This window comes from Metopolophium dirhodum, chromosome 7 (assembly GCF_019925205.1).
Source record: "Metopolophium dirhodum isolate CAU chromosome 7, ASM1992520v1, whole genome shotgun sequence".
Lineage (NCBI taxonomy): Eukaryota > Metazoa > Arthropoda > Insecta > Hemiptera > Aphididae > Metopolophium > Metopolophium dirhodum.
In genome coordinates this window covers 36,844,640-36,988,818 of record NC_083566.1, presented here as the reverse complement: position 1 = coordinate 36,988,818, position 144,179 = coordinate 36,844,640, and the positions used below count along the sequence as shown (strand labels likewise).

Here is a 144,179-nt window from a genome sequence, read left to right as displayed (position 1 = left end):
CATTGCTCCGGTCAGAATCTAATATAATAGTCTCATTGATCAATGAATGAATTTATTTTGCCTTTTCATATTATACAATATTATAATGTATGTGTAATTGATGTCCATAGAAAACCTATTATGTCTACGAAAACATAGAATGCTAGATCATTATTAAAGACAGGTTCTATCATGGTATTAGTACAAATTATTACGATGCTGATATCGTATTTCACAAATTTCAATTTGAACCTACTCCGCGAGTACGTAGATTTATATTGTATAGAACTTAATTTATGGGGGGTTAAATACATTGAATAAGGCCTCGATATTCCCTGCGGACTGCCTATCTTAAATGTTTGTTCATAATATTTATGTATACACAAAATGATCTCATATTTTGAAAACAATACAACCATCTTTAGAAAACTAAATATAAAGCAGACAAAAACTTATATCTTAAAATTATTCATATCTTATAACTGAATAATAGAAGTTTACTGGAGTAATTATAATATAAAAATAAATAACCATAATATCATGAAAATAGTAGTTTAAAAGTAAACACAGACGACATTGTAAATAATAGTTGAATTAATTTATTAGATGCCTTTGTATACGCTATTTTTTTTATTGATCGTAATTATTACAACTTTCCTTACTACGCATTATAGTTATATAATAAACTTATTTTTTTTTTTTTTGATTTTGTCAAACAGATTGATGTTATATTACAAAAAATATGATGTTGTCTTTCTGGTCCGATGAACACATCTAGGTGATGTCCTATGTTAAGTTGCAAATGGCGAGGAGTGCTATTATATTTATTTAGTAGTTACTTTAATGATCATAGCTAATATAATATTATAATATTTCTATAACCATAATATTTAATACATTATTATATCATGTTATTTTGATTATAAATTAAAATAATGTATAATCCCGACGTAAACAATATAATACAAATTATGTTTATTTAATGTGCAACTAATGAGTAAAGTATATAATATTTCAGTCAAACATGCTTTGATTTCGCACAAAATTATGCGATGTTCGTTTATTATATATATTATATATATATATATATACAATATATCATGTACATATACGATATACTAGAGTATGGTGTGTTATTCTGTTACATGTAGCATGAATAATAAATTATAATTTATTTTAGGATTATATTTACAACATTGTTTTTTTATGTGTTACTATTCCGAGAGCCATCATAATATTAAGTATATAATATTTTAATAGTGTTACAAACTCAAATAACGTGTTATTTTAAATAAATTATTTACTTAGCACTAAAGTAAGCCTATAGTTTCTGATAAGAATGGAGATAATTTTTTTTGAAGCTGGTTTCCAAATGCTGAGCCTGATATTATGAGTCGTATTGTTGTTGAATAATTTGTTGTACGTTCTCTGCAGTCCGCTATGCAGCAGTGTTGTAAAGTATTTGAGTAAAAGTATTCAAATACTTTTTTCCATACTGAATACTTTTTTAAATACTTTTTATTTTGAAGTATTTGAATGGCATTTTAAATACTTTTTTTATTCTTTTAATTCTTAATATTTGTTTCTTTTTATAATCCTTGTTAAATAAAAAAAAACGTGCTGCCGTGGTTGTCCTTCAACGTTATAACAATATTATATTATATATTTATCATTTATGAACAATTCTATATCGGTTTATGTCGATATAGCTTAATTAAATGTTTTTTTTCCAGTCGTCGACGACTCGAAACGGTACGTCGGTACCAGAATAAGCTTATTATTAAGTCAATAAAAAATATATATATATTATGCAATAAGCTGTTGCTTGACAGCTTTACACTTTATAATTTAACTGTACGAAAATGTTATTACTAATTATTAGTAGGTACTACCTATTTACCAAGAAAATGGTTATAAATATTATCATTATCGTTGACGGTATGGGATGTCCAAATATATAGCTTTAAACTCATATATACCTCTGTAGAGAAAAGTTCATTGTTGTGGTGCAACTATCACTAAAAAAAAACTATCATGTCTGATCAGCATTTTGATTATTGAACGAATCATATTTTTAAAATGCAATAAACAAATATTTGATTATAACAAATTATATCGGAACAAAATAGAATTTTTTTTTTTGTGTTTGAAGATTATTTCAAATACTTCTAAAAAGTATTTGAGTATTGTTAAAATGCTTAACCAGGTATTTACAGTATTTGGGTGGTATTTTAAATACTTTATTTTAAAAGTATTTAAGTAATTACTCAAATACTTTTTAAAAGCATTTTTTACAACACTGCCGTTATGTGACTATTATTATATTATTGTTGTTACCGAAGAACAAAATCAACGTTCTCATAATAAACCACAATAAACATAATATTATTGTCAGTTATCGTCTGTATGGATTTGTGTTCATTATTTATTCAACACTTACTTATATTTTACATAAAAAATGTTGTTAGTAGAGTATAAGGTACAACACAACGCTGTATTTTAATTCACAGAATTATCATATTTTTCACAGATAAAAACAAAAAATTAACTCGATTTATTCGCATGTTATAGATGTGACGAGAGACGACACAGAACATTTTAAATTTAAAATATATTTTACAATAGCAAGTTATGTATAGCGACAGTAAAACATTATATGCCTACATTATATTTTATTAAATCCGTGAATTTGTTTATTCTTATTCTTTTTATGAAATACAAGACGTATACGACCAATTCGAATCGGGGAAGAACAACCCTCGTTTATAGCCTTGTCATCCCGAAATAAGTCCATATTTGTTATTTATGTATTATGTACCTACATTATTCGACCATATAATATAAACATGGTTCAGTTTCGATTCGAAAATTACTATATATTCGGTCACGTGTGTAGAGAAGAAGTAGTTTATCAAACGCTTGCACTTGCCCTTTCTGAATCACCGTTCTTTATTCAATTGGCCGTGCCGTCAATAGGGTTGACTATATAATTCTGAAAGTTCTAAAAAGAAATGCAAATGACAGAGAACTTTCCCAACACGCGAAATTAAGCTATTCATACAGCCATGTAATTTTAAGCCAATTCGAAATGACAAACACAATAATCCACCCTTGCCGGTTATAAATTATATAATATTATATTATATTTATACTTCATCCACCGTACGTCACTTGAAAATTTTTATTTTTAAATCACTAAATTGTTTAGCATAGAATTCAGTTATATTATAACGTACTTACCATTTTTGTATAGTATTATCGTTGTTTGAATGAAAAATTATAATATTATTTATTTTAGCAATATTAATTTAATTAATTATATATACCATACTAGTAGATGTACACACTCGTAATATTCGTAATATTTGTAATAATTTCTTCATTTCACTCAAATTTCTTTTTAAAATTATTATAATCTAAGGGCATAAAAATCTTGAATGCGGAAATAATTGTAGACGAAAGTAATTTAAATTAATTATTAAATTTCCGAATAGTTACACAATATTAATAAGGTATTTATTAGTTATTTCTTACTACTATTACAAAATTGTGTTTTACGAAACAGACGACGAGACGTAAATACCTACATATTTTTATTTCCGTACTTTAGCTGTTATGATTTTACATAATGTTATTATTAATGAAAATCTCGGCCATTCTAGCTTCAAAGAAAGAAACTAGTTATGTTATAATAATAATAATAATAATAATAATAATAATAATAATAATTTATGGTTCACCGTACTAGGTACATTGAAGTAAAAATTACAATAAAAGAATTATGTATATGATGCATAAAATTGTAATTAATAATAAACTATAAACTGTAGCCATGTAAGAATAGATTCAACTATTTTTGTTTTATAAAAATGTGTCATCAAAATTAATATTATTTTTTAAACATTACGGGCGAAGTCGAATACGTTACGACTGGTATTGAAGTAATAAAAGTATCAAAATTGATTGTACAAAAGTCAAAAACCACAAAAATAACATATTACTACCTATTACAATTATTTAACCACGGGTAATAATTGTATTTATTTATTTATTATTTTTATCGTTTGTATTTAAATAATTTTTTTTTTATCTAACTGCTTCAAATTAATTTTCACGAATCTTCTAAATCTGAACGACGAGTATTTTTCAATTTAAACATTTCATTTTCTCTCTCTTAAATAACAATGCCCTTCAATGTTTTATTATTTTTAAGCACTACATTATTGTATATACCTATATATTTTTCGCGAGAGAGGCAGTGTTACAGTTACTATTGAATAATGTTAAAAATTATGTAATTACAATGCGATAATATTCCATGTAAATAAAAATGTATTAAAATATACTAATTTCTTTATAATATAATGGTATACAATAATATGGGTTTAATATGAATACAAATTAGATTGATCTGTTCTAAATTTTTTTTACTCTAATCGGCAAGACGACTCATCGGAAGTGTGGGGGTTACGGTTGGTACGGATGGAACACGTGTTTTTTACGAGGCGCATGGATTCGTGGCCAAGAAACCCGGGTGGCTTACTATTATTAAATTTATCGATTTTAAATACTCATACCCAACTTTCTTCAAAATTGTTATTTCACAAAACTAACTCTAATGTTAAAAATTTAAAACACAATGGATTCTGTTGAATGTAAGCTTTATTATGGTATGCAACGTTAGTGTAACTTAAAATAAGATAGTGACATACGTGCTCGTACGACGTCCTCTGAGGGTTTCTCCTTAGGGTAAGGAGGTGTAGTAATATTATATCATATTAGTATGTATACCGTATCTCTGGTATATGTTATTATGATATGGGTACCCTAATAATTATTTTATTATTTGGTTTCCATACGGATGCGATTCGAGTACAAACATTTTCGTAAATAATATAATATAATATATTATTGTAACGCATTTCCTACATGTTGATAGCATATACCTATTATAAAATCAAACATAATGTCTTTTTTCTACAATAAATGCACAACCTGTATCTATATAATATAATAATTAATAATGTAGGTACTTATTAGTTGTTTGCGTACAATAATAAAATAAATTCGCAGGGCTATATAGGGGTTACGCATATCATACCTACGTTTTACCTTTGCAATTATAAATTTGTATAATATTATATAAAGTGACCACTTATGCTAACAAATAACAATGAATGGTTAATATAATATATTCGTTCCATCGTTTCACGTAGAAATAATTGACTCGTGGTAATACAACGAGTTTGTTCTGACGCGGATACGAATTTATTTCGTGCTTAAAAATATATATAATATTGTTTTTTATTTTGTTTTTCACACACACACACACACACACGAACGCACGTAAGTTTATTAAAAAGAGAATAAATATACAAACAAGTTTTTTACATTGTTTACGTAGTGAGGAATTGCAGTGCACTGATAAATAATAGAAGCGAGACAGACCCGGTCGTAATCGACTGAAAGCTTGTGCTCAGTTGAACTGCGGGCATTATAATATAGTATTATGTTCATGTAGACTGCATCTCTCATAGAAGTTTTAGAACAATATCGTTTTGTTTAATATTCGAAATTTAAAACATACTATATATTACAAAAATGCACGACGCTCGTTATGCATAAAATACAATGTAATATAATATTATGAGTAAACCACACAAACTATATGTACGAATTCCCGAATTTCCGACGTTTTTTTCATAAATTTAATTTAGTAGTCGTTTATTTTTGAATAATATATGAGACTGTTATCAATATTATTATAAAAAAATAATATATTAATGTATACCTTTTGTATAATATCATTTTAATAGTCAACATTAAATGATTGAAAATTGAAAGACAAATATTAATGTAAATATCTAAAAACATTTTTATTTTTAATATACTATACATTTCATTGAATGTTCAATTGTTTAGAAATGTCAAATAACCCAAAGAAATTCACAAAAATCCATGTCAAATAATTTACAACGTACGTCACATAAAATATACTAAGACACATCCGATTATTTAAACAACATAATACTATTATGCAAAATGTTCGATGTTAATGGAAATATAGGTAAATGATGTCCCAATATTATAATATCATCATTTTTCAACAGTGTGTCAACCTTGTATTTCGAAATTATTAAATTATGTACTCCACAGCTAAAATTATAGTAAATATAGTTTTAATTTTTTCCAATTGAAACTCGGAAATCGATAACACTATACGACGTGCTATTATCACAGTGCACTAAATGTCATTATCAATAAACTAATAATAGAAAATGTACAATGTTTTTTCATTAGGAAACAATACAAATTAAAATCTAATATTACCTAATACTGACAAAAAAAAAAAAACGCTTTTAGTGAAGACGACATATTATTATTATACACGCACGCAAATTTCAGGCCTTATAACATAGTTGTAGGCACCATAATAATAATAATAATACACTTTGCGTCCTATCCCTGCAGGACATTTTCTGCGGGGTAGCCGGTACGTACACAACAGTGGTATCATTTTTATCATTTTTTTCCCCGCCATTATTATTTATTTATTTTTGCGGTTATCTATTGTGTGTCTCGGCGGACGCGCCGTGTAGTGCAATTCCGGCCCGCGGCTATATAATAATATTACGCACTAGATAAGCGGGCCGACCACGCCCGTTTTTGCCGTGGAAATAATAATATATTGTTTTTAAATTACGCTCTCACTGTCATCTCCTTATCAACGGCCGATAATCGTGAAAAATATTGCCGGATCGCCTCGACGTCCGCAAAAGCGCAACGGCGCCTGCACCGCGACCGTACATATAGTGTTTTCCGTATATACACGGGTTTCCGCGAGAAAAATGACTCTAATCAAATTCACTCCACCGCCCCCCCCCCCCCCCCGGACACGCCCAAATCGCCGAAATCGCCCCTGCGGCTTACCCGAGTGAAATATATACATAACATGATGCACACACGCTCGTTTTACATTGTTCGGGGCGCTTATCCGTACACGCATCCGCCAATCTCCCGCGACGTCTGCTGGGCCGATAAAGTGCCCACGAGAAGTCGTGTACGCAGTTAGTATCGCGGTAGTATAGGTTATTAGGTAACCCGGAGTGACGTTCTCCGACCCGACGTCGCGGTATCGTGGTAGCTGGTATAGTATACCACATGGTAATATACGGTCGGGTGTAAATTATAGTAATAATATTATGTAGCATATTGTGGTTTATTCGCCGCCCGACCTGCGCCGTGAGCACGACGGCGAAAAGTTATATGCGCACACGATAATATCGCGTCTATACAATAATACGATATTATGATGTCTACCCATAAACAGGTAGCAGGTACATTATATTATTGTTATCTGTGTAAATAATATGGTGGCCGTTCAATTTAACTTTTGATTAAACGAGGAATTCGATGCGCACCGGGCCTCCCGAAAACATGACAATATTTATACACAATGGAAAAACGTCTGTTGACAATGAGAGCCCAGAAAACGTATTTTCTCGATCTGATAAATTCCCGTTTCAAAGAGAAATAATATCGTACTATATAATATTATTATCGAATTTACCAAACCAACAAATAATTCCGTTAAAGAAATACTACGCCAACCGATTTTTCTCTTCTCGGTGTAGGTGGGTACGAAAAAAAATACATTTTAACCAACAATATTTATTTGATAAATAATATTTTCGATTGAAGCATAAATATCTTATCGCATTTACTTGTTTCAGAGATATATACTTATTATTATACATTTATACATAATTCTACATCATTACAACACGAAGTGGCATATTGTTTATATAACACGGTCTAGAGCGTAAATTGTACTTCACTGTACTACAACGACATCATTATTACATCTTCCACAAAAAAAATAATAATAGCTGATGAACATTGTCGTCTGTATCTTTAAATTTTATAATTTACTTAGCGACGTAATAGAGTATTTCATAATTGTACGCTAATGCGTTATCTTCAAATGCAATAAGTAGTAATGTGTTATATGGTACAATGTAATAATAATATGTCTGCGCATAATAATCATGTAGGGAGAGTAAAATTACGCAGACGTATAATATATTATGCGTTGTGAAACATAATATAATCCATTTCTTAAAGTATTCAACGCGATACACGAATTGTCATTTTATTTAATAACGGTACCATTCTTATAAATTATTCACTATGTATATGTATCATGCATAATACAAAAGTTGGGTTTGAAGGGAATTCTCTGAACTCATTATTTAAAATTAATTTGGTGTGATTGTGAGGATACTAGCTGTAATATGTGCGTCTAACAGAATAATATTATACGTAGGTATGAGCATATTTATTTATTACAACCTTATTCGAGAAAAATCAAATATATACAGCGAAACAAAAAGGATGGAACATTATTACGTCTAGAACGAAGCTTTATTAATAAATAAGTACATTACAATTAAACTGCTCAGCTAAGGAAGAATGAAGTAAGTTCCTTTCATGCCATTATGAGTAAAATTTATTTTTATGTTTTGTAATTATAGGTAGTTATGTTTTCACAAGTATAATATTTTTCAAAGTGAAACACATAGTTTATTTTGTAATATACCTGATGAATACAATGGAACTGTTCAATTTTATTTTCAACTTTTATCTCACCAAGATAATGTGATTTTTATAATATTTATTCCAAGTACAGTAATAATTATTTACAATTTTTTACTTAGTAAAAATACCGTAATAGTGACGTTTGGATCCTATACAAATTAATTTTGTATACTAATTTTCAAATCTAGCAAAATTAAAATTAAAACTTCGTACTATTTACACGACCAAATATAATGGAGAACTGAACCAAATATGTGTGTGGTATACGACAGCAAAATCACAAACGTTATCAGTAATTTAAAACTAAATTATAAGATACACGATGACCGTTTTTACTTGAGAAAAACGTGGCAACACTATTATACTATACGTAAGAGAGTATCATCTCGTTTTTTCTTAGCAAAGCAGAATAGCAATCAAATAAAATTGAACATTTCCTATAACCACTTTAAAACGGTCAAATGAAAATGTGAATGGTCCGTACCTCTTGTGGCACCGATAGACATAATATTATATTACACTATTATTTGGCACGTATAAGTTAATATCATATGCAGAAATTCATTACAATTCCTTTAATGTGAAAAATAAAAAACACCTTCAACGGAACAATTTTTTTGAATTAAGAGCACATTGTAATAATATTACGTTATATAATTTTTTTTTTTTTGTACACATATCATACGCGTACACCGTAATTTTGTACCAAAGTATTTAATAAACGCTTAAGGATAGCATGACGAATTGCTAATGTGTGTATTTATAATTACTGCGTGTACCGAACATCTAAAACCAATTTAGTATAAACCGTTTTCATTTTGTTTTTTATGTCATGATTTATAGAATATTGAAGATTATAAAATATTTATTCATAACTAAGTGTCTGTTACAATAACACTTAATCGGATTATAAAATCTAGAAGAAAAATTTAAGTTCCAATATTTCTTTTTTTAATACTCCTAAACGATAGAAATTTGCATGAAAAAAATGTGTTTTTTTTTTATTTATTTCAATGGTTTATATTTTCATACAGTTTAAGTAACTCAATAACTAAACTAACCAAATAACAAACCATAGCTATTCAAAGTGGACAACAACAAAATAATAATAATAATAACCAATATACATTATTTTAATATAAAGTTGAAAAATAAGCAATATTTTTTTTTATCTTGTATTATGGAACTTCAATAGATTCAGTTTGCTTGAAATAAAAAAAGGAAATATCAAATTTGTTATTTTAAAAATTTTTTTCTAGAAAACCCGTATAAAAATGTAATTTTTGGGAGTTGTTCATTGTGGCTTGTGTACAAATTCTACACAAATGCATAAAAGTTAATATAACCATCCGATACCTAATTCACAGACCCGGATTAACACTATCGTAGGCCCTAGGCACAGTTCTTTATTACCCATCATGTGCTAATATACGGTTCTGTAGTGTTCAGTATTTAAATGATTAAGAAACCTAATTTTTGGGAGAGGTAGTGTTTTTCGCAGTGTTTTAAGTCTTTAAAATCAAAAATATTTACAACCTGAAAATCAATTATTAACTTTATAATCATAACTTTATCTAATGACAATTTTAACACATCTAAAAATACATTTTACATTACTCAAAATATATTATTTAAAATTAAACTGCAGGAACCATACAAAACAACTTATTTTATACCATTTTTCATTTTGTTCTTTGTATTTAAATATAAAACAAGATAATTTATTGTAACAATTTAAAAATAACAGTATTATGTAGAATATGTCTTAATATAAATTTATTGTTACAAATGTTTTTTACGATATTTTTTGTTTGCAAATGATTCTATAACTTTTTCGGTATCGATGTCTTGGAGTAATTCGTGTTCAATTGCAAGTACCGATAATGATGATAATTTATCTTGTCCAATAGTTGACCGCTGCCAGTTCTTAACCCTCTTTAAAATTGAAAATGATCTTTCACCTTCGCACGAAGTCCCAAAAATTGATAAATATATCCTAAAAGCAATGTTTACATTTGGAAAACTTGTTACCATTTTGGTATTTATTTGTTTAATTAGCATTTCATTAACAGACATCCCAGTTTCTCGAAAGCTCTTAAAAATCAAAAACTCATTAACAAATGAAGATTCTAAATCGGTTTTATAGGCTTCAACTAAATTATTTGCCTTTATTTTTATTTCTTCATCTTTTAAACTCTCGTTAGTTAAAAAATTAAATCTTTCGTCTAATTTTAAATAAGCTTTTTTTCGTTTTTCCATTTCAACAATCAATTTATCAATTATTACATAAAATGTTTGAGTTTTGAATTTATCTCTAGCACTCATTTGATCAACAGCATCAATTGCATTGCCATCATTTATCGAGACTTTATGTTTACGTTTTCTAGATTCCATTTCAGAATAATCAGACAAACCAGAAACTCTTTTTTTTGCTTTTTCTTCAAATAAATCAAATTCTTCGGCGCTTCTCATTTTTTTAAAACATAATATAAGACTGTTATAGAGGTTAACGACAGTACATATCTCAATACCGGGTGTTTGTAACGATTTGTTTACAATATTAATTTGTTGTAAAATGTCATTCCAAATATTAGACATTAGAACAGTTTCAAGACGATTGAGTTTTTTAACAAGTGACTTAGCTTCATTAACAGCATTAGGAGGTTGTCTTTCTGATAATGAAATATCAATCAAAGCCTGACGGATTTCTTCATAATTAAGTGATAATGCCTTCGTTGCATCACTACGCGCGGACCATCTTGTTTCAGACAGACTTTTAACTACAAAAACAGACTCCTTCATATTTTTTAACATTATAGACCATCTTTGAGGTGATGCTGCCAAAAACGTATAAATTGACTGAACCACACTAAAAAATTTAATGGCTTCAGTACAACATTCAACAGTAACAGATCCTACCAAGTTTAAACTATGTGCAGCACAGGGAACCCACTCGGCCAATTTATTTACTTCACGAAAAAGAGCTTGAACTCCTGAGTATATTCCACTCATATTACTCGCATTGTCGTAAGACTGAGAACGGCAATTTGATATGTCAATATTGTTATCGTTAAGCAATTTAGTCAATACATTAAAAAGATATTTACCATCATGCTGTTCAATAGGAACAAAGCCAAGAAATCTCTCTACGACTTTTCCTTGACCAATGGTGGTGTAACGAATAATGATCGTTAACTGATCGATGTGCGCTATGTCGGGCGTCGAATCAATACTAATACCGAAATATATTGATTCTTTTATTTCAGAAACAATTTTTAAATTTAGAGTAGTAGCAAGAATGTCTATAAATTCGTTGCAAATCGTAGATGACATATATGATATATTTCCTTTGCCAGGATTTCCGAACTTTTTTATATGCTCTTCAAGAAAAGGATCAAAATTAGAAAGAAGTTCAAGGCAACCTAAATAGTTACCATTTTTTGGACAGCCAAATACTTCCGAATCTCCTCTAAAAGCTAATCCTCTAGACGATAAGAACTTAATTACTGCTATAACTCGTCTTAAAACTTGAATCCAATACATTTTTTCTTTATTATACTGATTTATTAATTCCACATCTATTTTTTTACATTTTTGAAGGTCTACCATTTTTTTTATCGAGTTAAAATGGTCATTAGATTGTTCGTGAGTTTCCATTCTAACATTAATATTTTTCCAATCATCAAAACCACTTTCGAATTGATGCACAAGTGTTAATTTATCACTACTTTGCAAATGACGAAAAATTTTACACACATAGCAATACACTGATCCAGTGGATGGCGAATATATCAGCCAGTCTCGATTTACACACTCACCATTTCCTAATGCTCGTGAAAAATATTCCTTTCTGAAATATCTCATTTTTTTACCAAATTGTCTAGCAGATACAGTTAAATCTGCATCCACATTTTGAATAGGAATATTTTCAGAAAAATAAGAAATCAGATCAGCGTTAATTTCCCAATGTGCAGGATCGTTACTAAATTTTAAATTACTAAGGTCGGTCAGATTGGATTTAACTTTATCTGGTATAGATTCAGTTATAACACTTGTAGTTTCGTTTAAGGGAGTTGTCAAATTTGGTTCAGTTTTCTTAGGAGATGAACCTAATAAATTACCTTCAATTTTAGATTCATCTGTCATAATATTTATTAGTTGATTTTTATTTGAAATCTCAATTTGGTTTGTACTTGTACCTGCATTAGAACGATTTTGTGTTATTATGAATTTGCTCATGGACCCCATTTGTTGACTGATGTATAAATCTCGTTTTTCTTTCTTTTTTCTTTTAGTAGAACCACTTTCGTGCATCCTTTTGTACCCATCACCAGACATTTCAATATTACTTCTACTAGTTCTACTCTAATAATGTATACATAAACATTTATAAGAGTATATCAGTATATGATATAATTTTAAATACGATGTTATTTTAATATATTATCTAACGTAAGATATAGATTAAAATTTTAAAGTACCTGTTCAGAGATTGTTCCGTTTAAAGTTCACTATACTGGATTTACAATTGACAATAAACGATATTAATGAATAATGATATTATAATTTATAGTACGGAACTGCGGACTGCTACGAACAAATAACAATATTGACAAGGATTACTTAAGAATAATTAAATGTTGTCTTATCGTTTCGATACGGCGAATGGCGATACCGACCGAACAAGTCCCGCATATAATGTCCACGCGTGTGTGTGTGTGTGTGGGTGAGTCCGCGGTCGATAAATATTATTTATATTACGTAAATGATATTATTTTTGTATTATTTCCAAAAATATTCTAAACAGAAATCGTCGTTTCATTCATCATACACAGTCGTTTTCCCGTATACCGTATGCATTTTATCGGTTTATGGTTTATCCAATCTGATTTCATTAAGTGATTATTACGAATTACGATAACGAACATTAAATATAAATATACGAGAAATATTATAAAAAATATTTTATTTGTTGTGCTAACATCTACAAATAGTTAATTAACTTTAAAAAAAAATATTACAGAAAAATCGTAACCAAAAATTTCATTTTCGTAGGCCCTAAAATGTTCGTAGGCCCTAGGCACAGTGCCTATAGTGCCTATTGGGTAATACGGCCCTGCTAATTCATATATGATATTTAAAATTAATATCGAAAGATTACTGGGCCTCACTGAGGAAAACTCGTGTGGAGGCCAAATGATATATCTTATACAGCATTACATATAGCTTGGTTATCAAATATTTTTGATTGGAAAATTCTATATTCATTAAACATTTTCACAAAATATTAGAGTGTTAACAGAGGACAATAAGACTTAGGAGGTAATATATTAACCTAACCTGTATACAGTGATATCTTCTTAAGGCTTAATTTATATTAATAATATGCAATTTTGGGCCAACTTTTAAATTTAATTAGCTATTTATTATTATGGTTAATTTCTAAAGATTTTATAGAATTTTATCTATTAATTTAATTCAAAAAAAAAAATATATTTATATATTTGTTGTATAGCTGTGTATAGGTAAACTGTTTTAAAAATGTTTTATAATTATTATAAATTCTGAATATAGAATGATAATAGATTATTGATAACATATTGGTTGCATGATAACGTGATAACATGATTTCCTACTAAAATTACATTGTATTATAGCATACAGGTACTATACTTGTATTTATACAAATAGTCAACAATTTTAATTGTACTATAAAAAGCTTAAAAAGTCTAAAAAAAAAAAAAATTCAGAATGATTCATTATTGAACATGTACTACCGAATAAATAAATGATTTAATTTTATATTTTATATAATTTCATACATTTGGACTTCAGTTTTATTTATATTTTATTAAAATATTCAATAACCCTTATAATATATTATATTATACTTAAATAAATTTATTTATGCTATTACAAAATCAATAGTTTCGTTTAGTTGTTCAAAATGTCAAGATATTTTATAGTGTATGTTTTCTATCTGGAAAATTGCTAAAATAAATATTAAGAAACTTGACAATAAATAACCACATTTTTGTATTCCTAGTTTCGTAGATGGAAAAAAAATAATAACTTTAAAATAATATATATCATAGTACAAGAAAGAATCAACTACTAATAGTTATTTTTTTCTGGTCGATTTGATAAATTACATGTGATCGCTAAAAACTGTATTTCCCTCTGCAGAATGTCTTTGTGACGTATGTATCATGTTTGTGTGTGAGAGACAAAATCGAATTTTTTTTTATTTCCGTCATCCATAGATATAAATTCGTATAAATCAATGTCGGATGTAGTTGTAAAGAAATTTCTACACGGTGGTAATACTAAGAGAAAAAGATTTCGTAAATAAACACTTGGGGATAGGAGAGATTGCGGTATAAATAAATGGAGTTTGAAAAGTTGATTTTTATATAAAAGTCGGTGTGAATTCCCTTGCACATTGCTATCTAATAACTTTTTTTTCCAATCTTCAAAGCGGAGTCGTTTGTTTTATTTGGACCAAATTAACCTTTGTATATGTATAGTACACGCGAGTCATATACACAAGTGCTTATTTAAACTCCAATTTTCCGCCTAACAATGCACGTAATTTCAATATAATTAAAAAAAAAAAACATATAATGCAAAAGAAAAACAACTTGGTCATTAAAACTGGAAGTAGGATTTTCGACTATTCATGCCACAGATTGAATGACGTCGGAATTTGTTTCGAATCAACTTTATTAATAATTCGAATTGGACTGCACTTCAGTATAATATTATGTATAGCACCTATCATTGCATTTTATCTATGGATTATAATATTATGCAACTTCTCCCTAATTTTATCGTACGTAAGTTCGTATGTGATCGCCAATCGGGTCCAATTAATAATGCAATTAACATAACTGACAATAACTTGAATTTCAGTAGACCGTAGACCGAATAACTGAAATCCTCTTATTTGACATTGCAGTGCTAATTATATTAATACAAATACGGAATAGATTCGCGTGTCAGCAATATTTTGGTTCGTCATTTACTATATTATTATGATGCATTAGTATAATTACTATTATTTATAATGCATAATAATTTCATTCGCGGTCAAATAGTGATAAGTCGAATAGGTTCATAATCAGTAACTTAATAAGCACAGTACAATATACCATTGTACGTAATCATATTGATTACCGAAAAAAAAAATAAATACCTTAAACCCATTTGAAAGAATAATTTAATATTTACAATTTAGAATCAATTGTATTTTTTTCATTTGAAAATAAAATAAAAATGCCGTTTAAAAAATTGTATTATTCTTCTGTGTCAGATTAAATATTTGTGTGCGCCTTTTAAGAAATATCTCAACAAGCAATGCATATACATAGTATACATCTCAGACAGAATTTCGTTCGATCGAAAAAAAAAAGAAAGATTGAAATTAATTTTAATGGAGACACAAATCACATTGCAACGTCATCGTTATAATAATGACAGGTGATGAAAAACTCTGAAAGTAAAGCACAAGGATGAAGTTTAAGCTTTAAAGTTTCGTTGGATCATAAATGATGGCTGAATACAAATGTTTACGGAAGAAAAGGAACCCGAGAAATGTCTTCCGTGAGGTATGAAAAAACAACAAAATAAACAAAATTCGTAATGGAGAGATAAAAGATTTTAACTATAGTTCCCTTCTCCGTCATCTATACAGATAGCATAGTATTAACTAACGGACATGTATTTTCTGTTTGGCACAAACTTTTTATTTTTTAGATAGCGTGGAAAAAGTAAAACACGTCAAAATGTTTGTCGGTTCGTTATAAAATTGTGACCGTGTGTTTAGAAAAACATAACATTACATTTTGTATAAAATTCCAAATGAATACAAAAACAGTGAAAAACCGGATATGATTTAATCAGCATAATAGTATCACGATGAAAGATAAAAAATCGCGTTTTCGACGAATTGGGAAATAGTGTAAACACACTATTACACAGTAAAAATAATTTAAATTTATAATTTTGTATTATAAAGGTATAACTCAGTTACAAAAATGGAATAACATTCAGAATAGTGGTTGAAAATAACTCGTTTGTATTTTAACTGAAATATTTAAATCCTATTCCCACAAAGAGCAATCAAAAACACACCCACAACACAAACATTATATAGTTATCAGCTGTGGTGCATAAATACAATTTTTTTTTTATATTATAACGTTACTTTAAATGTTCGCAATTTAAACTCTATTTGTGAAAATGTTATTTTTTATTTATCTCCTACCTTAGGCAAATCAATTTATTTTGTTTTTTTATTATATAAAATAGAACTATGTAAATATAATTTATATATTGTGTTAATTATCTGCAAAAACGATTTTAATATATTGCTTAATTGAAATGTACGTAAGTAGCACGATGTATATAATATTATCTACATCGTGGTAATTAGTATATTATGTCTAAACAAAAAAATCAAAACTTTGTGTCATTGCAGGTTTGGAACTAATCTAAAATTATTGAACCATGTGTGTTTTTTAACACTTTTCTTAAGTTTGGTTTCACGTCTGTCTGTGATCAAATCTTGCGCGCTCGATTTGAGGCACTTTTTGAAGATGAAAAATTCTGAAAATTGGTATAGACCTTGGTCTTGGATGACAATACAATAATCCGTTGTCATTTTGGGACATGGACCAAAAAAAAAAAAAAGGATTGTCCCCACGACGTCGCCGTAATATCTCTCGCAGATATTGAACTTTCTCTCTTCCCCAAAAAAAACCGCAACCTCTTACGAAGCTTAACATATTTCTTAAACGTTTAATAAAAATATTTACTTTCAACTAAAAAGTAGAAAATAAAAAATAAAAAAAAAAATTTTAAAAACACACTTTTCCATAAAAACATTTAAAAAAAAATTTTAAAAATTGCACTAAAAAGACAAAAATAATTCTCTGTACTTAAAAATAATGAAAAATTTATTGATGAAAAATTTAAAAGTGTGTGGTGCATCATACAAAACATTAAAAGCCGAGCTAAGTCTCACATACACTTCTTTGTTCAATCCTGTTTATAAGATAGTGACTGGCAGTATATGTCAAGTATAAGAGCAAAATAATGAAAAATTTACTGATGAAAAATTTAAAAGCCAAGGAAAGTCTCACATACACTTCTTTGTTCAATCATGTTTATTAGATAGTGACTGGGAATATATGTCAAGTGTATGAGCACCACACACTTTTAAATTTTTCATCAATAAATTTTTCATTATTTTTAAGTACAGAGAATTATTTTTGTCTTTTTAGTGCAATTTTTAAAATTTTTTTTTAAATGTTTTTATGGAAAAGTGTGTTTTTAAAATTTTTTTTTTTATTTTTTATTAATACATAAGGTAGGTATATTTTATAATTATTGATTCGTTGAAAGCTTATTCATTTATAGATTAAGTACCTTCCAAGTAATGAAAACACATGTTTGCACAATATAAAATAGCAATATGCTTAATATCTATATTCTATATTAATTTATTATTTCATGTATACACATCGTGTTTATACCTAAATTATTTGTATGGGGATCAAACATATTAAAATCAAAACTAAGAATACATTGATTGTTACAATATAATAATTTGTTAACTTTATGATCAAATTTGAATACAATGATAACTTGAGATATTCAACTAGTTTTTCATTTAATTTATATATAATTGAACCAACAAAATTAATTACATTAAAATCGCGATTATAAACTTATAATCTAATGATTCAATTGTGTTTTGTAATTATATTTAAATATGTGTACATATTTTATGTAGTAGGCACATACAATAATGTCGACAAACATTACACTGAAAAAAATAAGTATAGGGAAATTCATTTTTATAATTATAAATAAAAATCATTTCCAATTTTTATTTATTGTACATAAAATGCAAATTCTATAATTGGTTTTAGATATTTTTATGAAAATACTATTCAAGCATTTAAACAAAATGATACAATATTTACCTTACAATACATATATATTATAATTATTGTACAAATCTACAAATATAATTTTACTAAAAAACTACTCATTCTAATAATTCCTACAGTACGTCGTAAAGCCTATCCCGATTTTCGTTATAAAAAAAATATTAAGACTCTCCATAATATTTACGAGGGAATGACTGTGCTACATTTTTTATTTCCATCATTTGAATTGTAATAAATGTTTTATGCAATACACAAATGGCAAGCTATAATATTATATTTTAATCAAAAACAATCCAACATCAGAAAAATCTCTCAACCAACACTGCACTGGAAATATTTTTAAGTTTTTCCAACATAGAATAGACCTTGATAAAAAAAAAAGTGATAATTTAAACTATTAACACTGTGTTAATAATATACTATACGTTAATAATCTATGCAATTTAACCATGTTCTTTAAATAATACAATAAAAGTTCTATATAAATATAATGTTTATAGATGATGCTAAAAAACTCCAAGTAGATCTAAATAATTTGTATAAGTAGTGTACTGATAATGATATGAAATTGGATATTGATAAATGTACCTCTATTTAATTTTTTTTAAAGAAAAATATATTACTATTGCCTTAATAATATAAATCTGCCTCGTAAAAATATAATTAATGACTTATGTGTTATTTTTGACTCTAACCCTTCTTTTAAAAACCATGTTGATGGCATAAAAAATAAATTGTTTATACAATTAGGTTTAATAAAGCGAATGTGTACAGATTTTAATAACGAATCAGCCTTAAAAGTTTTGTATTATTCTCTAGTACGATCCAAACTTAAATATACCTCTTTAGTTTGGCATTTGCATAGTTTTTCCCAATATAAATGTTTGAGTTCTGTTTAAAATAATTTTTTAAGATGTTTAAGCAATAAATTCGGATTTTAAAGACTTCCTCGTTCAGGGTATGATCATACAAGCAATTATTTAATAATATCTTTTCATTTAATAAAATATTTCAATTACTTAATTTAAATATATTATTTAATTTACTCAATAATCAAATTGATTGCCCTGAACTAATTGAGCATTTAAATTTTAACATTAATTAATTTAATCCTAGGAATAAATCCTTATTTTATCCTTTTCTTGGTTCTAGTACATGTACTGTATGCTCTCTCCTGCGAATAAACATGTATTGGTTGTTAATTTTATCTGTAATATTGATTAATTTAATACATCACTCAATGAGTATCATATATATTGTAAATTGTAAATAATAATAATATAATATATAAGTGTCCACTGTCCCTCTATTTTTGCTTTTTTTTCTTTTTATTTATTTTTTTTCTTATTATATTATACAGTTTATAGTTTATATATAATGATTTTAAATATTATAATTTATTATACTATTATAATATTGTTTATATTTCACATTATAAATTGTATTTGGAATAATTTCCGTAATTAAAGGTTATTACTTAGTATTATAATATATCATATTATATTATATTCCTATATTATATCACCTAAAAATAATTTAAAGAATGTGTTTCGGTCAGTGCCTTGTAAATAGGCATTATGGAGAATTATAATACTATTTTTCCAAATGAAACTCGAAATAAGCATATTTTGAATTAATATATTTAAGTAAAAGTATGGTCCGTTTTAATGAAAAATAAAACAAGATATTATTTTATGGTCACAGAATTATAGATTGTTAACATATTCATGGGAGTACATAAAATAGTCCCTTGTATGTTATGATACCGCATATGCCTAATAATAATCATTCAAGAATTTCTACTACCCCAACGACATAAATTACGGGCCAATGCAAAAGAAGTTTTCTATAAAAAATATCTTTGTCTATTAATCAGTAATCACTTTCCCCCAATAATTTTATTATTATTATTATTACTACCTACGAAGTTTTTTAAATTGCTCTCGAAACAAAAAATATAGATATATATTTTATAGAGATATATATTCAATCTATTTATAGTATTATTATCTATTTTATATATGTTGTCAAAACATAATATTATATTAATGAACTATCCAATTCATTTAAATCATAAATAAATATTAATAAAATTTAAGTTATGGACCTTTATAAATTAATATTTGATAAAAAATTTAAATCAATAAAAACAAATCATGATACATTAATTCTTTAATAGCATAGTATTATCATCGAATTTATATTATAAATAATAATATTAATTGTTTAATATTTTGTAAATATAAATAATTATAAAAAACTGTTTTTAAACTTTAAGTTCGATATTACTAGCTGTACTATAACAATAAAAATGGTGACAATATTTTATGTCAATGTAACTTATAAGCAGAAATTTAATTAAAAACTCGCAATATATTCTCAGTGTATAAATATGTGAACAAAGTTTTGCGCGGGGATGGCTTGTTTTTTTTGTCTCCTAGACAATTTATTACGTTAATAGCATTGTATACAAATTAGTTGTATCCATAAACCCGGCGACAGGTGGGAGGTGGGGGGGAGGGGGCAAAATATTAGAAATATCCGTGTAAAGACACAGTGAGATTTTCATACATAATTGGCTTTTTGTTTAGCGATGCGTGCGCGCGTTTGACAAGGGTCAGTGTTATTTTTTTCACGGCGCGTATTAGGTATAATAATATAATGCTATCGTATATCCAGTCATTAAACATGTGAATATGATGTACATGAAAAATGAGTAAATCGATGTGAGAAAAAAATATTACTTCCCAACTACGTAATATTTCTGACAAAAAAAATTAAATTAAAATAAATATTCGTTTTGTTTACTAAATCAATAACGCAATAATAACTGATGAAATACTCATTGTACAATATTCGCCGTGAGATATTTTATAATCCGAAGTCTGCACGAAGAGAATTATGGCAATAAAGCGTTGAAAAAAGGAAAATAACAACAACACCGTTGATATAATAATTATATTTATGACAATAAATGTTGTACTTATAATTCATTTTTAGAAAGATTGTGTCGTTAGTAATATTAAATGCATTATCAGCGATCGAATTTCAGTCAAAACGATACAAAAATTTCAACAGAATATATTTTATTCCTTATTGTATTTTTTTAAATTATATTATGAAAAATAAAAAAAGATAAGATACCGAATATTACAAAAATCGAGTGACAATATGAATCGCTCAGTATATAATATACGTATATATATATTTATTTTGAATTTATATTTATATGCGTAAATAATGTATATATCATATATATATATATCGCTTATATTATGCTTATATTTATTTATTTATAAATATATATATATATATATAATATAATATGTAATAGCGCATATATAACTATTGACATTTCATATTCCATTATGTATCGGTTTACTTCCGAGCAGATAAATAGAGGTCTACTGTAATAAATTTGTGCATGTCAACTACATTATTGGATTAGAATAAGTGAAGAAAAAAGAATAAGAGTCGTTTTAAAGTATAACAAGATTAAGGAGCATTTGTAACTTTGCATAGTAGTTTTGACCTGACGTGGTGACGTGTATATGTTTATGTCCAGTCGAAGGTCTTGGTATGAATCCATCCAATATATTGTACCACATTTCAAAATTGGTAAGTCATGAGTGTTTTCATTAGACATATGAGTGATGCTTTAATTATAAATACATATTACCTACAATGAAATACAGCACAATATCAGACAATCACAATACTATTGTATATAAATATGCATTTGCATAAAATATTTAAATGGTCTTCGTTAATAATAAATTGATTTTGAATTAATACTAAATAAATACTTGTTGGTTTTAATTTTAATCTATAATATGATATAAAAATGTATTATTTTTGTAACTGACATTTTTTATGATGGCATTGCCCATATTATGGGAATTGATGTTGTCCAAATGATTAACAAATATATTTAAGAACACTAATGAAAAATTGTATTAACTAAAACCGTGCATTTCAAGACATTAAAGTAAGAGTTAAGAACAATTAGCATCAAGTATAATTTAAAAATTAAATTATATAATACATCATTACATATTTACATTACTTTGAATGTTTAATGTGGTTTGTTGATTTTTTTTTTCCAAAATTAAGTGTTTGAATTAGGACAACCAAACAAATATTATCAATTCACATACTTTTTATTCCCTTCGAATTCAGTTTAAGAAAATATGAGATTTGTTCGGTTTTTGTAGCATAACTTACTGTACACTGCAAAAGTCTCAGAAAGTCGCAGATGTTTTTCATAAAACTTTCTCTCAGGGCTCGTACTAATATCATATAATATTATAATATAATACAAAGATATTTGTTTATTCGTTTAAATTAAACTATAAAATGGGTTTTGGTATGACTCTAGATTTCCATACCTAGTAAAAAAGCTATCAGGTTTCACAAAAATAGTTTATATTTTTCATTTTTCCGCTCATAATATTTAATTCTTTGAGTACAACAAACGAAGAATCAAAATATACACTTGCAAATATTGTAATGATTGGGGATCATTTTAATATTTTCATAAAAAATTTAAAAATGGACATTGTGAGGTAAAACAAATGCCCAGTACCTACAACTCTTTTAACTTATTTGTAAATATTTTGGAAGAGTCCTACCTGCAATTCTCGGTACATATTATTTGAATTCCCATTTATTTGTATATCCTGTTGTTTCTTAAAATGATTTCTTATAATTGATAAGTACCATGTCAGAATCATACAAATTTTTCTCCTATGCGGCTATGCTATATAATTGATTATCTTTGTATTTATTATATAATATTACATTGTTATACAGTTGTATTCTCGTGCAATTTTTGTACTTATAATACTTCATACAATCTTAAAATTTTTTTTAAATCCACACAAAAAACAATTTTTTTGAGTTTTCCATGTCTTAATATTATTATTATTCGTTTATTATTTTCATCTTTCATCTTTCATGATAATAATAATAATATATCCTCACTAACTGAAACAATAAATTATTTCTATCTTAACGAGAGTCATGCCTTTATTTGTATTCACTAATATCTATATTGTTTATATCGTCAACATGTTTCATCAATCTTATCGGTTTCATTTTCACCTTTAAGATTTTTTTTACATTTATCTTTCTTTATCTTTCCCGAAATTCCTTTGTTGCATAGAACGGATGACCCAGCAACCACGTATACAATATTTTATTCTTTCCACCTAATTGGTATCCCTTTATCGCGCATTTCCTTTCTCGTTTTCTCATACGCACTCATATTTTACAGTCCACGCCAAGCAATACACCCAACCTTCAAAACTACCATTCTTCGGCACTGCTGACCCTAAATACTTAAACTTACCTTCCTATATACTTATCATTCTTTCCCCCACATTCATTCCAAATCTAATCCGTGTAGTACTTGGTTCCTTTACTCCTAAATCACATCCTTTTTACACGCATATAGTACATTGCCCTAATATAACTATTTAATTTTTATCTTACTCCTACATTTATAGCACACTCTTATATGTATTTATTTTATATATTTATATATTTATAGCTTCTCGTGAACTCTATCCTGCTAAAATGATTAAACCCATCTACAGTCTTAGTTTATGACTGATGTAATAATACTATATAGGTTTTGGTGCGTTTTTCCACGTAAAGATAAATTGAACCTATGTCCTTGATACATCACATTTGGTTTATCGTTGATATTTAAATTTTAAATCAGGTAAGTACAATAAATATGTTTAATGTTAATTGTAAGTTAATGAAAAAAATTAACCAAGCAAGAGTTTAATTTTTAATTTGATTTTAATGGCTAGGGGGTTTTTAGTTTAAAGTTTGAAGAATTAATATTTAAGAGACGGACGTAAACAATAATTATTTTTTTTTTATCTAATGTAACAAACATTTCAGGAAAATTGAATAATAAATTATGAGGGAAAATTTTTAAGTTTTTATTTATTTACATAAAAAATATTATATAGTTTTCCACGGGGGTTTATTAATTATTATAACTCCGTTCTTAATTAAAAATATTTTTTATGAATTAAATTCATATCTAAAAGCTACTTCTTTTGAACAAAATATGTAGGTGAAATACGTTTTTCATTACAAAAATATTTTTCAGAAAAAATATATAATTTTTTTTAGTAAGTGTTTAAATGTATATTAAATTGCATGTAACCTAGATTATTATTATTCATATTCAATAAATGCTTTAATATAATCCGACTGCTGATTTGAAGTAGACGTCAGTGTAAATAATATTGTATTATTTTTATCGCTGCATATAAATATGAGTAGCGCATCAGTTACACATTATAATATGTAGATATCATGTTTATGGTTATCTGAACTTTAATATCAATATTAAAATCAATTATTATGATTTGATATTATATATTTATAAGTACCATAAAATGTTATGATTAAATCGTGTACACCATCAGGCTTATGAATTTGATAATTTTTTTTTCATATTGCATCACCGCATGGAGGTTGAACTGTTTGCATATACTTTATCAATGCATTTGAGACCTAACATTTCGAATCTTCACAGAACTTGTTATATATTATATTTATTGCATATTAATTATCATAATATTGTTCATTTGAATAAAAGAATTGAATAACCACATACGAGTTTATATTTTATTACCTACCATAATCGTCATAAATCATAACTAATATAAATTGTACACAATATACAAAATAATAATATTATATCGTAACAATTAATAATGCATTTTAATACAAAAATAACTATTTACAAAACAAATACACATTCGATTTTCATTCTTATTTTAATAATGATTTTATTTATATACATATACATATTTTTTTTTTTTTTTTATTAGGGTTAAGGCTTCAACTACAAGGTCATTAGCCTATGATACTGTAGATTTTTTTACACGTGTGTGTTTGTTTTGGCACCCGTAGGTATCTGCCATGCCCGGGTGGGGGATGGCGGCACTAGTTCTCCGGACACCGTGACTTGCCCGAAGAAAAATGCCGCCCGCGACCGAGGTATCGAACTCGGGTCGGCTACTCCGTCCCCCAGATATACATATTGTGACATACATACTTATAATAATATAATTAAATATTATTTATAAAAACTGTCACACAGTAAATAAACCTTTGTATTTTTAATTCAAACGTGCTTACAATGTGCAATATTATGATTGTTATACACTAAAATTATTATTATTATTATTAACTAGGCATCAATTTTTTAAGCTAATACAGTTTTAGTATACATTAAGCAAGAAAAATAATTTTTACTATTTTGTTCATATTTATAGAGGCTGCGGGCTCATAATGATAATGATCGTGATATAAAAGAAATACTTATTGACCTTGTTCCAGTAAGTTGATTAGACCTGGAAGCTATTCGCCTAGTCAAGTCCATAAAATATTCTAGGATAATTTAATAAAGTATAAGTCCTAAGACCTACCTGTAGATTTATACATTTTCAAATAAGCCTGGATGTAATTTGCATAATATTACTTAGTCACTTGGGGATTTATCAATTTCTCCGAAACATTTTGTTTTGAAAAATAATTATGTATAGATTCTACAATCCACCGGCTACACCTAGTCTTAAATGTATAAGAATGGTAGAAACCCACAATACGTTTTAGGGTGCATTTATATTTTACTGGAGTTTTTTTTTAAAATAATTTATTTATATAAGCACAGGTCATAATGCAAAACGTATTAGTATATAGTTTATATAAAATAACTTAATTCATGTAATTTATAATATGATATAAGTAGGTTATACAACACATTTATTATACAATAATTAGTACCTAAGTATAATTCAAAATCATTATTTACATGGTAATATTAAACGTTGTATATCAAACAAACTATTTTGAAATTGACAGTTTTAAATGTAAAATATTTTCTAGTTATAGGTATACCGAGTTTACTTGATTGGACGAATATAATAATACATATTTGTATATTACATTTGTTGTGATTGTTTTGGAGGGGGACACAACATATTTCAAAACAATTTTATGAGACAAAAACTTTTAATTTAACTTTATGTATATATTTTATGCTAGATATCTACTAATATCTAATTATTAACTACGTATCATTATGATCAAAAACTAGACGTAATTTATTAGTGCATATAGGTGTGCGTAAAGTGTATATTACTTCAATGAATTAATTTATAATTGTGCGTAAATATTTTTAACTTAAACTGAATGTTCGCATAATATATTTTTTTCAGCAAAGCGTAACCAAATATTGAATTAATGAGTAACATAGTCATAATAAATTATGGTGTGATGATTGTATACGTTTTACTAGAAACGTTTAAATATTTATATCACATGATTTCATTTTTTTGTATAAAATAATAAAATAATATAAAATAATCAAAAGTACCCACCCACATAGTTAACTTTTTTCGGTTCTATACTGTTAGCAATCTGGATCAAATTCAGTGACATCATTTTGGGGCGGGGGGCGGGTGGGCATTTGCCCCTCCCGTCAATAGCTGGCCGCTGTCGGGCCGAGTATGGGCTAGTTTCAGGCTTTCATGTAGTAGCTAATAGGTAATATATTTAAGTATCTCTCTACATAATATGTATTAATTATTTAGTTATTGTTATCTCTCAAAAAAATGGGTTACTTATGCTTATGATAGTAACCTTTGATACTAACTAGTAACTAGTAAGTATAAAATTATGTAAGAAGGCTATTTGTATTGAGATAAAAATGAAATTGTAATGTAATGTAATAATTGTTAGCAAACGTTATTTTTTTAACAGTATTATTTTGGGCTGGCCAAAAATTTTGCCTCTTCCTCTCAAAAAGAAAATGACACCACTGATCAAATGCTTACTAGATTTGTATATTCAACTCCTTTAATTATTTGTATTGGGGTGGATAATAATAATAAAATATAGTGTGTCTTATAAATTTAAAGAGACCCGTAAGTATGACACAGTTAATGATATAATGACATACGATCGTATGACCATAAAATATATATATCAATCGTAAATTCGTAAGAGTTTGAACATGTCTTACTTATCAATTATGAATCAAAATCAGTAGGTATACAATAGGTAAAACCACAACATAAAGATTTGTTAATGATGTAGTTTATAACTTTTCGTGGGATCAGGATTCGCCAGATGAAATATATATACTGGAATTTTAATTTTTGATCCAAAGATACATCATATATTAAAAATATTATAATAGACACAATAGTAAAGTTAATATATTATAAACGAAATTATATAATATTATCAAAGTGTTAAAAAATAATATTCGAATATATATTATTGTGTATACCAATATTGATCCAAAAGTAACACAAGTGCTTTGTGACAATATTCTGAGATTCGTTAACGGATTTCAAAGCGACTATCTCGTTATTCTTATTATTTCTTTGAAGTGTAATATGCCACTCTTGCTCTAAATATACAAGGTACATTTGGGTCTTCTGAGATGAGTACGCACGAACGACTGACAACTAAAACTTACTAACAAGAGAACTTCTAAAACGATGTCCCCTAATACAATCTAACTTAGTAACAATTCTTCACGACTTAAACATTTGGGGAACTTTAGGGTCTAATGTATGACAAACTTGGACACAGTAGTTGTAATGTATTAATTAAATCATTCGGCAACTATATGAGTTGTGGTAAGTTCTTCCAGTAAATTCTACCTACATATAATCCTTTTTTTTCAAAGGTTCGAATTTTCAACAAACCCTATTTTTGGTTGCGAAATGGCGACAACAGTTTTTTTTCTTGTTAATATATTTTATTGTTTGATAATAATTAATATAAAATATTATTGTTGATTATTGCATGGACAGTGGATACAAGCTGTCTTTTTTATGAAATATATGGGATATTACAAATTCTGAACTTAAGATGACACAAGATGGTCTAATATTCAGCCACAGCCACAGTATTAATATGACGAGATGGGAATTAAAAATATAAAAATCGTCAAAAAAAATTCTTAACGGACGTGTTGTAGAAGTGGTGTGATACGGTCGGTGGAAGTTGAAGTCTTTTTTTCGGGACTGTGGCCGGGTTTTCGTGAGAAAAACGCCGCGGGTCGTTGGTGTAAACGATTAAAAGAATAAATAGAAATGCGGCGTAGTCGTTGGACGTGGTGGCATCGCAATTATTTTATTATACCCAGAAAAATATTACTATTATACATCATAACGTCACGCCGATCGGAACCGCTTTATCTCCCACGTCGCTGTAATATTGTCATAGAAACGTTTATATTTCCTCATATTATTATAATTATTATTGTTATCGTTTACGCGGCGCATGTCACATCGATAGACGTCAGGAAAACGCCGGCGTACATACATAATAATATATTATACACTAAGAAACGGTATAATATTGTCGCAATAGTCGCGATTTGTGTCGGCTTCGACTGAGGCCCGAGGCGGCCAACATTACACGGTCCGAAGACTCCTCTGTGCGTATACAATAAATCTTATTGATTATTTGAATGTGCTGCTACTATATAACTTAAACTATAAAACAAACTATGACACTCTTTCTCTATTTTATTACCTACCATTCAGCGTATAATACAATCATTGAGATAATGTAAAAAAATATTTTTGATCCCGGTGGCCCATGATGCCGTACTATGATGGGTCTCAATAAATCCTCGATAATAAATAATAATAAAATATAATATTATAATAAACAAATAATTAAGTATACTTTAATATGTCACCTCGCAGTCGAATCGTCCAACACACTCCAATAGTTACAACTGTCACTACCGATGTTGGTCACCGGACCTGGTGGCCGTATGGTCCATATTTTTATAGTAATTACCAGTAATCGGAATATATTATTATTGCAGGTAACCGATCCGTCTAATCCGATTAACGACAACATGTCTGACTATAAGCTGAACTCTTACGTCGGACATAATGTTATCATTAATATCATATTAATGTCCTAATAGAGTGATTTTTCAGACGTCATGAGACATTTTGTCTCCAATTACAAGCATTAAGCACGTTTTTATTTAGATTTTCTGATTTTCTGCTTGACGTAATTCCAGATTGGTTTGATACTCAGATGTTAGTGTTATTGAAAACCACGAGTAGATATATTCAGAATTTTCGAATTTTCGTTCAATTAGAGACTAAAATATATTTGGTTTTGACTAAATGGTCAAAACTTAATATCCGGGATTGGCCGAACTACATAATATTATGAGTATAGCTGATGTGTTCTATACCTATTACATTTGTATCAAGTAGAGTTTATGGAGTCAATGCCCAAGCCCGGTTTAATGGTGGCAGGGAGGCATGGTGGATATCGAACAATAGTGGGCCCCTGACGGGTAGTACGTTTCCTATAGTATATTATGTATTATATTATTACTATTTGGCCCAAAATTATCTTAATCCCGGCTTGTCGATGACTGACGAGTGAGCATAATATTATGATACGAGTGAGAGTGTCTGAGTGTGAGAGAAGTTTTCTAAATGGATTTGTGCGATGATTTTGTTGAACAACACCATTGAATTATTATTCGTAGTGGTTAGTATAACACTCCGGTAAAGGTCAGATGGCGGGCGAGATGTTTGTATTCATGGAGTGTATATAGCTGCTATGGCATAACAATATAACCGCGGGGCGCTTCGTAGTAATTAGACGAAGATTTGTCCATCGATATGATTGAAGAACTTTAGCTTTGGATTTTTTCTCACTGCACCCTGAAGTCGTATGATTTACCATGCCTATTTCTGTAGGACGTCATCGCTGAACTGTACACCCATTAGTTGCTTGTAGATGGAAATTCGGATTTACAATGGCTTGTAGATGTACGGAGTGTATCTGCTTAACGCGTGACGTCTCGTATCCAGTGATTGACGTTATGTCTGAATGTGATAGCCGATGATGGTGCCCATTTTGAGTTAATATATAAATAAGAACTGTTTAAGACTGACGTCTAGTCACATGCCCGCTGACTCGGCAGCAGACCACGTGGCCAGCGCGGCAGGTATTGCCATTAAGACACCACGATTTCCATGAAATATAATATGTTATTACTATACGTATTATAATATTATCATCCGTGTGAAAATTTAAAACTTATCGACGTTGTTATCGTCACCGTTTAGTTTTTAGTTCGGGTCAAGTCTCGGTATTTTTGCCGACGCGCATAAACGGCGGCACCGTAATATTATTATTTATATGATTATGACGTATATCAGTTTTAATCGTATTTTAATAGCAATATTACGGTGCGCGCACACTCTCCTGGTCGGACCTCCACGAAGCAGTCGAATTAAAACACCGTGTCCGCCACCGACGAATTTGGCTTCCGTCGTGACAATAAATCAAACGGCATTTTCCCGGACCGACGGCGGTGGCGGACGTCATTATAATTGCCATAATCATTATTATTATTATTACTATTATTATTATTACTATTATTATTATTACTATTATTATTATTATTATTATTATTATTATTATTACCGCACCGCCGCGGCACGGTGCAGCTTGTGCGCGTCTTAGTCAGGCGACGAACTTTAAAGTGATATTTCAGCGGTTTTCAAAATGATAATAACAATAATTGTCGCCGATGTCTGTCCGGCTTATACGAATTCAAACTAATTATTCCGTTTTCGAGCTGAGCTCTACAATTATAATATTATTATTATTATACGGCCGCAGCCGTCCCGAAAATATACACGATTATTCGCTCAGACTTCGCGTTTACTTACAGCTGTGGACGTTTACTTCCCTGTCACTATTTTATCCCTTTCAGGATACCGTAATTGTTAAAAGGACATTTCCCCAGCCGACCGAAACGTTTTACTTCTGTGGTAATATATAATCGACATCTTACTCGCGAAATAAACATACTGTAATAATCAAATAGACACATTTTCAATATTATAATACTTTAAATTTATTATAATTTATTGAATTTTGTGAAACTGACACTACTTACTTAATATTATGTTTTATTTGAAGCACTGAACTTCGGTTTAGTCACGTTTTCAGAATACATTAAGAGTTTGAGACATAGGAAACATGAGTAAATTTGCGGTCTAAAATATTTTCCTATGATGAACTTTACAGTAGGTTTATTTAATAATAATTAACTATTATATATAGAATTTAAAATATTATTTTCTTGATTTTTGAATAATTTTTGAATTAAAAATCAATAAATATTTTCTCTAAATAAATCGTAATAGTAATAAACCAATAAATTCATAAATACATTCAAAACAATAACTGTACATCCGGAAATACATAAATTAATCTTCATCGCCTATATCGGTCTAATACCACAAAAAATAAAGGGTGCCCTAACCAGTCTAACGTTCTTATAACTATATAATGTAAACATGTATATTATATAATATGTTGAGCTACGATGATAACTCGTTTATTAAATGTATTTCCGTGTTTAATGTAAATTATTATATGAAATGTACAGTTATAGAAAAGGGATAATATTAATTATCAACTGGTTAAATAGTATGATTGATAAATTCAAATGTGGTTACTAAATTCTAGACAAAAAGGTTCGTGGATTGATGGTTATCTGACAGCACATTGATACAAAGTGAATGTTTTACTCTACTTGTAATTAAATGATATCTAGAATGAATAGGATGTATGGTAAAAGCATCATGAATACACATTATGTAATATATGTATTATAGTATACAATATTCAGGCGGAATCCCTGTTTATTTGTATTGCATTCGAACGTTATTCGCGTATATTATTATAAACTAATGGCTAGGTCTGAATTTCGATAATAAACATGACGATAATAACACAGCGCTAAATTGTAGTTTTCATAGTAGTTAATAATATTCAACCGAATATTAAATATTTTACCATCGACGCATTATTTGATAGAGAATAAAATGGTCTCTAAATCTTCTCGATTACCACAGACTGGTTAAATAAATATAATACCAATACAGAATAAAGTAAGGTACCACCTATTGAAAAGGCATAAACATGGTAAACATATTTAATTAAATAACTACGTAATGACTTTTATTTAAATCATTAAAAAAAAAAATATATGTTTTTAGATATTGTATGCTTATTGTGGATTACATGTTAAGATAACGGTTAAGTAGGTTAGTACAGTTGAAGATGTCAAGTAAACCCCGTCATTAAGTTATATGAAGTGTAATGGATGTGTTAAATTGTAATTCATTGATAAATTATTGAATACAACAAAGAACGATTTTGTACGAAAACTGACTAACTTTTCGATAATTATAGGTTACCAAACAATTATTCCAAAAATAATATTAAAATGTTAATAAACATAAAACGTAATTTTTATCCCATTGTTCTTTTAAAAATTACTGACAATTTCCAATTTTGACTTCCAATTTTGACTTCCCACAAATGTAACATTTTACATTCATACGTTTATGGTTTCTACCAGAAATCAGTGTTCAAACGAAAAATGTATATATAATCATAAAACCAATACCGTGATTCTCCTCATCTCAGAATATAAAAAAAAATTATATTGATGATAACAAAATGTATTACGTAATTTATAATATTTATCAGATATTTTTGTTAAAACCTGTAGATGTGTTTTATATTTGATAAATATGCAATGGCTTGTACAATTGTACAAAAACATTGTTTATAAAATATAAACGTTTATATTTGATTCAGGAAGTGATTTCAGCACTTCTGTGATCACAGCATCGGCATAAACTTTTCAAACAAACCTCAATATACACTTTTGCAACTTCAAACTCTGTTTGAAATTGAGTAACGAAGTGAAAGCATTACCTTATGCCACAGTTATCTAGTAGATAACCATGTCTTAAACAAAGCATTATTTTGCTGAAACGTATTGTGTTGTAGCAGAAGTTTATAAGAATTTCTTTGTGTATGTTTACATTCAATGTGTTTTATGTTTTATAGTGGTTATAGACAGATAGTATTATTATGAGACCAAGTAAAAGTGATGAGGTGTGCAATGGTTTTTATCTTTTATAGATATGGCATCCGTTCAGTTGAAACATTCTTTACGTGAGGTGGACATTAACTTCATAAAAAAAGTATCCATATGGTGAATAATTAATTTTTATCTACGATAATTATTATTATTATAAATATTAAATATTTTATATCCAATTCATGAAATTGATATTAATTTGTACACCTTTCGAAATAGAACAATTTTCCGTTCTCGTGTCTATGAAATTGTAACCCCTTCTCCCACGCTACCAAGTCCCATAATATTCGTCACTTCATCGCTGACGTATATTTTGTGATTCCATCTATCTCTCCTCGATCGTCTGGTGAATAGCAATGAGTCAGCATTTTTGGCATTTCATACAAGAAAATGTAGACATACTGTACAGTCATTCTGTTAGATCTTCATCAGTATACTCTGAACACTCCACCACGCGTCGGTCAGTAAAGGTTGGCACGTAAGTTCGATCGGCATTTTGTCCATCGGTGACGTACGACCATGCACGGTGTTCGTTTCTAGAAAAACATGAACCCTCGCACGGTGTATGAATTTGACACGGTTCAGAGAAGAGACTATTCGATCTGCGGCGTGTTAAGATACCCAGAGGTGTTGGTAGTATAATTAAAACTGGTAGCTTATATTATTATTTTATCAATTATTCGACTATGTATATTATATTGTGTACTGCGAACGCTTTGTCGCTCCGCAGTTGCTTTTCTGAGACGCGTCAGTCTAATATATGCGAGTATGACATCCATCAAGGCATTTATATATAGGTAGAGATTAATCTTAAATTATAATAATGTTATATCGAGGTAGTGAACGCGATATTATAATTTAATTGTGTGTATATTCTTTGTTGTGTCGAGCGATGAGCATTCGAGTGTTAATAATAATAATTTTCCATAACCACGGTGGAAAGGAAGGGGGGGGGGAAATTGCTTTTTTGATTGGTGTTATTGTTGGAATGTTAATCTTTCCGTTGAAAATAAAATCACCACAGCAAATAATATATAATTATCTCAACTTGAACTATTATGATACTCTGGCACACGTCAAAATATTTCCGTGCTTTTTTAAATATTTTTAAAATCTAATAGTCACAATATTATATGATATTTATATACATACAATAAATATTTATTATTACAATAATTTTATTTATAATTTATAAATATTATCAATACATTACATTTACAAGATATTAAGATATTTTGCGTTGTAATAGCATAAACTATTATTAATGTATTGATAATTTATAAACTCGTCTATTATGCAGTGAACTATAAAATTATACTATACTATTTACATAATTATTATTCATGGTAAAAAAAATAAATTGTTATGTTTTATGTAATAACTTTACTAATATAGTATATTATTTGGATACCAAATAAGAATAAGATTAAAAAAAACTATGTAACCTTAACAACTACATAAAGGCGCACAGTATTAAAAATTAACTCACTAAAATATGAGATCTGTATGTCTGTTCAGTGATCTATCACAAAATAGCAATATATATTAGAACAATAATATATAAAGTATAAAGTTCGTTTCTTTTTTTTTTTTAAATTTTACATTATGGCTTCCATGTCAAACATACGTACAAATGTACTACTCTTAAGTGATATTTATTTTCTATCTATATAGAATAAAGTGTAGAAAAATATAAAGTACAATACATACAGAATGGTCCAAAAAACAAAAAAAAATACTACACTGACCGTTGTATGGTAAAAATATATTGTAAGTCATTATAATATCCCATCTTTTATAACAATATAATATTCTTAATAAACTGACAAGCACTTAATGCAGTAATGCACATTTTTCCATTTTTTATTTGTTGTCCGTAAGCCACCATTGCCTTTTTATGCACTCACAGTAAGTTCTAATATAATTATCTCACGGCGTTTTGGATAGGCTATATAGCTACACCTCTGTCCTGAGTGCGGTGTTCCGGTATCTCGTTAAAATATGATAGATATGACTGTAATATTATATTAATATTCATGGTTATTACTTATTATAGTATCTATAACCACTAATTAATTATTGAGCAGATTTACAAAAATTATAAGTACCTATTGGTACTAACACCTCTATTGTAGCACTACTATTATAGATTAATTTCCCACAAATAATAATTGGTGTATACAATTGACTTCGCCAGATGCCCATACAAACCTGAATCTGCTGACCTGGTAAGATGCTTAGCAAATAATGCTTATTTTTTTTTAAGAATAACATTAAGTTTTCTTACAAAGATCTGAATATGGGTATGATTTTTATATTTTCGTCTCATTCTCTATAATATGACTTTACAAATAAGAATTATTATAACATTTTCTGTGACGAAACAATAAAATCATCAACCACTCTCGTTGCGTGCATGTATTTTTAATGTTTAATGTTTAGTGTTGTTATATGACCGTTTTGTCAGAATATTTTAATACGATAATGTATTTTTAATTTTTCTATGTTTACTGTTAAATTATGAATTCACATTGTTTAGGTATATTATAATAGCACAACGTATAAATACAAACATAACTAGTTTTCTTTATTTTTAAATGCGATGAGAAATATATAAATAGCAATGATTAAAAACGATTAATAAGGTACCACGAAACTACGTAATATTATGTTAATCATTTAGTATGACTTTCCCGAAACCAACTGCAAATATTTTTTTATTAAATCGATTAAAACTGTTTTTTCATTCTTGGTTAAATCATGTTATCTTTCAATAATTACATAAGTATCAAAAATATACAATTTTAAAATATCTTATCAGTCTTGTTTATTTTTCATTTCATTTTAACAAATTTCATGATCAATTTTATTATTTTGATTTTGATTTTGAAATTTCGAATTGACAATGTTTTTTTTACAAAAAGTAACAAATATCGAATTCATATTTCATTATTTATAAGCATTTCCAGTTTAAATTAGTAGAATAAAAAACTCGCAAATTATGCGGGATATATTTTCTTTGTACTAAATTAGATGTACAAATCTGTTCTAACATAATGTTTTAATTGAATAAAAAACAGTATCAATTCATATACAATTAATAGCTTAAATAATTTAATTAGGTATAATATCTGAAAACTCAAATCGCGTAAACTCAAAATTTTACTGATATATTGTAATGATAATAATAATATGAACATTCTGAATAATATTGGCTGTATTCGAAATTTATGTCCCAAACTATGCACATTTATTAAGTACCTAAAACTAATGTTGTTAATTTCTAAATTAATATATGAGCATGTGCATAACGTTGCTTATAAGATACCGTTCGTACCAAATAGTTGTAATAGTTTAAGGACTATTTTATTTAATATAAAATATGATTAGCAGAATATGGTACAAAATGTTTAAACGTGAATTTGAGTTACTGAAATAATGATCATTATTTTAGTAACTCAAATACAAAGTTATATTCACGTTGCAAACTTAAAAAGTTTATTTCTTAGCGTATTATATACATCCATTTTAATCGTTATTGAATCAAAGAAACTAATCAATTATATTTAAACGCGATTAAAATTGATACATCTTATTGTAACTGAAAGTAATTTAGTAATATACAGATATTTCATTATTCAGTATACCACTTTTCACACATGTTTAACTTTCATAACTTTTGTAAATTACTGCACACCCTTCGAGTATATTATTCCATATTAGACGTAATTAATGAACTTCTTAAATAAAATACTATTTATTTTGTATAATTATTGAAATGGTAAGTTAGTAGAATTTAATACATATTTCACAAGTCAATTCCACAGGTAATTGTATAATATATTTTTTTAATTTTTTTTCTATTAACCTACAGCAATTTAGGCCATTTGGTGATTTTGAATTGTGGGGGAGGGTACGGTAGGTAAAACGCGTGTGTTTGTTTGTTTGGCAGATTTTTTAGTGGGCACCCGTAGGTATCTGCCATGCCCGGGGTGGGAGACTTCTCTCCGGACACCGTGACTTGCCTGAAGAAAAATGCCGCCCGTGGTCGAGGTTTTGAACCGGCGTCGGTGCGCGTCGCAACCGAAGCCTTAGTCCGCGCGGTCGCTCTATCCCCCTTATATATAATATATTATTATATGCATCATAGGATCAGGTCAATATGTTATCAAATAATTACTATACAATTTATTCGCATATTATCAATATCAACGCATAGATATACTAATATATTAATATAATTGGTTGTGTACCTTTAGGCGAATTTCCGTCAGTTATTTTCAACATTAATGGAAACAAATCAATTCAATATGTTTCGACAGCTCAGTATAATATAATATCGGACACTAAACATAGTTATTATATTACATTCTAATATATAATATGTATACTTTTTACTTTCGTCTTACGTTCATCACATTTCATTGGAAAGCCAATATTATGAATGCGTTAATGTACATATTATTATTATTATAACCGTACACCTTGATCCGAGAACAATAAGACACGTTGCACGTGAACATTAATTAGAGTTTACCGAATAGTTAGGCGACAAGTGAAATAAATGATCGTACAGTCACGGAGTATCGGGATGCAGCAACTCCCGCGAGACTACCGCGTACCCGGATTTGCCGTTTCGTTTCCTACAGACAAAACGTACACTAAATAATTCAATAAAAAGAAAACCTTTAGTTCGCCCGGAAATCCTATTACGCTTGTAAATACCTACTCTTTTTATACATTTTTAGACCATTAGATATAATTGTACGCGTGGCCGCCTGGGCGTACCACATTTCACCGGCTGCATATTATTATCATAACAATATAGTAATAATAATAATAATCCATGAACATGACAATATTCTAATCGATCGTCATGATTGCGGATGAAAATAATGTCGTTATCGATTTGTGCAGTACAGCCCAACATTTCGTGTTGTTACTTGTTATTGAATAACAAGAGAAGTTATATTGTAATATTGTGTTATTATTTATAATATTATTATTAAGTGTTTACCGCCCTGTGCCGAACGCGTCCAACTGCACCCGTTTGAATTAAAAGTATTACAATTTACAATGACAGTATCATGATTGCATAAAACTATAAAAGATTTTAAAGTGTCGCCGTTCGCGTTTACCTCGTACGATGATTAATATAAAAACCATAGCACGCTACTCGATATATTTTTACCTGTGCAAGGACAATTTATGAATCATAAATATGTCTGCTTGATTAACATGTAACCATGATAGCGAAAACCTCACGAAAAATCGGCCGGAAATAAAAAATCACGTGTCCAGCCCAAAAACATATCATTTAATATGTTAAAAATTAATTGATATAGTATTATAGTGATGTAAATATTAAATTATGTTTGATAAGCTAAGACTTTCATTTTTATTGGTCGATTTTGGTTTAATATAATGTATTATAAGTAAATCGAAGGACTTAACGATGCCGGAGCGTTGAAAGAAAAACAAATACCGTGGAGTCGAGATTAAATCTCTTTTTTTTTTTTTTAATGTCTGGTCATTTTTAGAAATCGGCGTCCTGATAAATATGTAGATATTATACATTTGTGGATGATGATCGCCTCAAGTCTCTGGAATTATGAGCATTTTATAACGTCCTCGGCAGTTTTTATAGTAAAACCACGTGGAAAAACGTATCGTGAGTCACGCGCTCGGACGTAGACACATGAGTGACCATCGATATTTATTTTATTGTTTTCAAAAAGGAATTGTTTTTTCCTGTTGTTCAACTTGCACGTATACTCGTATTTCGTGCGTATTCGCAGTATGCAACAAAACGCAATCCGATCATCAAAGCTAATAATTACCTACCGATTTTGATGGAATAATAAAATATCAATAATCGATTGACGTGACCATCAGACAATGTGAGTAGGTATAATATTATATTCATATTTTTATTATTATTATTATTATTAATGTTATTACTAGCCATTAACATGCCAGCTAATAGGTATTCCTTTAAACGGTTTTTAAACTCATGATCGTTTACAATACATGAATGTTCATGTTATCATTACATTTTATAGGCATTTAAATTTACAATATAGTAAAGATCCTCAAATAGAGTTATAATATTTAAATCATTCATAGATAAAACAGGTGGGGGTAGGTTATGTGCGATTCATTGTAGTTTACAAGACCTCGGTCCTCGATATCATGATAAAATATGAACCAGTGATTGTATGTCTATAATATCCATATAGGTATAAATCACAAAGTTGTTAAAAGTACGAATTAATCGTGGGGAATTATTGATTCTTGTAATGTGATTATTTTCGTTGGATATTTTATATTTTGTTTTGTATATGTAAATAGATTTACGCATTTTCAATAACTGAAAAAACCATTTTAAAACCTTTTGATTCCTTTCAACATTTTTAAATGAATAATAATTTAATAAAATTAATTAAGATTAGTAATAAAGTGATTTAATACTAAAGAATTCATTTTTAAATGGCAATTTTTAAAAGCTTTCGTTCCCACTTCAACGACTATTACGTTCTTTTTGAAAATGAACACATAAGTCTCAAATCTATGCTGTTTTTATATTCATAATTCTATATAAATTGTATAATGTTGTTCACAGTTAAAATGTTAAAAAAAAGATTTTATAAATACTATCACAGTTTTTTTTAGTAATTTATAATATTCAGTAGTTATTTTAATTTTAAAACAAAGAAATATCCATTATTCTACCAACTAAATGTTTACTGTACTTTTCTCAAACAAATATACACTAAATGTTTCTGTTAAATTGAAATACACGTAATAAAATAAATTATAATTTGAAAATATTGAAATAATTTATGTGGACTAATTACAACCACGGTTATCAATATTGTTATAACACCGAAACATTGTTAAAAAACAGGAAAATTTAGAAAATTGTAGTAGGTACTAGGAAGGTCAGGTACCTACGGAATTTTCACATGCCAAAAGGGTTATTTTTTGGATTTTAATATTTTCCAACAACTAGGCAATAGTATATTTTTTGATCTCATCTTATAAAAATAACAAAAAAGACAAAATAATAATTAGGTCCACAAGACCTCCACCAGTTTAATGCCATTAACAATATATTAAATTACAAGATGCTTTGTTATCACTACTATATGTTCTTGTTTAAGTATTATTTATTTTAATAAACCTAGAAATTATGATTGTAAGTTGAAAATCTTAAACAACATTATGATAGGTACCTACATATTAAATATTTTTAGTTTTATATTTCTTACACTATAAATAATTCTAAAAAGGTAAATCTATCGTAGGTCCCTTCTCAAAATCCGAAAAGTTATTTGAACCACGTATATATTTTAAAGTAGATATTGATATTGGTACTTCTTATTCATCACTACGATACATTCTATCTAGAGTCTCTTGAGAGGAAACCTTGTGAAATCGTGAAACCCTATTATGTGTCCATACGATCGACCTATATTTCCCCATTTACGTATAATATATCGTAGGATGTAAACAATTCTGATATCAGAACACAACTATCCAGTTAGATATAAGTATTTTCTTAACATTACGTCCATATTCAAAACAACATAATATAATTCTGTCCTAAAAAATGAAGAATCAAACTAAGTGAAAGCAAATATTTTGAAACAAACGAAACAAAATAACTAGTTAAAAAAGCATACAAATAACAATGGAAAAGTTAACATGTAACTATTTTTTGATTCTAGGTACTACAAGTATATTATACTATATAAGTGCAATTCTCTTCTCTAAAGATGTTATTTTTATTATAATAATACACAATATGTAGTCTTCGCCTATTGTAGCTAGGTAGGTACTGAAAAAATACCGGTGGACAATATTATTATGAACATATTAGATAATACAGACAATGAAATTCAAAAAGTTGAAATATAATAAAATATTGTGTTACATTAATTATGATATTTTATCATTGCCCCGATGGACCTTGGAAATCACATACATAGGCATAGTTAACACCTACTATCAATTAAAACCACTAGTGTACAAACAACTGCATGTCTACTATATAAATTATATAAGCACTTTTTTTTTACTTGTAGACACACACAGTGTCATAATAATTAGTCATTCGATATCATTAAGGTAACTCAATTCAATATATTATTATAAGCGCCTAACACCTATAGTATATAATCAAATCAAATGAATAAGTAAATGTGTTGGTTGAAAACAATATTAGTTTATAGTGACATATAATTTTTATACGAAATAGTTCCATTCAAGAAAATTAATTATTATACCTAGGGAACTTTTTGAAGAAGCTAATAAATTTAAACTTTCCATAATAATTTTCTGCGTGACATATTATTATGTATATAATCTGTACCAGGGGACTAATATAAATCCAAGCTTAAAAAAATAACGATAAATTATATGTTTTTCTAAAATAAATAATGGAATACATTCTCACATCCAATAATAGATGGATACTTATTATAATTGTACTAATAATAATAAGAAAAAAAATTAATGGAAAATAAGCTTTTGATTAAACTCATATTCTTAATCTATAATTCTATAAATATTAAGTATATTATAATATTTTTAAAAACATAAGATAATCGTATTTCTTGAGAAAATGAATAATAATATTATAGAGACTTCAATTCCATAAGTTTAATTCTACAGGTGAATCAGATTTTGAAACTATACGTGTATGATTTATTATATTTTATGAAGAATAAAAATTAGAACAACGATAAATTAAAAGATAAACAAAATTGTTAGGTTATTATGTACTGATAATTAATTTTAAATAAATATACTAAACTTTTTATTTGCATATTGATTTTATAACTTATGAAATAAATAGTTAATGAGTTGTTTTTTTTTATTTATGATGATTTATAGTAAGTTAATCGTGATAGTGTGTGTATAATTATGTAATTATTATTATATATAATTTAAAGAATAGTGTTTTTTGAATTTAAATAATATTTACCATGGATTATTGGTCTTGATAAAATGACTTACAAATAACCAACTAAAAAGACATACCTATTTGATAAATATGAAAGGCATCAAACAAAATATATTGAAATTTGGACGGTCATCAAAAATATTGTAGTAGATCATCGAACACAACATGGATATTGTGAATCTTGATGGAAAAATTGATTCTATTGCAATTCGAAGCCCCACGGAAAAATAATCAATTAAAAAATGAATTATCTTATACGGAGTATTGCATAAAATATTTTATAATACCATAATACACCAAGTACTTAGTACCTATTACAAAATAATATAAAAAATGAAAAACTATAGTAATAATAATAAACGCAAATGTATTATGGTATCTTTGTGTATTTTCCAAATTGTCAATTTTCAGTCATGTGCAATAACCCTTAAAATTAGCTGCCTATAATAAGTCTATAACTATGTAGTGAAAGAAACGAGTATTTCCTAACGAGATACCCCCCGCCCGTACCACTAAGAATATAATTTTTTTACAAATATCGAAATCACAAGCTATTATTTTTAAGTGCATAATTTATTCATATTTAATGGTATGTATGCCCCCCATATTCAAATTAAATTGTTTTCAAATAATTTATTATATTGTATTTTATAATGGACTTTAGTTACAGTTCTATCAATAATCTAAATAAAATAATATAGGTAGGTATATTTTTAACATAAAATAATATGTATGCATAATATTATTTTAAAGATAGCATTCTATTTATAAGCTTTCATATTATTAAAATCATCAATGCATTTCTAACTATATTCTATCGTGTTAAAGATCAATTGAAACTATTTTTAAACTGTATTGTTTATTACCATATTTTCTCAATTAAAAAGAAAAAATGTTGATATTTATCACATTTAAACATTTAAGCTTGTGTAAGGTATTATTTTATTTTTAAAATAATAATAACAAAAAAAAAAATAATGAAACAAATGTAAAGAGCTAATTACGATATTATTGTTGAAACTAAAAAAAAAAATTAATAAGTAAGACAATAAGACAGTTAAAGCATATATTTATCATGCTTACTTACATAATTCTTAGTATACTTCCAAGTTTTATATTCTCAACTTGAGTATATTTTGATTAAGCTTATTAAGTTGGTCAATCAAATCTGTGTTATATTTTAAATGAAAATAAGAAATTGCGTTAATTATCTTTCACTAAAATAAAAATAATTTACGACCATTCTCACTCGTTTTTCCAATCATTGATGTTTGGTATTAAATATCGGTATTAAATTATATGGTATTATTAAATTGTCTGGATAAATATGATACCTACACAAATACACACACTAATATACATTTTATGTGTGAAGAAAATAAAATGGCATGGTGAAAATGTATGTTATCTTACATAATTACGCATTTTGTAATCATTTTTAAATCACTGCAGTTGTATATTACTTATAACTCTTTGTCAAAGGGTGGCTTGCCGGCTTTTACTATGTCTCCCAAAATATATGATATATAACTCAACATCGCTCGTGACATACCTGAATAAAATCACGTTTCGTACTTCGCACACAGTTGGATTAGGTACTTATTATAAAATAGAAAGAGAAATATTATTTTAGGATTTTATGTCACATTTTTCAACGTTGCAATTTATTGAAGTACGATATTAAACATCAAAACACTGGGTGGTAACAATAATTATAACTTAATATATCTCGGTTAAAAATTTAAAATTTGTAAAAACCTGGAATAAAAGATTATTTATTGTAGGTCAAGTGTTCCGTTTTCATTTGATAACTAATGAAACGCTCAAATTTAACAAATAAATGAACAGTGAAGGAAATGTGTGCATTTTGTGTATGTTGCACAATATTTAGACAGTGGCAGGCGGCAGCTATAGTAAGTGTTGGTTTACAGTTCTCTGAATAATATATTTCGTAAATATTGTTGAAATAATATTTATTTTTTTTGTGGGGGAGGGGGGAATAATTCAAATTAATATAAAAGTATAGAAATAACCAGGAAATTACAACTATAAAATGGGCATTTTATGTAAACAATACAATTCGCATAAACTTAATGATTTATGTGACCTAGTTATGCTAAGTCTTAGTTAGTCAAATATCACCAAACATAACAAAATGTACCTACACTAATAGATTTATAAATAAATATTTTTTTTTTTTAATTTTTATATAAGATAAAAAAAAAATGATGTTATGTATTTAAATTTTAAATTAAAACATGTTAGCAAATGTGCTTACTATGTTATATTTAATCATACGTTTTTACATGGTCTAGAATATTTATCAGTATATTATATTATGCTTGATATTACGTTTGCTTTAAATAAACTATAAAATAACAATAATATAATGTATCATATTATATTCAAAAATAAAATGCATGAATATTTTCATATTATAATCAAATCAACTTTTTTGTATTTACCTCAATGAAACAACGAATTGTGTGCATAATGTAAAATTTCTCGGTGAGAAAAAAAATTGGATATGCAAAATCAACAAGTACAATCCCATTTACAAATTTACAATACATTTCGATATTTTTCAATACGCTTATTATTCTCTTCATTAAACAAATACAAGTACTGCTCGGTACATACGTAACATTGTAATTAAGGTATACGCATACAATGAATTATTCGTAAAATGAAAAACTCATCAAAGCTATTCAAACTGTGTTGGCGTTTTGAAGTCATACGTAGAACAGATGATTTTTAAATGTAAAAAAACATAATACCTGCTTGACATTCTTTTGTACTTTGTTATTATCGATAATAAACGACACCTTGAGCATGGTTCAAAGAAATTAAATCACATAGGTAGATAACAATATATATGTATAATTTACTTACATAATAACTAAATAATATAATAATATCTATAATCAATGTTCGTCAATACTGGTCAATATTTCTAGATTTATAATAGCAGTTGTCAAGTGTAATTCTGCTGAATCGACAGGTCTTTATTTGGTAATATAAGCGGATAATAGTGTAATACACTAATATAATATTATTTACGTGACACAGATTTTAGCGAAAAAAAAAAAACGATTATCCAGAAATAAATTTATAAAATATAATAAATAATGATATAATGTTTCGAATTCACCATGAACCATACAATCGATGTTTTTCAATAACTCGTATCATGTGATATATATTATACCATACCCGCGTTGAAGCATTATTCACTAGCTCTTTCGCCCAAGCGCGACGGGCGTTGTCGCGTCAATGGTACCTACATTGCTATGTACAAATATCATAATAAGCAAACATCCGTACAATGGACGAGTCCCTTTATGATATCCCGCGAACGACGTCAACCCGTTGCGATAATCAGGTGGGGGCTATGATAACAGTGCTCGATTAAAAAATATACCTATACGTGTAACATTGAGTGATATATCATTACAAATAATATTATATTCTACAGTATATAATGGACTGCGGCGTCCGACGACGGTTTGGATCGCCGGGAGAGTATGTTGCGCGCCTCGCGGATGAGATAGGCGTAGGTATAATTAATAATAATATTCGTCTATTTTGATAGTAAATAATTTAATATACCTAGGTGTACCAGATATTATACGATACATTTCAGTATACCTGCGTATTGGTGCTCACGCGCTTATTTGAATCGCCCCGGGGAGGGACGAAAATAAGATAGAAAATAATAATAATATACAATATTATTATTAAAAAAGGGTTGCGGGCGCGAAGGGTGTGGTCGCACGTGGCCGCGGGTGTGTATTGATGTGTGCCCGGTACGCGGCGTCGACGACGGCAGTAGTCGTACGCCGACCGCGACCGACGACAGCCGACCACGCGCACGACACACTGGGACCGACCGACCGGCCAGCCGGCCGGTCGGCTCTCCCCTGCCGTCGCGTCTCGCACTCGGGCGCGTGGCGCGGCGGCGGCGCCGTCGTCGTCGTCGGAGCGGGCCCCGCTCGGAGCGCTCTGTCGACAACCGGCCGCGGCCCGCACGCCGGCGCGGTCGCGCGCGCGCAGGTATCGCACCGCGCGCGCTACGGTCGAGCGGAACCGTACCCGCGACCAGACGCGAACGCTCGCCGGTCCGTCGACCGTCATTCGTACGACTGCTGCAATCAACAACAAACGTTCTCGCGCCGAGTTCTCTCATTTCACTACCACCATTTAAACCACACTCAGTTCTTATTTCGTTATGACAATATTACTATGAATTCCGCCGCCGTTTACTTATACTTGCCGTACTTACTCACACCGCAACATAAAACTACAATTTTTACGTTTTTATTCTCATCGTCCGACACCCGAGTAAACTGCCGATTTCATCGTTATTCTCGCGCCGATGTCACGATTACGATATTATATTATTTTGTGTTTGATTTTTTTCCGCTATTTTTTTTTTTAAATTTAATTTTATCACATCCCCCGCAACAAACATTTAAGAACGATCGCAGAACTCGACAACTCGCGCTCATCTCCAGGCTACAGACAGTCTTCCGATACATCGTCGGCGACGATCAACCGACGACATTGGTGAGTACGCGTCCATGAGATTTTCTATGATAATATTATTATTTATGATAAGTCAAAACATTTTTTTAAATTTATGATCCGCAGGTTGTTTTGTAGATATACATTTTTTTCTTAGTTGTTATACCCAATAATACATAATAATTGTATGTTTTTAATTTTCAATTAAATTATGTGGGGATAAAAATATATGTTAACTGTTAACCAAAATTCAATAATATGTCAAATCATGTAAATTAATTTGAATAAAATTAAAGACCCATTATAAACCGTTTTCCGTTATTACAAAATAACAAATATTTTTTCGTATAGCAATATTGATAAAATATGCAATTATATTGAATAATTTTAAGACTTAAAATGTAAATTATAAAAATTTTAATTTTTCCTATAGTTGCGAATCTATTACTAACACAGTTACACATGGCTCATTTATTATTGCATTCAAAACATTAAAAATACTAAAGTTGTACGTATTTCAAATTGTTGCAATTTTTTTGACATCGCCAACACGGAATATCTTTAACCCAAATAGTTTTTGAGCCAAGTTTTTTGATTATGAACTAGGTATATACTTATTTATAATGACCGATTCACCTCAGAAAAAACTAATAATCACATTTCATTTACATTTTGTCACTTTTTATTTGGTCAACTTATTTTAAATTGAACTTTTAATTTCAATATATTATCTTGATAATGACAATTTTAAATATTTGTAATTAAAATCTTTATGTTTCAAAAAACAATCGTACGTGCCTACCTTATAAAAAATGTGGCTAATGCAATTATACATTATAGGTACCTATGTTGAACAATATATATTATATATTTTTTGTGGTTGTATTATTATCATTATATTTTTAATTACGTGCATACGTTGTCTGTATACTGTTCATTAAAAAAAGGGATGGATTGTGGCAAATGCGTTTTTAACCATGTGTGACAATAAAATGAGCCCGTATATTAATCAAAAAAAAAATTAAACATGTGACAGTCGACAGACATCAATATAGGTGCATTATCATATATTTTAATTGAATATTACATTTGTGAATTATTATCTTTTAGAAAAATGTGTTTCATTATACCTGTAATATAATTAATGTAATAACCCTAAATATTGAAACAGAATTTATATTGATAACAACAATATTAATACATTTTTAGTTTAACTATATACTATATTAAAAACTAGTTTTAAATGTAATGCAGTACACTAAAAAATATATAGTTCCCCTATATTTTTACTCATCTCATTTTTATTTATTAGATTGAATGAAAACATATTATTTAACTACTTTTTCAACTAACAGCAGTATTTAATTATATGTTTAGTTATGTCGCGTAACTAACTATATTTCGATGACGATTTTGTATTTTTATTACAAAATAAATGTAGTTAAAATTATATATTAGCTTACTTTAATCACTTAAATAAACTTTTTACTCTCGTTTTCCCTGATCATTCCATTATAACTTTCATAAAATTCAAGGGTACCCTATTTACTATTTTAGCATAATATTTTTTTATAGCTCGAGTGATAAATTAAAAAAATTGAAAATCGTTGATTTATAACATATAATATTTTTATATTCTTATTAAATATTATCCACTGGTTCTCGATTTGCTATAAAATTTATGAAACTCGATTAATGAGGACGCTTCCGTTACAGTACATTCTTAATTTTTCTTTTACTAATTACGTCTAATTCATTAACAGCTATTGTTCGTTATTAAATGCATTAGGGAACATTTGTTTAAAAAAAATGCTGTATGTATATTAAAAATAACATGCACATTGTTTTTATCTCTATTTCATATCGAAATTGTGTTTTCATATATTGTGAACATAAAAAATAAAAATGTGTGTATATACAATGAAATAATAATATAATACAAAATATGACGTACTATACTACTTTTTAATAACACGCGATGGGGAGAGATTTTCCCATGGCAGCTGTCCGATTTAGAAGGGTTTCGACCGAATAAGCATTTTTAGGGAGGATATGTGTGCACATATGTATGGTATACATACATATAGATTGTTTTTTTTTTTTTTTGAAACTACGTCCCTGAAAATTAAAAACATGCATGCATGGTTTATTTTTATAGCACTGGTTATTACTTATTACTTATTGTACAATATTGATTTTTTTTTACTTGAGCACATCGTAAATGGAAAAAGAAATGAGCCACAAGGGTTATTAAAAAAAAAATCTATTATTTTAAGATATTAAATAATATAATATGTCTTAAATAAATGTATATAATAGTAAAATATATGTAACATACTTGAATAAAATTCGTACATCGGTTTTTTAGTAGGTAGGTACTAAAATGTTATAAGAAATAAGTTTAACCTTATTATTTACCTTACGAATCGTTTTTTATGGATTCATATAATAATATTACATATTCTTATTTTTTATTAATAAAAATACCCTCGGCGACATAGGCCATTGAGATACAAATATAGAGAACTTAATTCAAATGGCATTCAAACAAATTTGTGTGTACATGTTTATAGAAGTTACATATTCTTATTATCAAATACTAAATTACACATTTTTAGGATATGTTTATGTATATATAATGACCCAACATTGTCCACGCTGCATAATAGCCAGTCCCGTTCAAATATTTACATTTCTGAACCTATAGAAAAAAATATCAAACACTATTTTTTTTTCATCACTAAAACAATTTGTAATTATTATTTTCGCACTGTTCTTTTTTGTATTGTTTATTTAGTATCAACAAACGCTTCCGTTGAACTATCAATACCCATGTAAATGTATTTTTCATTACTCGTTTAAAGTTTACATGACCATTATTCATGAATACATTTTTTTAAACATTTACATTGATCATCTCACATGTGTGTGGGTGGAGTAGTGTACTGGGTTTATGTGTGCGTAATGCGTACACGTTTACGATCATTTACACTCATCATTTTTTTTTCCACTAAAGCGCTTACTTTAAAATATTCAAAATTTATACCGTTTCTTGAATACGGCTTATATTTTACCAAATATTATTTTTTGTTTACTTTTGGCTCTGTGACGCATAGGATTAATGTCTTCCTAACGGGCAAAGGCATTCCCCACCATTCTACGTTGGGTCGTTAAGTCATAAAAACAATAGAACCTATGTGCTACACACTAATGGCACATCACATACTATGTTTTAATTTGTTCTACTGGAAGTTAGAAGGGGTCACGGACATCGCTTATTACTAATTATTATTATAACCTGGACCCCCCGGCCTGTTAAAATTATTATCTTCCTTACATTCCAAGCGTTCGGGCGATATACATTTATCACCTATCTGAAATAAAATTATAGTTCATTCGTTTTAGGTATTCAAATTTTATTCTTTAAACGGTATGTCATAAGTCTCGTTGTTAAAATATAAATTAACTATTCATTGTTTTTTATTCTTCGTTTATTCTTATAATATTTTATTTTATTGTGAAATGACATTTTTGATTTATCAATTCAATAACCATTGATGACAAAAAGATTGGAGTATGGAGATTATTCAATTACAGAGTATACCTATACTAATATTTTGAAGGTTTTGACTTGTTTTATTTTATATGCTATTATAGTGAATGAGGGTGGGTGATTCTTAAAAAGTCTCAATAATATATTATACCGATTGTAGATGATAAATTGTTTTTACGAGATTATTTAGCTTTATCTCGTGGATCGGCTGGAATATAAAATTAACTTTTAATGTCTGAAGAATAGTTATTATCAGATACTACAATAATTATGTGTTGATGGTTATCATTTGTTCTATGTTATTTAGGCATTTATTTAAATAAAATATTAATTTTGTATTTTATTATACAGTTAATGTATAGCTGGGTATATAGGTATATCATATTAATGTGTATATGTGGGCTCATGCTAAGGCGTGGGACTATAGTTATGTTGACGAGTGACCACTAATTATTCAAATATTTCGACACTCTATTAGATAGCATGCGTTTTATATAAAATGTATTTATCTGGATGAATTTGTTAACATCATTACCTAATTTAACAAAAAAAAAAAATGTTAGCATTTTAATTCTTATTCGTATGAATTACAACGTTCAAAACGTCGGATTTATAAATTATACTTATAGTGAAAAAAATATTGATTTATAACAGTATATTGTGAACATTTAAAAATATTGATGAAATTATTTATCTTATATACTTTGAGCATTGTACAAATAAAATACCATAAAATAAAATAATATTATTATGAAAAAATAGTACCCTTGTAATAGGCTCTTTAAACTTGTACTGTCTGTATATGATTCATAATAATCAATGTTTCCATTCTAGTGGAAAATATATTTGTTCGCGTATGTTTTCAAGACTATCTATCATAAATCACGTTGAATTCAAATAAAAGCTAAAGTTATTTTTGACGTTTCCCTTTAGACCATTACGATAAAACGTCGATGTGAACCCTTGATATACGACAAGCAATTTGAATAAATTCTCAAAAGAGAGAAGGGACCGATTCGGTAGCTACTGGATATGCATACGATATATCGCTGAAAGGTCCGAATCGTGGATAGAATACTATTGATAATTTACATGCATGTACAGCCAGTTACAATCGCGTTTCAGTTTATAAATTCGCGGAAGCACTATTTTTTGTACAAAATTAAAATACTCTAGTTTGTGTTTAGGCTGTGAGTATAGGTACGCTTGCTGACAGTACATTTTAAACCAGTGGTTCCAAGATTTTTAAATTATAATGCGTACTGACATTATTCAAGTACTGTAAATTAAACCATAACCATTTTGCCGATGGTTGCATTTTGAGGGAGTAAACAGGCCAGAAGAAAATGTAATTTGGTTTGTGTATACATCTTTCGTAAAAGCTTTTAGCAACGTCATTCGACCTTTTAGCGCTAGTAAATTCGTTTTCCTTACCCTATCATTTTTTACCATCGCTTTTGTTTCAACAATTTCACGACCTTTTATAATCATCCAGCATTTTCAATTGAACACGTAGCATACCAAAACGTACATGTACATAAGCAATCTTGTTACGGACACAACATAACACCATGTAATGAAGGAAAAAATATAGGAATTCATTTCAAAAGTTCTCCTTTGATAAATTTATGTATTACGAATTTTGAGCAGTGACTAAAAAGTTTTATCGTTTAATTTTCTCTACAAATCCATTTCTAATGAATGTTCAAATACGAATAGAAATGTTTTTTTTTTTATTTCATTGTTCTTATCCATATAAAAAACTTCAATGAATTCATTTTTTTTTAAATTTTACAGTTATAAATCTATTTTTTTACCAAGTGTAGTTATTAATACTTTTTATTAGGGCATAAAGAAAGTTTATTACTTAACTTTTTTCAAATTAGTAAAACTATACTTAACAAACAATATTTCATCCAGTTGGTTTTATAAACAGCTTTAACCCTATGTTGGTAAAAATGTATTTATTTTATTATTACTTTGATACATACATTCAGAAAAGGATGTCTGTTTTTCAATATATTCTGTTTTATTTCAACAATTTTAGAATATTTTTTCTATACACCTATTAGCATTCAAACTAAAATTTGATTTTAAATTAAAACTGCTTTTAGCGAAACAAAATTAGGGTCTACTCATCACTTTATACAGTACGAGGTTCAATACTATAATAATGGTCATTGTAAAAAAATGTTAGGTATTAAAACGTTCGGCTTTTGAACCTCGAGCGATTAATCACGTTTATTGAACTCGAGTTGGGTATCGATAAAATGTTTTCTTTATGGTAATCTAATCCATAAAACACTGAACAAGGTGATCACTTAACACTTAAAGGCTAAATTTAAAATTGCTCACCGTCCCGGTGCGCGGACACAGCCGATATTTTCCGATACACCTAGCCAAGGAAAATATACTAGAGGAAATGATTATTTATAATTTACAGCCGTCCCGCAATATTCCTGAACCGCTGATATTTAATATTACGGTTAAAATTTATTTTTAAACTCAAGCCAACGATGCGAGCCCGAAGTTCTCCGGTCCAGCGGCACGGTCGTGTTTATAAATAAAATACGTCATATATACCTTAACATATATATTTTTTCTTTTATGCAATTTCTCTCCGTTCCTCTTCTCTCGCGACATTTGTATTATTATTTTATTTTCTAACCGCCAATCGGTGACAAATAGTGTGAAGCAAGGGTCCTGTGGGAACTAACCAACGAGATGACCCTTATATGCTCTCACCAACACCCCTTCATCTGCACAAATAAATTATAAAACGTTGAATTATTCAAAAAATATATATATAATATGTATATATGAGCATCGATATATAGATGCAAAGGGGATCGAAATCAATTCTCCGTAATTTAATGGCTAGCGTTGAGTATAATATAATATGCCGATTCGTCGAGGCTGATGGTTTTTCTTCGGATGGTTTCTATTGAAATGACCTCACCATCGTTTGTCTGCGTCCTCATTATAATAAACATCAAAACAAAAACGTACGATGACGTCTGATCTCTTAAAATACATAATATTATACTATGCGGCCGTACAACGATGGTAGTGTATTATTTTCTAATATCAAATTTTACCACGAGGAATTTGAAATGAGTTTACGTCATGGATATGAATTCAAATATATGTACGATTTTTATCAATTGTAAACAACTAACTCGTTGGCGATTTCCGACGAATATACCTAACATAATTCTTTATATTATTTATATAGTCTGCAAATTTATTTTACGACACGAATTTAACTATACACTTCTGAATATTATACATCGCGTTGAAACGAATTTCCAAAAATTTAAAGTATAAACTGCGTTTTTAACAGCTGTGCAATATGAAAACCATTTTTCAAAAACATAATGTTGGTATTTGTATACAGTATATACATGCAATGACGTTATATTTTACTCGCTCATTTCTAATCTTTATTGTTACTCATTATAATTGTTCAAACACTTCAGTACTTCACCTCGGGTTTTTGTTCGGCTACTCGACATGTTTTTAATGCAATAAAAAGTCTTTATCGCACCGTGTACCCATTATTACAATTAAAACGTTGTCGGTGCATAGCTTTCAGCAGCGTCGTCGTCTATCGGAGATCAAGAGAAAATCGTTACTGTTTTTTCCTCTTTATTGCTCACGGTCGATGTTATTTATTATTATTATTATTATTATTTTTTTTTTTTTATGGTTAGCCGTCACAAAGGATCCCGAACTGGTTTTATTTACGAGGACTCGCGAAGAGCAATCGTTTTCCGTGTGCAATATTTATGAACGTACAAAGTGTCTGTTAGATTCTATAGTGTCTCTCTCGTCGTGTGCACTAACCACCGACTTGTTAGCACGGTGTGTATATATATATATATATATAAGACGGCGGTGATGGACTAGCTATAGCCAACGATGGTACACTGCGAATATACGTGTGTGCCGTGTGCGTTTTCGTACCTGCATGCTCTGTCGATGCAGATTGATTTTTTTTCTCCTCCTTTATTTCCATTCGAGTTACACTCGAATCGCCGGTAACCCGATACCGTGGATTCATTAGGTTTCATTAGATCATTACTTGTATATTATTTAAACATCACCGAGATTGGCATGTACTTGGTTTTCGATTCTCGTGTTACCCGTGAGCGGTTGAATATCGCATGCGAATGGACAGCCGCGACGCAACCATCGGACTTGGTATAATATTTATCGTCTATATGACGCCATCTCTCCCAGCCGGCTCGATGAACACGGCCGTGTGACTCAAACGGTAATTATCGCTAGAAACCACTTGACAATGGATGATCATTGAAACGAAGATGATGTGAAAAAAAATACTTAATATGGTCATGTGTCATTAACGTGGCGCCTGACATGTCTATATAATATTCACATATTATTATTATGCATTTATATAATAAAAATATCAACTATTGGACAAGGGAAAGACTTAATTCATTGTGAATTTTTATAAATTATATAAAAATAAATGTTGATCTATAAAAAAAAAAAAGTCGATAGTGAGTTTTTGGCAATAATCATCATACGTAGTACCTATATAATTTCAAATTTTGGGCTAGACCAACCGAAAATCGTCTTCCGGCTTATTTTATGGTTGATAAACTATTTTTGACTATCTACATCAGATATAATATTAGATTTGGATTAAATAATTCTTTTCGCTAAACATATTTGAGCTTAATTTTAATATTGTACTCTTGCTAATTGTTACGAGTATTTCACTGTATTGACTAAACATTATGACTATTGTGTTTGGATTAGGTTAGTAAGGTTGAAAACATTTGTTATTTCATTTGATATATGAACAATTTAAGATGTCTTAAATTTTTGACAAACTGACTTTACTTCAAAAACAATTATATATAGAATTCAAATTTCAAATATTCCTTACGACACACGTGTACAAATAATATACTTTTGAAGTTAAAAATAAAACTGTATTTTTGTTGGGCTCTTTCAGATAAATTTATGACCCGACTTAGTTCAATAAACTTAATTTTTTCATACAAGTTATTGACAAAATAAACTGTTTGAGAATCCAGATGCTAAAGAGTCTGTATACTTTTACGATGACTTTTATTGATCCATGATTCAAATGTAATTATCAGTATATGTATATTTTATATACGCAATATACTTGCATACTATTAGCAATATTAAATTTATAATAACTATGACAGTGTTGCGTTAAAATACTCAATATTATTTGTCAACTGATATTTTTAAAAAATATTGTTACATTTGCATTTTTCTGTTATTGAAATATAAATTATATCTTATTTTTACTTGTACTATAATATGTCATATTGTATTGTTTTTAGTTATTGACACTCATATAATATCATGACGTACTCGATGCACCGTGCAGACGCGTTTAATGTTGAAATGTGGAATAGTGTACTATTCGGATCTATAGTATAATATACACGTCTTTGCAGGTGAGTTGTTCTCATTTCTATTAGCGGTGGTAGTCTTCCCGGTAGAAGCAATAGTATATGTAGTTGTAGCAGTATTGTAGTGGTGGTATTGTTGACTTTGTTTTATTAATTTGCGTGAGTTGTCGACGTGAAAAAGACAATCGGTACCCGTACGATAATAATCAAAGACCAACCGGGTATCCTGACCATGTTCACTTGTAGCGGTTGTGGTCTTTAAGCCGAGACACGACACGAACGCAGGACGAGCCACTCGAACCGACCGCAATTCCGCCGACTTCGAGTCCGTTCTTATAACGGCGGCCGGCGAAGTCAATGCCAAATGTCAGCTGCGTTCACTCTTTGTCGGCGGTCTCGTTTTTACATGACGTACCCCATCCCTATTGCGACGTGTATAATACGGCCATAATCGAACGGTTGTCCCATGCACTATTATAATCAGACGAAACGTCCGACTTGTTGTAATATAGAAAATATTCTCGTCGCATATTATAATACATTTTTCATTATTATTATTTTTATGTACGCCGAGGTGTATCGTGTTAAATGTTATTATTACCGTCGTCGTCGTCGTCGAATTATTCGTACGGGTACCTGTATAATATACTATATTATAATAATTATTATTATTGACCTCTGGCAGGCTATCGACGGTATTCATTTCGAGACGTTATTATAATGTTAATATGCGACGATCGATTGAGGTCTGCCGTTTGGGTTTTTCAAAATATAATTTAAGCGCGTACGGTAATAATGTTACACGAGCGGTAGGTACGTCTGGCTGTGGCGTTGATGATGACGACGTTCGTCTCGAGTTCGTATTGTTATATTATTATTCCTCCGTACGATTATTATAATATTATATACGCAGATGAAGATCTATACGTTATATTCGTGAGTGCGCTCGCGCGCGTGTGTGTCTCGTGAATAAATAACATATTTTTTTTTCTTCTTCCCGTCTATACGACAAACGACCGACGTCTATTCACGTAATCCATCATAACGCCACGAATAGCCCACTCGCCGATAATCGACGGCAATAATTTCGCGGCGCGTCGTGTCTGCGTGGTTGGAAAAAAAAAATATTAAACGACTTAAAAGACTATTATAATATAACATTATGTATGTGTGTGTGTGTGTGTGTGTGTGTGTGTGTGTGTGTGTGTGTGTGTGTGTGTGTGTGTGTGTGTGTGTGTGTGTGTGTGTGTGTGTTGTATGCGCGCACACGAGTTTGCATGTACCACGGGTGTTACACCGCACTTGGGGCATTTTTAATAATTAAACCGGATAATTATTTGTTTGTAACGATTTTTTTCATAACATACGTAAGTCACTCACTATAAGTTACACTGTATAATAATTGGAAATCGATTATATTATGTGTGCCTACATCTAATATTTCTCACCTCCGTAAAAAAACAAATTTTTTCTTTTAGTAATATTCATGGGTAATTATCACGGTGCACACTAAAATATAATTTTTTTAGTTTAATATTTAAATAGTTCAATTGTATATTTTATAATATTATTATAATATTCGAAACGTTTGCAGTAGGTAGGTATGTAATATGTATGCGCAATGATATTCGAAATGTGCATGTTCACTTGTCCGTGTGTATAATTATTGTCCCTTCATTATAATCTAAAAAAGAATTACGAGGCATCATAAAATGTTATGAAACTGCACCAGTGGGCGGAGGAATTCAAAAGGGTTCAAAAACACAATGTTTGTGGCATGTTAGTGTGTGTGGGTTCCTCTTTTACGGGATAAATCGTAAATGTACATATATACAGACACACAGACGCACACACACATACACATATATATATGTATATATATAATAAGCTTTATAACATCATATCCAGTTTCAAAACCTGTCAGATTTTATGCACAATAGTTACGACGTGTTTCTGCTGCTTCCGTTGACGGTACACACATTAAGCGAAGGTTTTTTTTTCAGATTAAAATTACATTCGTATCGTCATCGATGATGGAAATTTCAAACACACTATTTTCGATCACTATTCAAACTCCTCGATACGGATATGGACAAGCGGTTGTGTGACGTAAGTACTTACCTTTACGAAATAATAAATTTATGCTATTTTATTGTACTCGATACCGAACAAATCTATCAAACCAATGTACAACAGTCCATTGTAATTCATAAATCTCTAAAATATATCTATAGTCAAATGTATAATAAAAATTAGCTACTCAGATGTATGTAAGCCGATAGGAAATTTGATCGAATTCGATTCCAATATTTGTTTAGGCCTAGTATCGTATGTAAGAATACTGACGTTGATAATACTGAATCCCTATTATAGTGTCCATGTAAGCGTTACAGAACCAGTTTTACCAGTCAATCATGACACGCAATTTAGTAATTTCTATATTTGTTTTTATGCGATACAATAACTTAAAAGTTGTACAAGTTATGCGCGTATCAACTATTATGAGAATATTTTTTAACTTTTATGATAATATAACTATTAGCTAATAAAATGAAAAACAAAATTTTGTTTTTATCTATACTAATACTGTCTCATTGAATTACGTATATTTGGATTTAAAAAAAAATATAAATTTGAAAAATGTTTTCCAAGTTTGTTTGTTTTTAAATAAACCTAAAATATAGCAGTTGTAAACTTGAAATAGGTTTTGAAGTGCCTAATACGCATATAAATACTCATGATGAGTTAATGCGTACTAAACATAATATTATATGTAAATATAATATAAAAACGTTTTTAGTACCTAAGTGATTTTTAAATAGATAAAATAAAAATGAATTCATTTCTTTCCATACATAATATATGGCATTTATTTATTTTAATCTTCATAATAGACAATATTATTATTACAAAATATGAATTTAGGTTAGGTTTGATGAAGCGATATTGTCCCTATAATGTAGAGATACTAATAATACAATACATGCATTTAATGTTACTTTTATGGAGATTTACGGTGCAAATACCTTTCGTTTACTACGACTACAGTAATTATATAAAAACATACTACACCCCAAACCATGGACGTATACAGTTAGCTTAATACTACCGTCAGTAAGACGTTTATGTTGGTTTCGTATGCTAGGGGTAAAGTGGGGGGGCGCAGAGGCAGCTAAAGAATATTACGACGAGATGACTTTATCTATTAAAAAACAGTTTGCCTGATACATACATATTATATACTCATACACGTTATACACAAATGGTCTATAAGCGTACACATAATGGCCTCCAAAAAATTTCTTTTATACAAACATATTATAATATGTACAGTAACTGTATGATACTCCTCATGTACATCGCTCCACATTTCTCTCTTTGCATTGTACACGGTCACGAGCTCTCCGTTTACACGGCGCATTCATATTCAAATGTGGCGCATAACGAGCAATTAATAATTACCATTGCCGGGGTCAAACGCTCCTATATATGTATGTGAATAGACGCTATTGTGCCACTGAGAACCACTGGTAAATATAAATGTGTGTATAAAAAAAAATAATAAAAATACCATATTATCCTAAAACACTATGCACGCCCGCGCTGTCCACCCACTATATATTATATTATTACGGCACAGCTATACAAACTCGCCAATGAATAATGAACCATGTGACTTTTGGAGACGACTATAATATAGGTACAATGACGAGCACACGGTACCTACATGATAATAATATAGGTATAATAGGTATATATAGTATACGCACACATGTTATTATCTATACCTATACATGAAAAGACCGCGAGTTTTTCACCGCGAACAATGCGACTCGAACAATATTTTTTATTCATTCGGTCGATATGATAAAATATAATGATATATAGTCGTATTCCTCTGAAAGCGAGCCACACTTACTGTAGATACCCTACACGGATGTTATATCGTATGCGCTCGTTTCCGACGGTCATAATACGCAATACGATATAAAATACGTCATACGACGATGATCTATGCTGCACGCAAGATCGGTGTATGGAGGTACACTGTGTGCGAGTGTGTATTTTCCGGTCATGTCCCGTCTCCAATATAATACACATACGTGTACATTAACAGTTCCACCCCACCTATACACGCGTACAAAATATTATTGCGTTTGGAGCAGAAAGCTGCAGTTTACGAAAAATTACTATCGCCATCCGATGACGATAATATTATTATTATTATTATTATTATTACCGTCGTTGTCCGACCTCAGCTCGGTCGCTCCCCGTGTACACGGTGTATTATGTGTGCCTATACGAACCATCGTCGCAGACGTATTATATTTGTAACCGATCGGAGAGACAAAGAGCAGCTATCTGGGCCCAAGTGCGCGCGGGTCACGCGTGACGGGCTTTGTGTTGTCGGACTATGTCGTCGTCGTCGTCGTCGTTGCAGTCGTCGCTGTAGTCGCAGTCGTAGTCGTAATCATTACCGTGGTGGGGCCAGAAGGATGTGAAGGTGTTGTATGTGTGTGCGTGTAGACCATCACGATCCAAGTGAGAGAGGAAATAAAAAATACATACATATAACTTACAGAGTGAGAGACAGGGAGAGGCGGAGACAGATACGCGTCTTGAGCCGTGTGTACGCCGTTAAAGTTAAACGGACCATTGTTTCGAGTGGCGTGTGCTCGCGCCAGTGTGTCGTTGAACCAATTAAACCTTACGGAAAGATTGAAAGAAAAAATTGCCCCAACGGTACTTATGAGCTATGTCGCAGAAGACATAGAAGTGCAGAAATTGCTCGAGAAAACGTTAGGAGCCCCCAACTCCGCGATAGACTGACTCAACAACATCCGGCTGAACGCCACGATGAATACTCAACGCGTTATACAGCGCCCATGACCGCGGTCGGTGCGGTAACCCAAAACCCGACGACAACATGCGCGGAGCATACCCGTCGTCGTCGAAGGTCGTTGCCTCGTCGAGCGGTCGGTGGACGTACCATACGCGTACATGCGTTTTGCGATCAACTCTCTCCGTTCGACATTCGCAATCGACGAAGCGGCGACGCCGACGACCCGCCGCGGCTATCTCCCGTGGAATCGTTGTTTCCACTCGAACGGTGACAAATTCGCCGCCACCGGCCGGGAAACGCGACACGACTCGACGGTGTGAAGAAGAATAATAGGAGGTAAAAAAATATATATAAACCCGTCGCTTGGAAAAGTCATTAGTCGCGTTTTTCGATCGAGAAGGGAAAAACTGTGACGGTGTTGATGGCGCGGTCGAGGAAATACAATATAATATTATATGATTTTACAAATGCATATTATAATATTAAAACAAAGTTATACGAGCCACGCGATATACAAACAGTGCAGTGTGTACACACACATATATATATATATATCATTATAGACAATATTATAATATAATGAGAGAAACAAAACGACGTGAAAGAGCGCGTGGGAGTTGAGCTGCGCGCGTAGCAAGGTCACGCCGGTGACCCTGGCCGTGTTGGAAACCCGATGGCGGCGATGACGATGCCACCGTGTTCAAACGACCGGAGATCCGGCCACGGTTCGTTTCTCCGTCCTCGGCGTGTTTCGAAAAGAACAAAACGAAATTGTTCCGCAGCGGCAGTCAGTGCCGCGTGTTACTATACCACCACCACCACTACTATATTATAATATTATACCATAGAGTTTCGTGCAAGACTTAGAACAGCAGCGGCGGCAGGTCGAAATGAGTGCGTCTGTTCTACACCGGTGCGGTGCGGGGCCACGCATGCGCGCGAAAAATCGCGTATCGCCCGATCCCCCGCGACCCGTTTTAAAGTCCGTAGCGGGATACGGTGGTCACGACGCGTTTCGTCGTCGTCGGTGGCTTTGACAATATGGAAATCCCGTGTCGCGGCTGGGTGTTTTCGGTGCAATATTATAATATTATACTGACGCGCGGTGTAGTCGCGGTGCTACACCGAGTGTAACGGGCCGGTCCGACGACGACCGCCGGTGGTAGTGCGTGCTGCCGCTTCTGCCACCTCTTCCCCTCTTCACGGCAACCGCCCCTCCACGTCGCTCGGCTGCAGTATAAAAATCAAACAATGAAAACCAGATCGGCTTCATTTCGCTATTGTTTTCCCGCAGCCATCGTTCCTGTATTGTTGTTGTTAATATTATTATTATTACTATTCAGGTCGGCTGCCCGACGAAATCGTACAGACGCCGCGCAGAGCAATCCGGTACGATACTTCGCCCAGTCTATATTTATTTATATATTATTATATTATGTGGTCGGAAAAAAAATAGCGCCATCGGTATTATATATTATTATGTCGTCAAAACTCTTTTTTTTTTTTTTGGCCGGGCGACAGATTCGCTAATGCCAAAGTCGCCGCTTTTACGATCTATTAAACTTTATCGAGAACATTATTATATTATGGAACGGCATTGAATGCTCGGCAGCACAATGGGAACTGCCATAAAAGAAATAAGAGAAACACGCGGCCGCGGCGACGGGGAAGAAAGCCATCAGATTTATTGGCAGTGGCTGGTTCGAGGCGTGGCCAACCGCGGCCGCTCTGCGTGCAGCATCGGAGACCGACGGTCGTAACGCGCGCGCGACTGTGGCTCGCGAGCTTTACTCCGGCCGTGATAAGACGGGGGGGGGGGACGTGTTCGGCGGGAAACGTGCGTTACATCATTGTGCATATTGTTATAATATTGTATAAATAAACGACCGAGTGCGCGTGGCGTGTGTCGCGTCGGCGGAAGAGGATGGAGGAAAAAATGTCGCCGAGAAATCGGCAAACCGCCTGAACACAACAACACCGATATAATATCATTATACCATTGTAATACGCGCAATGATATATATTCGACAAACATAGCTGCTCCGGTATACCGTCCGTGTACCGAGGTATACCTAACCAGGCGTGTAACCTACCCATATAATATCATACACCGCTGCACGCATCGTTCAGTACTATTATTATTATTATCATCATCGGTAAACGTCTCCGCGGAACTACGTTTCGAACTGGTAATCCGAAAGAAAAAAAAATGCACTCACGCGTACGGTAACGCGGCGGAATTTACGCTTCGGGGGGGGGGGGGGCTGCGTGTGTACAGACGCGGCTTTTTAAGAACGGTCGTTTATGGGCGAATCGTGACCCGCGACCGAACAATGGTCGTCCGCGCCGCTCCGAGAAAATATTACGTCCATTCTGTATATTGTACTTAATTAGTCCGCTTTTTAAAAAACGAGACGGCGGCAGCGAGAAAAAGACCGATGCGTCGCGTCGGGTTTCACAAGGAAACTCTGATTACAGAGGTGTTTCGAGAAGTGTGAACGGGTCGAAACGTCCATCTGGACGCTGGTCACGTTCGCCGCGACGGATTTTTCGACTGTTGTATACCTCGGGACACGGGTGTGTATTATAACATTATACACGATACACTATATACGTCATGTACGACATACTACGTCGCTAACCGTATTAAATCTTCAAGAATAACCAGTCGAATCAACCCATACGTCATCGCCACGCGATAAAACATAAAAATCATATGATGTTACCAGTGGCGTACTGACGGGGGGGGGGGGAATAACCCCCCCTCGCCCGAAATTAATGGATGATTTAATTTATTATGAGAAAACTAAAATTTCTAGTACCTGCATATTAATTGTACTGTATTTAGGTATAACAAATTATCGGAATTTTCTCAAATTCTGAATTCTAAATATTAATAATAGTACAGCTTGTCAGCTTACATTATCTAATGTGGGTACCTATACGGGAATACGAGTATGTCGTGAGTACGATCATGTTACTATCGTTGGGCAGGTGGTTGTTTGGAATTTACGGCGGGTTCGAAGGTGCAGTTGTCGTTGGTCGCCAAGACGTTTTTGCGAAACCATAATAAACCTAACCAATGTTGCGAAACAGCGGAAATGTTTGTGCCACGCCGAGATTTAGGCGCAAGTGTACCGTTCGCGCGCAACGATTGGCAATAATATAGTGCCGTCTTCGGTTAATTAGTCGACAACGTGTCGGCGAGTCCGCGACGGCACACGATAACAGTGCGACGCGGGTATATTGCGCGGACGTTCGAGCGAGGGGAATAATATATATATACCTTCGGCAAAATAATTGTACGTGCGTACATAATAATGTAATACAATTGCGGCGTGGCTGCAGTGTACCTGGTATATAAGTTACGCGAGAAAATCTGCCGGGCGAATAGATCTTTTCCGCGCGCCCACTCGCATATTATACAAACGATTTATGGCCTCGTCGCTGACCGCTATAATAGTATAATACATATTATAATAATATAAACGCGTACTATACATATTATATTATTATCGTCGTCGTCGTCAGTTAATAATATATGTATATGTACACGCATACTCTCCGGCAGTCCGGCCGCCGCCGCCGCCGAGTTTGCATGACGTGCATGTGCAGCGCATAATGTGCATGTGCAACGCGTGCACCGAGCCAAAAGTAAAAATATTTTCAATCTCCCACGCGAGCGAATTTGCACACACACACGCATGCGCGAGCCGTTCGTATTGTGGATTTCGCGCAATCGCGTACAGCCCACGCGAGCAACCCGTTACAATAATATCCGCGGACTGGACGTGTATAGTATATTATTATATTATATGCACATCGTGTTTATAATTTATAGTATACAGCGGCGGAGAACTGTTGCGGCGACGGTGGCGTAATTACCTTTACGCGCTGAATTATTATTATTACTGTGCAATGCTCGTACTATATACATATCATTATATTCATTTATATATTACAATAATATCGAGTCTTGGCGTGCGTGTGTTCGTACACTGTTTGTGAGTATTAAACGGATAGTACCTACATAATATAGGTAAAAATAAAAGAGATATCGGGTCGAGATAATGTATAGCAATAATAATATATTAATTGTGTGTGCGCCGTATTATTATTTCTAAAACAATCGTTGGGCAGAGCGAGTGTGACGCTACTCCGGCGGACGATTAACTGATTTACCGTAACGACGCTATAATAATAATGATATGTACTGCGCTGCAGTGTTTTGTAAGTTCGATGACTATGGTTTTTGTGACGATCGGCTGTTCGGCCCAGCTGTTTTAAGTATAGACATGCAATATTATTAGGTACACAGCCGCTCGTTATAACGCCAACACTTCAAACAGTCCTCTGGTCGTTGAAAGCGATTTCTCTTATGACCGTCCCATGATATGGAAATATTCTTCTGATATAATAATGTTGTACGCATAACGCCGATGATGTGTTATTGATAATATTCATCGGACTCATATTATAATATTATATAGTATTGTTAAGCCTATTTTGTTTGACGATCGTCTAATTATGATCATAATATTATATACTGCATAGTGCATACTACCATATTATTATTATACTCGTTACGATAAACGTGGCGATTATGTCAAAAACAAATATTAATGGTTCTCCCGCTGTGCACGAAATCGTAATAATATTATGTCGGAGATGATCTGTATATTCTCGTAAAACTTCTCCGTCGCATATACGGTCCTCGGTGTATCTTTAACTCTGAAATGTTAAACACGCGTATGTGATAATAATGAAAAAAAAAGGTCTTGTCTTACTCTCGTCGCACCGACGCCGATCGATTTACCATCATATTATATTATTTTAGGCTGAATATTATGGCAGGCGCGAGTACCACTTTCGCACGGCTTTCTAAATTTCCCTACAATTTCCCTGCTCCTGCACTGCGCTCGGACGCGAACGCACTACTATAATAATCCTGGCTGGGTTTTATAAGTATTTCGTTTCAACACCTCATTATTAGTGTTTGGTTTCCTGTGGACATTGTACACAGGTGCGTGTCGATAACGGTATTAAGACAAAGCGGTAAAATAATAATAAACAACCAAATGAATTATTGTGTTTTCGTAAATTTTATTTTCACCTTAAAAGCACCGAGCGTTTCTACCGTCTCGCCCTGTAATGCGCGTCGGCGACGACTCCGCCCGCTTTCGTCGTCGCCACACTACGCGCGTATACTCGTCGCAACAATTATACAATATAATATATTATATTTCAAATAGTATGATCAGCGAGTAATAACGCATAATATTATAATCTATTATCACGTCTGTACGATATTGTTTCAAACACACCGTTATCCAAACGTCGTATAATAATATGCCCACGGTGTTGTACTGTTGTGTAATGATATTATTATTATAGATAGGTGGGCGGCAATAATATTATTACGGTATATCTAGTTTTCTTTATCGCGGCCCGTAAGGGCCCCGCATGTTACACACGAAACGTACATGACATTATATTATTATTATCGTTATTATTATAATAATAATAATAAATAAAAAAAACCGAAAAATATACGAAAACAAAAAGCGCCAGCTGCACCGATTGTTCCGGTGTGCGTTACACGCGGTGTCATCTAACCAATTTCGTGCGAGTGGGTAAACACACAGGTGGAACCCGAGCCCCGATAACACCTGCACCAACATTAACAGAATAAGCTTCCAACACTGTTGCAAAGTCGTCGTGTACCTACCCAGCTATATTATAACGTTTCGGTTCGTTTACAGCGCACATAATATTATACACGCCACGCTGTGCGTACGACATTATACGTTTTTATATTAAATTTTTTTACGACGATTCTCGTTTGACAAAAGAAAAAAATTACAATAATTTAATACGGACAATCCATACATCGCGTCTCGATTAACGTTCGTTTTCTTTCCCGTTCTCCCGTCGCCGCCCAGCAGTCGAACCTTGCGTATACATTTTTACGTGCTGTTTAAAATAGGTACGCACGCGAATTTATTAAAAGCCGAGAGGGAAAAAAGCGCGTAGGAAGCATTGAATAGAAAGAAAGAAGAAAATAATAAACGTTGTGGTATTCGCGCCTATCAACGGTCACGAACATTTATTATTCAAGAGATCGTTAAAAGTTAGAATGCCAACCCACCGCGACCCTCCTCCACTGTAATAATAATAATAATAAGTCGGGTTAAGTTGTATTTATTTTTAGTATTTTTTTTTTTTCCGAGAACGTTTAAAGGGGTGTTTTCTTTTGATGAATATCATTAAATATGAATTCCTCAGATTTAGGTCGGTATGGGTATTCTGTACGACATTCGAAAATGATTAAACATTGTCCTGGATTAGCTGTCTCGTGTGCATTCATTGTAATGTCGGATAATAATAATTATAATAATAATAATATAATATTGTCAACATTTTTTTCCCCTCGTTGTTTTTCGAAACGAAGAATAATTACTGTACAATTTGATGTCATATTTTGTTCACGAAACAGTCGTGTTGAAGTTGAATCTTTTATGAAGTCATTAGTCATTATCAACACTAAACGAAATACAACAAACCAATCCTTCAATGTAGTGTTTTAATGTTTATGTGATTTATTAAATTATAAAAAGGCTCTTTTTTCTCCCCGTACAACTAACTGTAGATGCAAATAATTATTTTTTTTTAATTAAACAATCATCCTTGAACTGTTTGACACATTTGGTGTATGAAAAGAGGATAACATATTTTAGTAAAAAAATTTGAAATATTATAATCAAATTTCATATCTCGACTGACAGCCTAACTATATTCATAAATATAGGAACTACTCGTATGTAAATAATATTATAGTCTGGTATAAATTTGGTTGTCATTATTGAACGGGGTTGTATTTTAAATCAGATTACGGGTTATTTGAACAAATGAATAATGTATTTGTGTTTTATCTTTCGTTTCCAAGACAATTTCTGTATTTTATCGAATTCCCATAAAGCCCGAAAACAACGTGTAATAATAATCGGTATACCTGCAGTTACCGAGGTACATATACCTATACAGTATTCACGGCGCACGCAGGAGAAATAAATTCATCGTGCACTTCCGTCGATATTATAGATTTATGTATACCTACATAGTATTGACATTTTATATTGACCGACCGGATGTTATGTTAAAAACACAATGTTATATTTTTTTTTTTTTTTTTTTTATTGAGTAACCCGCGGCAACATAGGCCATTGGGTGTGGGGAGGGTACTGTAGGTTTTTATATTGGGTAGGTTTGGTAGGTTTTATATTGGGTAGGTTGGTACACGTGTGTGTTGTGTTTGGCAGAATTTCTAATGGGGCACCCGTAGGTTTCTGCCGTGCCCCGGGGTGGGGGGATGGCGGCACTTGTTCTCCGGACACCGTGACTTGCCCGAAGAAAAATGCCGCCCAGTGGCCGGGAGTCGAACCCGCGACTGCCAGCGCCGCAGTCGACACAATGTTATATTATTATGTTGAATACCGAATGTTCACTTTGTATGATTGGTAGTTATGACATTGTTACGTGTTTGTACGAGAGTAATAACCATACGAAAACGGGCGCGCATCGTAATGTAATCGTATATTATAATAATATTATTATTAATGCGCTGCAGCTCGGAGCTAAAAATCGATATCGATTGTGATGCACGAGATCGAACCACGTATCAGGCAGACATATTATATACCATACATGTTTTGTGGAATAAAATCATATTCATGTATGCATATTACAATACAGCAGTATGGGTACGATATTGATAAGATGGCGCGTAATATATTATTATTATTATATTATGTTTCTCGATGCGCACTGCGTTTATGCTGCACGACCGACATAAATGGATTTTCGGCTGTCAGGTCGTTCACTCTACAGTTTCTACGTAAAAATAATCTTTAAACGTCAAACCTGTCAAACCGTTTTTTCTAACTTATGACACTCAGTCAATTATTATTGTGGGGTTTTCAAAAATAACGTTTGTATGTTATAACTTCAAGTTCTAACCTATAAATATTGTATGCTCCGCACATTTTAAAGTTACAGAACAATTATTATTTGCGTCACATGTTTACTCGAAAAAAAAAAGGAAAGTTTTTGTCACTATTATGCGTTTTGTGGTTCTCAATTCTGTTTAAAGCCCTTTTTTTATGACACGACCGCAGAAAATAAATCAAATAATCTTATTTTTACAGACATAATTTAGTGTGTTTCGATTAAAACGTATTATCGTACAATAGTATACCGATAAGTGTATATTATTGAGAGGTACCTACCTACCTACACTGCTGCCTGCAATGTCGTATAGTGCGGTGGAATAAATTGCTTTCAAAAACGCAAAATTCGACGGACAACGGCACGCGATCGCCGCAATCGGCTCGCGTATAATTGTTTCACTACCTAGCCGAAGCCCGGGCGGAGGTTTATTTACTTTTCTCATCCGAACTAGCGGCGCGTTTTGGCACGAGACCAATCAGACAATCGCCAACGTGTTAACCGCGGCGGCGGAAGCAGCGGCTGTTTTTTTCCCCGCGAAGACGACACGACCATATTCTTTTTTTTTATCACATTAATATCACAATAATAATATATAATATATATATTCACATTTTTTTTAAAAAGAAATTTTTGGTCGTCGCTCTCGTACATACTATTATACTCGAACCGTCTTTCTGTTATATACGTAAGAACGTGCCAACATATATAATAATATATACCTAATCTACGTATATATATATATATATATATGATATCGCTACGTCCTAGTTTTTTTACTCGCAAATTTGCATATTATATATATATATATATGAATTGTATAACATAACAGTCGCGTTCGATAAAAAATTTTTTTCTTCGTAAAAACAATTTCGGGAGAGCCATTTTTTTGGATTCAACCGTCGAATATATTATGTGTTTATGATTATTGTTGTCGATGATTATATAATGTAGCATGCCGTATATTATACATTTATACACGAATATACGGTATAGCACAGACACTGAATAAAAATATAATCAATATTATGCGTTCGTACAATTTGATTGCGCGTGACGAATAGAAAATAATACGACTATAATGTGAGTGCCATTATTGGACTGCTTATTTCGACCGTTCTTCGTCCTGAGTTTTTTTTTCTGCTAGTGATATCGATGTCGCTGCATTTATTCCTGGTTTCGGTTAAAAAATTGTACCTGTGAGTACACCAATAATTACAATTCCGTGGTTACTGGACGTCACTATATAGTATGGACTAGTAGCTGCAACGGAAAGTCATCATTTTTAAGAACCCGTTGTCGTTAGGTTAGGTTAGGTTAGGTAACCTCGCCCTGGTATAGTGATATAGTGCAAACTTTATAAAATGTACACGAACTTTACTCTGGCACCCTCACTGTGTCGGAGCATATCGGGTATATTTGTTCTGATAAAAGGTCGCTCGTGCGGGGAGAGGAGAAGTCACCGAAAAATGTCGATAAAACGTTTTCTCTTGCGCCAACACGTCATAATATCATCGTACGTGACCGCTTAATCTTTTCGACAATAATACGAATAGGTATAGACTACACACTACATTATACTATACCTAGGTACTATAATCAACTGTACAAAATATTATAATATACTGTGGTGGGTATATATCTATAGGTATATAGGTATATAATACATTGCACGTGGCGTTGGAAAAATAATATTCTGTCGATTAAACGAACGAACTTCAGTATTTTATTTTCAAAAATTAATAATAATATACATATAATATGTATTATAATATACCTACCTACTACGTATAAAACAGTGACGCGTAGGTTGGTCGTATTTATTTTGCATGATAATATACTAATAGGTAATAATAACTAATACACAATTCAAACGCACGAAATCACATTGCGTCATTTTCGTTTGGTGGTACGCCATATTCGATATTTTAAATCAATGCTTACCGACAAGGTATATAATATTATTATGCAAAAACATAGGCTAAACTAATTTAGAAAAATTACTAATAATTAAATAATTAAATGTACTTATATCCTACAAACTCCCTATTTTGTTAAACATAATGTATCCCCATAGTTGTAAGACCAATACTCACTTAATAATTTTTTGTAATTTTTACAGGCTAATAACCTCAGGAGTTGAAGCCTTATTTAAATAAAAAAAAAAAAAATATATTATTATGATCATACGCATTTTTACTTACGAACGGCTTCTGAACGTAATTATATTATATTCGGCAACCGTGTGCATAAACGTCAAATAGTGATAAACGTTTGGAAAACTATTAAAACCTCGTTAGTCGTTATAATGATTAAAAGTTTCACGCTTCACATCAAACCTACATGAATCAATAAATCAATTCGATGATTAGACGTGCTGTGGTCATAATATTATATTCAACGGAGGTACTTATATCATATCGAAATAGTTATGATAAGGATATAACTAGTTAGTAGTTAAGTACTTAATGCATTTCACACAAAATATTATATTAAAAAGTCCTCATTGTACCTATATATTATTGATTGAAACGTACTAAACATACATTATAACATATTTAATAACTCTTAATCATTATATAATAAACTTGTATTAAGGATTGACCTACTGTTTTTGGCATACGAAAAGTTTTGCTATATTTTAATAAACCTTACACCGAAATAACAAAAATTAAAAAAAAAAAAAATGTTGACTAAACAGTTATTATTTGATAAAATATTTACGAACCATATTGTTTATTTTATCTTACGCGGTACCTATTAACATTGGTTCAATCAGATTTCAATTTTATTTTCTAGAAACTGAACGGCATAATTATTTAATTATCAAACTTATTTATTTACCAGAACGATAACAATAACATAAAACTAATATAATTCTTCACTCCATCGTGAAAGAAGTTAAATCATAGTAAAATATAAATTATATTTGTCGGCTATTTAAGTGATGTTTTGCTTGCCAAACTAACTCAATTTCTATTACAAGGACGTATCAAATATTTGCGATACAAATTGTGAAAACAGATTCATTTTTTATATACTCGTATGTGCATACATTTACATCAGACAGACAAGTTTAGGGGTGGTTGCATCTTGCCACTCCAAAATCTTAAAAAAATATGTGTAGGCCAAAGAATATTGCTGTCTGTGCTTATGATAGCTCATGGTTAGAATATTATATAAGATACTGTAAATTATAACCTAAGGAAATACATTTTTTTTATAATTACACATTTAAGAAACACAAGTACACAACTCAGGATTTATATGACCTTCAGTACGTAAGATATCTGTAATATGTATAATATAACATAATAACCCTTTTACTGCTGCACACGTGTATACTCGTTTTTATCAATTTAAATTTTTTGATGCGTCATACAAAAATAAATATAATTAGATCAATCGCTTTTTGAATTCTTTTTCTAACGAATGAAAACATGAAGTCATATCTCCGCATTTTAATATTTTGCGCGATTCAGAGTTTCCTAAATTAGTAATGTTTTTTATCAAGTTTATTTATTTATCAACTATAAAAATATTTAACTATATTATTGTACCTACTAATTATATGAACTCATTACTATAAAAGTGTGAACAAAACTAATTGATTTTTACTTTTATTTATTTACTCGAACATTTAGTGAAATACAATACACACAATTATTGAATTATTTACAACATAGTACGTTTTGATTAGAAATTTCAAATTTTACAATTTTTTTTAAACTGTAGAAGAAAAGTCTATCTTCATTTTTAACATGTTTAAAACAAGTAGGTACTTGTATCTACATAATTTCTGAAACATTTTTAGCATAGGGTTGTTGTTTTTGATTCTTCTGTTCAGCGGTGAAAGGATTATGATAAACATAAAAACTGTACCCAACACCATTAAATTTAAAATATTGCAGGTCCCCGTTGGGCTCGATGGTTGTTATGTGAGCAAATATTATTTTAAAACCCAATCAATATTGTTGTGTGTCAATATTTGACAAAACTGCCAGCTTAATATCTTAACTGTATGCGTGACGGACAAAAATGATAATAATATGATGTCAGATGTATATTATACTATCATATAATTTTCAGATGAGTGCAGTATTATCAGACTATTATTATAAAAAGCGTTGGACGTCGCGACCTTTAGTCCGTATAGACTCGTCGTCGTAAATATTATGGCGCGTTGTTGTACATATAATATTGTACGATATACGTTGAAAAGATAATATAGAAATTATTGCCAATCGGTAACGATTTCGTCGGAAACGTTGTAACTAAATCAATTTCTATGGAAACACGAAAACGCAATTATTCGTTATGAACAATATTATATTATACCATATAAGTATAATATAATATTTTATTTATACATATTACATATATTCTATATTATAAAACAATAGGATCTGTGATCGTTTTTCATAGGCATTTCCATTTCCGGTCGAACGTTTCCGTATTAAGAGTTACGCGATACGTATATATATATATATATATAAATTATATTATAATATATATATATATTATATAAATGTCATAATATATAATGTGTGTTTGATATTTTTGTTTATATTTTTTCCTTATACACGATATATATTATACCGCTTCCGTGCGGTCGCTTCCACAGTTGCACTATATAATATACTATGGTACTACTGCTATATAAATTGCTACTGCTGCTTTTTCTGTTGCTATATTTATATCGTGTCGATATAGTTCACCCACCGTCATCCATTAAAACGAAAGACCCATTGCGTTCAAAATTTTAAATCGAGGGCGATTCGTGTTTTATTTTTCCCCTCTGGCCCGCAGTTGGCTTTCGAATTTTTTCGTTGCAAACAACACAACAACAATGTCTGTTAAATCGACCGAACTAAACTGATAAAATACTATAATATTATATACGCGCGTATACATATATAGGTACACTGTATTATATTATAATATTACACGTAGGCATGGTAGCAAGTATATACGTTTTTATGTACATTTATTATTTATCCTGCGCCACTTTAGCACCATTATTGTTTAATATTATATCGGCAACGAGGTTCACGGTTTAATAATTAACAATTTTTTTTTTTTTGCCATACCGAAAGAATCTTGTTAGTTGCGACGATAAAACAACAATGAGGTCGTATTGTATACACGAGTGTCTGTGCCCGTATAATATAATAATAATAACTAAAGAAAATCTAACGCTCCGGTTTCGATAAGAAACTATACCCGATTTTAAGACAAGTGAGGGAGTCAGTTGGGAATGAAGTATCTCGGGTTATCATAATAACATATAATAGGTATAATATACATATATAATACGTCCTGGCGATAGTGTCGCCGGTGGTGGTGTTTTCCGGAAGTTAGTGAAACATTATAATGCAGGTACAACAGTGCGTATTTAGCAGTGGCCATGGACGTATATGCAGCAAGTCCTCTCCCCTATCCCGTTCAAGAGCGAGAAAAAACTGTTTTAATAATATATTTTGCATCTCCGATTATTTAACCATCCAGATAGATGTACTCAGCAGTAACAACTATTTACAGTCATTACAATACTATAATATAATATGATTTACGTCGCGTACAACAGTGGTCGCGTGGCCGCACAATCCGGCGACGAAAGCGATCGACAGTGATCATCGAAAATGATCAATCACCGTTTAAAGTTTAAACGTCGGTAGTTAATAATTAATAATATACTACATTACTTACTTATAGAAATAAACTGTGTGCATGTGATATACCTGCACAACGTACCGGCCATCAGCGCGGCGTGGGTATGAATTTCAAAACTAAAATTAAGAATTTTGAATGACCGCGTTATTTTTTAAAAAAAAGTGGATCATGCTTGGTGAATCACTCTGTACAATATCGCATCATACATATTTTGCACAGTCAAACAGTTAAACGGCGTAGTGTCTCGAATCGTCGTCGCTCGCCGAGTTGGCAAAAAACGATTTTGTAGACGACCCGCCGCCGCTGTATACACATATAACGCGATAATAAATACGTTTTTTAATGTCCGGCGGCGTGTAAGTCACCGTCCCCACCCCCATCCGGGTGTGTCGTATGTATAATATTGTTACCACGTGTGTGCAGCAATAAACACACACACACAACTATAATAATATATTATAATAATATAATAATGAATAAGTGTATACCTGCCCAGCTATACAGTATAATAATAATAATAATAATGGTAATAATATTATATGAGTAGACGAACCGGCCGTCGTCGTCGGCGAACGGCTACTGTTTGATAATCTTTTCTTTCTTTCTTTCTTTTTTCTTTAATTTTTTTTTTTTTCGATCTCGTCCTCCCCGTCTTCGTTTAAAAATCGCTTAAGCCGCGCGTCGTTAAAACCTGTTTTATTATTATTATAGTAATTTTTTTTTTTTTTTTTTTTTAATCGCTCGTTCCGCGATTCCACGTGTAATTACACGCGTCTAGTTTATATTGATACTCTCGCGGCGGCAATATAGGAACGCGGCTGCTAATGACGCCAAATGGCGTAGCCCCGCCGCCACCCGCGTAATTTGCCCGACTTAATTACACCTGTATATATATTATTATACTCGGGTAGTCGTGTATGTGTATTGTACTTACATATTATATTGTGCTTGCGTGTCGCGCGTTAACCGTTTTCGTCCGACGAAATAATGTGTGTGCGACCAAAACGGTAAAATAGGTATTACCTTAAAATGTTTCTGTTGTGTGTGGACGTCGAGGTTTCCATTCCGAATTATTATTATTCAGTCGCACAACACAAAATACCGTTCAAATGATACGCGTGTATGATATTGTTATATTATTCTGTACTTTAATGACGTATGATAAATTAGTACGTATACATTAAAACACGAACAACACTGTTTTAACACACGCACATGAATACCTGATATTATATATTATATTGTTTTGGTATTTAAACGTAGCTTTTTACGTGGCAGTGAAAACAATAACAACAACCCCCAGAGTACCTATATATAAGCCACGTTAGCGTTTCGATCAACGACGATCGATGATTTAGTATTTTCGTGTATGAACATTTAAATTTTAAATAAAAAAAATCATTGTGTCCGATCATAATCCACGAGCAACGCAGTCGATAAATCAATAACAAATTCCAAACCAATATATTATGTGAATATTCAGTACTAGTTTTTCTGCAATTCGAATTGAACGCTGCACAGCTGTGTCAACTTTTGTCTTTCAAATAGTACATAACTATTTCAAAACCGTTTTGTATATTAAACGCGTAGTACCAATTATAATATGCGACATCCGTAAAAACATTCTTGATTTAATTCATATTGTATACTCCAATCAATTAATTTTATAATACCGATTGGTGATTATAATGTTATCGTTCGTTGTTTTCTTGCTAACTTTATACCGGGATAACCGTGTTTAGTGCGTTGTCGTTGTTGCGGGCGCCCTAAAGATAAATTAAAATGGACCCATTTGTCTATATAGGTACGTTAAAATAATTTGGTACATATTGTATACTATTGAGTATACTTTATGACGCGAATGACGATGTTTATTAATTTATCATGTTTTAAGCGTAAATAACAGTTGTGCAATATGAAATGGCCATTATAAATAAATTATTAATTAACTTTACATTAACGATTAATACGAAATTCGTATTTGAATACGTAAATTCGTTCACACAATACTGTATAATATATTTTATTAATATTCAATGCGATTGTATAACACACCACGAAGCCATAATAATATATAATATATAATAACACCATAAAGCCCAGGTTCTCACTACACCGTGGTGTCGACGTGTCGTGTAGAGTTTAGTATGTTATATTCAACTTGTAGGTAACGTGTTACCAACATTTTATTACCTATGTATCGAACGTCATAATATACGGAGCACGATAAGACACGACATGGTGCGGTGTGGACCAGACTTTAGACGTTCCATTTATAAAAGACCCTCAAGACCTTAAACCATTAACCAAGATCGTGGTTTAAATGAGGAGACCGGGACAGCGGCCAAGACCGGTAATTGTTGCTCCGCTGGAATCGTCGTGCTTAACTACTGACATTTTCTCTGCGACCACGTGTATGTAACAGGTTAAAAATCCGTAAACTTTGTTTTTTTAAATCGGCATCGACTTTAATTGTGATGATGTAGTAATAATGTAATATACTCATTCGGGATGTCCGTCAACCTCTGTATAATGTCATCGTGTTATTTTATATGCCGAGTGGGGGAAGAGGGTAGTTATATTATATTAGTTTTTAACATTTCGAATTTGCAGATTCCACACACGGGGGTTGCGTCCTATACGAATCGTTTATTTATTATTTTTTTAACCGCTCCGATGCAAATTATAATATATCGATAATTGTTAGCACATATCACGGCGGTTGTTCGCGACACTCATGGTAATATTGTTCGTGTGGCGAGCACAGGCCAATCGATAATAATATAATATTATTATTGATGGGTTGCGAAGAATTCGTTTGCAATGCACTGCATACATCATATTATATGGCCACATGGGTACGCACAATTCCAGCATAATTTATATATCTAATCATTTTGTATTATATTATAATATCATTATAATGTGTACGATGTGTACCCCATCTATTTTTAATCGAAGACGCCGCCCGCTCGTTTATCGGCGCGATACGCGTCTAACCGACGGGCAAATATACATTTCCGGTATACGCCTCGCAGCATCGTCAGGAAATCGAATTCAACACGTAGTCTGTATGCTCGCGGTTTCCGGTTACCGACGTTTTCCGACACGCTCACACTCCCCCGCTATATATATATACAACCCCGTGTATACACATGTATAATACGTGTGCCATATTATGGTCGTGTTGTACGAATAATAATAATAATAAAAAACTCAACACACGTGCATTGCGTCGTCGTCGAAACGATTCTCAGCGTATATTATAACATAACGGCGAAAACGCGGTGTACGATTTCGTTTTTAAAAAGGCGACATTTCGCACAAAAACGCGTAATTCGATCGCGGGACAGAAAAAACAACGCTCATCCCGCCTATGTACCGCACGTAAAACGTACGTGTAAAAAAAAATATATTCTATTATAGGTACCTACGTTATAATAATATATAACTGTCATAATGATAATAATGTGAGCGAACGACATCTATACATATAGGTACGACATAAAATTATATATTTTGATCGACGAAATATACTTTGGACGAGGTGGCGGTCGAAGGGGACTGACCGAATTATGATCATTATATCATAATAATTTTACGCGGGAAACCGAATAAAACGCCAACCTCTGCAGTCGTCGCTGCAGTTGATTGCACTGAACACATATTTTATTACTATAAGCGCGCGGTTGTGGTGGATTGTTCGTCGTCGAAACGCAACAAAATACAATAATAATCACTGAGAAGACTGCCTATTACAATATATTATTATTCCGCAGCAGCAGCAGCACCTCTATATCATAATATTATATTATATCATAGGTACTCGTTACCCGCGCGTGCGCGCGCCGACAGATTTACCGATCTCACGCTGGTTAATGATCGCACAATCGACCGCGTTGTATCTGCTAACGTATGGTACAAACCCACGACCCACAATAAAATATACCATATTATTACTATTATTATTATTATCGTGTATGTATAGTGGTGCACGGTGTACAACAACTGGTGCAGTACAACACACCGACACCGGCACGGCGCAGTCACATATTATATATTAATGCGTTAGATTGTCGTAATATTATAAATTATAAATCGCTCGCGTCGTCGAACCATTATTATAATATGGCTGGATACTACATTTTATATTATATCGTTATCATTATTCATTACTATTATTATTATTATCATTATCATTATTTTGTATAACGAACCCTGGGGCTGAGCGCGCGTGGTTGCGTTTTCGTATGTATAATGTATTAAGTCGCCCCAGCGTATCACATACACACTGCAGCTGCAGTTTTATTTTTATTATTTTTTTTTTTTATAAATATACCATTATTACATTCATACCTACCGATAAGTCGCGGTTTGTTGTGATTTTGAAACAATCTTTGAAGGTCCAACGCGGACAATACGTAATTTTGAATATACCTACCAAGTTGAATAATCTAAATACATTGAACGCAAGACACATGAGACTCCTTTCCCGTCAAATGCTGCTCACAGAGTCACAGGGTTGGCCATCTCGATTCTTGTATATACTCCTATATGTAGGTATATTATAAAATTTTATTGGTGAACATCGATACGCAAAGACTCAAATCACTAAAAATAATATGGTTGTCAATAATGTTGATTATACAATTTGTAACCGTTATGCAGAGTTATCGCGTTACGGGAAGTGGTTGTGCCCGTGTCATCTGTTATATATTATAATATTAAAATACAATATAATATGTTGCTTAACTTGTATATACATATTATTATTGTGTTTAACAATATAATAATATTATGTTTTGCGTTTACTGATTTCCAAAATAAAATACATTTCCGATCCCTCCCTACTGCAAGCGGAAAACTTTCAAAAGAGTTAACGCGTTATCGGACCAAAAAACAAGGCGCATCTGCAGATATTAACTAGGCCAGTAAGCTTTTGTAATTGAAATTTACATTCAAAACTCGACGCGAATCACTCAGCCGTCGCGCGAAACTTTGACGAAACATTTCATTAGATTCTATAACTATAAAGCGGTCGGGGCGACGCGATTTAAGATTTGACAACAATTTGGGGGATGGCAGTCCGAAAATCGTCCGAATTTTAACGATATCCGTTGCCGATGCATATACAAATGGAATAAAATATCATCACAAGGATAGCATCACATTGCCGTGAAGACCCAACCTGCAATGTTTCGCGTTTTTATACGCATCGTACGCAATATAGTAATGATAATGTCTATTATTTAGGTACGCCAGCACCGACGCTACGACGTTTATGATGTTATTGCTCACAATGATGTGTTATACTGCCGCGCGGTGTTCACCGGAACGAAGTTAGAATTTTACGAATTTCGTTGCATAACAATATATTTTATGTTTCGTTTTTCACTCCGTTCGTTTTCGCAGTGCAGTTTATATTTCGTACTGTTGCGCACGGCCAATAGGACGGTCAAGGTTGTTTAATTAAACGGACGATGAGCGGTTAACCACAGAACGCAACGCAAGGCTGTGAATTGCACACGCACACGTCGCGTTTTCAATGGTAATAAACTAATAAGTAATCGTAATTTTTATATTATGTTCAAACGACTTTTTCCCGTTCCGCATCGCATAATATCATGATACACGCGCGCTCGTATATTATTGGGTTTGTGAAAATAATAACTTCATCATCATTATCGGTACAACTACGGCGGTATAGTGCCCGCGATCATCGGTGTATTATACATATTATAATATTATGTGCCTTATATTATTACCAATAATAATGATAATATTATATTATACTATGTTGCAGTGGATGTTTTAAGTGTTTATAACTCGTTGTGCATCGTAATAAAAATGTGCAATGTGCAATACGTACCTAATGTACACTATTATTGTCGCACTCGCATTATTAAATATTTATATTTTTTTCGCTTGGTAACGGAGGTTTAAGTGTGCCGTGTGGGTGCGTTGCGGCACATAATATACTACACAGGGCGATTCACCAAGCATACTCACCCCCCTTTTATCCTTTAATAATGAATTTTTCCAATTCAAATTTAAGTAGGTACACTTAAAGACCACATATTTCCAAATAGGTAGGTACATGGATTTTTTATACCATTTAAGGATTATCCGGTGGTGTTTCGCACTTATTTTTTTATCAAATGAAAATCCCCAGTTTTCGCTACAAATTATCATTTTGAACGTTTATTTTCACGAGTGTATATTATAATATAATACTATGTGACACGTATGTTTTCCGTTGACGCCAACGAGTGGTTTCCCGGTCGCTGAGCCGTGTTTGGCGCTCGTTTCAATCAAAATTTGTTTTTGGTGTGAGTTTCGTTAACGACATGACGTCTGCAGAGTAAATGAACGAATATTGGTATCACTGACGACGTTCGGCCTTGGCGATTGTTCGTCACCATTCACCGACAGTTTTTTCAATATCAATCTTAAGATCGACCGAATCGGATGTCCGTAGAATAAAATGTATCAATAGTATGTAATATATATGGCAGTACTGCAAGCATATTATTATCATATGGGTAACACCAAGCACAAAGCCATATGCCTACCATTTACAGCACCATACTTTCCTCGAAATCTACCGACTATACTTACATAATATTATTTTTATTAGTAATTTTCTTATAAACACATATAGATAATAATATGTAAATACGTACGGTTCACTTACGTCATCGCCTGGCCTCCATGATTTGGCTCGATTTTTTTTTCTTTCTTTTTTTTAGTTTCTTCATTAACCAACTTAAAAAAACATACAGATAACAGAATATCACTAGGTACTTCGTTAATACAACAATATTATAATTTATAAATGTTTGTTCAGTGCATATTTAAAGTTCTATATTTTGGTGAGTGACATGAAAATAAGTAGTCTGATATCGGCATCACATTCCGGTTTGGTAAATTTCCGTCGTTGATAAAATATGTTTTTGGCAAAAAAATAAACTGGTTAGCAGAATAAAATGGTTCTTATAATTTGAATCCACACAGAAGTATAGTTTCTAAAAAGAGACGACTGAATGTAACTGTAATCGAAAGTGGGGTATTTCATTTTGTTCATTCACAAACAGTACGTTTCCATTATACTTTTCGTTATCGTCGTACAAAGCGACGTCGTATATCTGAACGCTATTTTAATTAAAATAATTTAGTTTCTCGTATCTACGCGAATGAAAAAAAAAAAAAACACAAAATACAAATTCGACACCGCTTTCGGGGAGCATCCTCGCCCCCTGCGGTACCGCCGCGTTTCTACCGATTTGTGTGTTATATTATCATGCCACATAAATCTTTTTATCATATTTTAATATTTCAAGAGACGGGTTTCTTTCCGGTCGAATTCCACTAGCCGTTATAATAAAATTATGTCGCGGGTACCCAAATCTTCCCGCCGTTGCCACAGTGATAGCCATTGGATTTTAGCTGGCTGCGTGCGCGACCCGGCGTGTTAATAACATTATTAATCAAATCAAAGCTCTTTTTTACGAAGTTATGTCAAAATCGTTCTTTTTCTTAGTAATATACGGTCGTTGAGGCTATCAACCCTATATTATTATATATACCTTTGACACTATATAATACAATAATATAATATGCGTGCATACACGGAGCGCACGCACGCACGCGCACACACACACACACACACACACACACACACACACTTACATGAGCATACGCTTTATCGCAATTATTATAGGTATATATATATACGTAATAATATTATATCGAGACCGTGATTTATGCGCATCGAGTCTCCGTGATCGCGGGCCACCCGCTATTGCCGCTGCGACGTCGTTGCATATTATAATACTATTATCATATACCTATATGTAATGGCATCATAATATACTATAAGCTATTATACGCATTGTAATAATATAGATCGTGACGCGAACGGTGTGGGAATCGTCTGCTGCAGTCGGGTTCAGGTCGAGTGTTCGTCATTAGCGCGGGCACGGGGCATTTTCTGGCCCCAGGGCTTACGAGTGCGCAGATACGCATCTCCGGGCGAACGAGGCTAAAGCTATAATAATAAATAATAATAACAGTACCACGCGAACGGGCGATAATAATATTATTATGCAGCACTGTGCGGACGGAATTCCTGCAAACGCTTAAAATATGCGTTATAGGTGTTACACTGTATAGTTGTTGTATGTCACGACATTATCTTAACTAGTCTTTGACGGATCGCGTCTCGATGATGGTCCGAAGACTTTCGGCCGGTGAGAAAAGGAAATTAAAAGAAAATACATCAAATTTCGATCTATGCCCCGTTTTCTTCGTAACGGCCGCAGAAATGGGGGAACCGTCTTTTTCAATTTTTTTACTAGGCTATAAAATTATTAGGTTTTTTTTTCCATATAAAATATTTTTCTTCACACAATATTATTACCTATTATGTTCACGTGAAGAGGGACAATAATAAGCGAATGTGATGACATAGAGATAGAAAACAAAAGACGCGAATCGCGTAGGTATGAAGAAAAATCCATAAGTGGGAAAATTTTGAATATAGTATTAATTACTATATTTTATTATATTTGATTGCGTACCAAACGAATATTTTAGTAACATTATAATATTATAACTATAACATCTCGTGGAATACCCTACGATGGATGGAGGATTTCACTGATCATGGGATCTCGTGCACGTGAACTGATCGCATTTACCTATTATGTCGTATTCTACTTACATAGAGATAGCGTTAATTATATACCTACGAACGCATAATCAGCTTGATAATGTTGTGTACCTATTACGTTTATCCCGTTTACGGGTGTACTATAATTATAATATTGTCGCAATAATATTACTTTAATGTGTATAATTAGTGCAGACCCTATTATTATTGTAAATTGTACCTATCCGATATGTATAGCTTGTAGAGTAATCACTTATACAACAATTATTATTATTACAAGACGGGCACTTTATTTTATTATTTTTATTTTTTTCAGGAATGGATGACGTGTACCTGCATAATGCAATTTACGGAGCAAAATATGTAGTACGCAATAAAACGCAAAAAAGAATTCGTAAGTAAAACTCTACAACTGTATAATATTATAATATATTATTTATGTTACCCGCGTCGTACACAACCCGATCACTATAATTTAGTTCCACCTATGTTTGATAACATAACATTATTAATGAACTTGGACTTAATAGTTACGCACATACTGAAAATATATTTTGCAATTTATAATACTATGTTATTTCGAAAAATAGAACGATTATTTCGATAAAAACGTGTATTATATTTTATGTTTTATCCATAAATATTAACAAACTATAAACATATAAAAAAGTTCTAAACGTCTGAAGACCATACTATGTAAATAATAAATATTAAATCCAACCACAGTTTGTTAGAAATTTTATTATATTTTGGAATACTAATACTGTAATAAAGACCATTATTGTTATAAGAAAGTACAAACTCAAAATTTACCATTTTAAAAATGTCTGTTTTTTTATTACTTACAAATCTGAGACGGCTAATACATAATATTATATACTATAGGGGTTAATTTATGTAAAATGTGTTAAAAGCCGAATTACCGATTTTCATTAAGTATTTAAATAGTAATGCCGGTATCAAAGTTTGGGCTGTCGATGGAAGGCGAGGAGTGTTTATTATCATGTTCGAGGACCGACACGCGATGAGACACATTATAGTACAATACACGAGGTGTATATTTATGTAGGAACACCGCCATAATTAAAACGAGCAATATTATGTATCATTTATTTCGCTCTATTCCGTCATGTGTATCCGACGTTCGCTCCTCGCTCGTATAATACCACGCGAGATGGAAAAAAATATATTAGGAACCCAACATTATGACATATTACAACCTAACCTAAGTAATGATATTATACATTAAACGAAAATCGTAATGGCTGTGACTTCGCATCCATCGCGCCCATATTATTATATAGGTTATAACGAATATCGTGCAGGCAGGCGGCCACCAGGAGCACCAGTCAAACAGTCTAACGTGGCTAATATCTACACATGCAGTGTCGCATTGTCAATAAGGTACACACACACACACATATATATATATAATTTGTATACGTAAATACAGTGACGTCATCGGGGCGTGATAATTACGTTCTTCGTACAATGCGGTCATAATTGTCATTGTCGTGGCAGATTATAACACGGTGCAGCGACAAAAGAGAATGAGAGGCGAAATACACGTTTTGCTGTAAATCGGTCAAAAATTTGAACAGTAAATTATTATGCCTGCGCGCGTATAATATACGTACTATGTATCATTATTTTTTCCATCGCTGTCTTACGAATGAATAAAACATCGTGTTGTGATTTACGGCTAGTGTGCACCGACGAGGAACAACGTTCATTCTTCGAATATTTCAACTTTTAAAATCACAATGTGTTCAAATATTGTATCAGCAAGCCTCCTGTTGTAGAATATTAGCAGCAGTTACATTTCGCCACAACAATACAATATATTACCATCATAATAATATTATAATCAATTATATAGTGTACCTATATATATAGATATATTGTAATATATCGTTTCTATCTCCCGCGCATTGACGGTTTTCCGACATAATATTCACGAGCAAGCCGCGTGATGCCGATCGATATATTATTTTAGAAATTTATTCCAAACTTTTGTTTTCGGTGAGAAAAATCAGTCAAACGTAATAATATGTACGGAACGTTTCATTCACGGGCTGTCGCGGGTCGCCGCGAACACGCCTCCACGGCGGAAAAGAACAAAGCACAAAACAATAAACCTTTAAGAAACTGAAATGTCGTGTTGGCGAACATTAAAACGGACTAAACAAAAACCGTATATTATATAAAATAGCGGTCGCGTCCGCGCGCGTAAAAGTTTACGAAGTTATATACACGTATATACACGCTAAATACTATATATCACTATATATTTCTATAAAGGGAGCGAGCACACGAATGCGGCGATCAATCGTGTAAGAATCTACAATCGAATATTGACCCAGTGAAAAGTTCTGGAAATCGAAAAAGTTTTCACCAAGTGTTTTAAGGGCACGTGAGTTTCGCTTTTAAAAGAACCAGCTTTTATCATAAATATATATATATATAAAAGGTTTGGAATAATATATACCTACACGTGCGTGCGGTCACGTCGAAGGTGTAATAAAGATTGAATAGTACGTCGTAAATTTCACTGGTTTTATTTAACAACTCGAGGTATGTTGCTGAGGTGAAAATTCATTCCGGGTAAAATATATAAACCACTCTCCTCCGAGCATTTTCGCGTGATTTCGAATGAAAAGTTGAATAGGGACTATATTGTTCTTAAAGTCTGATCTCGTTAGCGGTAGTATTAGATTATGTATATACATTGTACATAATATATAAGTGTACCGTGACAATACCATGGCAATATTATTTAGCAATTTAGAACTTTAATTTAATTACTATAACTGAATTGTTCGAACTTCTACCGACAACTATTTAGATAAAAAAAAAATAAAGTGTTTATTTTATTTATTTCGACTCTTGAGAAAACTTTTCCCTCTTTTAAAGACTACAGTATAATACTGTACCATGATGATTAGTGTTTCAATTTATAAGTTAAAGTAATGGTTGTCCGTAAATAATTGTATTACATTTTAAACGGTAATTTCATTGATTTCAAATAAATCAAAAACTGTCATTGGAAATCACTAGGAATGTTACTTGAAATTAAAATGTTTTCAATATGGGTACCCCCATTCCCAATTAAAATGTATATACTTACAAACAAAAGATGGAATAAAATATATTTATCCAATCAGCTAAGGAGCTACAGTCAAGCACTCGTGCTGAATTTCGTAGCTGGTACCGAGATAATTTAAACATAATAATATGTTCAGTTAATGTAATATATAATTAAAATGCACGTATTTTGTGTTTAATATAATTGTTATGAGAATATTTTAGCAAAATAAATGTAAAAATGTATAGTAAAACGAATTCGTTAATTCTCGGTTTCATATTGTACAAACGAACAAATTGAACCATGTTTGCATCCACATTGTTTGCTGAACAAAGTTGCCGATCGCGACTCGTCGTTTCTACTTTATCCAAAACAAAATTTTGAACATGTTTTATTGGAATCGCCCCGAAGAAAATAAAGTCCCACTAAATGTTCTGGACATTTATGAAATGGTTTCAATGATAATATTCACTCATGATAATGTAACAGGCAATTTTCGGAATGCGATTTGTTTGCACATAAACGGGCCTTTATAGAATAACTATAGGTACATAACATATTGTAATCGTATTAGGTCATACTAGTGGAGCTTAAAATCTATAATAATTAATATTAATAATAAGTAAATGAATTACAGTAAACTATAATATTAAGTAATAACATTAATATTTTCAATAATAGTGATTCAAATTTACAACAATACACAAAACATGACATTAAAATAAATACAATTGTGTTAAATCGTTAATAAGTAAGGAAAATAAATTGATAAATAACAAAAATCTATGACGTTATTTTAACAATAATTCATCTGTAATTTTTATGTAAACCAATTTAATTTAGAGCCAGCGTGTCACAGAGAATGTATTTTATTAGGTTAGTAGTGCAATCAAACTTATTTCGACGAAGAACGAATATTTTTATTGACACTCTAGTGATAGATAGAAATGCATATTGATGTAAATTGTATGCACAACTGCCATAAGTACAATATTGACCAGTGTCCATCGATCAGCTGTTTCGAAACAACCATACTATCTAACAACATTATTCATTACTTAAGCCATTAAAGTGTAGAATCATAAATATCTCCCAACTTAGGACGCAGAAAATTAGAAACAGAAACATACTAATGGCCAATTCGTTATTGAAAAAAATCGTTATTTAAAGACACTTTGTCGATTGAAGTCCTCAAGGGCAAATGAATCATAATAATATTTCACAAGTAAAGATTCATATCGTGCAAATCACACATTATTTTTATTTAACTTTCCTGGTGAATAATATTAAAATTAATTTGTGGACAACTCGGTCTCCTTGAATTTGAGTCCAAGAAAAAAAAATATAGCTTGACCATAAAACATTAACGATTTAGCCATCGACGATCTAATAATAATATGACGTGATAGAATCGTTGAACATAGATGCGTCAAACCATAGATGAAACTGTCGTATATTTTATCGTATCGCTACAGTTTTTACATGTAAGTATATACCATAATATGTATTCACGTATTTATATTTTAGAAGGAGTGCAATAGAAAAATTGCACAAATGCAGTTTGTCAATAACGTTATAATAATATATTCACATTTATGCACGTGTATTGTAACCTTCAATCGCATCTGTATAATATTATATATGATAATTTATTATGTTCCGAGTTATTTAAATTACTTTGCAAAAACTAATTTGTTTAATGTCGTCAACCGCGTGCGAGAACAACGTTTAATTAAAATAGGTCTCGCTTGATTGCATATTTGATCGTTATTAAAATCAATTATCTCGACGTCAGTGTATAATATTGTACTACCGCAGAATAAAATAAAATACATTATAATATTATATAATTATATATATTATATAATTTTTAGTATTATATTGTATCGTCACTATCGCCGCATCTATATGGTTAGGTATTCCGTATTCGTTTGTTTCGTACAAAAATATCGAAGACTTGCAAACATATTATTACTGTATAACAATGAGTGACATACCTACTTAAAAATATTTGCATTACGCTTTAATTTTTTGTTTAGAATCATTATTGTAACTGTTAAGTCAACCCAATGTACCTACGATAAAGAACTACGCGAATACTTTAAAGTTTATACTGCTGTTATGTTATTAGCATTTGAATAACGGCTGCTGCAGTAGGTATACGCATTTGAGTTTCTACTTACACAAAGAGACTTAACTCGTACTAATGTAGGTGTACTTTAGTATGTTTATATGCAACATATAACATAAAATATGTAAGCGGTTATAACTCGTCCATCGTGTCGGTTTTTTTAAAACTTCTATATACGAATTCGCGACCAATTCAATATTTGGGCCATGATTTCCGCGATTTCGAATAACATATTTAGCTTGATATTGGTACCTGTACATGTGGTAAAGGTACGTTTTAAAACAATTTTCACCAAACTCACACCAAACTTTTAAAAAACAAATTAAATTTCAATAATATTGAAACTTTACACATACGATTTACTGTTAATATAGATCGACCACCCAATTACAATTATTATTGTTTGAACTGATTTTTACCAAAGGCTAAAAATTGTGAAATTCTCGAGGGGGTCACAAGATAATACAAGTCATAATTTGACTACGATGCGATTTCCTCGGTATAACCGTTTAATTTGAATAACTTTTGAGTGACTAGACAAAATTACGTGGTTTGGGCCCAAATGTCGCAGGAGTGCAGTTGATCCTAATTTTGAAAATTTGCATTTCCACTGTGGAAAAATCAGTTTTACCTAGTTCATGGGGTGTGTGATTGTCTCGGGGATGTAATTTTTTAATCTAAGTCACAACATCGAGGTCAAGCTTCCTATACCACTACCGTTGCAACATTATCCCCTAATCTCTTTTTCGTGTTTTATCTATCTCGAAGTGCGCATTATAAAGTGTATAATATAGTGCGGTAGTGGGTGCATAAAGAATATTCGCTTAACATGGAATCGAAGAGTGCTGTGCGAATGGAAATCACGGATAAGACAAAGAGCTTATAGTGCAGACTATACGACAACGGCAATAATAACACTGTAGTAATAATAATAAAAATCCGCTCGTACTCGGACATATGGCAATTTATGTGCAGATTTTATTTATTATATACGCTATATATAGTCCGCCACGGTCTTTGGGATTCGACGTGATAACGATATTAAAAATAATAAAAACGGTTTTACCGTCTTTATGTGTGTGATATTACTATACATTTCTGCGGTAGAGAAGTCGTCTTCTCCTATCGACTTGCAGAGGTTGTAAATAACCGTACATCTGACAAATAAAACATATTATTATTATTATTATATTCCACATATGGATTATATTATAATATATTATTATACATACGAGACCACTCTCGGCCAATAACGGACTGCTCGCTTGTTGGTGTGTGTACATACCAAGAACAAGCCAATTGTTTGCTTAAAGACAATGGACTGAAAACCAACCCTTGGAAGAGTGCCAGCTGATAGAACCCCTTCTTGTACCACTAAAGTCCTCTCGCGTCACTGCTGCATCTGATCAATTTACGATCGGCTCATTAAAAACATTTCAAAGCTTATCAGGAAAAACGTCTGTATAATTGATGCATCGATATACAGCGTGTATTATATTTACAGTTTAAAATTTCAAGTTTACTTGTAAAATATACATGCTGCAGATATATCTCCGGTGAAATCATTTGCAACGTAGCCCCTGATAATTTATACTGCGTAATATTATTCCACTATCACACACAGATATTGAAATAAAGTACCTACTGTTTTAATGGCGTATGTTGGCACAATCGTTTTCAGTATGAAATAATACAATATCTTATATTTTTTGTTCGCAGGTTTTTCGGCGATTATATTATATATGTATACGGTCAAACGAGTTGCCATCTCAAACGCGATACGGCAGCAACAACGATGAGATCAATACGGCCATTTCATACAAAATATCATTGGTAAGTACTCGATACGATACTTTTATGTAATATTTAAACATTAAATTCACAACCCACATACGTCGTCATAATATAATATGTTTGGGGAACACGACAAGCTGTGGCCTTTGATTATCCGCGATCCTTACACGATGTATTCTATAAAAGTTTGGTATACTCGGGGTCAATTATGATATAATAATATAATGGTCATATTATATTGTGCGCGATTGTCCCAAGCTCTCGCAATTTATTAAGTTTGTGTATCCATGTAATTATGTACGTACCTATGATGTAAAGCTATTGTATAGAGTACAAAAATACCAGAACGGCGGTAAGACATTATTATGTGTAGCCCATTTGCGCCCCCGAGTAGCTCAAATTTGTCCTGGAGGTCGTGTACACATCTGTGTACAGAATAAAAACTAAATTACATCCTGATTTTTGAAGCCCAAATGCACGACAACATTGCCGTCAGGTATCGTTTAACTCGTTTAAGAAAAATTCAAAAAAATTCGAAAAAAGTTAATAATTTCCGAAATAATAATATAACGTTGAACGCAAAATTATTTCATAATATATTACTGTTTTATATTATGCTTACATATGATATACAAGTTCGTTACTGCATTATATCTGTATACACCGTGTTTTTATTACCTAGATATAATGGGTATAATATCATAATATGTATCATCCAGTAAGTTTAAACTTTCTTCAATTTCCAAATAATGGTTACAGGTATGAATGACTTTAATTTCGGTTAGCTTTGTTATTAAATTATTTGTTTTGACATAATATGCATTACAGTTTTTTTTATGACACTACGCCAACTAATAATATATCCTGAAACATGATTTGGCCTCGCGTGATATTAAACTATCGAAAAATTAAACAAGATGGCTTTAAATTGAAATAGTTGTATCAAATTCCATTATTACATATAGTAATTAATAGGTAGTACCATGGTTGACATATACAAGTTATTGCATATTGACTCGGATTTTTATCATCAGAAACAAAATGGCTGCGTAAAGGGATACCACAAATATCAATTTTTCTTATCATCAAAAACACTTTGACAAAAGCTAACAAAATCAAAATTCCCGCGCATATATACTTGATTATTATTGGCTCCCTTTACGCTACCATTTTTGTTTTTATTATCAAATATTTGATTGAGAAAGGGTATAAATGCAATAACCTTGTATATTTCAACCGTGGATATTACTACTCGTGCGCTGATGCAACTGTCGCACAAATTACCTACACAGTTCATGATCTACCACGGGACGACTACCACGGGATTTTAGTATTTTACCCAAATAAATTTTAACTTTCCACGATTTTTTCTTGTTTTAAATCGAGTGCATAATATGGGCTATGATTTGGATCGCATAGGCGAGCTACGGATAAATGGTTTCGGGCGCGAATGGGTTGTGTCGAAAATATTATTAATACGGTGCACCGGATTAATGTGGCACAGCGGACCTCGTCTGTTTCGATTTTTTCCCGTTGTTTGTCTAGAAATAAGTGGCGATGATCACCTCAACTTTTATTGTTTTCTTCCGACGACGGACGGTCAACGGCACAATACACTCGCTATACATAAATTGTATGATATAATGACACATCGCGCATATAATAATATATAGACGTCTTGCTATCATAATATATTATAACATGTGTTAATCCTTGTGCGGACGCCACTGAAGTTCGTCCGTAGATATACGTTACAAACGCGACACATCAAACGGATAGATTGTAACAATTATTAATTGGCCAGGAGCCCGCGCAATTAAATAATATATAACGCGCGGCGGCGGCGGCGGTCATTGCGGTATAGCGACCGCCGCCGGCATTATAACGGTGATAATAGTAATAATAATATTATAATATCATTTGACTACCGTCGGCGGCGGTGATGGCTATGCGGTGACAATATAATATTATTAGGTAGTTTGTAAAATTGAAATTGCTCGCGAGACGGCATTACGTCATAATATCATAATCACACGAGCGGTGTGGTCGGGGGCTATCCGTCGAATGCAGCGTGTGACCCCGCGATAAAATATATTATTATACGCGTGTGCCGCGTATGATACCATGCGCGTGTGTTGTACGCATAACACTTTATTGGTATTATTGCAATTATTATTATTATCATTATTTTAATATTATTGTACTCGGCTTCGCGTGCGAGTTGTGTATACGAATTGTGACGATAACAACACGACGACGACGACACGGTAGCCGTATTTATACGTTTCCGATTAAACGCCGATTGATTGCCGCCTCGACGACGTTGATCATATTATTATTATAATATTTTATGTTATAATATCGTGTCGACCGTGACGTGTATATAATTCTTGTCGAACCCACGAGGCGCTACGGCGGGGCAGTGGATATGATGATATTAATATGCTATCGTCGTTTCACTATTTCCACCCTCTAATCGCATTAAAACCGTTGCAGGATCATTTCGCAAATGGCAAATCACTGCAGCTATAGCTTTTCAGTGTGACGTTAATTCCACTAGGAATTTAAGGCACAGCGCGACACTCGACGACCGACGGTTTATCGTGACAATAATGTATGTTTAATATTGTAATACTCATTGCGGGGACACGTTTAAGCACCGCCGCGCTGGTAGGTATATGGCGGAGTATCGTATGGTATTATAAAGTATTAATATTGTATTATATGAATTACGATATAGAATATTACACTGTACAATATGTTGTTATTATTATAAAAGCGCCGAGAAATTTTGCTCGTGTTCCCTCCCGTTGAAATATTATATAGGTAGTAGGTAGGTACGTAATCTCGTCTCGCTAAGGGTCATTTAAAAACGGAACGGGAGTAAAATGTATATTCGGTCCAATTAGGGTCCGCCTTTTGTCCCCGTCGTATTTGTTATAGCACACACACAAGTGTATATATTATATACAATGCCCTTATTCTTTCATCGATACTACACACACACACACACACACACACACACACACACACACACACATACATATATATTTATGTTATATACACGAGGGGAAGCGGTGGCGGCGGTTAATTACAACTCTTCACTGTGCCGTCGAAGGTTTTAGTTTTTTACCCACCCCTTGCGGATGAAAATCTCCTTTTTATTTTAGTGGCATTAATAATTCATCGATACCGTCTTCGTGACTCGTACAACATTTTTTCAGTCGATGCTTTATTAAAAAATTCACCGCCGAGTCTGTGACGATAAAACATCTCCACTTTCCCGGTCGGTGTCGCAGCGAGGAGCTATTATAGACTCGAAATCCGAAAATGGTATCTTAATAATATTACGATCAACAATGTGATATTTGACCTTAAATATTTTTGATTTGAAATCTTGTACTCTACTATTGTTATGTAAATGAATATTATGCGTATCACGCCGGCGAAGCGTCCTTAAAATTATATTAAGGAGACATATGGAGCTATTTTTATTACTGTGATTCGCCTTTTATTTTGCAAAATGGAATTTCAACGGCGAAAAAAATGTCTGTCCCAAGCGTGCGTATTTAATATACGTTACGCAGGTATGATTTCTTCGTACATCTCGTTAAACTAAATCGAAACGATTTCCGTTTTTAATACGACGTTTTTAAATGTACATTTCTATATTTTCATATTATAATCATGACTGCGGTATTCCGATTTTGATATTTTATTTTATCTGTTGTTTTTGAAACGCCCATATAATAATGCGTAATATAATACTATAATCATTTTGGACTAGTACGCTCATAAAAAAAAAATGTCACATTATTTCAAAATCCGCGTTTATATGGCAATATGGCATGGTGTATTTGCCGCGGGCGGTTTCTTTAATTAATAATTTTGTCTACAGAAATTTTTATGGTGTAATCCCGTGGGAATAGTTTAATATATAGTTTGTTGGCGTTCGTCTAAAACGCAACCGGAATAATAATGAAGTGGACGTTATTAATTTTTGCTTTCCACAGCAATATAATATACGATTTTTGTTCTAATATAAAAACATTGGGCGATAACGGTTTAGAACTTCATTAAAAATATTATAATAAAACCGGAGAGAATCCCAGTTAATGCTCAACCCCTATTATAATTGGATATCGATAATTGGACATAACAAATTAAATATTTACTCAGCTTGTGTAATTAAATTAAGTCGATTTAATGAAACTCGACAAAGGGGAATGAACGTATTTTTTTTAAATGTCTACTCATCCACACGAATATTGGAATGTATTTATTTTAAAACTTTTCTATGGTATTTTTGGATTATAGTATCCTAACTTACGTGTAATGCCAAAATAATTGTATAATATTACGGGTTATGTACGTATATTTGTATGCCCAAGGTTAAGCATTCTTACAAAACTGTATATAGGTACGTTTAGAGTTTGGACGGTATATTCCTTTCACTTTTTTTTTCATACATTATTCACAATTTGACTACAAATTTAAATATACTGATAAAATTGCATTCCGTTTCGTCACATAAAATATAACTATATACTATGATTCAATTATGACCATTTATTCGTAATTTATAATAATAAAAGCAACTAAACCTTAAATTTATTTTTAAAATATTACGTAATAGGTACTTATTTACTTAAACTGTTCACCGTTCACCAGAATTGTCACAAACTCTTTTAAATTTATGCTTACCTGTAGTAGTATAGCCAGCTGCTTAGCTACTTATTGTTAAATCACATTTCATGTTTTCTTTCAAACTAAAATCACTTTATTTTATAGGCGTTTATAACAACAGTTTTTAATATTTCATGGCATCGATTTCTTGAGCTATGGTTGATAAAAAAAAATAAAAAAAATACAATTAATCTTAAAAACATTACAATATACGTCTTCATTAATATGCACAACCAAAAACTATCTCAACTGTCATCACCACCAAAAATAAACAACACAAAAACCTTTGCCGAAACAACAGCCAACACAACGTTTCCTAAGAAAGATCAAGCCATTATATTAAATACGATAAACGAAATACCACAAATAGAATATGTTAAAGCATTTAGCAAAATAACACCGCCCAAAAACATCATCTTTGCGTCCCGTATTTCGAACAACAGATTTTGTATATATTTTAGAGACAAAATAACTGTTGACGAACTGACACAAAACTATTCGTATATAACCGTTAATGAAAATCAAATACCATTTCGTCGTCTAGTAAACCCTGCCAAGAGATTTATAATTTCTAACGCACACCCGATAATACCTCATGAAGTAATTACCGAACACTTATTACTAGAAAACATCAAGACATTATCTCCAATAACCTTCCTTAAAGCTGGTTTTCAAGATGAGCTCGCTCACATCAGTAGTTTTAGGAGACAGGTATATATTCACCCCGACGACACAGCAAATGTACCCGGATCGATAATAATCAAATATGACAATACAGACTTCAGAATTTTTCTAACGGACGACACTCTTACTTGCTACGCATGTAAACAAAGCGGCCACACATCTAATCACTGCAAAAAAGAACCAAATACCATGACCAACAATATTTATATTACACAAAAACCAACAATAGATGATGCCCCCACCACGTCCTCATATCCCACACATGATGACGACATAACAGAAGTAAATACTATTGCCATACCTAAAAACAGTCAAAACTCAAATATATTAAGCCAAACAACGACCAATACAAATTTACCCAATAAACAAATCAAAAGATCTCTACCAACATCAAGTTGTCCTACATCTCCAACAATTTCTGAACAATCAAACACACAGCCAAACATTGAGAAACCTAATCAGACCAAAAACCTTGAACATAAGTTATTAGAATCAAAAAAAAACAAGAAAACACCTCAAGATCAAATTAAAAAATTAAAAAAAAGCAATTCGCTTGAAAATATTGCTACAAATGATGAGGACCACCTAAAATCTGCACAAGACCTATTTTCCGAAAACGAAGAAATCAATATCTCTTTTTACCAATTCAAATACATAATTGAAAATTTCTCCAATAAATCAATTAACATACATTCTCTCTGTGAAGAAGCAAAAGTTGACATACCTTCAATGTTAAAAACCATCGAAATAGTCAGACCTAAGATAAACGACCGAGCAACAAAAACCAAACTCACCAAATTAGCAAATCTACTATTCCAAGCAACTCCACAAGAGTTATACTCGTAAAGCCCATATACAAATAAATTAATCAAATTCTCAAATTCTAATGAATGTAAATCAAAAAGAAAACAACCTCACACATAACACAAAACTAATACAATGGAACCTTAATGGCTTTCAAAAAAAAATAAATGAATTAAAAATACTAATAGCCGAGCATTCGCCCGATTTCATATGCTTACAAGAAACCAATTTTACTGACCAAACCCACAAAACTTTAAGGAACTATATATGCTACACTAAAAACAGAACTAATGGTTTAAGAGCCAGCGGTGGTGTAGCAATCTATGTCAAGTCATTCTTTCCTAGCAAGCAAATAAAAGTAAAAACCCATCTCGAAGCTATTGCCATTTCTATACATCTCAATGAAATAAATTTAAATGTATGCAACTTGTATTTACCCAACCAAACTAAAATCGAATTTTCCGACATCGAAAACATAATTAAACAACTCCCCAAGCCATTTATGATATTAGGCGACTTTAATGCACATTGTACCATGTGGGGATCAGAAAAAACAGACCATAGAGGCAAGATAATTGAAAAAATACTAGAAAACGAAAACATTGTAATTCTAAATGACACATCCCCCACCCACATTAACCTAGCCAATGGAACCTTATCATCTATCGACCTAACAATGTGCACATCCTCCTTAGCCCAAAGACTCAAGTGGAAAGTGCTGCCTGATATCTATAGCAGTGACCATTTACCTATACTCACAAACTTCATGCACAGGATAGGGGATACTAATACGAATAAAAACCGTAGATGGAATCTAAAAACACCCAACTGGACATTATTCAGTGATATTATAGAGGAAGAAATTACCAAAATACAATATAATGACCAATCCAATATAGAAAACGCAGTCAAAATATTAACTAACATAATCACCTCAGCAGCAGAAATATCAATCGGTAGCTGTATAAACCATAACCAAAAACCCAAAGTTCCTTGGTGGAATGATGAGATTAAAAGAGCTATAATCAATAAAAAGAACGCCTTAAACACGTACAAAAAAAATAAAACCTTAGAAAATTTCATACAACTCAAAAAACTGCGTGCCCAAGCCAAATTTTTAATAAAAAAAAGCAAAAAAAACTCATGGAAAGAATTCACAACCAGCATAAACTCCAAAACTAACTCATCCAAGATATGGAACAAAATCCATTCATTGAAAGGTATAAACCGAAACCAAGAAATTCATATAACTGACGAACAAGGAACAACATCAGCTCCAGAAGATGTCGCCGAAAAAATCGGCGCTTACTTCCAAGATAATTTTAGCAACAAAATCTACACACAAGAATTTATTAACGGAATAAAAATACCATTCGAAAACTCACAAATAATCTCAATGATAAACCCGAACAATAGCGACCAAATTGTCTTGAACTCCAGTATAACACTCAATGAAATGGAAACTGCACTAAATAAATGCCAGAGCAAAAGCCCTGGCCCAGACAGTATCCCTTATTGTTTTATTATAAACCTCGGCATAACAGCAAAAAAATTTCTATTGAATATATATAACAATATATGGCACACAGGAGTTATACCTAAAGAATGGAAAAAGGGAATAATAATTCCTATTCTTAAACCAGGGAAAAACAAACATTCCACTGAAGGATACAGACCTATCACACTCCTAAACACAATGACAAAAATTATGGAAAAAATTATAAACTTAAGATTAACATGGTTCTTAGAAAAAAACCAAATACTTTCTAAAGAGCAAAGTGGATTTCGCCACACTAGATCAACAATGGACAACTTAATTACAATAAAAACTGAAATAGAAAATGCATTCGAACATAAACAAATACTCGGAATGATCAGTTTGGATATAACAAAGGCTTACGATTCTGTATGGAGACATAGAATACTAGCTCTACTAAGCAAAATCTTAACAAACGGCAATATGTTCATGTATATTACAAACTACCTAAAAGAAAGACAATTTCAGGTCAAAGTATCACATACCCTATCAAAGACGTTCTACCAAGAAAATGGCATCCCACAAGGATCATCACTGGCAGTCACACTCTTTCTCTTGGCCATTAATGATATTGTCGAAACAATCAAAGTTCCTGTAAAAGCTAATTTATTCGCCGATGACTTTAACATTTTTTGCAGAAGCAAAAACCTAAAAACCGTCCAAGAATTACTCCAAATAAGTGCTAACAGCTTATCAGATTGGTCAAAAAAAACTGGCTTCTCATTCTCTAACCTCAAATCCAAAAGTATTATATTTACAAAACAAAAAAAAATAAAAGATCTCAATATAATACTAGACAACTTAGTTATACCCCACCATAATAAAATTAAAATTCTAGGAATAACATTCGATTCCAAACTCAATTGGATACCTCATCTAAAAAATATTCGTGACTCGTTATCTCAAAAACTCAACATAATCAAAATAATTGCCCACACATCATGGGGTGGTGACAGCGCATCTCTTTTAATGATCTATAAAGCGTTAATTCGATCTAAAACAGATTATGGATCAATACTGTTAAAAAATGCCAAAACCAACCACTTAAACATGGTTCAAACTAAACTAAATACTGCTATAAGACTTTCAATAGGGGGATTCAAATCCAGCCCAATTGAGAGTATTAGAAACATTGCTAATGAAATCCCACCTAACCTTAGAAGAGAAAAACTACTGCTATTATATTGTGCCAGAACCAAAAGAAATATCAACAATCCAGCCATCAAAGTAATAAATGCACACATACAGCAAGCCGAAAAAGAAAATATAAAAATAAACAATATTTTAGAAAGAAAACCGTACATTTTTCCCCCTTGGAACACAACATTCAATGTTAACCTTACTTTAACTCAATTCAAAAAAGAAAACACAATGCCATCCATATATAAAAACATGCTCAACAACATATTGCAAGAACACCCAAACAGTGTACACATATACACTGATGCATCCAAAACAAATGACGGTGTTGGTCTCGCTATGATAATAAACAATCAAACAATAGCATACAAACTTCCACCTCAAGCATCAATATTCACAGCAGAAGCGATGGCAATATACAAAGCTGTAAAATATTTCCACACTGAATATTCAAACCACCAAACAAAATGTATAATACTTAGCGACTCACTCAGCAATTTAATTGCCATCACAAATACTCGAAACCAAACAGATATCACTAAGCTAATACAAGAAGAAACTTTTCTTGCAGAAAATAAAAATATATACATCCAGTTTGTATGGATTCCGGGCCACATCGGCATTCCAGGAAATGAAATGGCTGACCAAGAAGCCCATAATGCAATCACCTCCAAATTAACTGCAACCATAAAGTCCATCACATTTGCAGATGCAAAAAACGAAATTAAACTACACACAAACAATAAATGGCATTCCTACTGGCGAAAACTCAACACCAAACTCAATAAAATAAAAAACAATATAAATCTATGGATAAATCTTGAACTCAGTAGAAAAGAAGAAACCATAATAAACCGTCTCCGAATTGGTCACACACACCTAACTCACAGCTATTTGATGACCAAAGACGATCCTCCACTATGCGACGCGTGCAATGTACTTTTAACGGTCAACCACGTCATCACAGAATGTCAAAAATACAACATGTATCGAAATCAATACCACATATCAGAACAAATTTGTCAAGCACTAGGACCAAACCCACAAGACGTTAAAAACTTAATTTTATTCTTAAAAAAAACAGAATTGTACAATTTAATTTAATGTAACCATGTAAATGCTAAAATACTAACAATGTAATCTAAAATTCATGTACTAATGGCCTAGTTGTCGATGTATATTTCAGATCAATAAAAAAAAAAAAAAAAAAAAAAAAAAACGTCTTCATCATAATGCAATATTCGATGTGAAAATACGAAATTATAGAAACAATCGTAAATTACGTTGGCGTATATATTACACACCAAAATATTATAATATAACTTTTGTTATTTAAATATAAGGCGTCACTATTATAATATAAGTACCAGCTGTGCCTACATAATATCATTATAATATTATTGTGACACGTGACTAACGTAGTATAGGTTCAAAAAAATAACATTTTCTCGTCGTTTTGGCGCGTACATTAAATAGCAGGAGAGAATATGGCTGTATTAAATGACATTGTGCTCTGTTATCTACATCGACATAACGAGTATTTCGGTGAAAAAAAAAATCTGGAACGAAATAAAAGCTCACCGGGATGGGCGGATAAAAAAAAAACAGACCCCGGACTTTTTGTCGAACACAATGAGTTGGGACAGCAAACAAACCTTCCGCCCGAAAATAAAAAGTCAGCGGTCGCCGTCGTGCGGTGGTATAATAATATATATTTTGTACTATATAGGAGTTAGGAAATGAAATTGGGGAAAGTTCGACGGGAGGTCACTGCGGCGTTCATCCATCATGTTGACTATGATGGAAGACCCCGGTCCGAGTATTTTGTTCGGTGAATTTGGCCGATAAGGAGCAAAGAAAAACGATTTCCTGGCGTGTACGTTAGACATTATCATCATTGTCGGGAGAATACATTTTTCACGTCCGATCACTTTTTAACTTATTACATTATTAATGTCGTTCGGTATAAAAGTTCGCAACCATTAAAATCGTATACTTTGTGTTCGACCAAAATCAAATAGACGCGGCCACGGCGACCTACGAGGAAGACAATGTACAACAGAATAATATTGTATTAAAAAAATAAACAGATATTTACGTGTAGGACAATTATTATTTCAACAGTGAAAATTAACTTTATTAAAACATGTAAGTTACAGTAATATTATTTTATATTTCCCTTAGTTTCCCCCCTTATTATAGTTCTTTGGCGATTCCAACGATAACTAACTCTTTCTTCAGTGATCGTTCACATACAAACGATTTAAAATATCAACGGTATTATTAAACTAAAATTGTAATCTCATAGAATAAACACTATGAATGTTAAACGATGTCTAACGATGAGTATCCGTGCCCTGGAAATTGTACTCGGTGGCTTAAGCACCCGTAATGTTTACAGACGATCTGCGCCTATGTGCGGCGACTGCGCTTGGATCGCGTGCGTGTAGCATAATAATCTCTCTTATATTGTTTATCATTATAAAACGCAGAGGAACTGATAAAAGACACTCGACGTACGATTATAACGTTGTTATGTAAATATATCTCAAAATAATATTATGATTTGTGCGGGCGGGTGTCGAGAATTTTCTCGAATTAAGGACGCGGGCCGTCGTGCTATTGTCCGGTCGCCCACGCCGCGTGTCGCTGTAGCGGATTGACGTTTTTCCTTCTATCTTTTGTGCACGCAATGTTTATATTATCACCGTTGATTACGAACTCCTTTGACTAGTCCTCTGCCCCCGCGGCGTCAACGATACAGTCCGATGACGCGCGAGGAGGCGATGTCGTCGGCAGCAGCGAGTCGGGCGTTATAATAATAATAATATCATAATTAATATTGTGCCCGTCGATACGTAAAGCTGAGAGAGCCAACCGCAACCAGTAGAGTTGCCTCCAGGATCTAAAGTAATGTATACAATATGTACGTGTTACATACACCCGACTGTAATAAATATATAATTTATTATTATATGGTTTCTCACGATTTGTCGTTCATAAAAAAAAAAATGATGTGCGATAAACAGTATATTATTCAGTATAATATATCAATTATCAACACTTATGTGAAGTGGATCTATATACCGACATAATAATCAGGACGGCAATGAACGAATAAATTTAAAACCATTTTTTTCACGTCTCCTGCTAAATATATTATATATGTACATATATGTATGTACCACATGCAGTTATGTCTTATGAATAATAAAGATCCCTATAGTATAGATATAATATATAGTAAATCAAATTTTGTTCAAAGGGTTTTTGTTATTTATCATTATATCACACATTAAGTGCATTTCTATCAGTAGAACAACAGAATCATTAATTCATAGATATCATTTAACAACAAAGCAAACTGGAAATTATATTTAAATTAATACTTTACAGTTTACATGCCTTTATTAAAGATCGATACGTAAAATATGTATATCTATATAATATGATGCTTATTTCATGTTTGGTTATTACCTATGTAATATAATATATTCTTTTGAAATAAGTGATACTTATTCTTTAGTATAATAATATTTAAAACTGAACTCGGGTTTTCGTTAATTTACAGTTAAATACATCTAAATTCTAATTATGATTTTTAACAACGTGCTGCAGCAGCCGTATGTTACATATTTTGACTTCACATGACTGCTAGTACTCTATAGTTACTACTTCGCAATTACAAAATCAGAGTAGGTGTGTAGTTTATTATTAAAACATGTAAAATCCTGTTTTCTAGAAAGTTTTGTCAGACAGCCACACTGATTTTAATATTCTTATGTCGGGTTGCATGAAAAATGTATCAATTTGATGGTTCAATAAAATTGAATGGACCAATCATGTGCCACTAAATCATTTTAAGTTCACCGTTGATTCGTTAAATGCTTAGTGATTTTGTTCATGCAACCCCGGAATTAGAATTTGTTTGGTTTACTCAATCTCAAAATGAAAATATTTACGTTTCATAAACATCCGATTATAATATAATACCGTTAAAGATTATAAGTTACCGCAGTTTCCGATAAGCATTCAAATATCATAAACGGGTATTCGTGTGAAATTGAAATGTTGTTCTGAGGAAGCCAGTGCATAATATAAGTAGATGGGGAGGCATATCATAGTCACATTGTGTCTACAGTTGACGGGTGGGTGTGCAAGCGGTGAGACACACGGTGTATAATATTATTATGTGTTTCGTCGACATTTCCGCTGCGACGCACACGCTGTCGTCGCGTAGATAAGTGAACGCACTATATTTTATAATATAATGCCGTGTATGTGTGTATAATATATGATTACGGTAACATTCAAAATTAAAAACGCGTGTAAACGAGATTGAATAAAATATTGTATTTTATTTGTTTTGTTTCATCCGGTGAGAATGATACTCCGTCCAAGATTATAATATTATACGTATAATATTATAATATTTACATCTCTAGTGGACGTCGTGACCGCTTAATACGCGATATAGGCGAACGTGAGAAACTTCCGTGATTCGTTCGATGCGAGCCGGAGACCCGCTGCTGGTGCTCGCTTGATATCATATCATCTGTTTTTTTTTTTACTCGATACGCTCGTTTCTTTCTCGGTAGATGTGTGTGTGTGAACATTTTTTCATACCTAATTAATATTAAACTTCCTATTAGGAATAATATAATATAGATAATTAGTAAACTTATACTATGCAGGAGCTCAAAAATTATATAGAAGGATATGTTTTTTTTCGGTTTTCATCATCTAAAATGCATAGGTACTTGGTTTATTGTTTTTAGTTACATATTTTGAAGCACATTATATTTCTGTTAAAATCATTATTATAATATTACATAATATGTACAATAATATCAAACGTCAAATATTAAACCAATACTCAATCAAATTCATATTATCCTGCGAATACTCGATCCATTATAATATTGCTGAACTTGAAATATTTCATATAAACTGATTTAAATTTAATATATTCAATATTTGATATATCTATATATTATTATATATTATATATACAATATACGAATTTAATTCACGCGTGACTTGTCATAAATAACGAAATAAGTCACTATACGTAAGAAAATCCGATTTTTCTAAAGTAAAAAAAAAGTAGCGTTAAGAGCAAACACTTCAAAGTATATAAAACATTTTTTTTTCGCCGGCAATACGATGTTGTAGCGTAAAAATAAGCTTTGAATTTCAAAAAGTAAGACAGTTATAATAATAATAATTATTATTATTAAGAGGCACCTGTCGCATGGCTGCGGTATAAAATGAATATTATTATTATCATTACACAAACCGGTTCCCTCTCCGGTCGACTCGTCTCTTTACGAATAATAAAAATAATCTTATATTGTTTTTTGTCATTAATCAACGAGGTGAAGTGCTACCGGTATCGTTCGTATTATAATATTGTTATTATTTTTCGTTTGTTCGGCGGCGGCGTGCCTATAATAATATATCGTCGTCGCGTACAATAATAATAATAATAATATTATACGCGCCTATATTATTATAACTACTATTATACACGTACCTACGACGTTTTACGACGATGCACGAAGGTCTCGATTTTCGTTTAGGTACTCCACCACAAAATAACCATACAACTGCTCCTCGTGCACGTCGTCTCGGGTGCGCGTGAGTGCGTGAACAGACTGGTCGTGACGACCGCTCATGATATAATAAAATAATAATAATAATAATAATATATGGTAGCAGTTTTTTCGGCGGACAACAATGGGTGCTATTGAACGTCAGTCGCGGGTTGGACGGGGGATGAGAGAAAAACAAATGCGCGAGCGATATTATTATATGGCCACGACACGGCGCGCGAACGGTCGTAGGTCGGTCGGAATTACATTTTTTTTTTTTCCCACCCGAAAACGCCAAAACAATGAAAAGGCCTCTCCTTGTCGGCGCCGACGACGGCGAAGACGATGACAACGATCGAGTGACGACGACGACGACGATGATAATATCATTATTGTTTCCGGACGAACACGACGACTGTGCGTTCGCTGGTACCCATATGGTCATTGGTCGCGGGTACTCCGACGCGCGTTTCAAATAATAAATACATTATTATTCATTTTTTTGTATTATTTTTTTTTTCGTTGATGCGTCCGCGATAATTAAAAACGGCTTCGTCACGGTGCCGCGTAAGACCATCGCACGTTTTAATAATGTTATTATGTCTGGTTCGTGTGTAGGTAATATTATGTAGTTTTAAATTGCTGACGGGCAATAAATTGCCCCATAGGCATTCACCGACGACAACAATAATTCCGATTTGGCGCGTATCACTCGAATGCGTACTATACGAAGACGTCTTTTCGGAAAGTCTAAATTTTTAGATTTTTTTTTTTTTTTATCGGAAATAAGTAATAGCACCTCACCTGCAAACTTTAATCTTCGTTAAAATTGTGTTTTTGTGCACCTTGTGTCCGACTCTCTTAAATCTAAACACGATTCGTCATATCAATTTTATTTTATGCGTGCTCACGCCCGCCGTATAAATTGTCATTTACTTATTTTTTTTTTTTTACTATCTCGTATCGTTTTATTCATCGGTTCATCAACTTGCTCAATATTATTGTACGATATACCATGAACAATGATACAAGGTATTTTATTACACCCACATCGATATAACACGCGAGTTTTATTCCTATTCTGCATTATGCGTATAGTGCCTATTTTAATGACAATAATATATACCTAGGTTACACCTGCCTCGTCTACTGCACCTTATTCATAAACGATATTCACTAGTCGAAAACGTCCGTACGATTTTATGCCGACGCGAGTCGAATGATAATAATATTATTTACCAGCGATTAAACCAACAATAGCGTCTCCGTCGGGAAATCGTGTGCTACTGTAGTACTGTTATACTAATAATAATAATAATAATATTATAGTGGCGGTGTTGATTGTAGACGGTAGTATATTGTCTTGGCAAATATTTAACGCCAACGTTGTTGGTTTAACAGTTCGATTGCCACCCGTAACGAGTCTGTATACAAAGTCCAACTATAGGTATAGTGTTTATTACGTAAATCCACTCGATTGCTGTAAATACATTGAGAATACTGTACAATACGGTAATACCAATAATTAACTATAACACTTCGACAATTATAATAATTACGGTAATGCACATAAAACAGTATGCCGGTAATGATTAATGGCCAATATTTTTGTATTTTTGTAATTAAAATTACAAGTGAATGACGAAGGAACTATAAGCATTCCGATAGACATATTACAAAAGCCAAAGTTTCCATTCCCAAACAAATTCAGAATAGTCGGTACTTGGTAATTATATAACAATAAATAATAATACATAAAATGCATTTTTACGGGGTTTTATGTAGGCAATTTTATTGAAATTTAAAATTTATAAATTAGTATAATATTATTAGAATAAATTTTAAATTGTAATTATTGGTATCATGTCAGTACCGTTATTCATGGATGTTCTGCAATAATATTTCGATATGCTTGTGAAAAAAATTGTTTTGCACGGGGAAGAACTCCAAAATCCGTACAATTGTACAAATATTATTTGAGATTAGAAAATTCAATTTTTTGATGTGAGGTAGCACGCTGAGCTATACGAATTTTCGCAGTATAAAATATTACGTCATGGGGTCTAAGACATGACCATAAATATAAATAACTTATAACATTTTGACGTATGAATCAATTGTGTAACAGTATATTATTATATATATTAAAAACAAACAACTTTGAACGGTAAAACAAATGTTTTATCAGTCTCATGTGCAAATTCGGTGTCCACAATCTATTACGTTTGTAACTTTCCGCATCAGTATACCAAGCAGGGTAATAGTTACCTCTCTAAACGATTTATTTGTTGCAAATAACACGACGTGGTTCAGCGTAGCATGTACCATGAGGTGGTTTATCGACAAATACTTATAGATATTTCTTCCTATAACATTATTATATCGTATTTGGACTATATAACACAGTTTTGTATATTTTATCTTCCACATATTTGATTTTCAAGTGTTTAAAATTTCAGATATTAAATTTTAAGATACAAAACGGGGTTACCCTGTGTAGTTGACACAGCGACGCGGGGTGTTTACCCGCACCTGGGGGGTTGTCGAGGGAAGCAAACTGGAGGCAGAGCCCCCTAGTTCGTATTATAATAATAATATGGCGTCTCGCTCTAATGCCATTCTCGATATCTCGTTGAGCTCCACAGGAATCGCGAGTACTTCTTCGCTTGGCTCGTTAGCCACTCATACTTCGGTCTTAACCGTTATCGTATACAAAACGTGCACACGGCCTACGGGCGTATTTCGTTATTGTTAACGTAGTATTCTCTGAGGAGACGACAACCACTACGACGACGAGTCCTGCACGGGCCTTACACTCGATTATCGCATTTATTCTACCGTGTCCTCTCCGCGACTTTACGACGTCGTCGTGCTTACCGCGTCGGTCAGAACACACACACACATACACACACACGCTCTCAATTACATCACAATTACGCGCGTGTGTGGAGCGAAAAACTAAGTCGGCGTACGATACCATCGTCTGCAAGCGAATTTTTGTTTCCTCCGGCTATATTGTATAATACATGATGATAATAATAATAATATACCATCGTCGTCGTCATTGTGTGTTTCTATTGCGCGTTTCCGGCTGCACCGATGCTCCGCAGCAGTATACAACGACTTACTGCCACGGCGACTGTACACGGTTCGATACACTCGATTTTCATTTATCCCCGGCTCCGTGCAGACACAGTACTCACATACAACCAGAGAGATCCACACTATACCTACTACAATACATATTATCTGTATACACAAACCAAATCCGCGGCGGTATATGTAGATATAGGTATATTGTAATATGTGATATTAAATCTGTGTACACACAATACTGTTTCGGTGGTTTGTTTATAATATATACTAGACACTGCAGGTATACTACCTCCAAGTAGTGTAATATTAAATCATATTATATAGGTACGTACATAAGTATTATTATAAACGTATCGTAGTTTGTCACGGATGTTTTACTCTCGGATAATGGCCTCTAATCGTCCTAATATATTATATATATTATATTTTTTATAAGACGTAATACCATTACGATGTCATATATAGACGTAAAGCCGTTATAATATCATTATGTCGTACATATAATAATAATAATAATAATAATGCATAGGTATACAATGTACAATACGTACCCGCGATGTACGCTTATTAGTTATTATATTATATTATTATTATTGGTACATTTTCTTGGTAATTTTTTATTATGTTAAAATACCATATTATAGTATACCATTGCTGGGTCGAAAAAATATTTTCGTTTTTCGCGGTATGTGGCGGAGTTCCAGAGTTTAACAAAATCTGGTAATGTTTCCGTATTTTTTAATATTATGTATAATTTAAAACGGATAAAATAGACACCTACGCGGCATCTTATGGAAATGACGACAATAATTTATAACTTTTTCAATAAAACTAACTGATCGTTAAATAACACCGACCCGCTGTTGCGGTGACGACGACTGCGTGCTGTAATGTATATAATCGGTTGTTTCGGAGGGAGTGTCTTGGACGGAAATAGATACAATGCGGACTGTTCGTTAAGACACAGGAAAGCCGCTCCTCTATCCTTTAGAGCCGCATTACAGTAAACCTTCGATAGTAATAATGGAAAAAAAAATAAACAATGATGACGGAGCAAAACTAATTATCAGTTTCCGGTAATTGCGTTTTTTTCTTCTTTTTTTTTTAATCGTTTAAGGAGAGGCTTGGCTCACAAAACCTATATCTAGACTGCAATGTATATGTATAATAATAATTATTATACCATTGATCCGAAATCTGTTTTTTTTCGTACTCCTATATAGGTACTCGTCTATGTAGTTCTTTATCCGCTTGCCGCATTAATATTTGGTAGAGTAATAAACATAATATAATTTTCCATCTGGTTGTTATAAAATTATTTTGATACCGGTGTACGAAACTATTACTCCATCAGTTTAACAACGACGTTAAAATATACTCGATGCTATACGACAAGTCACCGAGTATCGTGTACTACCGGTCTTTTCAATTTTCCCTTTGTCTGTGTGTGTATTAATGCGATTATATTTTTTTCTTACAATAGTTATTACTTATTATACACGCGAACGGTATACGACTGAACTTTTTTGATTAAACGCTCCCCCCCCCCCCCCGCTGCAGTGGTCACGCCGCCCGCCATCACATCACCGTGGTCTGAATTTCTGAACAAACACATTAGCATTAAGACTATTATAGGTAGGTACACCTATAATTGACCATTGTTGTTTTTGGAGTGTGTACACTTTGAAGCGTCGTCCTCTTCTTGTCCGCGATATTTATTTGCAAACAGGGGTGCACCATTTCGCTGTCACGTCAAGATAATGTACCGTGATTTATACATAAAACTTGAACGAGTCGTCTGGCTAATTGTTACAAGGGTTGGAGTGAAATCGTTCCCGCTGCCCCAATCTCCTCGTTCTCTTGTCTCGATTTACCGGGTCCGAATTCATCATCGAGACCCGCTTTGTTTGCACCGAGTTTGTTTCCCGAGACGATTAGTCAACGTTATTATCTCCTATTAAAACCTCCCCGGGCCTCGTTTCCTCAGATCTGTAACCCGCATTAATCTTCCCAGCAAACGTTTTTTGTCCCTTGAAAACGTAATTAATCGAACAACATCCGACATTGGACTAACTTCTCGAAACCCAAACTGCTAAGTCTTCTTTTACGGTGCCTTTGTACTGAGATTATTTCATTCCAAATCGATACAGTACAATGATAATATAATTTATTATCGTTATATACATGCTTGTCGGTTGGTTCTTGTAGTCTGTTTATTTCAACAGTCATGTCAGAAATCCAAACACCACAGACTATAATAATTACAGTGGAAGTACTTTAAATATTATGATGTAATATAAATTAAACGCGTCGTCTATTCACTAAAACATTCTTACACAAATTAAATACCTAAGCGGTTATATTATAATTATTGTCTTGATAATTTGCCATTTTGTGTCCAGTCGTTTGTGTTGTACCGTTCAGTCAACATATATAATTATTTTAATTTTGATAATAAATTAATCCCTTGCTATCCTAACCTTACCTTTACCCAGCTTATCACGTTTAGTTATAATCACATATAATTATCATAGTATACTATTAATAATTATAGCTGAGTATTGATTTTAAATAACAAAATACGATTGATTCCGATCCTAGATTGTTTCGATTCTTAAAAAAACGAGGGTCGATTCACTTAAGTCCGGCGTTATCTCTGCAACTCACGTCTGTATATAACATACGCGCTCGGGTAATTCAATATTTCACTCTCGCCTTTTCCGACTAACCATAGATATATATTATTATATTTGTCTGTACGTGTTTTTTTTGTGCGTGCGTGTATAACCTACCGGTGACGGTCTTGTTCGTTTCCGTTTCGTTTTTATTTGATTTATCGAAAAAGCTTTCGGGTCGTACTGTGCACACCTCTAACCACCTCTGCAGTACTACCTACACTACGTTATATATATATATATATATATATAGAATATTATACGTACGGGTACGACTGGAGCGCTGCGCTGCAGTACGCGGCTCTCATCGGTCCGCAAACTTTCTTCCCCGACCCACACCCCCACACGCACAGCCCCGACCATTAATCACGTTGTTTCCGCGTCACGACCATTGTTTTCGGTCCGGAGCGTCACGGCGTTTAAACCACGCGCGCGAGGAAAACCCCGGGGACGCGGTGGCGGTGGCTGTCAGCGGCTCCGCTTCGGGCATCAATCATCCCCGGCGATATCCCCCGCAACGGCTCACCCTCGCGCCCACAACCTTCTTGTCGGTCCCGTACACCCGTCAATATATACACACACTCCCACCCACCATCCACCCACACACACACGACCACCCCCATAACCACAGTCGTCTCCCCGACCCCGTCGACCCCCGGCAGAAGCACCACTACCGAAGTCCGCGATATATATTTTTATCGTTATACTTTTTACACGCATCGTCGTAAACAACGTACATAATAATACGACCCGCTCATGTACATATACACATTGTGCGGATATATCCAGTGTTCGTTCTTACAAGACTAGCTGCAGATCATAGTATTATATTATACAGTAACGGTGGTCACTATATTGACTTTCGATAATTTCCGATTAATATTCTCGTGCAATAATTGTATAATATTATGTTGTGCGTTCTGTGTGGATTTAATAGCAATTTTACATTACACGTCATATTTACAACGACTGTCACTGCAGTATGCAATTCATTGTACAGATCTTAACGAACAGCGATAATGATTATTCCTGAATCTTTGAAAAACATCTATTTTTAGTTTCATCTAGTCAAAATGAGTCGACATCCATCTTACCGTTGTAGTCTTGCCGCCCCTAGGCTTATATTATATAATATACGTTTAATGCTTACCTACCATGCGATAGGGTTTCTTCACGTGTATTATAATATTATCGACGTTTGCATGCGGTACAGAATAAGGGCTGAGCGACCACGTGGCATTGGATCGTAGAGGGGGGGGGGGGAATACTACGACCATGATAGGCGTGCGCGCGCATGTGGTATTCAGGGCATATAATATACAACTGCACACTTCACCACTCCAAGAAAGAGCCCATTTATTTCCCTTCGATGGCCCTTTTTATTCTTCTTATACGCCACAATTTTCAATAATAAATTTAAAATTTTGTTTTCAAAACGTGGCGTCTGAAAACAGAAAAAGATATTAAAAAGTCATATAGACTGCAAGTTCGAAATCCTATAGATATTTGTCTATATAAAAGTTACAATTACAAATTGTATGTTTTCAACGTTCAACTAGCTGAACAACGCGACTTCGCTCCGGAAAAAATAAACAAATATAAAACACCGCTATATCGACGACGCGTGTCTCGGTTTTAGCGTACCCCGGTTCACGGACAAATCGGCGACGGGCCGACGTCGGTGTACCTAGGTCTGTGAACTATAAAAGTATATAACTATATTTTGTATTATATTCGACCGAGATGGGCAATCCATCCGCGAATAAAAAATAAATAAATACGTTGCGAACTCTGCGAATAATAATAAATCGTTGTAGAACCCTTCGCGTTTCGACGAAAATCCGATGCCGTCTGCGAAGGATCGCAAAGTTATTATATTTTAATGATAGTGATATTATGTTGATCGGTTTCCGAGGAAATATCATGCTTGTGACTCGAAGTTATTACACAATAACAGGACATTACTATTATAAGAGTATTACAGAAGTTCATAATATATTGTTCTGTGTTATTATATTTTATGGTGCTTTTTCTTTTCTGTTACAGGATCACTGCAGCAGTACCTAGTCAAAGCTATTCCCTCGAACCGTTGAGTGGCGGCGACAGAAGCGATATTGTTCCTAAGAACCCGATGCGATTTGTCGCGTGTCGGTGGGCCGCCAGACGCAGACGATCGGTATGTACGATAATAATATTAGTCATGACCTGAATTTTTTTTTACGGCCGATTTTTTCGTAAACCTGCAATCTATTCGATTCGTCGGCGAACTTGCACCACTCGCCAGTCGTGTTATTATCTTGACTATTATTGTTAGAAGGTGCACACGTGCATAAATTATATAATGATGATTGATATGACATAAATAAAACCGTTCTCGAAAACCGATCAGGATTTCGTAGCTGTTTACGGTACGGTTCTATTTTCGGTGACTTATTTATCCGTTCCCCCGGCCACACAGCGACGCGTAAAAGTATATCGGTTTTTAAAAAAAAATATATATATTGCATACATGCCCATTACCCGTCTCGCATACGAGCCGTATGTATACTGTACAATAGCATATTATATGTCTATTTACATTTTATGTATTAATAGCGTATTCGCTGTACTGTACGCAAACAATATCGAAATATTCTGTTGTCCAAACACCCGTTCGGGTTATAACAATAATAATTGATAAGTACTTGATTGCGCAGAGTAGGTATATAATAATAATAACTATTATTACTGTCATGCCCTCCTCCAGCCGGCTCTGAAAGCTCGGAAACCTCTCGGACTCCTCGCTCGTCACATTCGTCTCGCAACAGTGTTTATTCGAAACGTGTTGATTGCAAACGACACAAGTGCGCGACACAAGATAGCAGTAGGTACCTACATAAAATTACATCCGTTCTGGTTTTTCGTGTGTAAACAAGTCTCTCACGCTCGACGTTTTTTTTTATTATTATTTAACACTCCGTTGGCCGTTGCACAGTGTATCGGTCTTCGCAGCTGGACGGGTGCCCGACACTGGAAAAAAAATTTAAAAAACGAGTTAGAGTGGTGCGCTCGTATAAACATATCGCCGAGTGCCAAACTGTATATGTATGTATACGTTATTATTATATATTTTTAAATTCATCATCTGGCGTACATATTTTTAGCTTTCGGTGCATCATTGGCAATTTCATAATATATTGTATAATTATTCTGGTGCAATATTATAGTGATATAGTCTTAGCAGTATAATAGTTGTCGCGGTGATGGCTGGTGGTGAACGGTAGCATAATATATTATAGTGTTGGTACCTATATTTATTTTTATTAGTTGCAACAGTAGTAATGACGGTAGTACTACAGCGCATCGATTTTTTTTCCCTTTTTTCTACTTTTATAATTCTACGGTTTCTCATTTTGTACGACGCCAGCAGTCTCTATCGAGGGCTCTCATCAATCAAGACTCGAACGTGGTAAAAATCGAGCTCCGACAGTTAAAACTTGTCACGCAACCCTCATTTTGCCCCCCGACCGACGCCAACTACTCTTTCTATCTATATCTTCCCGTCGGTGTTCCGAGACTTTATCTTTAATTAAAAAGGTCTTTCGATGTTTAAAGTGTATATATATAGTGTAACGCCGTGATGCACTGTATGCTTTGTGTGTGCGCGTGCGAAAAGTTTCTTATTTTCCCAATTAATATAAAAGCAGTGTCGCCAGACTGGCTCGATCATTATCAAGATACCCCGTTTAGTAGTCCCCAGAGGTCCCGGGATCCCTTATTATTATACTGAGTAGTGTTTTTTTCTTTTTCCATAAGTATAGTAAATCAATATAATGATGAGCGAATATTGCTGCTACCACGTACCTACTTATATAATATATATATATATATCAAACTTTCCAGATGGTGTATTAAAATAATACAATTAATCTTATATAGAAAATACACGGTAGCTTGGTTATCGATATTAAAAACGCGTTTACTTGTCTAAGTACAATATAAATTTTTAATTTTCTATGATATAGTGAAAAAAAAACTACCGGCAGTTAGTTATTATAGGTATAATGTGAGTTATGTTTGTAGCTTAATAAATAGTAATCCAAAACTCTTCGAATCTCTTTATTTTCGTAATATTTCATAGGACATTGACTGCTTATATTAGACAGAGTACATTTGATCTCGGTACAAGTGCATGTATCATATCTCATAACGATTTGATGTTGTCAATCATCAATATACTCGGATACTCGTCGACTGATATATATTACCATAGGGAGAAATCTGTGTACGGATCAACTTAAATTCGACCTCGAGCCTTAAATTGATTTATTCATAAATAATAATGTGTGTGCCAAATTGTGTTAGACAGAGTATACAATATAATACGTGAGTCATAAAAATAAATATCAAGTTTCAACACGAGAAATATTTAGACTGAAACAATATTAGAAATTCAAACAATCATTCTCAAAAGCGTGTAGGTACTCGTATTATTTTACTTAAAAATTATTTTCATATATTTTATTGGTTTCTTATAATAAGCATTTCGAACTTCTTCGGCCATAAAGGCCTAAACAGTATATTATAATATAATATTACACTATTACAGAGCAGAGTCTATGTCACTATACCGCCGACCGCTAAAAGTTTAGAAATCAGACGGTTCGGAGCTAAACTTCATTACGCGTCGGCATCCGGCCAAAAGTTAAGTAGATATATACTCCTCTTTTCCCTTATCTTACCCTAGTTTGCCGCTGGCGTTTATACACTCCCATATGTGTGTGTGTACGTATTCAATTAAATTATCCAACGCTCCACCACCACTGTGGGATGGGGCGGGGAAACGCGTGTGAGCTGACGCCGCCGCCGTACACACGCGAGAGTTGAGGACTATGCGGAAGTAGTTCCGGTTCGCGAACTGCCAAAAGGTTTTCCGGTTTCTCCGTGTCGGCTCCGTTAACGAGATAAAACCCATCTCCGAACAAACTTATATGAAACTGTAGTGTGCGGAGCCCGAACAGTGGACCATGTAGTAATGTTGTCGCCGTAAACATTATAACGATTTCATCGCACCAACTAAGAAAACATTATTTAATGGGCCACACGTAGTGAATATAATGCGTATGTATATTATATTAGCTTCTAAGAAACTCTTAGGCAGAGCGGTGGTTCCGTCTATACGTCACGCATTAATGCATTTCACCGTATTCTGTATACGCTGGCTCAAAACATTTCTGATTATATTATACCTGTCGTGAGGACTTGGCGTGCGAGAGACGTAATCGCGACTCGTCGGATGGATGGTCGCTTCCCCTTGCTTAAACTCGTCAAAAGTTTACGGAGACATTCCAAAATATGTGTTCGAATAATTCGGTTAAACCCGAAGAACTATGCCGACATTTCAGTAGGTGTAACTTCTGAGGTTCACTAAAAAAATAAAATTACATATAGGTACTAGTAGTACTATACAGAGCTTTGTCGTTACATGATCTAAAGAGACGTATATTATTATCGAGCCGTACTCATACTATAAGTTAGCTCACGCATAAGTTTTATACTCTGGTCTTTGGACATTTCAATCCAACCATGACGTACCCATATAATAATGTATGTACCGTACGATTTTTTTTCGCTGCATTCGCCACGAAGCGCGGGAAATCGGTTGTGGTTTGCAGTTAAAAAGTCTGAGGAATCGGCGGAATAGGGGAAGATAATAATGTTATTTTTAAGCTGCAATTGCTCTTACCGGAAAGCTCTGTAGATAATTTTTAAAAAAAATATGCAAATAAAACGTGTAGAGCATCTACGACGGACGACTGTTCGTGAAATACACGGTGGTCGGTCCGTCGGTGTGAAGTGAACGCGCGACGACGATAAGGCGGCAGTCGTCGCCCGGCATAAATCAACGCCTCGAAAGCGGACGGCCGCGGCATACTAATAGAGTGTTCGAGTATCATGTAGGTAAGGATGGAGGAGGGGGGGGGGGGTCACAGGTCGTAACGTTTCCGATAAAAGAAAAAATATAGACGTTTGGATTAAAAATGTCTCATTATTATTATCGAGTCCCGGGCGCTGTGCTATGATAATTTTATGGGTATATACCGCGGAATGTACATGGTAATGGTAATAATAATAATAATAATAATCATTATGGTATATAGGACCAACGCCAGCTGCTATATCGAGAGGCGACCGTCGCGAATCCGAAACGAGATCGGATGGCGCGCGTGGTATATATTATATATATATAAATAATATGATATATTTTTATATTATTATTATTGTTATGATGCAGCGCGGTATATATTATTATATAGCCGAGTAATGGTGAGTGTATATTATTATGTATACGCGCAGGGTGGAGGAGGTGTATCGCAATATATACGTATTTTTTTATTTTTTACGGCCCCGGGCAAAAGTCACGTACCGCGATTTAATTGCGCGTGGCGGGCGTGCGAGCTTCAATCGTAAACTATATTATTTTCTTATCACGTTTTTTGTTTCTTCGTCGTCGAGGGGAGAAAAACAGCAGCGCCGAGCACACCCTGCCCCTCGCACTTGCATATCGCACAAATACATACATACGCTTGTGTATATCGGCATCCTATATATATTATAATATACCTATATATTCGAATGTGAGGTACAATCGCAATTTGTCCCGTATTGTATATTATTATAACAATGCCACGATAATAGTAATAACAATATACACACTATCGCGACGACTACGACGACGAGGAGGCACGTCCCCGTACTCGGGTTACGGCAGCGTGCGTTTTAATTGATAGTCGTATATATACAGAGATATATGAAGTAAAATGGCCAGGCCATCGTACTTGAATAATAGTTATTGTACAATTAGACAAAATTTAATTAACTATTGCAGCCACGCCAGCAGCACCCCGCGTTTAAAAACCCTCAAAACTGCGCTAAATTATTGTTATATTTAACGGAATGCGTAATAGTAAACCACAACTCATCGTGTCTCATATAATTCATAATAGTCCAAATATTATATTATATTAATATGGATAGCATCATATTATATTATTATCCAAGTAATATATTATAGTAGATATATAGCATATGAATATGAATATATTATGATCATATTTTATTAAGAGTTTGAGAAATATAGAAAATTTTAAATAATATTACAAACCTTATTTTTTCTTTAATAACTCTTCCTTGCCGATTTATCGTCTATACCTACTGTTTTCAGGAAGCAGATTAAAATATACTTCATATACTATAGGTAGGTACAGGTACGAAAATAATGTATATCTATTATATAGGATATATTAATATTACAATCAAATATAATGTATACGATATTAAATATTGTGGTTATTTTGTTTCACGTCTCTGTCTTTAAATTCGGTAGTGTGTGTGCACGTGCGTGTTGGTTAAATAATTTTCATACTGCTAAAATGATTTATTCTAATTCTGAGAGGCGTGCGTGGGCAACTGTGCAATGCACCGTACACATTTATAATGGGTATGTACATTAATCGATAAACACTCGTCGCAGCCGTCTTTCGCACCAACGCCCGTTGAACATATTTTTTTACAATTTTTTTTTCAACGAAGCTCTTCTCTTATACAAGACCTTTATTTTTAACGCAGTCGACGAGGCCACCGTTGACACTATCGTGCCACTGCGGTATACTATCGTCTGTACATTCAAGCACAATAATAATACATATAGTAAAAGCATATATTCCTATATATTCGTTATACGAAAATGTATATTCGCCAAAATCGGCCGTGTTCCTTGTTGTATAGTCGATCCGAATATCGTTTTTTATGTACGAAACGATATTATATTATATAAATTCACCTATATATAAATTATAATATTATATTAAATTTTAAGTTACAATAATAAGACGTGGGGAACGTTAAAACAGTAAAATCGCACAGTTTATCCACGTAGGGTATAAACAATATAACGTGTCTATATAATAATTAATAATATTATAATGTATTTTATTATTATGTTCTCAGCAGACTTTTCTATACGTTCTCTCCCCGTCTTCGGCCGAATTGAACGCGCTTGCACGGCCAACTCGTTATAATAATAATAATAATAATAATGTATATAGTATATAGGCGCACGAGCGGCGCGGCCACCAGACCATCTGAATTTCAGATCTGTATTCGTGACAGACGTGAGCTGCTCGTTGTGTGTGTAGTTGCATTATATACCGCGACCGCGGTTGTGTTTCGTTCGCGACCACGTAGAAGTTTGATTAGAAATAAAAACAATGGTCATTCATATTTTAACGTAAGACACTCATTCTTTCAAAAAACACTTGCGTTTTTGAAAATATTTCTACTGTGTAATTTTAAGTCGTTACAAATAATAACATTTATGGAAACAAATTATATTTTTTACTATTTTATATACATCGTCATAATGTTTTTAAGTATTTTACTTATCATACAATTTCATTTTTATATTCAGCTTTAGAATAAGGAATTTGAAATGCGTATTGCCATTAAAAGAGGTATGTAGAATTAAAAAAAATTATGACGATAAAATAAAAAATGTAATTCTTTTAGAAATTTCTGCTTTTTTAACGACATGAAATGATATAAAAAAATATTTTTCAAAAACGTTAATAGTCTTCGAAATAATGAGTGTCTTACGTTAAATGGATCATCCGGTGTACACACACAATATCGAGTCGTCGTACGTTTGGTCGTTGTATATTATAATATATTATTGTGTATATCTGACTATCGGACGAACGTTTATTTCTTGTTCGTTTGCGGCGGTGACTGCGTGGAAATTTTTTTTTCATTTTTAAAACGCGTCTAACTCCATCCGCGCGCGCGCGAGATAACATCGCGGCTGACACGCGGTGTAGTTACACGGACTTGGGAGGAGGACTGTCTCGGCGACCATATATATATACCTACATCGTTATTCCTATGTATTATGTATATTGTTATTTTTCATTATTATTATTATTATTATTATTATTTTTTATTTTTTATTTTTTTTTCTTACCATTACCGTTTCTTTGTCGAATGTGACGCTGGCGACGGCGCCGCCGCTGCTGAGAGAATATTATTTTTATATTATATTGTTCACTTATATTATATACCTATGTAGACATGCTTGCATACCATAATATTCGTATGCGCGTGAACGATTTTCGAAATGTGAACGACCAGCCGGAGCTGAAGCATAACGACGTTATTTTCGAACCGCGGACGATGCAAATCCAAAATAATTTCTTCGCGTATTTTGAACAACGTATATTTTCATATATTATTTTATAACAACAAAGCCCAAATAAACGCCACAAATATTTAAACTTCAGTGGTCTTGGCCTTTACATAGATGGTTAATTATATTATTGTCCTGCACACGCGCGTTTCATAAATAATAATAATATGCGTTTCTATCGGTATGGCGTGCATCTATTTTACCTTTAAGAACAACGCTGTGCATCATATAATTATATCCGATTTCAACTAAATTATTGTACATGATATATTTTATTTTATTATGATGACGTAATCTATTAAAAATCATATTAATATCATATTATTGGAACCGTTTGTAGACATTTCATTATACCTATACCCAAGTGCAATATATCAAGACTAGTGAATCGTATTTTTTTTCAAATGTATTGACTTATTTGTTATATATTTTGAGTATGGATTATTTTCTCATACCAATTAATTTCCTAACGATATATTTCCCAGCCCCTATACACCGTGGCGGAGGTAAACGCGGGCTAAAACTCGTTTCCTCGTCGGGAGAGAAAGATATAGAGAGAGATAGAGAAAGAGTGACAAAGAATTAGATTGTACCGAGACATTTCGTATTAATATCTATCACGATATATTATATTTGTAATATAACAGCTTTACTACACATGTATATAAGTACATAGTATATAAATGACAAAACTTAAATGCCTGTACGACGATGATTATGATGATCTATCTGTGTGTGTGTGTGGGTGGGTATGTACACCCACGTATTTAACTCTGTGCTCTTTCGATTTCACAGACGGTTATCACTCTCCGCTGGCGGAATTCGGTGGCTAAGCGAACGCTCCAGGACCTCGATATAATATAATTGAATTCCACGCGGGCGCCGCAACAAAATAAACGGTCTGCGTTTTACCGACGAAATTCCACCGACCGCGACGTCGTCGTCTTCCGTGGTCTGGAGAAAAACTCGGTGAGCCCGGTGCAACAATGATGACGATGATGATAGTAATAATAACAACAGCAGCAGAAACAACAATGACGACCACAACAACAACATCATCAACAACACAAACAATATATAGGCAACGTAGTCCGGGTGACGAACATTTCCGGAATCGCAACTATTGTCGCCATCGAGTTCAATGGATGATTGATTCCCGTCCAGAGAGGAGTGAACTTTTCAGTAACAAACAAACGAACAGGTAAAACATTTTAGGTTTTCGATAGTGTTTTAAAAATAAAGACAACGGGTCGCCAGTCGCCACAAAAGCATACATCTCGCCCGCACAATGGTCGAGGCGCTGCGCCCACGACGTTTTTGTTTCGATAATGATGTCGTTTCAAATGGAAACGAAACTTTTGTTCGAAATTTCAGTTTGCGTAAATATTCATTAAATGTTCGTTATTTTCCCGCTCACGTTAATTATAGTAATATAATGGTTACGTGTTAACTGGTCGTTCGTAAATCTCGGGACTTCACGTTCAATGACCACATTATCGTCAAATCGTATTTCACTGCAGCTGTGCGTTACTTTTTATAGAGTCATCTAGCGTTTTTTTTAAATAACTAAACGATATGACAAAATATCAAATTCAAAATCGAATCAATATAAATAAAAAATTTTAAAAATATATATTTTACTTAAAATATGCGTTACATGACATATAATTTATAGTAATTCGAACTTTAGTGACGACCGAATATATATAATATACGAACCTAACAGTGCAATACAATTACAATTTACAACCCCGAATGGGGCTGCGACTTGCTATCTGCATTAATTTGATAATTTTATTATTAACACTATAACTTACTCTGCAGTGAGTGCGTAGCAGCGATAACGTTAAATTCCCGCGAGTGCAATTCCGATGCAAAAGAACTCATTGGAATCAATCATATCTTATAAACCATAATTAAATAATAATATGACGTATTGCGATGTCTTTCACGTCGGCGGAGACATGGACGAGAATAAACCATTTTCTTTACAACTCGGACGCGTTTTGCCAACCGTTTGGTCGTTGCTGGAAAAAGGGTGGCGATGGCGACGTGAAACCGTATACACAGACTGCACACTGTGTCGCGTGCGATTTCTGGGGGGGGGGGGGGCGGTGTTACGGTAATTATATTATTATTATTATTATTATTACGGTCACGTCATATTATTATCACGACGACGACGACGTCTCACATCGCCGTCGTCGCGCGGACACACAGACGCAGAAAAGCAGCAGATAATAATAATTAATATGGCACCGCAGCGTCAGTGTCGGCGGTTGAATAACCTCATCGCATCCCGGTGCAGTCGTTGTTCTAACAGTTTCGGCGTCGTTTCCTGCGCCGCCGCGAGTTGATTAAACGCCGTCATCACGCTCCAGTTTCGTGCAGATCTCGTATCGCGAGCCCGACCGACCGTGTGCATTTCGTCTTTAAGTCGTATTATAATATTATACGCATTTCCACCGCAAGTGGAACGCGTACGGCGGCGGTGCGTGCGCCGGTAATCTAATATATCGCGTCCAGGCTGCAACATTACCACGGTATGTGTATAATATTATTCTATTATTCTATTTTAATGCGCGCGCAATACCATTGCTATAATATATTATTATATTACTATACGGTCACTGTTACAACGTTCTACGAGATGGTGGCGTATGATATTACACGCAGCCGACGCAGCAGCTGTAGGTATACGATATATTATTGTAATACGATGATGTCTTAGAAAAACCTACTTGCAACGATAATAATATTATTGTATACACGCGTGGGCATAGTATAATATTATTATTATATTCGGCGGTGGTCGCGTTTTTCCGATATTTTATTGTACGTCGTTTGCCGCCCCGAGAGACTCTGTTTACATCGTATACCTATTATGTTATATATATATATATATACCTATAGCGTATAATAATATAATATACATTATAATAATATTATACTGCTGCACTGTGAGAGACCGTGGTGGGAGGAACTGACGTAGCGGACGAGTCGTCGCGGACTACAACGGGCTCATCGTGACCGGATCTCGCGGATAATCGTGATCGTCGAAAACGTTGCAGAACAGCGAAACGAAATTAGGCGCACTGCTGAAACTTGTAATAATATAATGTATTGATATATATGTACGACAGCCGAGGGGGGGGGGGGAATAAAAGATAAAATAAAAGATGTTTTGTTGTTCAAATCATATTTAAAACAATAGTTGTAGAGCATTTAACAGGTGTGTTATTTTGAATTTTTGGGGCATTATATAATATGACATATGTCATTATGACGATACCTATGCGTGTATCTGAGGCGATTAGGAATCACACTCCGATCAACGCCGTTCTGATCGGATATCAGCATATTACTCGTACATAGTTTGCTATTCCTACCATGTTGTATAGGTAGGTGTTTGTACGAATAGAATTATTTACGATCGAATATCATACCAGAAATGATAATAAATATACGAACGTACCTATACGAATATATATAAAATATATATAACAGTACGAATTTAGCGGGACACAAGAATTTCGGTATTTCGTATTTTTCTGCACGTTTCGTTTCGGAGCCGACCGATATAATATAATATTGGATCCTTATAGCGTACAATATTATAATATTATCTATTACCACTCTTACCGGCATGGTACCTTTTTTTTATACTATTATAAGTATATCCGCGGCGTCGAAAAAAAATCGTCTGATAGAATTCGCGTCGATCAAACATGAAATTCAAATGAAGCCACTGCCGGTCCCACCGGCCGCCCGCGGCGGAGACGCGCGCGCACAGATCGCCGCACGTGCGGCGTTTCGCCATATTTTCACGCGTCGAGGCGCGCATAGTACACGATTTTCGCGGTCTCTCTCTCCCCCTCTCTCTTTCTATCTTTCCCTCTTTCCCTCTCCACGCTCTCGCCCTCACTCTTTTCTCATCCATCTCTCTCGCTCTCCGGCTCGCCCTCTCTCCCTCAATCTCTCTCGCGCCGGTCCACCGTCGATCATTCGCCGTCTGGCCGTCGGCAGGCGCGCTCGTCGTGCCCCGAAAACCGATAGTGTCCGGTCGTCGGTCGTCAGTCGTCACCACCATCGAACGTCGACAAACATGCAACGGCTTCGGGTAATTATATTGTTTTTTATGAATACATTTTTTTTTCCAGTTTTGTCTCTTGAAAAAAAAAAACCGATCGCAGTAGTTTTATTTAATTCAAACGAACCGTCGGTCGCGTATCCGGGGACTATAATATTATAGGAAACGTGCATGTCACATAATATTATACGTCACGATGAGCGTATACATAGGATGGATGTGTTTCGATACACAATTTGTGCGAAACGAATGTCGTATTATTTTCACAACGCGATCCGTTCATTTGGCGTTTCCCACATCTAGCAGCCCTGTATTGCAGTCCTGCACCGGAATCGACCGAATTGAGCCGTACTGCCGTCCACGGGCTTAACGGATGATAGTTTGTGTCCGAAAATTCACATCATCATTATTATACGCCAGCAACGTGCAACACAATTCCGGTAATATTAATTAATTACGAGTATTACCATAATATTATATAATATGCGGAGACGGTGGTGGTTAAGTGTAATACATTATGGTATGGTGTATATATATGTAGAATATAAAATAATATACGCGCAAGCAATCCGGTCGACGAAAAGTTTTTCTATTATTCAAGTATATAATACAGTTTTTACCTCTTTTTTTTGTTTTGTTTTGTTTTTCTTTTACTTCGCTCTTCTCCAGAAAAACGCGCATAAAACTTTTACGTAAAAGAAACTGTAAATATATAAATATACGTTCGAGTATTGTTATTTCTTTGCTTGTCGGTTTTCTCGAGTGCCCCATCACCTAATGTTTTTCTCCTTTTTTTATATTATTTATTCCTCCTTGCGCACTTTATTTATTATCCGAAAATCTTCTTATACTCGGTGTGCGGGGACGAGAACAAATTTGAAATTCGCTGAAAGTTAATCCAAGAATGTTTTTTTTTATTAACATTTTTATGTTTTGTTTTTTTTTTCATTGTACCCGAAAGTCCGCGTCTTAATTCAATAACCAAAATGCTTATTACATTTACATAATGGAAATTATTTCGTTGTGGAACGATGTTTAATTTTTTTTTCATTATTTATGCCTTAGTATGCATTTCGTCGCTCCTCCAATCGTCGTTTTTCCTGCTGTCGATTAATAATGGAATATTTAAATGACATTTTATACCCTATTGTATTATAACGTACGATATTATCGAGAGGTGTATATATATATATATAATATAATAATGTATAGTCCGTGGCGCGAGTGTTTCTTCATTGATGGGAAAGTTATCGACTCGCGTTTGCGGAATTTTAAAGAACAGAGAGGGATCGGTTATAGAGAATTGACGCCGAGGGGGAAGAAATGAAAAAAAGCGTAAAATGCGCTGCTCGAGAAACATGTAATAATAATAATCGCGCCGACACCCCTATACTCACACGCATACACATATAATATGTATATTGTATATATATATATATATTATATTATATATATTGTTGAACGAAAGTTTTGCCGCAAATGAAACTCGCCGTAGTGTTAAAAATTCCTGCAAAAGCGTTCATTAAAATGTGTTTCGTTATACGTGTATGCGGTAGTATGTTTCAGTATCGTGCACAGCCTTTGTTCGGCGCATTCATTCTTAGACTTTATGTTATACCACACGTGAATGGTTTTCGGTCAAAACTGCCGTAAAATTTAACGACCTATTCCTCTATACATATGATACCCTCTATGCGCCAGTATTTTAGCCAGTTAAGAACTATACAGAATAATATAGTTATCTTATATAAAGAACTTTTCTTTTTTTTTTATCGAAAACTTATATCGACAACGTTGTGTGCAAATACGTCACGGTACGACGACTGATTTGAAATCTTTTTCGACGGTGCAAAAACGACGACGTTATAATAAAAAACACGGCTTTATCGGTTTTCATTTTTGTTTTCTCGTAAATCGTAATCGTCCAGCATAACGGGGTTTAGGCCCAGCCGAATTTTCGAGGCGAAAGGGATGAACATTCCAGTCATACTCTTATAAGTCCTCCTCCTTGTGTGTATATTATGATATATTACTATTATTATATTGTACAATTTCCCTCCCGGGACAAGCCGTAAAAAACGATCGGGCACTTAATATTACTATTTCAATATAACGGTGCCCCAAATATGATATTATATTCTATATTATACGCTGTTATCATTATTACTATTATTATTATTATTATTATCATCATTATTATTATTAGTGTACAGTTAGATCACATAGTCGCCAGACGTCCCCAGTTGTAATAACACGCGGTGGCGCGGTCAAGCAGCGATTGCTAAACTCCGATTAGAATAATATTATGTATAAACCGACCATATATTAATATTGTATAGTATAGTTTAATAATATTATATAGTAGGCAAGTAGTGCTGTGGTACGTAGGCGTTATGCATATTATAATAAAGTTATAATAACGGTTTGGCGGAATATATTCAAAATTAAATTTTACTCGGACCGTATAATATGATTTATCAGGTATCTTGGCCTGGGCACCAAGCGTTTCAAAGCAGCAGCGTATTATAGTGTATACAATGTGTATGTGTGAGTGCAAGCGCACGCGCTAAGTCCATCATGATATATTATTTTAAACGGATATTTTAAGAACTGGCCGTCGTATACTTGCCAGAAAATTGATTGTTTTTGTTTTCATAATATATAAAGTATTTGATAAATATTTGTGCATGCGATCCATCTGGTCGACGGTGGTGCCTGCGGCGGTGAACAGAATAAGGTAGCTTAAAATAAACCGTCGATTTGACGTAGCACGTGTGCTTCGGGCTTGGGTTCGGCTTATTCCCTTGCAGGATACGCGGTCGGTTATATCTATATTATTATCTACGTGTTATACAGGGCGCGCTTTTCGGAGGTAAGATTTGTAATAAAAAATATAATATACTATGGGAAACGTTTTTTTTATTTAAATATTCGTTATTACGGTAAACGCGTCATGAAAATAGATATTATTATATAGTTTGTAGTCATAACGTAGAGTTTTCATATCGTCAAAAACCCCTCGAAAAAAAAAAAAATGTATATTGATACAGTATATACTATTTTGTAGTACGTACATATTAAAATTATATACGAGCGATAACGCGACGTCGACACCGCCCGCGCGCGTCACGTCATACAATTTTTTTAGCCAGCTCTCCACCCCCTCCCCACATGGCCTGTCAGTCCGCCCACGCGACCGACTAGCGCGTGTGCCGCACCTGAGTCGCGACTGCACAACCGCCGCGGCGTATAATCCGGCGGGTTAGCCGCACACGGCCGTATAACATGATGTATTATAATATAGTAAGTATAATAATAAAACTGCTATAATAATAATACTATCGTATATATACAAAACGGTATAATTTATTGGCCACTGTCGTTCCAGCTGCCAACGCGTCACATGGCGTTGCACAAACACACATCGGTCCGCGGCTGTCGAATGTAACGTTATATATTATTATTATTATCATCATAGTGACAAGCGGCGGGGCGGCGTATTCTATAATATTATTATTATTCCTCTTCGTTATCTGACGCGGTCGAGTCCCCCGCACCCAAACCCGTGACGTCTGCAGCGACGATGATTTATTATAATATTGCCGCCGGTTTGAGCAAACATGAGATCGACAAAATGTATGCGCGTAATTCCATAATATGGTAGGTACGCGTCCGATCGTGTGTAGTGTGTGTGTGTGTGTGTGTGTGTGTGTGTGTACATCATATGCCTAAAGTTTAATATTAAAATGTACTACCTATAGTTAATTATTTAGTGTCTACTACATATTATTATATGTGTATAGTTGGTTTGACGCGTTTCGACTTTCGAGTTAATTATAATTATTATATTGAGTTAGGGGTTACGAACTTTGCACATACGTATATTACAATATAATATATTATTTTTTTTTTATATCCTAAAAGAATATGCGAGAAGTATTAATCCTTTTCGTGCTTGGTGATAACTGATAAGTGAAGCTTATAATTATGTTTTCGCAATCTATATATAAATTAAAAAGGTTTTGAATTTTCTATCAGCTCATTACTTTCAATGTTCGTAAAATATGAAGTTCGATTTTTGGCTCATTATTTTATGTAAAGCGTATTTTCGAGTGTTATAAAATTTTGCATATAAAACCGCTAACGAGTATATTTTTTAGCGCTACAACTCTCGAACCCCGATATCGACATATTATATGCCTATATGACATTTATTTCCCCTTACGTTCCTAACTTGTTCTTCGGTTCCGGTATCTCGGTTTCCCCGTAGAGAGACATCGTCCCTTTCTCTCATCTTCGGTTCGGTCTGAGCAAACCACTCCCTATAACAACTCCTTCAATTCGTCTCCCCTCTACGTATAAACTATATTATACAGTAGGTTATACACCTTTGAAGCCAATGGCTGCATTGACGTTTTTTATTCATTATTCTTGATTTAAGTTCTCCCTTATTTCAGGCGATATCTCCGTCTTTCTTTTTCAAATTGGGTCCTGCGCATCACCCGATATTGAACCCTTTGTTGATTTATGTTCACCTCTTATTATAATATTTCATTCACAATTTCATCAAAGACTCCGGGACGCCGCCTGAGGGATCTTCTGCAGTAATGATACGTTTAATGAATGTTCTCAACGTTCACTTCCAATATAGCACAGCTTCATAAGTTCCCCGAACAACCGAACGCCGATAGAGAGCACATAACAATAATTATATCGTTAGATTCTTACGGCCGAATCACCATGGCTACAATAATAATAATAATAATAATATTATATTACTAGCGTTGTCCTGCACTGTCCCCATATTACAATCAAAGAAGCAGCGGCGTTAGACATTGTTTTTTTCTTTCGATTCTGTAGTACAAGGGAGTGCCCGTGATAAATGACAGATGGCCTATATAATATCTATACACATGGTCGGAGTGGCGTATACGTATATGCATGTATATATATGTACGCTTCTGCAAGTCTGGTGTGTGCGCGCGTGTGTATACATGTACACGAGATTACGAGGAGCGACGGGCTCGTAAGTCTGGGTGAGGTGGGTCGGGGAGGGGTCGAAACCTTTTTCCGATCCCTGAAACAATACGACACGGCGACCAGACTACACTTAGCGTGCGTCCATTCCCCTTATACGCAGGAGCCGACGCGATATCCCGCGGCCGCCGCCGACTGCTGCAGCTGCCGCGACCCGCGGAGAAAATATAAAAATCCCCGATGCGAATGTGTCGCGCGCGTGGCATTCGTTTCATGTTTGCATTGCTCCGAGATCTGGCGAGGAAGAGGTTTTTGTATTATATTATGTGTAGTAAAAAAATATACGATTATTTTTTTATTCATTCCAAGAGCCGTGTGCGCACATCAACGGGTCGTAAAAATTGTCTTCTATATATATATATATATACGCCGTGGTCGTAGCGTATAACGTAAACTATGTTATTACACTTTACGTATATACATCGTATTCGGCCTACACGTGCGGTGTTGCCGGACCATAATAATACATATCGCCACTGCGATATATATATATGTACAAACAGTCAGCCGAGCCCCATCGGGGCTCGTTTTCCGAGAGTCATCGAGCACGCGACGACCGCGGCGTTTTTACGCGCCTCATATCGTGGCGGGTTTTATCGACGTTTTACGTCCGTCGTTTATGCCCCAAACGACGGCACCGCGCAGAGTACTTTATATTATGTTATTATTATTATATTCCCCGGCGGGCACGTTAGAGCGGATACGGTTCCCGGCGGTCGGCGTGTTGTTATATAAGTGAACTATATAATACTATATAATATGTATATATATATATATATATAAGCAAACACAAACTGATTTATATCGCGAAATAAAATCGACTCGAGCGAGCCACGATCGCGGACGACGAAAAGCACTATAAGCGTGCAGATCTTCCCGCTGTGCGATAAATACCCTCGAATAATAATAACAACAAAAAAACCAAGTATTGCGTTTTCAATAGGTATATATAGATTCCACAAAATATGTTGGTCTGTGCCTCTATGGGTGAGAAATTGTTTAGGAATTTCAGTTATTCTCTCTCTCTCTCTCTTTACCACTATAAGATTGTATTTGGGATAAAATAAATAAAGAACCACCCGACCATCCCTTCGCTAGCTCCCACCAAGAATAAAATTGATCGTTTTACCTCTCGACCGACAGCTTTCATTATAATAATAATATAGAACCCTATTTTCTCTGTTTTCGATTAACAACTCTTTTTGTTCCGCATATATATAAGCATCAGGAAAACAACACTGAAAAATGCAACAAATAAATAAACCGTTCGTAGAAATTCTTTTATCTTCTCTTTCATTTGCTACTCCTTTTAAACATTTATTTCGTGAACTTTTCACATTGAAATATGAGAAATAGTAATTTTTAGTTGGAATAGTATGAGTCTGCGTGCTTTAGTGTGAAATGGCAAACCCACTAAATAGTGGTCGTACAGAAATATTAAATTTTTTTCTCGAGCAATACATCAAAGGTTGAAATGTATTAAACATTAAATAAATATAATGAGTTATTTTTAAAATGTTTAATTGTTTAACGTTTTTACTAAAAAATAATAAGAATATTCTACCGAAAATATGTAGATAATCGTATTTAAATGATGATTACAGTGTTATATTATCTAACAAAATATAAAGACAATAAATGAATAAAACAATAAACTATAAAGATAGAATAGCGATGCTTCTTGAAAATGTGACCTAGGCATGTAAGACATGGACGACAAATTCAATTCAGTAAGTAGGTAGAACAAAATGTATTAAAAATAATAATAATATAAATGAGCTTCCTAGTTTATTATGCAGTTTATTACTTACATAAATCATTAATGGCAAATATTATAGAGTGTCCAACTTCTAACATATATGAATATAATATAGGTGTTAAACGACTAAACGAGTATAACTTAACCTTCAAAATACTTTTGGGTCTACACACAATTAAACCCTTTAAGGATATTATTTTAAAATGTATTCACTGACATTGACGTCATTCAATTTGTAATGAAATTACTCATTGTGCACGTATTTAAAATAAAAAAATATTATACACCGAGAACATTTTGTCCGTCAGTAGGTTTTAATCAAACCGGATCTGCCCACTTGAATAGTATCATTATCGGTCTTGTTATTATAATTATTATTATGATGTATGATTCAATGATTGGCTGGTTAAAATTAATTACCCATGTACCGACTAGATATCCGTCCAAGAGCTGTGTGTGTATAACGATAAACAGTATCAGGCACTTCTCACGATAACTCAATAACAAATTACCATTTATGGATAGATAAATATATGCATTATGCACTATGCACTACCTATATATAATTTATATTATGATTATAATATTTAACTGTTAGAGTAGGACGAAGAATATATCAAAAGATCTATTTTTTTCTTATGTTTTTTTTCTAATTATTATCATTATAATTATTATCGTGTAGGTACATCGTACATTGAAATTTCGAGAGTTAATAAAACGAGATTTATTGAAAGAATAAAAAATGATAAATTCACCATTAAAATTAAATACGGTTTTCGCAATAAATCATGGTGTTTAGCACTCGGCATTTAGACGTTTAGTTTAGTTCCGATCAATTCGAAAGAAAATGCATCATGATTTAATTATTATGTGGCCATAATGCTATATAATATACGGTCAGACTGTAATAATTTTATTTTTACGTTTCGTGTGATGGTCCGTCGTATAAATGTACAAGCTATAGCGTGGTGTTTTTGAGTGCAAAACTACATAAACTCGTGGCAAATGGAAAACTTAACAGTAAGAGCGGAACCCACTCAGTATAAGTCAAAACATTGAGTAGACTTTCTGTGAATAGGTCACAGGAAATCCTGAGATACGCGTAGATACATCTAGAGCTATATAATGTTGAACGACGAATTATACGCACACGAGAGCAAAACTTCATATTATAGTGCCGACATGACTTGTGGTTTTAAGAATTAAAAAAATCCCCTTTGCGTAAAAGCGTATTATTTGTATCATATTATGTATCAAATATATGAGCGACGTACAAATGCCGTTATACGTGTTGCATCATTCGCCGCAATCGCCGGCAGATTGAAAACACTTTACAAACGCCCTTTGAGAAACTACTCGGCCGGCACACCGTTAAGGCTGTATATAATATACGGCAGTAATAATCGTACTCTCGTGCTGCAGTGGCGACGCGATATGTTTAATAAAAATGTGGAGATGCTACAGAAAAACTCGCATGCTACAGTTTTCGGTCGATTGGCCATCATCGGAGTTACTTCCGTTTCCCTTTTGCCGCTTCAGCATTCATATTATGTATCGTAATAATGTATTATGTGGTAATAATAATAATAATAACAGTATAATATCCTAAACGCGATCGCTTATCTGATCGGAGTAAGTATATAACGATATAGGTCCATCCCGAAAAACACCCTCGGCTGGTCGCGAACGCGGGCGTACTTGTGCGTGTGTACAGTGACTCGCACACACAACAATTTTAACTTCATCTTTTAATATACTAGCCCACTCACTTTAATATCACGGAAAAACGAGTAAGCTAGACTTGTCGTGTATAGACAGTATTACGCGCTATAATACGGCGGCGGAATGACGGACTGCGCGTTTTGCAATTCGGTTGAGTAAAATACCCTCTCCTCTCCCCCCTCCCCCCGCTAACCCACCACGACAGATGTGGTCTACGGGGTAGGGAATTCATGAATGTTTCATTTTGTTCTCGTATCGCCCGGTCTTTTGTCCAAGAGTTTTTCTAAAATATATTATACGATCCGATGATAGAATACAACATCCCGGGCCGTAAAAACCGACTATACGCTGCAGTATACTTTTTAAAATATCAATTCGAACGTGACCTTATTTTAATTATTTTAAAATGTCTCGAGTCACATGATAATATTATCCTTACCGAGCAAATCACACATCACTACGAAACGATAAAATATTTAGATGTATAACTATGTAAAAAAAAATACTGAATTAATTGTAACGGTGGATTATGTATGGCGGGTAATCAATTTGTGGAGTTCGGTATTATATCGTCTGTAAAAAATAACTCAAGTCGAACAATCTGTAAAGTGTTCCGCGCCAACGTCCTACTTATAACAGTTTGGTTCTAATAAATCATTATGCGCGAATCGCGGGGCATACTGTCGTCAACGACCTGACGATTACAAAAAGCCGTCGAGCTTTTGACTTATCTAAAAAATTGGCAATAGCACGCGCCGCCACTCGTAACAAAGACGGGCGCCTATGGTATTGGGTCAAAAGCGATTTTCGGGTAAAAAAAAAAACAAAAAAAAAACCTATGATTTATCGATTCCAGAATCTCTGCGTAGTTCGTGCGCTGCAATAGTTTCTCGCGGGACGTTCGTTCACGCACAGTTGTATAATACCGTGCGCTGCCGAGAACCGACAGACCGGCGCGACGATAACAGATCATCCGTTTTTGTTCTATTTCCGACGACTCGCCACCGAAAATACAATAAAAAATATTTGTGTGCAACCATAATGTCATCCGTATATATACCGTCTGAACGCCGCGGCGATCATCAATAACCCGAAAAAACGCTGAACGGCGGCGCGGCGCTTTGTGTGCGGCGGAAAGCTTTCTTTTTTTCTGGTTAATTTATTTTATTTTTTATTTATAACATTGACAAACTAGTTTTCGCGGGCACTCCCTTCACCGCCCCCACATCATCACCACGCACGCACAGACAGTCTTAAACATAGTACTATGCACAGAGTCCCGCAAACGTTTACCAACATTATATATGTGTGTGTGCGTGTGTGCGATACAACTGTGCAGTTCTCTGTAAAAGTATACTGCGCACACACACACACATTCAACACTACATATCGTAACGTTTATACGCGTGCACGTAATATTATAATCGTGAACTTGACGGGTCACGACGATGCAACGCCTCGAGGTCTCGGTGTATAGCGTATAATATTATCGTAACGGTATGGAATAATATATTATTATCACTGCAAGTTGACCGATGCAGAAAAGCGCATTAGCTCGCGATCGCTATTACCTACCATTATTACTATTACTACGACTGCCATTACCACAACCACTATAGTACCATCAACCGTCGTGATTGTGGCGTTTGCGCGGCCATGGCGTCTAATAAATCGATTTGCACGGCGTATTAGCCGCGACGACGCTGCACGCCGCAATAATATCGTTTCGTACGCTGCGAGTCCGCCGTTATGATATTATTATAATATACGGGCACGTTGGCCAATAAATCCGATCGGTTTTATCCTGCAGTCTCCTCCACCCGCGGTAAAGTTCAACGTAATGTCAGTAGATATATGCGGAGGAGTACATTATAGGCGGCAAACCGTCGAAGTATATTTTCTACATAACATTACTACAATTTCGATACGGTAACCGCGCAGATATTATAACAGTATGTAGAGGTACCTCTTATATTATATACGACTCTCTAAACGGGCCAGACGGTATTCGATTGCGAAACGTGCCGGTGTGGTGCCAATAACGGCTCTGTGGTTGTTATACAATTAAAAAATGCACGAAAGCGCTGACGGGGATGTTTCATTTCCAGTGATCTTTCATTATTATACGACCCCTTGTAAAAAAAAAAAATCGCCGTGGCTTTGCGTTAGACCGCCGGATAAAACTATCTCCGTTCGAATTTATTGCTTACCGTTTTTCAACTCAAATAACACACCTTCACTGTTTGTTTCACATGTCACATAATAATATTATAAATAAACTATAAACGACAATACCTACATAAAAATACAATAATTTCTGAAAACCGTATCAACGATGTGGAATAAAAACAATACTCAAAATGTCTACCTAGGTTGTAGTACCTACCTGTTATTTTTAATTCTCCATGTCCAGTCTGTTGGTTTTTTTTTCACTGTGAGGTGTTCGTACGTGGTTCCGTCTTACACTTAGCGCCAGACGTGTTTGAAATAAAACCGTTCTGTAAACATATCGTATATATACGATAAATATAGCGTGCATTACGAGTGTGCAGGGGACATGACGAATGCACTCGACGAATTTCGAACGATATAAAAATGGCGATACGCCGCCGCCGCTTTCAATTAGTAGAAATATAATTATCCACACTGAACGTATTTTGAATAACGATATTCTTCCGTTCGGCGGAATCACGTCTGGCCGGTTAATCCGGTGCAGTGTGTACGGTAATTGATTTTCAGCACAGTTAACAAGTCCGCCAGAGCGGTGGCGGTGACGTGACTTATAGAATCCCGCACAAATTCCACTTTGTGAGTGTATAATATATATATATATGATATATTTATAGATGAATAGGTGTTGTATATGTACATATATATATGTATATGCGTAATGCGGAAAAAGCAATAAATAGGATTAAATTTTCAATTTCCCAAAGTCGTCCACGGCCGCCCCTTCCACCCAGCGGGTCGCCGCTGTCGGCGATGTAGTTAGTTAGCACCGCGTGCGTCCCCGTGATTTAACGCCGTCGGAAACATTGCAAATCTAATCACGTACCAGCTACTACACCTATACTACGACTCGCTCACTCTCTCACCCTCTCTCTTTCACTCTCTCTCTCTCTAGTCACTACAGTCTACCCGTATCCGTCACGGGACCGGCGTCAAAAATAATCTGGCCCCGAGCGAGCGAGTGATTCTTCAATTACACGACATCGCACACCGCGCGTGATGCGTTGGTTATGAAAAAGGCGAACAGCGTAGCGTATAACTTATAATATATGTATATATATTTGGGTATATATGGATCCGGGGTAGACAGGCGGGCGCGATGAAAATTCGTAAAAACACATCCCTTTTGCCCACCGTTCGTATTATTATTATCATAACACGCGTGTGTGTACATAACTCGAGTAATTTCAAAACGGAAATGAAACACCACCACCCCTCGCGTTTGACAGAGACTGCTCCTCGCCTTATGAACGGAGGACGGGGGAAGCGTTTGTGTCACTTCGTGCCGACACGTAATGGCCGGATCCGGCATAGCACGGGAGTGCGTCTGCAGAAACCAAAACAAAGATTTTCGGAATTTTTTTTTCACCCTGTCGTTCGCAGTCTCATCGCAAACACCATACACAATAACAATATCTTGCATGTATACATAATAATGTAGTTCTTTGCGAATTCCGGTATAGGAAATCCGAAAGGATAATTTGCATTGTAATTGCGTGCGAAAATTTTTTTGAATTCGTAATCTACACCAATTTCAAGTTATAATAATTATGATAGCCACAATAATACATATATTATTATAATATAATATGTATAAGCACCTAATGCGGGTGTGTAACAATAACAATAACCGTAACTGCATACGTGTATAACGACCAATATTAAATGATCCGTAAAAACATTACCCAATGAAATGGGCTTGGGGCCTATTGCATAGCATTTGCATATTTGTTTTCAGTGCACGAACCGCCGGCAGAGTAATCTACACGAAACGCTTAGTGCTGTATGTGAAGTTCAAAGACAAAAGTTTTTACACGCAGTTTTTACATCGTATTTCGTGGTTTTGGCATTAGTTCGATTATATGCGTTCCGACTGTTACGCTATTTTTTTTTTTTTTTACTGTGCCGATGCACTTACACGAAACATAGACATAATGATTCGACGTGCAGAACGTTTAACATTAGGTCAGTATAGAACTATTCCCGTATAATCCACAACAAGGAATAATGTATAACTGCTGCATCCTGCAGGTCCATAAACATGTCATCGACGCCCGACCATATTTCCGTGTGCATTACGACGGAATAGTGTATAATATATTATGTCTGTCTGGTGTTTCGTCTTTTTTCCTGTAAAACAATTTAATCACTAGTTAGTATGGTTACTTTATGTCTCTCTGTACACAGAAGTACCTCCTACAATAATTCTCAATTCCTACAATAATAATCCGAAACATTAAACATCGATCATTCGTGATCGTTTCAATGAACAGTATGTACAATATTATTATGAAATGCGTTTTGACTCTTTTACTCCATAATTATTTACTGCTGCAACAATAAAATACTGTATAGTCTCGATTATATGCAATTTTTTTTTTATTATCATTACCTATATAAAACCCGCGGCAGCGTTGGCCATTGGGACTCTATAGCTATAGATATTATAGACAATTGTTCTGACATGCCATTTGTGCGTTGGTTTCTGTGGGTAATATAAATTATATCGTAAGCGCTATATATATTACATTGTAAATTTTTATAATACGCACTTATAAACGATACCAGTCCTGACCTATATATATTATAGTAAATTTGTTCATGTATATTGTCCTACAGTCGTCATCGTTGCGTAGACCGCGACGGCGACGTTTGTGCATTATTCAAAATATAATATTCATGGACGACAATAATATTATTTAATAAATTGTGTTATGCGATCGCGTGCAACGGTTTTTGTGGTGACGTAGGTATCTATAATACGTAATAATAAAGTCGTTTGGTTAAAAATCGGTAAATTTCGAGTCGACGAAAAACGCGAAGCGATCAGACTATATTATTATTGCGATATTTTATTTTGACGGTATAGGTAAGGTACGTCAATGACATCATGGGCACGTATAAACTATGAACAACAATATGCGCGCACGTTGGCTCTAGAAGTTTCCACAAGCTGTCGGCGACAGACGTTGTTGTTGTTATTTTCTATCACCGATACGGACCCCATTTAATTCACCCTGGATATTGCGTGTTTAACCAAGGGTTCAGCAGAAATAATGTCTGTGACGACTGACGAGTAAAATCGCTCCATGACGTCCATATATTATATTTATATTTTATATATTATTATGTTACATTACCTGGAATTCGCGATACAATTTAAAGCCAATTTGTATTATCTTGTCCAGGTTTCATAGCTGACATTATTAGTACACTAGATTATATAATATTTTTGTAATATTGTTGTTATTATTAATATTGCTATTATTATTAGAATTATTAGTTTCCATTGTGTACAAGATGAACAAAATATTTCGTAATTTAAAAAAAAAAAATTAGTAAAAAAAATGTTTCTTATGTTGTGTCTTTGATGTCAATTAAATTATGAGATTATGCACCCTCTCGATATAATATTATATCTATTCTATATTGTATTGTAAAAGAGCGCACTAAAATTGCACCACCAAAATAACAATGTTGCGATAGGGATTTTTTATAGGACATGTTGTTAGAAAGTAGTTTATTATTATTATTTATTATTGTTATTAAATATTATTACTGTAGACACGTTTTATTGTATTTGGCTCTGCAATTTATTAACCCGTTTTGACTGTTTTCATTGTAAATCCTAATTGATTATTGTCGTCACAAAAAAATAGGTTACATAATATTGCGTTGTACGGCGAAAATGTTAAAATATAGAACGGTTTCTGTGAACGGTGGTGAAATTCTCATGCACCTGCATCCCCGTTTCACATCCCTCATGTATCGACATCCGGCACCGTGCGTCGCTTATGTCGTTGACGCGGCGCCACCCCTCCGTCGCGCAGTCAACTATAACAATATTACGGACACGCGTGTCTTATCGTGACCGTTTTTATGAAATTGTATTACCTACATAGACAGAGGAGTATAATATCTTTGAAGTCCAGGCAGAGCAATCGATTTGAAATAAGTCCGTTATACACGGTCCAATGGTCGCTATGGGCAGAGTGCTTTATCTCGCGCCCAGCACACCTCGTGTGTTCAACGGCGCGCGCCAAAATGGAAACTTGTAATCGTTAATGTGTGTGTGTGTGTATGTGTGTCATCTCAAGTGGATACGATTATTTCACAATGTTGGCGGGCCTGACTCATTGCTCAACCTGTGTTATTTATACGTTATTAGGTGAGCAAAGTTTCAGGTGTGCCAACGTTGCGAACAACACAGAACCACGCCGACCAACCGCAACGATCCATGGTATAACCATCCACATGTCGCCTGAAACTTGCTTTGACCTAAGTACATTTGCATCAAGGTGAGCAAAGTTTCAGGCGTGTAAGTGAGATCGGACTAAAGTCGTCTCGCCGAGCAGTGACAGCTGAACCACGTGATGGACAACGTCTGTAATAACTGTATTATTATAATATTATATATATAGGTCCTAGGTGTCTAATTTTATTTCTGTTTTATTATTTTTCACCTATTATTGCATAATAAATAATAGGTAATTGTATTTTATTTAATATTATAACATCACGTCTGTGATCATTTTGGTGTCATTTAACATATTATATACAGGTAACAATATAGTTAAACCATCTAAACAAAAAATTCATAGTAAGTATATTTGATAAATTACATAAATAGTGTGGAAAGAAAAAAAATATTGATGGAAGAAGCAGCTCATTATTGACACTTAATTTGATTATATTTTATTATAGGTCTGAATAACCAGGTACCCGCGGTATTATAGGGGATCAGGATACCATGTTCTTTTAAGCCTGCGTCGGGGATCGAAATATGTATTATTTAAAACAATATTTATACTGCAGGTTTAATAATATAATATTATAATACATGTATATACCTGTATTATAATTTATTTATTTTGTCACGCCTGCACGGAAAGTTTGGTTTTCGATAGCGGTTGAAGCGTTGGAAAGCGTAATTTTTCAGTCCAGCGGGCGGTAAAGTGGGAATCTTTAATAGTGCCGGGCGATAAAGTGGAAATCCCCAAAAATGCCGGGTGGTAAAATGGAAATCCCCAAAATTGCTGGACACGTATATCTCGAGTGTATCCCCTACACAATAACCAGACACTGAAATCTATACCACGGTCCATACAAAACATAAACTTTTGGTTACATCTTAAATACTCATATTATAACCTTCTCGCATGACGCATAAACATTTTTCTTTCATGAAATTGTTTTCATAGAATAATCTGGTTGTTGACATAGATCTCTGAATAGTGCATTATACTGCATTACCTTTGCCGTAATCAATTAGTGCATTACCTTTGCAGTGATCAATAGTGATTACTGATTGCTATTGAGTAGTGATTACATTTTTCTTATTCTTATTTTATTTTAATATAATAATTATTATTTACACTACAATCTTTACCACGGTCCTCACACAACATACATTTTTGGTTACATCTTATATTCATAGTATAACCTCCATGCAAGACGCTTAAAATAAGCTAAACCGTTTCTTGTATGAAATTGTTTTCGTAGAATAGTTTGGTTGTTGCATAGATCCCTGAATAGATATCTTTTTCGTGATCGATGAACGCAGAGGAGTGAAAAAAAAATGGTACGTGTGGCTCGTGCAAGGAAACAATTTAAGTCTTGGGCGAAATGCGGCCCTCGTCAGTGGCTCGTGCCGCACATGTCGCCAGTGACTTAAATAGCTCACTTCCCGCTCTTGTCACACAATATACTATATTTATGACGACTAAAACACGGAATTGAATTCTTTTAAGAAATAAAATTACCGCAGTACCTATACGGCTATTATAATACGTAACCTATAGGTACATTAAGTGGATATTCTTTGTCGATAAAACCTAAATACATAATTACAACGTGTAAACAAGGGAATAGAAACTATTTCAAACGTGAACAATTTATTTGTACAGAATGATGACGTTTTTTTCAACACTTTTTTCAAAACGTTTTAAGCGCGGTTACAGTAAGTGGTAAACGGACATTATCCCTTTGACTGAATCCTTGAAATTCCGTAAATTTTTAACCAGGAAACTGAAATAAAGTGTGTATAGACAGCTCATTTTTAAACTGAATTCCAGCCGCTCAACATATTTTTGTGATGTTGTATTAGGTCGATGAAAATAATACTGTCCTATGCCAGTGTTGTGGAATTTCCAGAACCGTGTTATGCCTTTGATCGTTGGATTCTTTTCGTTTTTTGTCTTCTATGGTATGATAATATTATTTTTCCTTTTTTATCCTCTGCTAGTCTATTTTATCACCAACATTGAGTACTTCCACGATGACCGCCGTTTGGAATGTTTGTTATTGGTTTTAAATTGATATGGATCCACTTGTATAGTACTACAAGTGGAACGATGTGATTTTATACTAACCGCTCAACTTGAATACAATTTTGTTAATATGAATGTACGTAATTATGGTCTGTGATCCGTAGCGAAGTGGATTATTCATGTAAGCACATGTATATAAAACCACGGCGTGCACGTCTTCACCATCATACCGTGTACCATCCGAGCAAAATTAAGAAGAAACAGTAGTATTATTTTGTGATTTGTATAAGATTAAAAATAAACTGTTAGTTGATGATTTTTTTCCAAGAAATATTAAAATCAAACGTTTTAAATAATGTACAAGTACCATTAGCACAGGTTTGTTTTATAGTCATAATAAAAATGTACCTAATAAATGAACCAATGCATTTTTCTACTGTAATAATTAGGTATACTTTTAGGTATAGATATTGTTTTTAGATTTTTATTATATTCACTTATTTAAATTAAGAATTTTATAAAATATACAAACACTATTTCAAGTAAATAAATCTTTAAAAATAAACTGTATAAAATCTATTTCATGCTATTTAAAAAACAATGCTACATTAGTAGGTAAATCATAGATACCTACACATAGTTGTCTTTTATTTGTATTAAAAAAATGTGATAATTTATTAGAAATAATATACAACGATGATTTGCTAAATATGACGTCCTTATTATCCAGTATGATATTGTATTCAATCATGATTAAGAAGTCTATAAACAATATTAAGTCAGCTAAAAGTACTTTTTATTTTTAATTAATACATTAATTTAAGTTTATTTTGTTCACTTGATTTTGCTTACAACGGTATGCCTCCGGGTAGGAACCATTTGTTTATCTTAAAGAAAAATGTTATTATTTATCTTTGTGTATGTGGTTTAAGTTAAGTTAAGTTAATAAAAAAACAAAAGTAATTCATAATTAAGTTAAAAGTTTAAATTAACTTAATTTGTTAACCCTAATTAGATTGCTCAACTCGTCAAATCCTTACTGCCTAAAAGCCTCGGAAATTGCACTTAAGAAAATTCCTATTACGAATGTATATATTATTTTTATTTTTTACTATGCATTTAAATTACTTTCAAGTGGAATTTAAGTTGCATTTAAATCTTTAACTGTATCTTACTCGTCAGTTCACAATTGTGCAGCCCAATTGTAACTATCAACAAATAATAAGCCAGATGCTATTTATTAAGAATTTACAGTTTTATATAAAAAAAATATTATTATTATTTGTTATAAAACTCAATGTATTTTTAATGATATGCTCACATAGTCACATAATCACATATCATACATTTCTATATAAAAATATGAAAGTTAAGGTATATAAAATACCAGCCAGAGATCGGTAATTTAATGGATCGACTAGTGGACCAAGAGGGTTTAGAAGTCCCCGACTAAAATGTAGCCCTCTCCGAAAAAAATAAATAGTTTACCATGAAATGGCTTTTTGTTTTTATTGTTATTTTCATGTTACAGGTAAAATATACATTTGCATTAGTAATATTAATGTTATAAAATTCAGTATGCTAATAGTAGTGGGCTATAGAATTCAGGGTGGACTATTTCTATGATTGGCCAACTTCGATCACGATAGTGTGTCAGACACATAAAAAAAAATGACCCCATGGTTTTTTTCTTTGTATTAATTGTTCAGTTTTCGAATATAATATGTCCTCGCGTGACCCCTCCGAACATTTAGAGGAAGTTAATTGCCTAATCTTTATATCTGAACACGTTCTTCAACAGTTTATTAGTGTAATTTATTAATTTACCTATTAGGATCATACATTAAACTCTTTTGTTTATCATATGCGTCTTTACAGCATTAACACTTCTATATAAGTAATACATTTAAATAACTTTAAAAGTACTAGTACATAATAATATTATCAATATCCCGGCAACGGACATATTATAGGCTATAGTAGTCTTGTTTTGGGAAGATGTTGTAAAGAAGGACGTTGAGCAGTTGGGAGGTTGTTCCAATTGGAGAAATCTAGCATTGGATAGAGAAGGATGGAAGCTTGGTTGTGAGACGGGATGGTCTTAAAGGCCCAATAAACCCAAAAAAAAAAAAAAAAAATAGTAGTCTTACGTTCAATGCTTGTTACAGATGTCCCAACAAACGTAAGTATACTGTATATAATATTATATTTTATGCATCGCTTATAGCATATTAATATTTTACAGATTTTGTGAATTATCTATCTTCTTCAAGTGTTATTGTATTTAAGACAAAGAATTATACCTACACATATTAAAATATAAACAAAATTATTATTTAAAATAAACATATTAAGTAGGTTAGGTTAGGTTACAATAATTATACTTATATTAATAGTAGAAAAATAGCAGTATATTATTATAAGTTATATGTATAGAAATGTACATAAATATATATAATGTATGCATATTATAATATATGTTAATTTTTAAAAAATAATTTCTTATTTAGAACTAATAATCATTATACAAAATGTATATATAATGTAACGTCGATTAGTCTTTGTGGAGTAAAAAATCAACAACTGTTACTTAATTCGTTATCCTTATCATAGTCGTAGCGTGTTGAATTTGTTTTTGTTTTTTTAATGTATTATTAAAGATTTAATTTATTATTAATGTATTTAAAAAAAACAACTAAAATCACATAATCATAATATAATGTACGAATCGCGTTTTAATTTAAAACAAAATTCATTGTTGTTGTTTATTATTATTATTTTTTAATAACGATTGAGGAACCAGCTCAACGGTTGTTTTGCATAAATATAACGGAGATTGATCACGACATCGCCGCAGTGATTTGTAGGTAACGTTAATAGTATTATATAGCTGAATCATTGACAACCGCGTTCGCGGTATGGTGGGCCGTCGAGCGATAGATCCGATTGGCTCGTCAAAATATATTATCAGGAAGTGTCTGCCACGTATACGTAAATATATATATACCTACATTAAGCGTGTGTATTGTTTATCATATCCATTATCCGCCGCATTATATTGTTGTATTGTCTCCCATGTTTTCATTACCTAGTCCACGATTGCCTATCTTTTACTGCACTCTGACGTGATAATAACGACGTTGTTGTACTATATAGATGTCGTCGTATAATGATAAACACCTACCTGCCTGCCTGCCTGCCTGCCTGTTCGCTGCAACAACTGTCGTCTCGACGTTTCGAAAGTCAAAACTGACATTTCGTATAATCGTACAGCGTTTTGCGATTGGCGTTTATGTATATCAACATAGTTAATTTGTGTAGAACGTTGATCTCCCGCTGCACAGCGAATTGTTTCGCTGATAATAACATAGTACCTATATATCATGACCAATATATATTTTGGAATTCAAATGTTACGACACGTCTTACGAGAACTG

The 144,179-nt window shown here is 33.0% G+C and overlaps 1 protein-coding gene and 1 long non-coding RNA gene across 3 annotated transcripts; one reads left to right on the top strand and one right to left on the bottom strand.

Moving 5' to 3' along the window:
* Positions 1-9,755: 9,755 nt before the first annotated feature.
* Positions 9,756-13,687, bottom strand: LOC132949190 (zinc finger MYM-type protein 1-like). Its single transcript, XM_061019957.1, has 4 exons — positions 13,059-13,687; positions 10,864-12,942; positions 10,408-10,671; positions 9,756-9,782 (listed from the first exon to the last, which is right to left on the bottom strand). The coding sequence occupies exons 2-4, from the start codon at positions 12,913-12,915 to the stop codon at positions 9,756-9,758; spliced, it is 2,343 nt and encodes a 780-aa protein (XP_060875940.1). The 5' UTR covers positions 12,916-12,942; positions 13,059-13,687.
* A 32,912-nt stretch (positions 13,688-46,599) lies between these two features.
* LOC132948931 (uncharacterized) lies at positions 46,600-138,902 on the top strand. Of its 2 annotated transcripts, XR_009665056.1 has the most exons (8): positions 46,600-47,068; positions 55,928-56,044; positions 58,003-58,108; positions 83,507-83,584; positions 90,126-90,239; positions 112,463-112,592; positions 120,432-120,837; positions 137,343-138,902. It is a non-coding gene; the product is annotated as an uncharacterized LOC132948931 (long non-coding RNA). The 2 variants fall into 2 exon arrangements; XR_009665057.1 differs by lacking the exon at positions 137,343-138,902 and having other exon boundaries at positions 120,432-123,583.
* The last annotated feature ends 5,277 nt before the right edge of the window (positions 138,903-144,179 follow it).

Bases quoted from the DNA above. Each gene is read 5' to 3' on its own strand.
- LOC132949190 (XM_061019957.1), bottom strand. From the start codon at position 12,915: ATGTCTGGTGATGGGTACAAAAGGATGCACGAAAGTGGTTCTACTAAA. The intron at 10,672-10,863 runs GTAATAATTGAT...TTGATTTTTAAG, and splicing joins TCAAAACTCAAACATTTTAT to AGCTTTCGAGAAACTGGGAT. The intron at 9,783-10,407 runs GTTATAGAATCA...TTTTATTTCAAG, and splicing joins AAGACATCGATACCGAAAAA to CAAACTGAATCTATTGAAGT.